This window comes from Cygnus olor, chromosome 3 (genome assembly GCF_009769625.2).
Source record: "Cygnus olor isolate bCygOlo1 chromosome 3, bCygOlo1.pri.v2, whole genome shotgun sequence".
Classification (NCBI taxonomy): domain Eukaryota; kingdom Metazoa; phylum Chordata; class Aves; order Anseriformes; family Anatidae; genus Cygnus; species Cygnus olor.
The window spans coordinates 62,637,088-62,781,266 of NC_049171.1; the positions used below are offsets into that span (position 1 = coordinate 62,637,088).

Here is a 144,179-nt window from a genome sequence, read left to right on the forward strand (position 1 = left end):
ACTAAATTGGTTTCCTATCTGTGTAAGACATGTGAGAGCATGGTGGAATCTGTGAGCAAGGTTAGACAAGCAAATCTAGCTGTTGCAATTTAAGATGTTACTACTGTCTGTCTTCAGCAGGGATTGTTGGAGTAATTGTGGAGTGAAGCCTGTGCAATCACCTCAGCTGTTTCCATGCAAAATCCAGTGACTGAACATAAACGTGCCTTTCAAAGCAGTTTTGGCTAAGCTGGTAACTCGCTGAGGCACGGGTTTGTATAACCTCTGGCAATGGGTGGTAACAGCTTCAACTGTCACAACTATTTCTCATGTGAGCGTGGTTTTTTTTGCTGAGAACTTGAGCAAACGAACGGTAGAGATATATGCAATAATATCTTTCCTATGTCTTTTTCAAGTTGGAACGAATTTTGAAAATGCATGCTGTTTTTGCTTGTTTCTCATCTCCCCTCCAAAGCTTTTCTGGAGGTGTTCTTTCCACTTCAGGGGATTCCTCTCAGTGACAGCCATGCCACTTTTGCCATTCATATCTGTGTAAAGCTGGTTGTCTTCACTTGGTTTGTCACAAACAACACTTGAATGAAAGAAGAAGAGTAGGAGGAGCAGGAAGTTCGTCTATGCTAAAAACTGATTATATTGCCACTCATACTTAGCAGCTTTATTTACACATAGTTGGATGTTTCAGAAACAGGCTGAGATTCTCTTCTCCTCCAGCAGCACCGAGTAGTTAGTAAGCAAGTTTAAACAGTTGCAGAACCTCTGTTAGGCCAATGCAGCATGAACCAGTGAATGCCACAGGCCTGGCCTTATGACTCGGTATCAAAAGATTAACCCGTAATGGTATCTTCATATCAGCCCCTCCTAGTATAAAAGAACAGTCCTAAGGGTTTGGTCTACACAGTACAGCAAGAGTCATGTTCACTGTTGCCTGAAAATCCTCCATCCGATATATGATGTCTGATGTATGGTGGGAATCACAGTTTCAAGTACTTAAAGCAGACCAGCCAACCAAACAACAACAACAAAAATGAATATGCTTTTCTTTCAGAGGCTGGCAAAGGCAATAACGTTATGAAAGTGTTGATGTCCTTCTCAAGCAAATATGTCACGTGTTTGCTCTGTAATGAAGGATTTTTTCTTATGAAGTAAAAGAAAGCAATTAATTCCAATGTCAGCTGTGAAGGGTAGACCTAAATACGAACAATTTGAAGGAAAATGATCCCCTAGACCAAAAAATATGTTTCAGTGTCTGACAGCTGTCTGGAACAACATATGATCTGCCTTGATTAAAAATTAGTTTGGTGACCTGATGACATATTTAAGTCTGAATACATCTCAGTACAAAAGTCAGTATGGTATAGTTTGTTTTGCAACCCAGAAGATGATGATATATGCCAAAATACTCTGTCTGTTTGTGCTGGCCTACAGACAAGTCTTTTTTTTTTTTTTTTTTTACTTTGGAAACCATCCTCTAAGCTTATGATAAAGACCCAGACTTACCCCTTTGGTGCATTTATTGTGTATCGCAAAAAAAAAAAAAAAGACAAAAACACGAGGACAAAGGAAATACTTAGTGCTCTCAAATATGTGCAGACAGGATTGAAGTTAAAACTGCTGATGTCATAGGTGACACTAACAAAACTCTTCCTTTGCTCAAAGATGCAATCCTTGTACCAACTTAGATCTTCTGAGGTTTGATTTTCAACGAAAGATATCTTCTGCATTTTGATCTGAAATGGCATTCTTAAATAAAATCAATAGCAGACTGAAGAGTAGCTCCAGTACAATAATTTCAGATAATTTGTTTGGTCAGTATTTCCAGGTATTCCTTTTTTTAAAAAAAAGAATGGTATGGGTTAGGTAAGGGTAAGTGCTTAACAGTGTTTCTAAAAAGCCAGTACATTTAAGATCTAGTTACATAAACTACTCAATACGAAGTTGTTCTAATAAAGTTTTCCAGAGGGTGGCAGTTCAGTGTAGTACTCTAAGTACAGCTTTAGCCTCAGATACAATACAGATGCATATTTCAGTAGCTGAAGCTAGGCTCCTGGCAGGTATTTTGAATAAAACACCTGAAGTCCTATTTTGTGATGCAGCGTAGATATCATGCAGATGATGCTTATTTGAGCTAAAGCACCTGAATGACTCCAGAAGGTCAAGCACCAGGCTGGTACCCAGGGAGGGAGTGGTGCCACCTACAGAAGCATCCCCAGACTCTTGTCACATCAGGTCCACATCCAACATCCTTTTGGATCAATGCTTAAAGCCAGGTAGGAATGTTTTCACAAATGCTGCGGATTTATTTTCATGACCTTGCTCCTTTTTGGAGCTCACTCACATACAAACACTGCATGACACTGAAAGTCTTACAGCCACCTTGCCATCCTTAAAGTTCTTTCTCCAGACAGGACAATAGTATATACCATGTATTTGTATATGCATGTTATGTAAACATATTGGCACAACATGTACTCAAAAACGGACTGTTTTTTCCTGGTGGGGAACTGCTCAGTAAATGACAATTATAGAAAGAAAAAAAATATATATATAGTGAGCAGCATTTACTGGTCTTTTCTAAGTCTTCTAAATGTTGCAGAAGATCACTTTGGAGGAATTTAAATAATCTGGATGCAGGACTCGAAGGTAAACTAAGTCTGCAGATGACACTAAATTGGGAGGAGCTGTTGACTCCCTCAAGGGTAGAGAGGCCTTGCGGAGAGACCTTGACTAATGATAGGGCTGGGCAACCACCAACTGCATGAAGTTTAACAAGAGCAGGTGCCAGATTCTGCACCTGAGATGAGGCAACCCTGAATCACAGAATCATTTAGTTTGGAAGAGACCTCCAAGATCACTGAGTCCAACCTCTGACCTAACACTAACAAGTCCTCCACTAAACCATATCACTAAGCTCTACATCTAAACGTCTTAAAAGACCTCCAGGGATGGTGACTCAACCACTTCCCTGGGCAGCCCATTCCAATGCCTAACAACCCTTTCAGTAAAGAAGTTCTTCCTAATATCCAACCTAAACCTCCCCTGGCGCAACTTTAGCCCATTCCCCCTTGTCCTGTCACCAGGCACGTGGGAGAATAGACCAACCCCCACCTCTCTACAGCCTCATTTAAGGTACCTGTAGAGTGCGATAGGGTCACCCCTGAGCCTCCTCTTCTCCAGGCTGAACAATCCCAGCTCCCTCAGCCGCTCCTCGTAAGACTTGTTCTCCAGACCCCTCACCAGCTTCGTTGTCATATGTACAAACCAGGGAACAAGGCTGGAGAGCAGCCCCACAGAACGGGATCTGGGGGCTCTGGTTGACATCGAGTTGAACATGATTTGACATGGTAGCCAAAAGGGCTAACCACATCCTAGGGTACATCAGGCATGGCATTGCTAGCCTGTCAAGGGAAGGGGTTTTCCTGCTCTGCTTTGCACTGATGCAGCCTCACCTCGAGCACTGTGTGCAGGTTTGGGCACTGCAATAGAAGGATATAAAACTAATAGCATTCAAAGGAGGTCTACAAAGATGTCGAGGGCAAGTTGTAGGAGGAGCAGCTGAAGTCACTTGTGATTTATAATATCTACAGGGTACTCAGGCAGCTACAAGTCCATAGGCATCTAAATTCTGACTGGAAAATTTTGATGGGAACCCAAAATCGCACGAGTCTCCATATAGCCAGAGATATTGCCACCTTATTTGTGTTAGAATATCAAAGTGCTTTTCTCAGATCCACGTCTGTGAGGGATCAGCACACACTCATGCCTGAATTCCCCCAGGATCTATGCTGGGAAGCATGGACACTCAGCCCCATACAGAAATATCTGTAATTTTCTTCATGAGAGTCCGCCAAGAGACCTTTCATTACCTGGGCAAATCTTTCTGGTTTGGAGGGGGCAGGAGCGTGCTTGGAGCAGGTGAGTGCAGGTAGTTGCTGGCCCTACATGCTTACCTCCTGCATGGCACGTAGTGTGCTGGAAAAGATGTCAGCAGATGGAGAGAGAGCACTTTATAAAACCTTGTGCCTCAGGCTCCTCGGGGAGTTGGTCAGGGCTTCTCTGCTAACCACGCAGGAGGAAACAACTTGCTCAAGCAAATGCATCAGGGTGAGATTCCCGAACCCCTGTCTTACTTTGCCTTGCGGAAAACAATGCACGCTTTGTGTATTTACATTTGTATTGTATTACATTTAAACAAGCCCAGGCAGCTGGCTAGATAGAGGGGAACTGCTATGGTGTGGCTTCTCAGAATTGTTTTCTTCTCTATAAACACATTTGGCAGCCTGCAGCCTGCATCAGCTTGGTTCCCCGTCAAGTACCTTGCACAGTGAGGAAAAGAACTCCTAATTGTCCTTGGGACCCCATGCATAAATGCATGCCCTAATAAGGATCTCGACAGCTTTGCTGACATTATCGAACACATCTAGTCTCACAAGGCTAACAATATGCAGGCTAGAAAATGAAGGGTTAAAAAAAATGACAAAGCCACAGTGCCATTATCATCACTGTGTTTAGGCCAAGAGCCAACATACTTCTGTTACATTTTTAAATCAGCCAAACACAGCTGGCTCTGCTTTTGGGTTTAGAAGTTACACGTTCCCCTGAGGTCTGCAGCCCGAGCACAGTCAAGATGCACTGCTGCAGGAAAGCTGGGCTGAGACGTGATGTGCTCTGCAGTTCTGCAGAAACGAAACCGAAACCAGCTTATTTCTACAGAAGCAAGAGGAAATAAATGGTATAAACAATGCAAAGTAAGCGATACTGTGAATTTTTCCTTAATACAGACTGCTAGCAATCGGACAAGCACCTTTTTTAAAGTTGCTATATTGATCATCTCCATTTTAAGTGAAAAAAGAAACATCTGAAACTGTCTACAAAAATCCTGATTTGTGCCATACCTTGCAATGTATATATATGTGTGTGTTGCTGTCAAGCTTTATGACACTCCCCTTTAAATTTAAGAAACAAAACTAATCATCTTTGCCCATCTATGTCATTATAGGCTATAGATGATAGCAACAATCTTGGCCAGTTAATGATGTCTTGAGGGTAAAATGCAGACAGCTGGTGTTTTATCTATTTATAATCATTTTTAAAATGGCAGTGCCATCCCTTCACTCCCACTCTACCTCTCCCACATGCACTCAGCATTTTATGAGTCAGGCTGTGAAAATATGGAGAGGCTGATGTAAAGATGAGGTTTTAGAAAGTTCTTTTGTAAAGAATGGCTGAGTCTCTTCTTAGCTATCCTTTTTTCTGACTGTAAATGGGTCATGTCTTCAAGCCACTGTCTACAGGATGAGGGCAAGGTTTTTAAAATCTGAAACCTGAGGGTATTCTATGGTTAAAGTGAGGTCACAAGAAAAATACATTTTTTTGCATCAAATTTCCAAGAATGTTTCTGGATTTCACAGGACATTTATTTTTTGCCAGTGTTTAGCAGTCAATGGGGCCTTTCATATGATAAAAGGGTATGACCGTGGCTATAGGAGCAAGGGGACAGTCAGAGTGAAAATCACAGATATAATAACTGCATTCATTGTTTATGCATGTCCCCATCCTCTGCACAAGTAGTTTGTGAGACATCCAAGCATAATGTCATGACCTTGTGGCTTCATGGCCAACAACAGTTAGTGGTACCGTACTATGGATTAGTGACACCATACCATGGATGGTACCAAGGCCACAGCTCGGATGTTAAATGATGTTCTAGATACACAGTCTTTTATTGTGATTTTAACACCTGACATGTGAGCAGCCCAGTCCTGCCCATGGTGATGAGATTGGGAAGTAAAATGTGGGGACACGGTGTGGGGACACCCGCCCTGCTCCTCCTCGCTCGGTGGCACGCAGCGGGAGGGTGGGCGTGCTGCTTCTCCACCACCACAGCTCTGAGATGTGGCTCGTGGGGTGACTGCCCAAAAGGGTGGCTGTCTCTTCCCTCGCTGGAGAAAGTTAAAGGCAGCTGATCAAAGAGACAGCCATCTGCCTTTCTGGATAGCACCAAGGATTTTTGCTGGAAATTCTTTGAAATAAGTATTGTTTCTTTGAATAAGTCTATGCATGCAGACCTGGATGCAGCACCCCAATTGGGCCTCACAGGGGCAGAGTAGAAGGGGACAAATAGCTTCATAAAACATGCATTTTAATGATGCACAACAAAGAGAGGAATATAAATAGTGAGTAATTGAGACGATAGGCACCGGTTATTTGTGCAGCATCTGGCGGGCCCCAGATGGATTTTCCCACAGCACCCTGTGCAGATCCCCTCCATGGAGAGGTTCCTCCTCTTTGGCCCTTTGAGATACTTTCTTTACAAGAAAACAACCCTATTCCTAAACCGTGTTCTCACGAGAACTTGTTGCTGCATTCCCAGACAAAGGCAAGGCCACGCAGGTGGCCTAATCACCAGCAGTGAGTGGGAGATGTCCACAGGCTCCTCTGCTGCGGCGAGGTGACCGGGTTTGTCCTGCGGCCAAGGGTGTGGGCAGCACAACGCAGCCCCCGAAGCCACGCTGTATGAGCAGCATGTGTGCTGTTGGACTGCTCAGGTTCACTGAAGTGGGTCACTGAGTCCTCCAAGTAGAGTGGTCCCCTGGTCAGGAGCACTGCAGAGATGCTTTCATGTCTTTATCTCTTACTGAGTGCTAAAGAGCTACTTGACTCACATCTGACACAGTCTTTTATCTTACAGGTGGTTATGGCAAGGAGAACTGGGGAAGCACTTTCTGTTGTTGTTTTTCAAACAAAGTGACTGGTCTTTCAGAAAACTTGGGTGTTTCACATGTTATGGTGGGGCTTAGGAGATCTCCCAGGGGAATTTTTCCAACTGCAAATTTTCTATTATGGAAGAACTGTACCATATCACATGGAGTTAGGATATTAATAGCTACATAATCCCTTTTGGTGCTGTGTCCTGTTTTTGTACCTTCCTTTTCTTACAGATTCAGTCTCGCCTGTTCTTTCATAGCTGACAGATGCTGTAATATTGGCCCATATTATACTGACTCTCCTACTTCTTTGCCCTGTCAAAACTGCAGATTCACTGCCAGTGAAACAGAGTGAGGGAGCTGTGGTTATGGTTGGGGAGGAAGTCTGCAGTAGTTGCAGGCATACAACTGAATTTTATTTTGTAATATTCACTTGCTTTATTCCAAAAGCCATGCTCTCTATTGCAATCTCCCGCTTTTGGTCTTTGCAGAAGTTTCATTTCCTACACGATGGAGCAAATGAAGCAAGGAGCATCATTACTTCCCAATCTTGCTTCTATCACAGTTCTCACCATATGACAAGATCCCTGTGGAAAATAATAATAATAATAATAATAATAATAATAATAATAATAATAATAATAATAATAATTAAAGGTTATCTCCCATTGCACATTCACAAGAAACTGAATTAAGGCTGCATGGAAGGTATCATTGATAATTCTGACATGTTTAATCTCAGTTTAGAGCATATTATGTAAGTAGTGTGTGTAAGAGCATACATACATATCAGTATCAATAGTTACATATCGCTGAGCATATATACACGTATGCTTATGCACACACACACTCACACAGAGGTATATTTAATGCATATGCATTTCCTAAGGATATAAAATATGTGATTCCTTGTCTCTTTATTTCTTCCTTACAAGTTTTGAACCTATCAGCTGATTTCAACCAAACCTGATGGAGCAGTTGAGGTCCTGGAGACATTAAGTTCCTGCAAATTCTGCAAAAATTACAGTTTGGGTAAAGGAGATGATGGAGACAGGTGCTTTATCACTGACCATGCTGAGAAGCCTTTGGCATGGTGTGGAACTCCTTCTTTTCCTACCTGTCTGCAGGCTGATGGGAACACTTTCTCCTCGTGGAGTCCTCTGCAGGGGAGGTGGCCAAGCAGGGTCTTGCTCTGGATCCATGTATGAGTGTTTGCAGTGGCACTCTCCGTCCTCCTTCTTTGGCACATACGTGGGCACAGCCCTTTGGTAGGGCTTGTGCACGGTTATTTTGGCAGGATCTTGGGTGTGCAAATGCCGATGGCGGAAGGACCGTGGCAACCTAGAAAATGCTGCTTGTCATCCCAGCTTGAACGGAGCTCTGTGGAAGGCAGGCAGAGCGTTTGTCACCATTCCCCTCCAAACTTGCAGAGGCTTGCTACAAGGCAGCGGTAGCGACTGAGCTCCTCCAAAAAGGTCAGACATCTTTTGCAATAGCAAATACTAACAGAGCTGAATACGCAGCTCCTCACAACCTGCACATACAAGTCCAGTTCGCTCTCATACCAGCTTTACTGCTGAACTAAGTCATGGCAAAAGGCAGGGAAACTTGTTCAGGAGAAGAATGATTTTGGTATGCTTAGAAATTTGGTAAACTTAGTCTTCTCTGTGGATAAATGATGGCTTTAAGAAGTGAGTGGAATGTTTAAAAGCATCCTGTCTGACCCACTGTCACTAATTACATCATACTGAGCATCAATAATTGACAACTATTTGTTCTTGAATCCTGTTTAGAGCTTTCCTTTCTTAAAATTTCCCATTAGCACACTAGAGCTCTCAACCAGGGCAGGTCTAGCATAAATAACACATAAAACAGTTGCAAGCTGTGCTTTCCCTGCAGTCCTCAAGACTGACTGTGAGCAAGGTTAGAGGACAAGACAGTAAAGATGATGATGTTTACCTGCTCTCCATCTGATGTTACTAGTGGGAGTGAAGCTGCTGTGCTTCCATTTTTTTCTACTTCCATTTTATGTAACTTCCACGATTTTGCAGGCACCCTTCGTTTTGCCATCTTTTTCTGCTTATTATAGCCTGGCAATCTTGTTGAAGTGAGAAAAGTGTCACTCTAACTTCTTTCTCCTTACAGAATAAAAGCACTCGTTCACCATGGCTTTGCAGCTCACGAAGATGGCAAAATGATGTACAATTATTACTGGATCAAAAGAAGTGTTTTATGCTCAGTTTGCACAACAGCAGGTGATTACGCCAAGCGCAAACTGCTGTACAATTAGGCCCAGTGTTTCTAAATACATGCAGAGCTAGAAAGGCTAAGTTTTACTGAAAGTTTTCCAGCAGAAAGTATTTGATCTTGCAGCTTGTGCTTTGATGTTTGTTGCACACGTCTCAATCAGAGCTGGAGGACTGGGCTCAGCATATTCAAAGCGGTTTGAATCTTTCAAGATCACGCCTTTTTTCCATTTCCAAAGCTGATGGTTTCGAATCATCACATTCCGCTGTAGCTGAAGTGATTTATATGTTTCAGCAGTGCTGCAACTGCAGTCTTCCAACCTGGAACTCTCCCCGCGAGGTATTAATGCTCCCCAATGACTTCAAATCACTTCACACGCTGTAAAAAGGGCTATGTGATTAACACTCTTAAAAACTCCTACGTTTGGCAAAGATTTACATTTAAATCCTAGGCATGCAGAAAGCCAGGCTGATACAAACTACAAGACGTATTATTTTGTGCATTTGAATGTGAAAGGTATTTCCCAAGCTTTTTGCTCTATCGTTCAGCTAAATGTGTCAGAGTCTGTAAAATCGCACTCTGCCTCCTTACTTCAGCAAGTTTTAGTAAAAAAAGCCAAGAAAACTGGTGGAAATCTTTTGGAATAAATCACAAACACTGCCTCTGCTGTAGTATGCTTACCTAAACTGTACAGTGCCTCTGATTCTCACCGCCCTTTCTTCTCTCCTTGTTCCTCTCATGGGCAGGATAGAGTTGCCTGTTCAGCATGGGGCATTGCTCATACAGGCAAAGGGGTGGGTCAGACACCATACAAAGCAGGTCCAAAGCTACATTCAGGGATTAAAGTAAATCCCGTGGATTTCTCCCTCCTCCTCCCTTTCTATGATCTGGTAAAATGAAGGGGCATAAAGTAAGAGCACGCAGAGCTGGATCAGGGGGTGTCGGTGTGTTGGCTGGAAGCAGATGGACCTTGGAGATTTGTTGCCAATGGATACAAAGGTATTTGCACAGCTGGGCTAAGAAGTGTCCAGTGTCAAAATTCTCCAGTTTTGCTTTTTTATTATTTTCATTTTTAATGCAGAACAGGGTGCCTTTTTACCTTCCAGAAAGAAATAGGCAGAGCAGATAGACTTCCCCAACCAGCTGCAAGCACAAGACGTGTCCTCGCTGTCCTTGTGCACGCAGACACCACTGTCACTTGTGGTCGTTCAGTCTGGAGGTGGACTCCTCAGGCCAGGTTCAAATCCCTGTCTCAACCTCATATTCCCTTTGTTGTATCACATTTGTTTTCTCATGCATCCACAGAGTTTTCCCACTGAGCTACTAATATCCACAGAGACCTCCTCCTTGTTGTTAGCCCTCCCAAACATGACAAATTCTCTGTACTTGCCTTATCCCATCAAACTGGCTAAATTCTACTGTTGCCACATTGCTGGCTCATTGCTACAGCCAGTCGCATCAAGGGTATCACGGAAGGGCAATATCAGCTACGTGCAGTACTTGCAATGCAAAGAGCACAGTTTTTTTGATAAAAGGATTCCCTCCTGAGGATGTGGCTGGGGGATTTCAGCCCGAAAGCCAGGACACCAAACAAGCTGAACCAGACATTTTTTTTGTAGCATGGAGAATTACTGATGTGTTAGTAGGATAAATCAGCTTTTGTCTCCCCCAGAGTTCCAGACTTGGCCAAGCATTTTTTTTCTCTGCTAAGTTTGATGTTTGTTTGTTTGTTTATTTATTTATAATATTTTCTTTCCTTGTTCTGTTGCAAGAGGGAAACACTGCAAGCTGAACAACACCTGCTGGCTTATTTCAAGACAGGTAGTCTCATGGGCCTACAGGCAGCAAGTCTGTAGGACGAACTGACTTACAGCTACAGGGGCAAGAAGTTTGCATTGGTCTGCCTTTGAAAAGGACAGGGTTGGATATGGAACCTGTGAAGCATCTTCTGTGACACATGAGTTGAAGAAAAGTCCATGCTACTGTTAGTTTGTTTGTTTGTTTGTTTGTTTATTAATGAGAAGCATTAATCTGCACCTATGTTTGCATGCACGTATGCAAAATTCTGCAAATTAAATAGAAATGAAACATTAGCTTGCCTTCACAGCTTGTCAGTGTTATTTTTTGTGCCTGCTGCTTTGGTATTATAGACGCAACTGGAAGCCACTAGAGCTACTGCATGGGGCTGCAGGGCTAAAAGGGGGGACTTGAGTCATCAGATGTAGGCTCCCATGGAGAGAGGCAGGGACCTGCTCTTTTATCCAGAATCCCTCAGAGAACATTGATGAGATGTTGCTCCTCAAGCCCCCAGCTCCCCCCAACAAACGACGAATGATCTAGGAGAAGCCAAAAGCTAGGAAGCGTGATGTGCTCCTGGCAAAGAGGGCGATTCTGCAGGGTCCTGCTGCCCAGGACAGTCCGTCGGACATCAGGACAGGTTGGCTGCGGCCTTCCTCTGCTGCAGAGGAGCCAGCTGGAGTCTGACTCCATGGGAAATCAGTTTTGTTGTCTGAGAGAAGCTGGGTAAGAGCCAGCAAACTTGAGACTCTGGATACCTGTTTCCCAGCCCTGGCACCGGCCCCAGCTCTTTCAGCAATAACTTGATGACTCGTTTTTCCTGTAGGTAAGATGAGGGTAATAGCATTTACTAAGGTGGCAAAGTGAAATGATGATTATTTGGTCTTTATTTAACTGTCTGATGTGCAGAGTGTGAGAGTCACAACACATGCACACATCCCCTGGGCTGCTGGCAGTGTGAGCATGAAAGCCAGCAACAGTGGCTGGCCTCCATCCTTCAGCCTCATCCTCCTTCATCCTTCATCCTCTTTCCTGCACTGGGGAGCTGCGGGCAGGGGGCATCTGCATCTTCCCTTCCTCAGTCCTGTGCAAAGGTCTGCATCTGCCTTTTATCCGAGGGATTAGCACGATGGGGGTATTCTGAAACCACCAGGTTAAACTGGCCCTGTGCAGAGCGATGAAGATAGAGCGGGTGTGAGCTGGCAGCTTTCGGTGCCAAATTGTATTACAGGTTGCCCAGGAATATCATGCTCGTCTTCCAGCGAGGGCAACGTCTCTCATGAAGACAAATTTCAATCTAATTGTAACAATATTCAGTGAATATAATGAAACAATATCAAAAGATTGTGATGACAACAATATAAATCATCACAGCAGTTAATGAGAAAACGCTACAGGCTGTTCATGCATATACTCCCATTAACTGGTCTTTGTTCTGTAACTGCCTTTTTTTTTTTTTTTTTTTTTTTTTTTTTTCTGTTTCACTGCAGAGGATTCACAGGCCTGGACATTAAATATATTTGACTTTTGTACCAGAGCACTGAACAACACTGCAACCTAAAACTAAACTCAATACCTGACAGAAGTGCTCTTGCTCATTAGAGATGAGAGAACTTGGGATAAAAAGCTCATTTTTTCCAAGAAACTTCAGCCATTCTCTGTTTCCAAAGATTGAATGTAACTCTCACTCTCTCTGCCCTTCTGATCATGTACCTGGGGTTTTCCTCCATAAAGCTCTGTGGAGTCTTATCACAATGCTGGAGACCACAGCATCCCCATGGGTTCCAACGCTGGGCTCACTTTCCTGTGGTGCCTCCACCTATATGACAGCAAAGAAGGAAGGGGTCTTAATGATCCACCCCAGAGTCACTTGGAGAAATCAAGGAGTGATGGCAAATTAGAGAATGAGAAAGGCCTCTCAATTTTCTCCTAGTTCCTCCTTTTTGACTGGTACCGGATTATTTGGGGTTCTAGAATGTGTATCTATACTACATTTTCATTATTTTCATTTGTACTGAGTTTGTGCATGCTTCCTGGTGTGGTCATCTGTGATACATGATCCACTTTTCCTCTGGGAGTTAATCAACAGGCTTCTCCTTCTTGCAGCAACACGGAAGGTTCAGGTTGCGTGAAGGTGTGTTGAGACTCAGGGGTGGCTGCTGTGTGAGGCCGAGATGCTGCTGACGCCTGTGGTAAGTTATTGACCACTTTTACCCAGCACGACCTTGCATGCATCATCCCGACCTGCTGCCTGCATGGTGTCCCCATGAGCCCTGCCTGAGAGCCAGGAGGGATGGCCAAGGACATGTTTTGGCATGGGAAAACCTCCCGGGGTGGGAGCTACCCCTTCTGAGTGGCCACCTCCAGCTCGCTACAATGACGTCCACCTCTCTTATCATTAACTGCTCTTCCTGACATAAAATAACTACAGAATCTGGAATTTTGGCTAAGGTTTAGGGTTAAAAAAAATAGAAAAAAAATTAAAAAGAGAAGAGGAATAGTAATTGAAATGCATGAGGTGCGTCTGGTTCTCTGCAGGCATCCTGCAAGATTCATTTTCTTTTCCTCCTCACCTTCTACCTGAGGCACCCATTGTCTACAGTGCATGATTCACTTGGGAATGTAAATTTTTTTTTTGGAAACTGTCCGTCTTTGGTATTTCTGTGTGTTTTTTATTTTGTTTTGCTTTTGTTTTCCTTTCCTTGGAACATCCCAGTTGCAGGAAATATTAATCACTTCCGAGTTTGCTGTGATTTGGTCCAAAACCAAAAATAAAAATAAAAAGGCAAATTGTAAAAAAGACATACTGGAAATGTGTTCTTTTCAGACAGCTTTATCTAATTAGAATATTCATGAGTGAATGTGTGTTTTTGTCTAATTTTAGGATAGCTTTCTGAGGTTGTTAGAAATCTCTTTGTAAATGTTGGTGATTTTTCAGTGTAAGGTTTGACTTCATACATGGATTTCAAGGCATTTTACAAGGGACAGATACACGGCGGTCCTTATTTTAAGGAAGGAAGAATCTTAAGCTACAGAGAGAGGTTGGTTTGCTCTACACCATGCTGCAAACCTGTGGAACTGCTGAGATGAGAATGCCGATCTCCTGAACTGAGAGCCAATGCTCACAAAAAATAGCCAGCGGTCCCGATTGCTGTGTCTCTGTGTGAACCGACAGTTTAACTGTGTGCGCGCACATCTGAGTCACTAACACAAGGGCTCTCGAAACTGAAGCTGTTTCTGAGTGGGCTCTCAAAGCTGGTGGTTTCATTTATTCAGGGCGTTTATTACTGTCTTTAGGAGCATACTGTTAGTCTTTTTTTGTTGTTGTTTAGCCTGTAGAAGAAGGTAACGTGCTACTCTGCAGACACCTGAGTCTACACAAAGAATGACAGACTATTGGCAGATAAAACTGGAAAAATACAAAATAACTAAGCTAGCTTTGGCATCTACTGATCAAGTTAGATTAGCAGGGAGAGCAAGGTCTAAGTACTGGCAAATTCCTTCTTTCAGCTGGGGGAAGCAAACAGAAATCTTAGGAGCAGAAATACATCCCTTGGTGGGGAAATTTGACTTAGAATAGAATTGACTGAGTTGGGAGAAGGAAGAGGGGAAGGAAACTCTCCACTGGTGTAAGTTAAATTTAACTGGCATAGCTATAAGGCAGTAGGTTTTGTTTCCATTTAATATTCATGCAAAAGGCTTGGAAGTAAAACTACTTGAAAAATTAAATTAAAAGCAATTAGTGGGAAGACATCTGTCAATGACATCATTGAGGCTAAGTCTATGCCTAAGAAGATTTTCCCAGTTTAATTTCTCGTTGTTTTTTTTTGCATTGTTTTCCTACAGCTGCAAATTATATCTCCCCTTTTGTTACAAAATGTCTTGTTCAAAGCAATTTTCTAAAATCCCACACATAATGTTTTGGTAAACAGCAGAACTTGAAACCAGAACCAGAAATTCTCTGAAAACACAAACAGTCTTATTTGATTTTTAAATGGGAAACTACAGATTTGATTCTCCTTAAAGCAAGTGACTAGAGCCTGGATCCTCAATATGGGCTTCAACGTCCTCATGACAGTACACCAATTTTATTTTCTTTCCTTTGCCACCCATTCGCTACGAACTCCTTAACAATAGCACCATCTCTTCTTTTTGGTTGGGGTCCATGTAAGAATATGCCCAAATGGGCATTGTCCTAGGACCTTGAAGCTGCCCCCTGCAGACTGGTACCTGTGCTCATAAGCAGGTCCAAGGCAGGTCCCCTGCTGGCTAGGGGGTCTTTGTAGGGCTGGGATGTACTGCAGGCTCTTTTTTGGCATCCACCTGTTTTTGTCAGGTACTGGACTTGTGACTGCTGTCACTTGGGATTTAAGTCACGGTTTGAGCCATATGCTGGAGCACAGAACGTGATGGGCAGCTACGGCAGGTTAACAATCCATTACTGCTAATTATTGCATCCTACCAACCCACATTTCCCATGGGCCTGAGGGGGAAAAGAAAAAAAAAGCTCACAGACTTACAAGCTATTCTGTGAGAGAGTTAAAGCCTGGAATATGCATTTCTACAAAATATACTTACCCCTCACTATACTTACACACACTTCCAGAACAAGCAGCCTGGATGAGCTCTTAAAATAAAATTAAACTCGCAGCAGCAGCCGTAACAGGGTTCTCATCAGCAGGACCCAGACTTGGTGCATGCTGAGGGGAACAGCTGGTGCAGAGAAATTAATAGCCAGGCATTGTCCTTGCACCTGGCTGGTACCAGTTCTCGCAGCCGGAGACGATAAACAGGGTGACCACCGAGACGACTGGTGCATTTTTCTGGAGAGGCATAAATTAAACGATAATTGTGGCAGAAATATGTGATGTGTAAGAATTATGCATAAAAGAGATGTGATGAACACGATCTTTTGCCCTCCCATCAATGAAAGCTTTTTAGCGCTCTTGTCTGAGGGACAGACAGCCGTACGTGTGCGTGTGGGGTGCTGCTTTTATACAAGGGAAAAAGGGGAGCAGCCAGACCAGGGAATGCAAATGAGCCTCCCGGCACGCTGGGCTGGACTCTAATCCTCATTATTCTTTGTAGACGTGGTGGTGATTTCGATTGTTGCTTTTGATAGCTGAATGCATCCAAAACCTAACTTGTGCATACGGCCCATCTGTTTGCAGGAGCGAGGGTGCTGGGAGCATAGCGAGCGCTGCCCTGCTGCTTGAAGAGCAGCGTGCCCTTAATTACTGCAAAAGTCGGCGGTGTCTCCAGAGATGCAACATGCCATAGCTGGTGGCTGTTGCCATGCAGGGCTTTCCCTCGTGCTAGGAGGAGGTAAGCCTGCTGCAGTGGCTGTGCTCAGCAAGCCCCATGCCCGGGATGCAGCCACAGCCACCCGGTCGCAATGCCAGGAAATGCAGCAGGTACCAGGCTCGGCACAGGCTGAACCTCGTGCTCCTGCTTTGCTGGAGACAGGTCCTTCAGTTCTGATTGTCAGTGCTCAAGCTCACTTGAGCACAAGGGATTACACACAACAGCACTTTTCTTAATTTTGTGTAAAGCTCCACAGTGCTTTGCAGTTTGCCTGCCGCAGATATCTAAACAATCTTCCTGTTCAAACGAGTAACAGCAATTAGCAACAGCAGAACCCATCTCCTGAGAGCTCAGTACAAACCCCCAAACCCAGACGTTTACATGTAGCTAGTTATGGCAGGAGGCTGACCCCGTGTCCCTCCCCTCAGAGCCAGAGCCAGACGGCAGGGGTGGCAAATGCTTCCCCACTGCATGTTTTGAAACACAACCCTATTTTTAAGAAGCAAACACCACAAGAGTGATCTGAACACTCCATTGGTTCCCCTGCAATGGTTGTTGGTGTGGCACCTTCCTACAGATGCCAAGAAGACTTGACTGTGCATTGCTTGGGGCCTTTGTGAAAAATAGAATCCATTATTCAATGAATGAATAACAGATTACAGATTATATATTGTCCCATATTGTCCTTTTTTTTTTTTTCTGGGGGGGGCGGGGGGGGAGCGGGGGAGGAGGTTGGTTTTGTTTTGTTAAGAAATGACCAGAAGAAATGCTAACAGAGAGATGGAAAAACTTCCAGGTTGTGGATAATTTTGTGTTGCGATTTCCTACAATGAGGATATTTTTCACAGGCACACGATATTCCCTTGGAAAATCTGTGAACTGCCTGTCATCTCAGCAATAACTATGTGAAATTGATATAATTTCCTCTAACTTCATCACCTACCCTCTTCTGAATAGCAGCGGTGAAGGTTACAAATGCCACCAATTTTCCCTCAGTAGTTGCAAAAGGTTTGAATGTGCTTCTCTGGAACTGGAGCTCCTGGGACTTAAAAAAATACTCGGGGCTTCGCAAGAGGCTGCATTCAGTCAGCTGCCACAAATCATTTCTGAGCCGAGGCGCTCATATTTTCTGATTAAACCACTTTTCCCTGGCAAACTTCACTGACCAACTGCAACTACAACAGCCTGCTCGCCATTATTCCACATTAAGGAGAAAGATGCTTTGGGAAACACAGCTCTCATTGTCTTTAATATTGGAAGGATTCATATAACACTACTTGGGAGAAATTACAGGAGGAAAAAAGAGAGAGCAGGTCGAAGAACCAATGTCACTTCATCTCTCACATCCGCCGTTGCTTTTCTGAGTCTCAGCCAAGGCCGTGGAGGGCAGGGGAGCTGCTGCACATGCGTTCCCAGGCAGGCACCGGGCGCTTCAATAACCGAGGATGGGAGGAGATGATGAGCCAATGGAACCACACGTGTGGACTGCAGAGGCAGAGAATGAGGGATCTGTCTGTCTTCTGCGGGAGTTTTTTTGAAAGATTACTACCTGGAGCCCAGCAGTGACTTTTTAGCCACCTGGGTGAGCGGCATCCCGGTATCTGGATAGGGGAGAATGAAAACTAGCAGTAATACAAACAGTTCGAATTAGACTATTTCATCTCCTGCAAAGGACCTTTTATTTTTCTTTTTTGGTTATGAGTGGTTTTATTTGATCAGGTTGAAATTTGACTTGAATGAGCATTTTAAAGTTGTATAGGAGAACTGCAGTGGTCTGAGTTTGACTTTTCACTGTTTTAACCTTAATCTAATTCTTTCTTTGCCATCCTATGCTTCCACACAAGTGCCCAAATAAAAATTTTATAATACTGTATATTTGTTTTCAGTATTCCAGGCAGGAAAATCACAAAATGATTCACAACCTCTTCCTATTAGCTCCCTTACTCTTTTTGACAGCCATGGAGTAGAATATGGCTTTCTCCCTATGTCAGCAATTTAAGCAAAATGGCACTATTTTATCTACTCCTATTTCCTGTCATTTGAGTCTCTTCTCAGAGTATGACCCTGATTTGAAGCGTGTACTCTGTATCCATTGAGAAAGTTTTGCTTCCTCCTATACCATTGTGCTGATTAGGCGCAATCATTTATTTCTGTTATGGATACTTTCAGCTCATTTTTAACCTCAAAAGAGATTACATCAAGAATGAAATACTGGCCAATACCAGTAAAACCAAAATATACTACTTATGGGAATTTTTCTTCTCCACAGATGCAGTCTTTATACATTTTCCCAAAGTCTCCTGATCCTTTCTATGTACATCTTTTTTTGAAGTACAAAAATGTGATAGTTCTGGCTACTGCAGCTGGGTGTGAAGGTGTTTTTTATGTTCTAAATTAAAAGTCAGCGTGACCAAACAATTTATGAACATCTGCAAATCGATTAAGCCTAGGTCAGCTAGTGTTTTGTATAGGGAAAAGAATAAAATATCAAAAATTAAAACCAAATAAGAATAAAAGGCTGTGAAAAGTGGCTTTTTTTTTTTTTTACACCTTTGTTCTTTATTAAAGGAGGAAATCATATCTATTCTGATAAGGGAACTCCTGAGAAAGTATGATAAATGGAAGAGATGCAGGTGTGAACAGACGTAAGGTTAAGTTTTTCAAAATTTGTGCAAATACTGTAACTACTTACCTGGCTTTTAAATAACACATTTCAGAGTGAAATGGTCAGAACTACTCTCTGCACAACTTCTATCATCTTTAAGGAAAAGGGGTGCTTACTTCTTAATTATGAAAAACAAAATGTCTGCAAAGGACTGGATTGTGGAGAGGAATTTGTACTACTGGATGATATGGACAAACATCAGAAAGCCTTGAACCTTCTCCTGCCTGACACTCCTGCTCCTACTCACTGGTCTGCTAGAAACTTGTCCTAGATCACAGTCCCAGCTGATGCATGCCTCAGAGCCACAGGAATTGCTGAATTGCCTAGGTGTATCTACTCAAATCACAGAATCACAGGATGACTGATAGAAGAGACCTCTGGAGGTCATCTGATCCAACCTCCTTCTCAAGCAGGGTCACCCAGAGCAGGTTGCCCAGGACCATGTCCAGGCGGCTTTTGAAGATTTCCAAGGAGGGAGATCCACAGCCTCTCTGGGCACCCTGTGCCACTGCTCTGTCACCTGCACAGTAAAGAAGTGCTGCCTGGTGTTCATACGGAACCTCCTGTGCCCTGGTTTGTGCCCACAGCCTCTTCTCCTGGCACTGGGCACCACTGAAAAGAGCCTGGCTCCATCCTCTTTGCACCCTCCCTTCAGGTATTTATACACATTGATAACATCCCTCCTGAGCCTCCTCTTTTCCAGACTTGAACAGTCACAGCTCTCTCAGCCTCTCCTCACAGGAGAAGGGCTCCAGTCCCTGGACTACTTTGGTAGCCCTCCACTGGACTCTTGCCAGTATGTCCATGTCTCTCTTGTATTTGGGGTCCAGAACTGGGCACTCTGGGAGTGGCCTCACCAATCCTTGAGCAGAGCAGAAGGGTCGCCTCTCTTGACCTGGTGGTGATACTTTGCTTAATGTAGACAAGAATACCATTCTGCCTTCTTAGCAGCAAGGGCCCATTGCTGACTCATGTTCAACTTGGTGTCCACCAGGACCCCTAGGTCCTTTTCTGCAGAGCTGCTTTCCAGCTGGGTGGCCCCAGCATGTACTGGTGCCTGGGGCTGTTCCTCGCCAGGTGCAGGACTCTGCAATTCTCCTTGCTGAACTTCATGAGATACTTCTCAGCCCACCTCTCTGAGGTCCCTCTGGATGGCTGCATGACCCTCTGGTCAACCAGCCACTCCCCCCAGTTTCATGTTGCCTGCACATTTACTCTACCCCATCATCCAGACCCTTAATGAAGAAGTTAAACAGGGCTGGACCTCATATTGACCCCTGGGGAAAAGGGGCACTACTCCCATTCCCATGGCACAGGTTTGCTCTTGTGGCTGGCCTCATACCTACCATTAGCAATGCGCACTTTATCTTTACACAGTCAGCTTGGAGATAACAGACCACTGCAGAGGGGAGATTTCACCTGCTGGTATTATCTAGGAGCCCCCTTCAGCCTTCCTCCCACTGCTCACAACCCTTCTGCTCCTTGTTAACCCACATACTGCTTGGGTACATTAAGCTTTGCCACTTAGCTACAAATCTTTCCTCAGAAATTTTACCAAGAGGCCTTTCATCCATGATTTCACCCCGAAGAGGTCTCACCTACATGTGGCATGACACGTGCAGGTACAAGGGCTGAATGGACCTTGCCTGGCAAACCAGGAAGCCAAAATTTGCACAGCTGATGTTAGAGACATTACGTGGGTACCCAGGCACAGCATTGCAGCAGTTACTCCTCCAGTGACTCTGAGGCACAGTGGGTGGCTTCTCCCTCGGCTCAAACTGGAACACTTAGTCTGAAACTCCACACTCGCTCTGGGTATGAGAATAAGGCCCCAATCTCACGCCCATGGTTATTTTTTATTTTTTGGTTTTATAGGAACATGAAGACTTGGAAAGATTTCCTGATCCCTGTCATGGCAGGCAGGCAAGCACGTTTACGAGACTGTGAGCATAGCAGTGGAACAGATCCATTTCTTTGTCTTGGAAACCTGAAGAACTAGGGGTGAGACCTGCTCTTGCCAAAATAAATGGAAATTCTGCTATTGAGATGACTGAGATTAGGATTTGCCCAAACTTGTAGCCTCAGAAATTGGCCACACTTTCTCTGTTCCTCTCGTTTCTAGACAGAAATGCAATTTAGAAGCTTCAAAGCTGTGTGCTAAGGTAGGCAGGACATTTAGCTACGGGAATACAAGATACTGCAAAGCAAATTACTTCAGAAGGTTTCCACCAACACAAGAAACTGCTTTAAAGTCTCTCTAAAATGGTGATGTCTGCAGGCAAAGAAACCGGGCCCTGTGACTACAAACTCTATTTGATAGCTGCTTCAAAGGGTATTTGAAAATACAGCGGCTAATTTTCTTGGTGAACTAAGGCACCAGCTGCAGGTACAAGGTGGTGCAGGAAGTACGTCCAGCTTCTAGCAGGAGCACATTTGAGAACTCTTTGACTGTACATAAAACGTGACTTACAAAATGTGGCAACTTCGCAATGGGCGGACCTCACTTAATACAATTTTTGTACTACCCACTTTGACTTAACCTCTGCAGCCCAGACAGCCCAGGTAAGCTCTCTTCCCTGCAGACTGGGCCACTAGCTGTGCACGCCTCCATGAGGGCACATTCTTGCACGTCTGGGTACGTCTTCCTCAAGGAAATCATGGAAATCTAATCTGCAGGATTTGGGTCAGAAGGAAAAAAGGTTAAATTCTGTGCAAGGAAAAGCGTGCCAGGCTCAGAATAACTGTGCAGGATGGAGGTTGGTATGCTGGTCTTATGACAAGTTGTATTTTTTATTCTCAGGTTGGGTAAACCGGTAGGTACCTATGTGAGCACACCCACGGGCAGGCAATGTTTGGGAGTGGGGAACCTCTGCTTGTCAAAGGCATGCCGTGAGTGCAGTGTTTTGCAGCTGACTGGCAGATCTCACCTCTCAGTGCAGGAATCTCGGGAATATTTGTTATCAATTTTATACAGTGCCTCCCACTGAGCCTGGACTCCTGCAGCCGCTGAGGCTGCCACCCCTCCACCAAGCCCCCTTCCAGCTCTTCATGAGGCGAGCAGAGCACTTTTGACAGCCTTCATCCAACTTGCTCCCGAAGGTTCACCTCTGCTATCCCTCACCAGTAGTGAAATTAATTTTAGAGTCTCAGCACTGCGACGCTGCAAGGCTTCTTCCCCCCTCCTCCTCCTCCTCCTCCTCACACACGACTGCGTTATTTTGATATATATATTTTTATTTTTATTATTCCTGCTCCTTTGGGTGACGTTTCCTCTCCCGGGGGGTGCTGCAGTTTGTGTCCCACCCCACCTCGGCCGCCCGAGGCCTGCCCGCGGGGGCTCGGGGATCCGCCGAAGAGCGGGGCGGGGACCCCCCCCGCCGCGCCCGAGGCCCCGTGCCCGGCCGCCCCCCGCCGCAGCGCCGCCCCTGCCGCTCCCCTCGCCGCCCGCTCCGGGAGGAAGCGTGGAGCGGCGGCGGCGGCCGAGCGGGCTCCGCCTTTCGGCCTCCCCTCCCCGTCCCTCCCTCCCCCGGGCCCCGCCGCCCACCGCGGGCGCGGCGCAGCGCAGGGCGGCCGCCGCGGCCCCGCCATGAGCCGGAGGTAGCGGCGGAGCCTTCCGCAGCCGCCGCCCGCCCGCCCGGCCGCCCGCCATGCCGAACCAGAAGGGCGGCAAGGGCAAGAAGAACAAGCGCGCCAACAGCAGCGGCGACGAGCAGGAGAACGGGGCGGCGGCGGGCGGCGGCGGCGCCGCGGCGGCGGCGGGAGGCGGCGGCGGCGGCGGCGGCGGCGGCGCCGCGGCGGGCGGCGGGGCCGGAGGAGCGGCGGCGGCTGCGGGCGGCGGCGGCGGCGGCGGTGGCGGCGGCGGCGGAGGAGCGGCGGCGGGCGGCGACGCCAAGAGCGGTGAGCGGCCGGCCCGGCCCCGCGGCCTCCTCCCGCCGTGGCGCAGGCCCCGGGCGGGCGGAGGAGGAAGGGGAGGGAGGGCTCGGAGGGACCCGGGCGGGTGGCGGGGAGCCGGGCAGCTGGGGCGGGGTGAGGCTGCTGCGGGGGGTGCCGGGTGGGCAGCAGCGGGCCTCGGCCGCCCGCGGGCAGCGCCCGGTGCGGAAATGGCAGCGCAGCGCCCGGAGCAACAATCCCCGCTTTATGCCGCCGCGGCCGGCCCCCCGCGGGCGGTGTGCTCCCGAGCTGGGCCGGGTGTTGTGCTGCTGCTTCGGTCGGTGGCTGGTTGGGGCTCGGGGGGGGGGGGGGTTCGGTAAGGTTTTATCCTGCAGAAACTTGCTTTGCTGTTCGTGCTCGGAGATAGCGCTGCTGCAAAACGGCATTTAAGGCCAGAACAGGAGGTTGGCAAGCGCTTCCTTACGCCCTTTGCTAAGCAAAAAAGAAAATTCTCAGGTCCGACATTAGCTCTACAACGAGCTCCGCAGAGCCCCCCGTCTTGACTTTTCCCCCTTCCAAATCGAAGGCTTTGGAAAAGCTGCGAGGGGTAGCTACGACTGGCTTTATATTTTCTGGCAGTAGTTTTGCCTGGCTGCTGCTAGTCGATGGTAGTTCCAAGAATCCTACTACAGTTTTCAAGATGTCCAATTCCCGCGTATCATTTAATGGAAACTTTTCCTTAGGAATATTAGCGATTAATTACGCGTTGCTTTGGCTCATAAGGTCTTTGCCAGACTGCTTTTATGAGAATATTACTTACTCCAGAGAGTCATGGAGAATGCTTAGAATTTCTTTTTTTTTTTTTTTTTTGTCTGTTTGTTCTGAGTGAGCGAGCAAGGGAAAAAAGAAAAAAAAACACCGTAGAAATTAGTAGGAGTTGGAGGAATGGGCTGCCCAGGGAAGTGGTTGAGTCACCATCCCTGGAGATCTTTAAAAGACGTTTAGATGTAGAGCTTAGTGATATGGTTTAGTGGAGGACTTGTTAGTGTTAGGTCAGAGGTTGGGCTAGGTGATCTTGGAGGTCTCTTCCAACCTAGATGATTCTGTGTGAATTCTGTGATTCTGTGATTTCTAGAGCATTTTTATCATGACTTCAGTCCAGTGACATGTACTTTGCAGGTAACGTCTTGCACAAGACCGTGTTGGTTAGTGTGTTGGCTTGTCTTTTGAGGTGGGGAGAAATGGCATTCCCAATTTTTTTTTCTCTAAAGCACAACAGAAAATGGTGCGTTCAGGTGTGGATGCTTTGTGGGGGGAGCACAAAGCCATGTTCCACATGCAGTTTCCAGAAAGTGCTGCCAGTTCTGCAGTGAACACATGTAGCACTACGGCTTGCTGGTGGGACAGGTTTTCTGCCTTCACCTCTAAGACGGTGTGTCCCAGGTGCCTTGCACATCCCTACTCTAAGCTTGCCAGACTCCTGTGAAGTCAAAGTTGCATTTCTAAGAGCTAACCTGAGATCTTGGAATGGTTTGGCTTGGAAAGGACCTTAAAGACCATCTAATTCCAACCCCCCTGCCATGGGCAGGGACACCTCCCACCAGACCAGGTTACCCAAAGCCCCATCCAGCCTGGCCTTGAACACCTCCAGGGATGGGGCATCCACAGCTTCTCTGGGCAACCTGTGCCAGGGCCTCACCACCCTCTGAGCGAAGAATTTCCTCCTAACATCTAATGTAAATCTCCCCTGTTCTAGTTTAAAACCATTTCCCCTTGTCTTATGTCTATCTGTAAAAAGTCTCTCTCCATCTTTTCTGTAGGCTCCCTTTAAGTACTGGAAGGACACCGTAAGGTCTCCCCTGAGCCTTTTCTTCTCCAGGCTGAACATCCCCAGCTCCCTCAGTCATTCTCCATAGGAGAGGTGCTTCAGCCTTCTGATTATCCTTGTGGCCCTCCTCTGGACCCACTCTAACAGACCCACATCCTTCTTGTGCTGGGGGCTCCAGACCTGGACGCAGCACTCCAGGTGGGGCCTCACAGGGGCAGAATAGAAGGGTACAATCACCTCCCTTCACCAGCTCCCACCAACCTCCCTCTGTTGATCCAGCCCAGGATGCAGTTGGTCTTCAGGGCTGCAAGCACGCACTGCTGGCTCATGTTGAGCTTTTTGTCCACCAGAACCCCAGAATCCTCCTCTGGAGGGCTCCTCTCAATGAATTCTTCTCCCGGTCTGTGCACGTCTGGGATTGCACTGGCCCAGGTGCAGCACCTTGCACTTGGACTGGTTGAACCTCATGCAGTTCAGATGCTTTTTTATTCTCTTCCTTCCTGCTTCCTCATGACTTCAGTGGTCAGAAACATCTTTGTCTCTTTTGTTACACCTCTGTTCCTTTTTTTTGTTTTTTGTCCTCACAACAGAGGTATGAAGTTGGTTTCGGTATTTACTTGAAGCGCCTGGTGAGCGCACCTGATCTGTGACTTGTCACTGTGTCTTGCCATATCTTTTGTTTCAGGTACTCCTAAAGGCTGGAGGAGTAGGTGTGGTTGCTAGTTTTATTTTACCTAGGCTACCACCCATCAGATAATCCTCAGCTGCAAGCTTCGTAAATTGTATTTTTACTGAGACACCCAAAGCTTTCAACAAGTTTGGTTCAGGAAATGAAAGAAAAAGTGGCTCCTGTCATGCAGCGAGGCTGGGAATCCAGTTCTCACGTGCAGGGAAAGGACTAGATGACGATAATAGGTTCCCTCTTGTCTATAAAACTCATGAATCCGAAATGAAGCTGCGTAGTATAGCTGGGCCTTGGAGGCAAGTATCCCGTTACCAGACTCGAGATGTTTGTAAGAGGCTGTGTGCTTACGGTTAATTGATCACTAAGCAGTTTACTGAGGACACGGCCTGCTGCAGCGAGTTGTGAGGTTAATAGAGTTCTGCTGTACACAGTCAACTCTCGATTATTCATGGGAGATTATCTGTGTTGAGGATTAAGTGTGCTGGGTGCAGGGAGGCTCTTCCCTGTGCTGCTCCTTGTGGGCCAAGCGAGCCTTGGCTTTGCATCGTGATGTCAGTGTGACAGTCTAATTTCGTGGTCACATCAGGACCCTGCTTCATCCGGGGAAGGGACAGTGACTCAAATTTATTTATTTATTTATGTAAGTCTTCATTGTTCTCTATGTGGTCCATATATTGTTTCTGCCTCCGGTCCAAACGCCAGAATGAAACAGAAATTTTAACTTCCCCTGGGCTTCTCTCTGCAGCCGGGACTAGCGGTGCTGCGTTACGCAGAGCTGCTCTTATAGCAGCCCTTTACAGCACAAAGGTGTTGCTCTCTTTTACATTTTGGAAACTTTTGCTTTATACAATTTTCCCTCCAAGTGTCAGCCAATTTTTGGCATCATTTTGGCATCATCATTGAGAAACACAGACTGATCTTCCTCTGCCCAGGAGGGCACCCGTTTGTTTTGTTTTGGTGGTGTTTTAGTTAGTGCATGTTTACAGCTCAGACTGTGGTGGAAGTCAGCAGAAGGGTTCAGGCTTATGAGTCTGATTTTGGATGGTAGGCATTGAGAGGATGGGGCATAGGTACTGACTGGATGGGATGACTCTTCTCCATGTTGCACTGCAACTTTTTGGCAGCTATTGTGATGAAGTCCACAAGGAGCATTCTCGCTCTGTAGCTGTGCCTTCCATTCCTCTGTTTCCTCGTGCTTCTTTTCCTGTGACTTCCCATTTCTTTTCCTGGAGAATTTCCATGTATACATCTTCCCTCAGAGCAAGGAGAAATTTTCTATATGATAGCTCAATTTTTCTTGACCAAAGTGACATCTATATTCTGTGCTGAACAAGGTGCAGGTCATGGCGGGCTAATGGACTAATTTACCAGTGTCATAATGCACAAGGAAACTGAGATTTGGTTTAGTGGGAAGCCTCGTTAGTTAGATTTCTGTCTTCAGAAGTAGATTTTTGTCTTCAGAGCGGTTGAATTCCAAATAAAGTTGTATTTTTCTAGATAATTTTCTAGGTTAGTCTTCTTAATCAAATTGGAAAATCTCAGCCAGCATATAAAATTACATCAGTAACTACCTTGGTTTGTGCCTCAGTGACTTCAGCCCTGTGGGTTACAGGAATTCGCAATAGCAGTAGTTGGTAATCTTCATCTGCAGGCATAAATGAATGTGGGGAGGCAAGGTGTTTTGTGTATCATTTGCTCTGAGCAGCAGCAGAGAAAGGTCCGTCCACAGGGTTTATGTCAGATCTGATGTTTCTGAATGGCAAATTTCTTCTCCACTTCTGCTGTGATGAGCTTGGACACTTTTACTTCATTAGCTTCTGCCAGTCTACCTTTTGTCCCATAAACTTCTTGATCCAGACCCCCTCATACAGTTGTTTCTGGCCCTAAAATTCTTTGCTCCATCCATTTTCTTTGCCTTGCATTCATGTTTGGTCTCATTATCCAGTAGACTCAAGTCCTTTTCCTCCTCTTGCTGGTCCCTACCTTAGCATCTTCCTGATTTGTTCCCGTGTCCTTGTTGCTCCAGCATTTGGTCTCTCCAGCATTGGTGCCATGAGAAGATGAGAGAAAAGGAGAATCTGGCTGTCTGCTCTCCATGTCTGTAGTTTTCCCCTTTAACATAGGGTTCATTAGAGCCAACTAAACTGAAGTTGAGAGGGGAAAAAAAAAAAGGTATATCTGTCTCTGAATTGCTATTTTACAGTGTGCTTAAGTTCATGCGTTTTCCCCGCTGGCAAAGGTGAGACCTTAAATTGCAAATTGGTAGGATGCGTGGTGGAATTGCCACGTGCAGATTTATGCAGAATCCTGGTCATGAAAATCCTTCAGGGGAGGAAAGGCAGGGAGGGAGCTGATGGAGGTGGGTGTTTTAGGTCCCACTGGGACGTCGTTGTGCTGTGCCAGCTGAAGGGTTGTGTGAGCAGTGCCCATGTTGACGGGGCTGGGCTGCCTGGGTCACTGCTGCACCTCCCAGTTGTACTTCTGCCTTGGTTTGGCTGCCTTTACCATCAGGAACCCCCTGTGGATCGCCTTGCTGAGGACCAGACCCCAGAAGGACACAGCTAAAATTATAATGTGCCTTCCTCGTAAATGACGTGTTCCTGAGAGATGTGCAGCAGGTACACTTTATGCAGTGGGCGTATTGGAGTATACATCTGCTCTGTACGATGTACTCTGTACCAGAGTGAGTTGAATATTTATAACTTCTCAAATAAGAAATTCTCCAAGAAGCTTAAAAACTGTATTTTAATATCCTCATGTTCATAGGAGATCTCTAGAGAACTTTTTCCTAGGTACCTGGTTTTAAAATGGCCAGCTGGGCTTCTGTGTACTCTTCGCCTGTGTTGTACAAGTTTGTAAGGCTTTGATTTACTTTCAAATAAAAAATATTAACATAAGACAAGTGTATGGAGAAAGCAGATCATTCAGCACTACGGTGACTAATATATAGAAAGCTGTGACCAGCCAACCAGTAAGATTTACAAAAAAAACACTTATATCCTGGAGGTGGGGTAGTTAGAGGGCCAGAAGATTTGCCAGTGCAATATTCAATTAAAAAATGTATTTTTAGAGCATGAATCACTCTAATATATAAGTGTGGATTAGTATTTGCTGATGAATATTCCCTGCTGCATATAACATCTAATTCCATTTTGGCAGTGTAGTGATGTTGGGTGTTGGAACCTCCTTGCTATTTAGCTTGAGTGAGGGAGTCCCACTGATGTTGGTGAAGCCACCTGGAGAATGAGGTTTCTGTTTGGTTGCAGTGAGTGTCAGAATCTAATTCGTACACACTTTGTAAAGGAGAACCATTTTTCTTCCTAATTCCATTGAGTTCTTCTAACTGCAGAAATCAGCTGAATGCAAATTCCACTGTCTCTATCAATGCAGATTGGTTTTGAAAACACTTTATCGTAGTTTTGGAATTTTTAAAGCTATGCAGTTACATCTTTTTGTGGCAATTTGCAAATGGGATCATGTCTATGGTATTGCTGAATAAAATAAATATCCTTTCATACAAGCAAGTACACATTTTTTTTTTTTTTAAGTTGCTTGCTATCAGAATGGGTATCAGGGCCCAACTGCATTGTGCTCATGTGATCAGTCACTGGTTGAAGCATAACGCTTACATGAGTAAGGGTTATGCTTGATGTTTGTTAGGTTCCATATGAGGAAACACAGTTTTTGAACTGATTGCTTGACTTTGTGTGTACTCGTCCCGTATCTTCCTTCCAGTGATCTAACAAGCAGTGACAAACCAGCTTCTAGTCCTGGGAGACATTCGTAAGTTTTCTTCAGCCTTGCTTACAGCCTTGCATATTGACACATCCTTTGATATGAAAGTAGCATGAAGACTGGCAGGCATCCTTCCTTCTCTGCTTTTCTTCCTACAGCACATGCGAGGAAAAATAGAGGTAAACCTTGCGTATAGCTCAGGGAAAGATAATCCAGCTAATCTTCAAGGTATCTGAATTACAACAGTATTAGTAGGGCACGGGCTTTCTTTAAACAGTTTGCATAGAAATCGAAATAATTTCAAACAGGCCTCTTGAAGTAGTAATCTAGTCACTGGAGTGGATAATTCCGTTTTGAAAGCTGGCAGGATTTTGAGTGGAGCGCTGGCATTTCCCTGTAGACTTTAGTGACATTTATGTTGAGAGCATTCACTCTATCTTTCTTTCTCTCTCGTGATGGCAGAGTCTTTCAGTCCTCCTGCCAGGGCTTGAGTGGGATATTGCTGTTGTTCCCGTCTCGAATGCTTGCTGGGAGAGGAGATAGCTTCAGTCAGAGCCTGGCTGTTGAGTGTGCCTGGCATTCCCCGGCTCCGCTGCTGTGCTCCAGGATACCATTTTGGGAGCGGTGTGCAGCTGAGGCCTCTGCGTGCTGCACGGGTGCCAGAGGTGGCACACAGGCCGGGCTGGGAGCCAGCACAGCATCGCGAGAGAGACGTCTATTGGAAGTGACAGCTCCGACCTCCGGAGCTGTCGTCCTGCCGAGACGCTAGATGCAGCAGCTAGGGAGGCTGCATCCCCAGCTTCCCAGAGTTTCTACCAGCTTCTTTAGCCTTTTACATGAGAATAAAAATATTGTCATATTGAAACTTGGAAAGTATAGACCAATGATACAAACACCCCTAGACTTAAAGCTGGAAACGATACCATTTGATTCAGCCTTTTGTCCCTTTATTGTTCCCTTCCTTGTGCATTTGGGCAGGGCCTTGTGGCTAGCTGGCTCTGATTCTGGGCAAATCCAGTCCACATCTGTGCTTGGTATTAAGACACCTACTTCTTCACTTGCCTTGCCACATTTATCCCTTTATTTCCAGCATAAGTTGGAATTTGCCACTGAAAACTTGCCAGGGCAGGTGCATTATAGTCTGCTTTAGTTATTAGGATATCTGTTTCATCAGACACAAGGGTGAGTTTACTGTAACATTTCAAGGTATTGAAGGCTGTTGTAAGGCTGCAGTAAAAGAATTTATCGGTGGAAATGCTTTGCTGTGAGGATGATTCTATGATTCAGGTGTGGACAAAGCAACAGCTAAGGTTCAGAAGACATTAAAGCCCACCGCTCTTGAGATAGTCACCAATCTCTGCATTCACCATGATAGAGGGCACCATAAACATCCACCCTATACGGAGCAGTGCGAGGAGTCTTCCTGACCTTGGCACAATTGCTTGTGGTACAGAGGACTGCTCCTTACCTGGCCTGGTGATGCCAACCCAGGATTTGCGTGGTAGTATCAGGAGTGTGTTGGCATTAGTTATCCTGGGGGGTCTGTTCTCCTTGGTATGGTGAACTGGTGATGTTTTTGGTTGGACTGAGGGTATACATCAAGTCAGAGCAGGATTTTTCCTGTGCAGAGAGACTCTCTACATCCTAAGCCAAAGCTGGCGATTGAGTTGTTCTGTGTTTTGATGACTAAGTGGAAAGATTTGGCTAGGTTAGCTAGATGATGATAACCTTGCAGATTTTGGTAATTTCTGTAAGACCATATGAATTCTTATGATGGGTTTCAGCTGTGTAGGCAGAGTTGGTCCAGCTTGGAGCACAGATGGCTGTGCAAGCAAACTGCAAAGCTACTGTGCTGATGTAGGTGCCTCCTGTCCTTGGTTTGTACAGTTCTGCTCTTGATTTCCTGACTTACTTTGGTGATGTGATGGCTGAACTGGGAGTGGGTGGTTGAGTGAGAGCCATAGATAACACCAACCGTGTATCATGTGCTAATCGCAGATTTCATAAACAGGCATTTGTTCTGGCTGTGCTTCAAGTTAGAAGGTGTTAACGTGACAGGTACGACTTAAGCCTTCATGATTTCCGTTGCCTCTTTCCTCTGCTTTGTGGTCAGGCCTTGCTCAGATTTTGTGAGGGAAGAGAGGCCTTTGGAGGCTGAGCGTGAAGTCAGCATAAATGAAGTGCACGGAGGTGGTTCTAGCCTCTGCTGCACCCTCCAGGACTCTCGTCATCTGAATTTCTAGCTGAACCAGGGTTTAGTAACTCCAGCTTACCTGAAATCTTCCCTTGAGGAAGGGAAGGTGGTCGCTTCATGTGACTACTCACTTGTGACATCCTGTCCATTGGGTGAGCTGCCAGGTACAGCCAGGCTGCTTATGGCTTTTATTCTGTTTAAGACCCTTTTTTCTCTTTAAGACCCTTCCAAGTGTAAATATTGACCACTGCTGCTACGCTGTGCCAGGTGAAACATCAGCCTGCGCTGTCCTGCTCTACCGATCGCTGAAGATGGACTTGTAGTGTTGGCTTTTCTTTCCAAGAGTGTTATAGGGAGTCTCGTCAGATAAAAAGCCTATGTTTTGGGTGGCTGAGCAGATACTGTTGTCCTGTTTCTTCCCCTCCCTTCAAGAGGAGGTTTGGAAACTTTAATCTTAATCAGTCTGCATAGATTGCCTAAGAAGTTTTGGATAGGCGTCAGTCATCGTCAGTGAGCGTTATCAATGCAAACAGTGAGCCAAGCTGTTTTGAAAGACTGTTCTTACTGTTTTTCTGTTGTTATATGTTGTTGTTGCTGCTGCTGCACTGAACATCCAAGCCTGCCTTTTGAATCCACTTGTGAAACATTTTTTCCCAGTGTATTCTTCCTGCTGCGTTCAGGCTTTTAGGAAGGTGGCTGGTCGTTTCTGTAGTGCTGTATGATTTGTGCTGCTTAGCTCGTTATGCATATGGCAATACCCTTTTGTCTCTTCTTGGTAATCTTTTGCATGTCAGATTATATTTCAAGGTTTACCAGAGCAGACACATTGGGCAATTAATACAAGTTTTCAGCCTGTTTCATTGCTGTTGTCTTTACTTTTTTTTTTCTTTTTATAGTTGCACTACAGCATTAGCACGATAATACTGTCCGACTTCAATTAAAATAAAGCTATCCTGATAGTAGGAGAAGCTCTCAAGATTCATGCAGATGGTTGGTGGAGTGTAGCCTTCCACAGATAGGGCTCAGCTCCGGTTCAGGCTGACAGAGTGAACAATTTTTGGATGTGTAGGGTTGTGAAGAGAGCCCTGTTCACATGAAGCTGGTAATACAGGTTAAAGTGTAATGTATGTGTCCCACAGGTATCCTTTCTAGCCTAAGTATTGTGCTGGCAAAGTGTCCGTGGTGTAGCTGGTGAGGTGCTAGAGTAACGGTAGACCAAAAGCAGGCTGTAGTAGGTGTCTTACAGCTGACTCAATGCCAAGACCTTAGCTTTTTTTTTTTTTTTTTTGGACATTTCTTTTTCCAGATCCATAAAAACCTACTGTCTCCTCACAGTTGCTTTAAAATGATAATAGGACTGCCTCTTCCAGCAGCACCACACTTCTCCTTCCTCTGCCCCAGCCTCACGTTGTTAATACCACCCTTGAGCTTTACTAGCAATCCTAAGTGTGGGGGGGGAGCTGAAACCTACGCTGGCGAGCACAGGAAATAATTATCTGTTTCTGTCCACTGACTGAAAGTCTCTGGTGCTTGCTCAATGGGTAATGTGGGAACATGGGGGGAAGAGCAAAATTTGCTTCAGGCATCCACATCTGGGATTTAGAACAAATGTGAGCAGTCACAAAACCGAGGCCATGGAGCCTGGTTGCATCTTTGGTTTTCTGATGAGTGCGTAAACAGAAGTAAACAACATTCTCCTCCATTTACTTCACCAGAGAAGTTCCTCAGACAGTTGTTATTATGCTGCTTTTGTTTGTGTCATTACATGGCAAAGGTGGTCTTCGTATACTGTCTTAGAGGCTTTTTGTTAAACGTAGAAACAGGTAGATGTGTTCCATGTTGAAGGACATTTATCTCAATCCTCTGTTTGTGTTCCTGACTTCTGCTGATGTTTAAACCTGAACGGAAAATCTGAGAAAAAGCCAAACACACAAACCAGCTCCTTGCAGTCTTCCATCGTGCTCTTGTTTTTGAAAGAAAAGTTAATTTTATGGCAGTTCTGTCAAAAATATAACCTTGTTTAAGCAGTGAGCTATCTTTGCTCGGATGTACGTTTGTTTGGAATATTGTTGTTTCCGTTTTAGAGAGCATGTATGTGCTGCTCCATACAGCTAGTTTCAGAATTACTGATCAAAATCACTACAGAGGAGTATGAGAGAACATCTATTGTGGAACTGTAACTTCTTGGAAGAGTCATTGTGCGGCCGTGATTCCAAATCAGCAGCCTTTCTGCTACAGCAGGACACTTGTTTCTAAACACCAAAGCTGTTCTGCTGCACAAAACTACGTGCTGCCGTGTTTTGTTCTCTCAGGCTGTGAAAGAGATCTTGAAACTGAAAGGTAAAATAGAGGTACTTTTATGGTCAATTAGGCTTTCTTTCAAAAGGGTCTGCTAGGAGAATGGATGCTTCCCTGATACCTGTTAGCCTTTAATTTTTCCTGAAGTTTATTTTTTTGTAACTTTGGAAACCAGAAATCTGACAAAGTGTTAGTTACTTGGAGTCCATTTATATTTAGGTGACAAACCAGCTTGGGGCTGCCATGTGTGGATGGGCAGTTTGGCTCATGTGAAATTCTGTTTACACAGAAGAGGCTTATTGTGGGTCGCTCTTGACAGTAACTGAAGTACAGTTACCGTAAAACATAAGTACAGTGATCTTACCTCTGTCTTTTTGAGGAATAATCTTAAAATTCATTTCTAATTGATTGGAACTAGAAGGGCTTGATAATGAGAATGTTTAAAGTTTTGTAATTCCGTAATAAGCGCTTAGTCTCATTTATAAAATGTTGATAAAATAACGCAGAGCGCTTTCAAGGGTGTGAATTGATGGGAAGAGCTCTTCACATTTGCTAGTGTGGATCCCATACTAAGTAATCTGAATGCTGGTGTTTCTGCTCCTAAGACTTATCTGTTCCTGTGAGCTGGTAAAGTTTGACAAAAAGTTGCTTTGCTTTCTGTTTCTTACTTATTTTTTTATGTAGGGACGTGTTTTTCGGGAGACATGAGTGGAGAGAAGTTTGCAAGGGATGTCCAGTCCTGAAGAGTCTGTTTTGCACAAATAAACTTGATGAAGTTTGAAATATTAGACAGAGCTGAATGTTGGCTTGATCATTTCTATACGGTTTCCAATTAGTGGAGTTTTCTGCCTTCTTAAACAGTCTGATGGTATAGAATTGGTAGGACCTAATGCTGAAAGCTTTAGCTGTAATGGGCGCTCCAAATTCTGTTGTGGAAATACTGCAGCATTTTTATCAAGATCTCAAAACCACTGGGCTTTGTAATAATAAACCTGTGTCAGTGAAAGCAGGAAAAAAAAAAAAAAAACTGACCGGTTGCCTTGAGTAGATTGTCATTACTCTTGCTGCAGGAGTGTGGGCACCTGGTGGGGAGACCTGCTGGTTTTCTAGTGGTTCTTGTGCTACTGCAGGGACAGCAGTGAAATTTCAGGTATTTTCCCAGAAGATGTTAGTAAGGAATAGCTGCTCGTCTTGGTAATGATGTTTTCCAGGGTAACTTCGGTTCCAGTGTTTAGCAATTTGGTGGAGTCTTTTGTGTGGGAGAAGACTGTTTGCTCTGTTGCTGTCTTCTGGCTATCCTACGCTTGCTTCTGCTATGATGATTGTGTGACCAGCTAATTTACATTGAGTGGGTAGAAGATGAGGTGAGGAAATGTCTGATAAAGTTGTTATCTAATTAACTTAAATGTGGAAAAAAAAAAGACATTGCTGTCCAAAAACCGAATGTTTTTCTTCCTCATAGTTATCATAGGTAGCAAATTCCCAGGTAATATGACAGCTTTAAGTTCTCAAGGAAGAGCTGGAGAAGATCCCATTTCACAGTCCTGGTGATAGACCAGTAAAAAGGGGTAGAGTCTGTTGAAAGTCACACTTTAAAAGAGCCTTTAGACATACAGAACATTATTATAATCAAATAGTTGTGAATACATTGTGTGGAATACACAGACTGGTTTGTTTGTTTGTTTTCCTGCGTTTCAGCCACTTTTATTAATCTAATTTCTTGTCCACATGACAAAGAGGCAGTAAACTTCTTAGAGGGTTAGAGACCACGTATTTCTTCCATCCAAAATCAGAACCATGTTCAAAGTCTCATTAATGAAACTCTTTTATTTTCTGGTCGGTTAACTATGCTGGTATGGACGAACAAGTGTAAAGTCTTTATTCTTAACTGGAGATTCTCTAGACGTGGCTGTGTAGTAACTCTCTGGGCTGTCAGCTGTAATTACATGCACGACTGTTAGAACATTTACACTCTGAAACACAGGGGGAGCATAAGTGGATTGTTGGCATGTCCTTCCTTCCTGCCTTCTGGCAGTGGTGGAAATGAATAGGTTCCGGAATAGATAAATGTGGGAAATGCATAGTGAGAACTGTTCGTAGTGGTACCTCTCATATCTTGCTGCACATCTGACTTTCGATGAGGAGCTTTGAATGGTTTCAATTTAACTGACTTTTCTGAGATAAACTGCATCGGATGCTACTATTGCAAACTATGCTTTCAGATCTTAAGTACGATAAAAGAATGGCAAATAACGAAAAACTTTGCAGAGATGCTTGGTGTGGCGTAGTGTGACTTGAATCAAAGGTAACGGTCTGGGGGAATGGATGGAGAGCTCTGTGAATTGGTAAACTGACAGATTTTGACTCAGAGTAGATAAATTACTCACTTTTGCATTTAGACAGTGACATTACGCTCAATAATACAGAGTAAAAACACTGGGGAAAAATTAGTCATTGGTTGCCAATAAAATTCATGCCTCTCAAATGACATCCCAAAGCCTGCATGTTCTCAGCAGGCTTTTCAGAGACCTGAGACAAGCAGTGGGAATATCATGCCTCCTATATAGGAGGAACTTCCAAAAAGTCCCAGGGCAATGCTTCTCTTAACTAGCACTGTTCTCTCCAGTTTGGTAACCTGTCTTCTTTTCCTTTTGAATGACTGAACGAGTCAGTATTTTGAACTGAAATAGGGTTTTTTTTGCTTCAGGAGAACGTTCTTGGGAACGCACCTTTGTTGCAGTTTATAGTCAGTCCCTGAAGGAAGGGTATTGCGGCAAGTTCTCCTTGCAACTGTGCTGTTTCTGGCATGTGAAGCAGAGGCAGAAAAATGAGATGAGGATGTAGCATGTTCCAGGGAACAGCTTGGGAAAATTTTCTTGTACTCCTTGTGCCTGTGTGTTCTGGGTAAATAAGTCTGAAGAACTTCCGTGGTCTTGAATTTACTGAAGGTGTTTTGTTTGCTTGCTTATAGCATTTTTGGAAAGGGGCAAAAACTCTAGCATGCCAATGACCTGTTGTTGCAAAACATACTTTGTGTTGCTGCTGTGTGCCTCTTATTGAACGTCTTGAGTACCAGCAAAGGAAACAGCATAAAACCTGTTACCCCAGTGCAGATTATGTTGTATTATTCACTCAAGCAGTGACGAGCTGGATTAAGAACAACACAACTGAAGTTTCTTTTCCCCGTTTATCAGGTAGAAGCTTGAAATCCTAAGGAAAAATACCCAGTCGGCAGCAGGTTCTTGCAATGAGGCTCGATGTGTCTCCCTCGCAAGTCCTGGAGCTCTAAGCGGGATTCGGGAGCTCCCGGCAGCCTTTTGTGCTGGGTGAGGCAGCACTTGACCGGGGAAAACCCTGAAGAAGTGTGTGATTGTTTGAATGCAGTAATGCAGAGGTAAAAAGGCAGCCTGCCAGTCCTATTGGAGCGGTGTCTTTTGAGGAAGTAAGACGTTAGAAATACAAAGAAATCTTGGTAATATTTGACTAAGCATCTGAGAACCTTGTTTTGGAGTGAGAATTAGACTCACTTAAGATCCAGTAAAAAGTCCCAATGAGAATTTCCTTTTTTCTTTTTTTTTTTTTGTGCCTTCCAGCTGCACTGATGCAGTCAGAAATTGGAGTAGTTTGTAATCTGTGGTATTTAGGTGAGGGAGGGGAAAATGTCCTTGGTCGTAAATACAGAACATCTTTGTGTAGGTGATACTGTTACAGGGAGAGAATTGAAATACTCTGTTCTTTGCTCAAGGATATAGGAAAGGCTGCTGTTTTGCTCACAAAAGACCACGTGGCGTTTGGTCTTTATCTATGTTACAGAACTATCTGGTTTGTGAAGTTTAGCTATCAGGTAGGTCAGTAATGGTGGTATATCCTGTGTTTGCCTGAAAACATGACAAAGGACCTCCTTTCTGTACAAGAAACATGATCTGTTTGTCTCGCTGTTCAAAGTCCCGTGCTTCCCGTTTCTCTCGCTATCTATCGTCTCTTGCTCAGTCCCAAAGAAAAGATCAATTCCTGCCTCTCGTTATGATCGCAAAGCCCAGCTGTATATCCTCCTTGTTTTTCAAACGAGCACTTCTGTGTGTTCTTCCCGTGTTGCCTCTCAGGCTTCAAAGCAACCCTCCAGAAATGTCCACAAAGCTTTCTCCTTGTTTCTTAATGCTTGCCTTTGCAGCAGTGTCCACAGAGCCTTGAGGAGGGTTAATGCTTCTGAGGTGCTTCGGCTTTGAGTGCTGAACAAGCTGTGTTGTCTTTTTGTTTTCTTCTTCCTTCATTGCTATAGCTCCTTTTGTGTACCTTTTTCTTTTTTTTTTGGCAAAGATTATTTGTTATTCTGACCCAGACCTGGTGCTTGTGGGCTCTTTGATAGTACGGGTCATGGGTAAGAACTCGTGTTTGTATTTGGCACGGCATTTACATGAGAAGTGTGATGTGCAGGCCAGGAGCAGCCTGTTATTAATATGTCTGCTTTATGTTCCACAGAAGCCCCTTGTGCTACTCCACTGATCTGTAGCTTTGGAAGGCCAGTGGACCTTGAGAAGGATGACTACCAGAAGGTCATATGCAACAACGAGCACTGCCCTTACAGCACCTGGATGCACCTTCAGTGCTTCTACGAGTGGGAAAGCAGCATTCTTGTCCAGTTCAATTGCATCGGCAGAGCGAGGAGCTGGAACGAAAAGCAGTGTCGCCAAAACATGTGGACAAAGAAGGGATACGACCTCGCTTTCCGCTTCTGCTCCTGTCGGTGTGGGCAGGGTCATTTGAAGAAGGACACCGACTGGTACCAGGTGAAACGGATGCAGGATGACAAGAAGAAAAAATCCGTGTTGGAGAAGAGCACGGGAAGGTCCATGGCAGAGTCAGCAGAAGAGGCCAAAAAGGGCAGGCCAGCCAACAAGCCGCAGAAAGGCTTAAGTCACGACATCCAGCGAAGGCACTCGATGGACAGGCAGAACTCCCAAGAGAAGGGTGTCATTGGCGGGAGCTATGCGGTTCGCTCCCCGTGCGTCTCTCCCGGCCAGTCCCCACCGACCGGCTACTCGATTCTTGCCCCCACCCATTTCAGCGGCCCCCGTTCCTCGCGATACTTGGGAGAATTCCTGAAGAACGCCATTCACCTGGAGCCGCACAAGAAGAACATGGCCGGTGGGGGCATGTTCAGGAACGCGCACTTCGATTACGGGGCAGCCGGTTTGCAAGCACATCGGTCGGGACACTTCGATGCCCCCGTGCAGTTTCTGAGAAGGCTCGACCTGTCTGAGCTTCTCACTCACATCCCCAGGCATAAATTGAATACTTTCCATGTGCGAATGGAAGATGACGCCCAAGTGGGCCAAGGGGAGGACCTGCGGAAGTTTATTCTTGCTGCTCTTAGCGCCAGCCACAGGAACGTTGTAAACTGTGCACTGTGCCACAGGGCACTGCCAGTGTTTGAACAGTTTCCGCTGGTGGATGGAACCCTGTTCCTTAGCCCATCAAGACACGATGAAATTGAATATGATGTTCCCTGTCACCTTCAAGGTACAGGTTGTCTGTCAGTCACGCTAGGTTTCATTCTGTGATGGGACTGCTTTCTCTTACTCATCTTTCCTCACCCTCCCCCCCCATTTTAGATTTTCATCGTGATTCTGCATTTTTGAGCAGTTTTGTAAAGGCTGGAGTCATGTCCAAATTATGATGTGGGTCAGGCTGAAATGCTTAGGAATGATTTACAAAAAGCAAATGATGTGTAGAGAGATCCGTGCCTTGCTTTTGGTTTTATAACCAGCAGATATTTCATCTAGTTTCTAAGTAGACTATAGCCACCCTGTTCTGCAGTGTGTACGTACTGATTTATGTGTTGTGAGTTTTGCTCCAAGACATACATCAGCCTTTTAAACAACTTTTTATGTTAAGCATGCTGTACTGCAGCATCAATGAAAGTCATATTTGTATCGCCAGTTGTGCCTCTCATCTGCTTTCAGACTAGAGAATATCAGTTTCGTTTTATTGCACATGGTGGTTAGTGTTGTGTTTTTTTTTTTTTTTAACATGGCAAGGACTATAGTTTGGCATGTGTTAGTGCAGTCTTGGCAAGGACTGTTTCTGTGGCCTGGAGAAGTTAGACATAGTGAAAGTAAGCTTTTATTATGCTGGGATGAAGTGGCATTGAGGTAATGGGGGCTTTAGATTTGGTTCCAAATTGCCGCTGGTTTGAACAGCATCCTGACCGTGTCCAAGCATCCTGACCGTGTGTCCCAGCTCCCTGCTGAGCTGGGAGCAAGGCATGTATCATTTTTCTCCTCCTAGAGGAAAAATAGAAACAAAACAACAACAAAACATGGGCTGGGATGAGCCTCAGCTCTTCCTGAGAGATATGTCCCAAAGTAAGTGATTAAGGTGGTACATGGCAAAACACGTATGTTCTGCAGTCTGCTGGCAGCCAGTATGGCTAACATAAGTCAGAGACACTATTCCTAGTTTGTTTTTCAAAAACAGAAAATTACATGTTGAAAAGTGTAATGGGAATGCACTAGCAGGAGGTATTTTAACATTTAAGTTTCTCTCCTTTCAATAAAATGTTGTATCTCATGCATGGTTAAAATATCTATCATGTAACATTCCTTTGCTCAACAAACTTTGTATTTTTTTCCTTTATTTAAATCATAGTGCACTAAGTCACTGAACTGTATTCATGCTAGCATTATTGTTTCTGTCTTACCTAATGTATTTTCAAGGGGGAAAAGTGACAGACAAACATACAAGCTGAAAAATCTCCAGGATAAACAGAATATACGTATGTGAGATAACAGTGCTTATTTGCTTTTGTGAGGAGGCATGCACAACGTGCTTGTGATCTTATCAGTGCTAATAGATGGTTTAGTAATAGTGAAACTTGCCACTTCTTATTGTTTGCCACTAAGAATGAAACTCTGCCGAATTATTATTATTTTTTTTTTAATTTTAGTTAATTGCTCCTTACCCATTGGATGATACACCTGAAAAACTTGCTCAGACAACGTGCTGTGAATAATCAATTGTTAAAATTTTTACCTCCTTGTCCTGGGTAAAATGGTTTATTATCAGGAGTACGCTTTGAAATGAAATTACGCTTGAAAGGGTGCTGTTCCAGGGTGTTATTTTCTCTTTAGTAATGAAAATCACTTCTTTTATCAGGCATGTTTAAGATATCAGGAGTCTCATTTCCTATATAGCAAGGATTGTGAAAATCAAGTGGTGGGGAAATGTAGCATCTTAATATGCAGAAGCAGAACAGAACTTCAGTTCAGGAAAATTATTTGTCTTCCTACACAACACAGAGCTTTAGCACATGGAGTTATTTGAAAGGCTCCAATCTCGTGTTGTTCGCTTTAGGAACAGCGCTTATTATATTTGCTCTTCAGTCTCATCACATCACTTTCTCTAGAGCTGAACAGCCCAATGTGGAGTTACTGAATTTATCAGCTCATGCTGGCAACTTTATTGTTTATATATATCTTAGGTAGAATCTGATTTTCCTTCTAATTTTTCTAAAACAATTGGCTTAAAAAGAAAAGTTAAAAAACAATCCGTTATCTTTAAAGTATCTAGTTACTAGTCAGCAATTTTTAATATATTATTCCATATATCTAGAAAAAAGGTATATGATGTGTGTGCTTCGTAAATTATGAATTGTGATGTGTGCAGGCCTTTGATGCTAAAGGGCACAAATCGTAATTCAACATAAGCACAGACTATATGCAGTCCTGTTTTGTAGTTGCATTAGTAGTTTTGTTTGTAACTGCATTACTACATAACTTTTTCTTGTATGGCAGTGCAAAATATGGTTTATTACAGAATTATACTCTCTGTCAGCCCACTTAAAGCCTACTCTAAACTACTAGTCACTACAAATCAGGCCTAATCTAGATGGCAGATCTTTGTAGTTTTTGTAAGGCCTTTTGTTTTGTGGGAAATTTGCATATTGGATTTCAAATTGTTGAGTTTAGTGACCTTTTTGTGGAGAAAGTATTTTGTGTTAAAGTCTGAACCACTTGATTTTTACAGAAGGCAGTATAACTCAGTTTTCGAAATCACTGTTCGTACAGAACCTAAGTTCATGGGAGAGCTTGATAGATTCATAGTTCTGTATGGCACATTAAAATTGTATGTGTAACGTATGTTTTTAAATATAGTTACTGCAAATGAATCAACAGGAAAAAGTACAGGAAGGAAAGTTCTTCTGGCTGTTACTTTTTTCCACAAAGAGTATTAGGTCCTTAGTTACCTGTTTGCTGGAAGATTTTGGCAAGTTGTTAAATGAGTCTGTACCTGGCTTGTTAAAAAACTTCAACACTTCTCCACTTCTGTCAGGTGGGGATGAAGCTAGGGTAGTTGTCTTTGTGGAAAAATGGCAGCTGACCACATAGCTTAACCTGGCATCTGCTCATGTAGCTTAAGCAACTCCTTTTACAAAATACTTTGCTAAGGTCTACCAGCAAATGAAGGAATGGGGTTTGGGGTGGGCAGGATGATGACTGATTCCTGAGTTTTGCATTCATGGAAGATAGCTTCAGTTAAGTCCTATTTATTTGTGATAGAGAAGCATTTTTTACTTATCGTTCACGCTTTTCAAAAAGATTTTAGTAAGGTGTGATTTGTAACACTAAAGGGCAAATAACACACTGCAGGAAATGTCTGTTTTAATCTTCTGTTACAGTCTCCTTAAGAAGTGTGTTTCCCGTCCACAGGAAGGCTTATGCATCTCTATGCTGTTTGTGTAGACTGCTTAGAAGGGGTTCACAAAATTATCTGCATTAAGTGCAAGTCCCGATGGGATGGAAGCTGGCATCAGCTGGGAACTATGTATACCTACGATATTCTGGCAGCATCTCCCTGTTGTCAGGTCAGTATCCTAGATAAGTAAGATTCCTAAGGTGAAATTCCAACTAATGATAAATAAAGCAAAGGTTTGTGTTTCTCTCCTCCCTTCCCTTCCTCCATCCTTCTTTTTCAGCCTATGTGTGCAGTACAAGAAAGCTGAGTCCATGTCCCTTTATCTTAACTTATGGAGCACGAAGGCCTATAGCTAGACAAAAGCTAATGTAATGGTCAGTGGTTACATTTTTTTTTTTAAATAAAGCCCCTTTAAATGCATTCACAATTAAAGCTGGTGCTTGGGATGATCATTAGGCATTACCTTTGGCATCAGGTAAAATTCTAGTAGTATTTTAATAATATTTGCACGTTTTTTAGCAGATGATATGTGCATTCAAGGTCCTTCTAGTTGCTTGAGTTGAGTTCTGTCATAAGATAATCATTGCAAAAAAGCTGAGGAAATCTAAAGGTCTAAGAGTCTGTGTCCTTGGAGATTACCCATCTCTCCTTAATCTTTGCTGCAATTGACTGTGCTGATGGTACTCTGCCACAGCCTGAAGAAGCCTAGCTTTTTTTTAAGTGCTCACCTCATATCTTGGGTGAGAAAGAGCCTAGGTTTACTCCGAAGTAGATACATACACGCCTGAGGCAGCAGGACCATTGGCATCCAAAAGGGTTTTTTTCTGTTTGATGCGTCAAAGCTCAGCAGAGTTGTGTTGCGGAGGTAGGGACGACCCATGGTAGGCAGCTGTGTAAATAGCATCGGGTGCTGTTTTTGTAGGTGCAGTGCAGGGGTCCCTTCTGGCATGTCTGAAGGCAGTGGCTGGCACCTGACACACAGGATTTGTAACTGGGTTAGAGCAGGTGCCTTGCCAAGATGTTCACATTCCAAGAATGGTCACTTCATGGTTTTGTGGATGCTTTCCATAAAGATTTGCGGTCTCCTAATTTCTTAAGATTAAAAATAAATAAAAAAAAAATTTCTAAGCTCCAGCAGTCTTAGTTCTGAGTGAGGCTTAAAAGGAAGACAGTCCCTGCCCTTGAAGATGTGGCAATACAAGAGCAATCTCTAATAGAGCTTTACCAATATGTGACACACAGTTTAATTTTAAATTTAACATTTTTACCAAGATGTGTTGATCACAAGACAAGTGGAGTTGCTGGTACTGGTTAGAATTACATTGTTAACGACTGCAACAAAAGGCAGAGATGCCTCCCTTTTTGTGCCTCTTGAGATTGTAGCTTTTTTTAAATAGGGACTTTTAAAGATAAAACACAGATGCTAACTTACTAGCTCTGTAAAAATCAGGAAATTTAAATTTGAATTGCTTCTTTTGAATGTACAAGACAGGAATTAAGGTCTCGTTATAAAAGAGTCTTAATTGTATGATTAATGGACAGTATGACAGTACATGGTAAATAATAGATCTGAATATAAAACCACTAGCTTCAGCGACTGATTGCTGGGTAATATGCGTCATTGTTTCACTCTTATTGTTACAGATGATTCTGCATATAGAGGAATGACATTTAAATATGGTATATAATTTAACTCTGAATTGCCTTGCTAATTTTTGTTTTGAATAATTTCATACCTTATTTCAAAATATTTCATTATACTTCAAGAATGTGCATGTAGGATAATGAACTACATCCACTGTCAGGTTGATGGCAGCTAGCTGATGGGCTGGACACCAGCGAGGGGAAAACCCACACTTTAAGAAAATCACCATAAATCTATGCCCCATTAGACTGCATTTCTTAGAATTTCTGCTTTTCAAGCAAAGCAGATATCTGTGGACTTCATGATTTGTTTCTTTTTGAGTCTTGTCTCAACAGCAGTAGTACTTTAATAATTACTTCCTCCCCTCCTCCCAAGAAAGTCCCTTAATTCAAGGTTGCTATAGAAAATCATTTGGTGTTCTTTTCAATGAAGAGCTGAAGCTTTCGTTAGCACGTGAGGCTGTGAGGTTAAACTATGGTACAGATCAAGCCCTCGCTGCTCATTTGCTGTTTTTACTCTTAACCTCCTTTGTGGTCTTAAACCTCCTGCTTCTCCTGAGTGTTTCGTACTCCCTGCTGAGCTTTCACACTGCCTGTTGCTTTCTGCACAGAACATGGGCTGGATATCTCAGCTAGATGTCTCCTGAAGACACTGTTGCTGTTGTTACTGCTGACTATGAATAGCTCTGCCTCTCATCACCTTCACCTTTAATTGTTTCTTCTACCTATCCAGTTAATGTTGGTCCTGTTGCAGCTGGATTTTGTAGAATAGTTTGTGTTAAGTTTATATTACCTGATACGTATTATAAATGTTTAAATAGATATTTGAAGTGACACAATGCCATGCTGATAAAGTAGATCAAGTTATACGTTTGTTAAACCAAAAGATTAAAATGCTGATACATCTCAAGGAGAGATCATGTTCAAACGTAGACCTAAACAGATACACAGTGGGAACTCTAAGGTAAGGATTGCATGGCACAAATGTGAAGTTTCACAAATGTGAAGTTTCTCTCCTCAATTCAGGGCTTCGTTTTTGGCTTATTGAGACAGCACTTCTTACGATGACCACATGAATTGGTTCAGAGGTGAACTAGCACAAAACAACCTATACAATATATATGTAAGCTCTGAAATTCTGTACCTCCTGCCAGAGTGGGAAATAACTTGCTCTCCAGACTTTGCTGGGCTGTAGATGTTACTTCATGTGAAAACCATTCTGCGTGCCTGTGAGTTACTGGTCTGGGTGAAAAACATCCTTACCAGCAGGCCCCATGGTTGTCATTTTCCTGACTGAAGCTGTGGCCTTGCCAGAGGCTGAGGCTGAGTGTCTCTTTAGCTAAGGCAAGGAATGGAGGTGAATCTGGTTATTTCAAAAGTGTTTTTGTTTTCTTTTTTTTTTTTTTTTCCACAGGCTCGACTGAACTGTAAGCACTGTGGGAAGCCAGTAATAGATGTACGGATTGGCATGCAGTATTTCTCCGAATACAGCAACGTCCAGCAGTGTCCTCACTGTGGAAATCTAGACTACCACTTTGTGAAGCCATTTTCTTCATTTAAAGTTTTGGAGGCTTATTGACGAAAGCTTTGCTTTAGTAATAGCTATTTTATGGGTATTTCAACTTTATTACATATCTTTTTATAGGATTCATTCTGTGATGAAATTCCTTTCTTTTCTAACTGAAAGAGCAGCTTCTTTGTCTGTATACATATGAATATGTATATATACATGTTGTTAAACCAGAATCCTCCTGACGAGATCTCTGAAGGTTGGAGGCATGCCAATTTAATGGCCTTCGAATATATCCCAAGTGTGGGGTAAAGTTCAGCTAAAATGATTTGGTTTTATTTTTTGTACTATTGTAATACAGTTTATAAGAAGGACATGGGACAGAGAAATATGTCCAGTTGGAAAGTGGGTAACTGTGTAGGCTTGTTGTCCCTCTAGCTTGGTGGAAATGGGAAATCCTTGAAAAGAAATAATCCTGTAGCTGTTGAATTCATCGAGTCTTTTGCATTGGTCCCAGTGGGCACAGGAGCATGCCTCAGGCTGTCATCTTAGTGGGCTTTCTTTCAGGTTTCCCAAGATGGGATAAACTAAGATAATGTGACAAGTGAATGTAAATCTATGCCAGAAAAAGCAACTTTGAGTTATTTTTTGGCATAGCGTCTTCCTGCCGTATACGTTTGTGTGTTTCTCTCTGACGGATTGTACGGCAATAGTACTGCTTCCGCCAGTGTTGTAATGTTAGCGGTCAGGTCATTTGTTTATACCAAAACAAGCTGGAGATCTTAAAATGCTTTATTTAAAGGTATTTCTTCACAGATATTTTAGGACCTTGTGATAAATGGAAGGAACAGGCTGAACTGAACGGGGATGTTTGTATGTGTCTGCTGGGACTGAGGCTTTGCTGCCTACTGCAGACGGGTGTAACTGGCTTGGAAAGAGGACCACGAAGTGGGATCTGGGTCATCAGACCAATAAGAGCTGAGAGGTACTTACATGACACATGGCATCAGTTTTTAAGTCAATTAATTGCTGCACCTTTGTCTTTCAAAATCATGTAAGTCCAGGATCTAAAACCTTGGAGACTTTTTAAGAAAGCAAACTTAGTGTATTTACTTTCTACATGCCTCTGTGCTGTATATAGTAGTCAATGCATTAGGCAGTGAATTTGTGTCATAGGGGTTGGCCCTGTAGAATCTGCAATTTTTGTTTCTTGCTCCCAACTTTTCCCTTACATAAATAAAAGTTTTAAAATAGGTCGTTAATCTTTTACTTGGCTTCTAAAGCCAGCTGAGATTTTTGTAAGTTTTTTTGTTGTTTATGGAGTGATTGGTCACTCAAGGTATGGGTTTTGTTTCTCTTTATGAGGTGGGATTATTTTTTGTTTCTTCCGAAGTTTTTTTGGTTTTCCCAAATTAGAATCTCAAAGAGTGTATCCGTTGAAATCATGATCTTAAAAATGTCCCTGATAATCTGCACACTCTGGGAAGGAAAACAGAAAAGTCAGAAGCCGAGAAAGTGTTGCATATACTGGACAGAGAATTACACTTTCTGCTAAGTTAAGAAATTAATGTGCATGTGAAATTCGAACTGAATATCCATGTTTCTCTGTGCATAAAAAATGCCGAGTTCACAGTTTTATTTCCTGGCTGTCTTCACTGCAGAATTAGCTCCTTTAAGCATTAGCCACTCTTCAAGTAATACTCAAGCTGCATAGAGGGCTTATGTTGGCACACATCACTTACTGCTGACTTGAGTGGTAATGTCCTTAGAAGCCAGCTAAGTCAATTAATGATTTTCACATCTGGATAGGACCGGGCTATCTCATAACGGTTACGTTGGTGATCCACCACCGCTGGTCTGAACAGCGACATTAACAGGCTGTGATAGTCTACATCACTGGCTCTCCCCTTGCTCTGTCCTCTCTTCTGTCCGTGTGTTTGTGTCTGGAGCACATTCTTGGGGTTTTGTGCAGTTGTTCCTTGGGGGTCTATTTGTGACAGTTTGGGGAAAACTGTTCCCTTTTTAAGACAAATTGTGGGAAGAACTTTGGGACACTTCTGACACTGTCCTGGTGTGGCTATCACAAACCAAGTTACGCCCACTCCAGTTACAGTGGCACCAGCACTGTAACCATAGAAGCAGGATCTGGCCCAGGTGTACGTGGGCTGGAAGAAGTTAGCTAGCAGATAAAACCTGGTTAGCTGTGCAGTGTAGACTTCCCTTATGGAGAACAATCAAATTATAATTCAAATTAATTACTTGGGGAGGATGAGCCCTTCACCTTCAGTGGTATATTTCCACAACCTGTTGGAGTTAGGGTAGTTTGGAGTTAAGTTGTCTGGCAGTACCATGGGTACCAGATCACATACACAAATGTTGGACTCTTGTAGCACAAAGACAAAGCTCCTGTAATGATAAAAATTAAAGAATACATATAGCATTTGATCTTGAGTGCTAGTCACTCATGCCTTGAGCCTAAGGTATTAATCCCCACATACACTGAAAGGGTAACAAAATAGTAGCATTCTGTACCTATTTTTTTTCACCCATTTGGTGAGTGGAGGTGTCACTGCAATGCACATGGTAGGGCAGAAACGGGATATGGAGTTCTGCTAAATACTTGTTCACTTACTTTCCTTAATACAGCTTAATTTATAATTCTTTATGTTCTTAGATGCCTTTCCAGATATGTATGTATGACAATCGAGAATGAGTAGAAGTGGAGAAAAGGAATTTGGCCACTTCTTAAAAACACAAACATGTGAAAGGTTGTACAATATATTCAAGTCAAAATTAAGAATGCAGCAGACCCAGAAAATGGGGAGGGGAAAGCATGTTTAAAGTCTTAATAGCAACAAGAAGTTGTTTACAAATCTATCCAAGGCAACAATTTAGTTCTCAATCACCTTTTCCTTTTAATTCTGATTTTAAGTGAGTCTTAGCTACCACTTGAGGAAACGCCTATTTTCTTGCAAAGCACATCTCTCAACTGGAGGCTAACAGCACATGTAGTACTGTAAAATGATTCTCGATGGAAACCAGCTGAGCTAGAGAAAGATTCCTCTGAACTTTTCCTCTAAAGTAAATTGTCCCTAATTTATAGGGAATACTTTCTCTGCTTCTTGCTGTTGCTGGAAACTGGTCTTGTGTTACTGCACAATGCAAGTAAGATATATATATATTTTTTTTAATAAGATGCATCAGACTCCAGTCAAGCAGACAGGCCCACCCTTTGGCCATGAAAGTTTTGGCTAGGCATTGCATAAGTACAAAGTCAGAGTGAACTTTGGGACTTAATGGCTACTTAAGAGGTTGAACTAGACACCAGTTGGTTTGCTATCTGCCATGACGAGCACTGGTAGTAGTCATTGAGCTTTTAAATGTGTCAAAAGGGAAATGGTTTGTCAATGTAGGGAGCTGCTTGCTTTGCTTGTTTGGCTAAAGTTTACTCTTCACTACCTTTCATTTTTCTGATGCTGTGTGTTCTTTTTAGTCTGGCCTGTGGTCGGATTAAACTGTGCCTGAAGTATGTTTTGTAAACGAGAATACAGTCCTCTGGATTTGGAGGTTCATTCTACTCTTCTTAAATGCACGATACTCCTTGTGATAGTAATAGGAGTTGCATGTGCAAATGCTTTTCTTTCCAGTAGTTAAGTGTTTTCCATAGGAGAGGCTTGCATTTAGATAGACTTAATATTTTGGATGTGTAAATGAATTCATCCATCAGTAGGGCATTTAAAAGTAAATTTTGATAACCATAACTAACACAGAAGACATCTTTTACATGCTGATACATAAGTTGACATTTACCAGCGTGAGCAGGCTGAAATTCATGTTCTGTCTAATGCTGCAGAGACACTAAAATTACAGTGCTCTATAGCCCATTGACTATTCCATAGTCTATTTGCGTTCATGTGTCCAGTAGTGAGCAGTGTATTCATAATGAATTTAGTTGGGAAAATAGGGAATATTCCTACGAGGGAGGCATCTAACACAATTTCTTTTTTTTTTCTTTTCTTTTTTTCCCCCCTCATGTACTCTTCATTTTGCTGTACCAGGTAACTGAGAACAAACATGCTGTTGTAAGGCCACCGGTGAGAAAACACCTCAAAAATATACTTGTCCGTAAAGGTTTCTTGTTGAGACATTTTTGGATTGCACTTTTGCAGATGGAAGAATATGTACATAGAAAATGAATGTTGATGAAATTAAAATAATTGGTTATGATATCATTCGCGTGTGTTGTTAGAGAATATTTTGTTGTGACTTCTCTGTATTAAAAAATAATAAATACCAGACACCTAATACTGTGGGTTCTTCTTTCCCTGCTCTTCTGTCAACTAGTTTCTCACACCTGCTGTTTATTGAGAGACTTAATCTGTTCATCTTAAATATTAAAGGTAAACAGTTCTTGGGTGTCATTTAAAATGAAGCTTTGATACAGTCATTTTGAAGACTGCTGCACCAAATGGGAGTGTGACGAGTCCCTTTGCACAACAGAAGTCCTGTTCGGTGTGTTGACATTTGAAATGCCCTTCCTGCAGCCTAGTGTGGTTGTGTGGGAGTTGTCTCGGGAGTGCTTGTGTGCTGCCAGGAGGGATGAACGGAGAGCAGAGTGCTGAATCCTTTGCCTTTCGTTGCATCTGTTAATGGGAACGTGCCCTCTGGTGCCGAGGGATTCTGTGGACGGCAGTGCGGCACAGTAGTCCTAGGCAGAAGGGCTTCCCGTGTTATGACTGAACACTTCATTTCCGAAACCTGTTGCAGGGGAGGGAGCCTCACATCCCTGCTTCCTGTGTAAGGTTCTCAGCGGTCTGACTAATCATCTAATCTAGCAAACCTTTCTCCATATGCTTACAGCAAGATTTTTCAACCTTTGCATATTACCGCAGAATTCAGGAAGGATGTAAGTGATAGAAGCAATCCAAACTTACAAAAGGTAAAGCAAATACTGCTACGGGTGAAGGAGGGCCACAGCTCAAAAGAGATGAGGTGTGATTAGGAGGTTGGAAGCGCTCTCTGAAGAGCTGGCTGTAGCTGTTCAGATTTAATTTTGGAAGCAAATACTGTGACTGACTTGAATAACATTCAAGTTGAATAACTGCGTGTTGTGTTAATTGTAGAAAGCACTTTGGATACCTGCCTCTTAACATACGAAGATCTATTTATGAGATGGAAATGTAAAGCCACAGTCAGGTAATTGCAAGTAAATGCAGTGATTCCATATTGGTATTTTGCTAAAGGGATCTTAGGTAATGGTTTAAGCCTTAAGCCTGAGTGGGAAAACAAAATGGGAAGTAATGCAAAGGGGAGACTGTTCTTCCCCTGGTTTAATTACTGCAGTCTCTGCCACTTTTTGGGAGGCATATGGTATTGAGCTTTAAATTGCAGAACTTCGGTTTTGATCTGGAATGGTAATTACTGTGTTGCTAAAAGAAACTGAATAGCATTGGGAGAATGTGGAGGAAAGGAAAAGTCAAAAAAAAAAAATAACTTTTCAAGCTGTTACGTGATATAGTATATAGTTAAATAGGGGTGGCACTGGCAAATTGGGTTAAAAGCAAGCCTGGGCTCATGTTCTGGCTGGAGGCATCCCTAATTGTATCAGAGGAGGGGAACAAACTATTCAGGCTGCATATGTGTGTGGGTGTGTGTACCTAAAAATAAATGTCCAGGTTTCACACAGCTATATTCGCATTTGATTTCTCTCCTGACAGTATTCTGTGAAACAACTTCTGTTCATTCTGATGCTAGTAAAACCTGGCCATATAAAACAAAACCTGGCCTCCTGTTAAGGCTGCAGCTGCTGTGTTTTGTCATTGACTTGATACATTAGTATTTTTTGGCGTTAAATGCATTTATTAGTCACTGTGTTTGCTGCATATTTTCTTTTCATTCAGTGATGTCCAACTAACATCAATGGGATACGCAGAGAAATTACGGCTGCTGGTATAGCTCATTAACCCAGAGACAGCCTGATGCTGTGATCATGTGAGCAAAGCTTCTGGGTTTAAACCAGCTGTGGTGGCATTCATGAACAGCTCTTAAGCTATGTTTCAAGAAAAAATTTGTTCCTGCCTCCTATGAACAGAAAGGTTTCGTTTTTCTAATGGACCTGCCTGGAGTGCTATACATTCAAGAGTTTACATCTGGGTCCGTTATATAACATAACCCTGAAGCTACTCCCTTTTGTTAAACATGCATTGCACTTGTTTTCTTGTGAGAAAAACATGTGTGCAGATCACATCCATCTTACTGCTTTCTGTGTCCCATTTTCCTGGCTACATACTCATTTAACAAGCATTTGAAGGAGGGGAAAAAAAAAAGAAAAGCTCCAGCAGGATCTTTTCAAAATAAAAATCTCCCTGGTTATCCAGATAGTTACAGAATAACAAATCAATGCTGCCCTTTGTGTAATGACTCTTACTAATACAAGAGTCATGACTGTGGAATGGAGTCTTTGGAGATGGGAGGTAATCCGGCCGTAAAATCAAGGAGACTTAAATAATAATAATATAGAATTGCCAAATGCTTCCATCTTTTTTTTTCCTTTTTTTTTTCTTTTTCTGTGCCTAAGGTTTTAAATGAATTTGGCTCCGAACTAAGTAATACATTGTTTGGAATGTGAATAATAGTAGGCTCGGTTTAATTGCCTGAGACTTGTTGTAAGAAACATCCCTGCTAGCCGATTACTTGTATTATGTTCACAAGCGTCTGAATCCCCGCATGACAATCTGATTCTTTGGTATTCGTATGTTTTGGAAGCATAATTCTATTAATAATTCTGTCAGCACAAGACACAAATACTAGCTGAGGATATTCGGCGGCTCTGAGCTGAGCTCTTCCTTTCCTGTGTCTCCTGCAAAACCTGCAGGCAGACGGCACCTCTGAGACCTGAGCCAGTAGGAAGATCAAGAAGCTGAATCAGAATCAAGGATCAACATTTTAATAACAAGGGAATTTTTTTTTCCTTAAAGCTTTGTTTAAATGATTACTATGGTTACAGGCCCTGTAACCAGGATACTCTAGTTACACAAATAGTAATTGAGTTTAGCCTGCTTTTAATCTCAGTTTTCTGCCAAAGAATATATTGAACCGTGTGGGAGTCTTTCCTCACCATCGGGCAGTCTTTCCATTCAGCTAGGCTGGCTGGCTGCAGAACAGGAGCAGGCCGAAGACCTTGGCGCGTGGTAACGAAGGACATCAGAAGCTAATGGGCAGTAGCAACATATTGCCTGAGCTGTAACTCACTGCTTAAGTCAGCGTGGCAGCCAGGTTTGTTGAGAGTGCAAGTCAAGCGCTGTTCCTAATGTTTTAGTAAGCAGTCCTCACTTAAAATTTGGTAGCGTTTGTTGAATTTAACTTCCTGTTGGTAGCTCTGGGTGCATCTGGGATCTGGAAAGGTCCCTGTTCCCCTTCTGCACCTCTTCCCTTGCACCTGGCCTGGCTCATGGCCAGCTGTGGTAGGGCCAAGGTGATGGTTACAGCAGGGAAAAAGGGCCTGGCTCCTTCCAGACCCACTGTGCTGGCTCTGTACCTCCAAGGCGCTGAAGCAGGCCTTGGAGAGAGCCAGCATGGGTGTGAATTATTCTGCCTCTGTGTTCTCCCTCCTTCAGCTGTAAAGTGCTTGTGACATGCTTCCGAGGACTCTTTATCTGAAAGTTTATGTGGAAAATGAAGGGAAAAAAAGAGCATTTAACTGCCCTGTGGCAACATGTTGTCATCATAGTACCTGTTGCCCAGGGGAATGAAAAGCATTGTGAGCTTGCTCAAGTTCCCCACATCACAAAGCTTTCTCATGAGGTTTCTTCCTTAGTCATGTGCTGGAAGAGGATCGGTGGGGACACGCTCCTGTGTCTGTGATTTGACTGCTTCAGGTGAGGTGCCTGGAGGCTGAGCAGCTACACAGCAGGTGCGACAGGAGCCCCCAGCCACCTTTCTACCTGGGGAGATTTTTATAGGTGTAGTTTTGCCCATTTGTTGCTGAAACAAATGAAAAAGATGTAGCTTGAGCAGAGTCAGGAAGCCAAGCCAGGATTTTGGCAAGGTAGCTGCCCTCTGTCTTCCGAAGTCTGTGGAGGTGGTGGTGTGCCTCTTTAGGCCAGAAGAGAGTTTCTGCTAGTGCTTCAGTTTAACTGCTGGACATCCAAAATTCAGAGTACTGGCATTGCTGAGAGTAAGCACTGTATAAATTGGGAGATTTCTTACTAACACAGAATTCTTAATAAGAATCATAATGTTGTTACTAATGAGGAATTACACTTGTAAATCCCTTTCATGAGAAGAAAAGTCTCAGAAGTCTGATTCACAAAGCAAGGTGAGGACATTTGGCTGAGGGCATGCAGACCAAAAGAAGTGATGGGAGAAATGACATTTCAGTTCCCCTTCTGGGCAGCGTACAACAGAGCATGGTGAGAGGGGATGCAGCAGCCGGGGAGAAAAAGATGGAATTAGCATTTTGGTGAAGACCGGGAGATGTTCAAACAAGGCATTGGTTGCCTAGATTAATTTACTTGCAATGAAAAATTTAGCTTTGGAGAAACCCTTTTCAAATCCAAGAGGCTTGCTTTGATCTCTCTTTCCTGTCATTACCATCATCAGAGCTGGCATGGGTTAACACTGCAGTATTTGGCACAGGCCAATGAAGAGTGCTTTGAGAAGAGGGGAGAGCCTTCGGGTTTCACTCTGATTTTGCATAGGAAGGTGGCTGCTTTCTGTCTCTCTCCTCCTCTGTGATGGCAGTGGTGTCAAAGCCTTGCTGGAAGTTTATTTGTGTGGATTTTGGCACGCTCTGAGTCTGACCTTCTCTGATGAAAATGTACTGGCAAGAGAGGAGTGCAGCATAGCCCAGCCCTGCTCTGCTCCGGGCTGAAAGCTCTGCCATTCACCACGCAGGGGCCAAGTCTGTGCAAACACACACCTATCCTTAAAGCAGCTGGACTCTCCTCTTTTCCTCCCGCACTCAGATGCTTGCTCGTGGAAACATAGCTCTGGGAGCCAAGCCAGAGAGAGCGGGCCAGACTCTGAAGTGGATGTGTATAATCTCCAGAAAAAAAAAAATATTATAACTGCAAACTCTCATTTTCTTCTGATTGCTTTGAAAAAGGTCAGGGCACAATAAACAAGCATGCAAGAACTTGCACTGGTTTAGCTGCATCAGTTTGAAAATGGATGGGCATGAACAAGACCAAGAAACTCCTGTGTTGCACTTCTGAAAAGCTGTGGTGTGGTCAAAAGAAGCCTGACTTTCTTCCCTAGCACCGCAACTCCCTCTGACTGCCATAGACGAACACTGCACTGGCACAGTGGAAGGTACTTTGACCAGGTTTTGACTCCTGGGGTCAGTAGTGCAAGGGCACAACACGTGAACTTACTCATAGTGTCTTAACCTTGCCCCTGGCTTTTGGGACCAAGTAGCAAACACCTCACAAGTCTTACTAGCTAAGTATTAGTTAATTGTCATTTGCTAATCATCATCTGTGACTGAGACTTTAAACTAAGTTATTTCAGCAAAAGTTTAGAACAAAAATATGTATCCAGTGGTCTTCAAAATGGTCACCATATGCTTACTGTTTAGACTCTGCTGGTTAGAGTAGCCCAGAGAGATGCACGGCCTGGCACACTTCCTAGAATGGCTTCTCTGTGATAGGCAGGTATAACGAGACTGGCTTTGTCTTTGCAGGACTGACTTAAGCTTCTTAACCTCTGAGGTTTCTAAAAGGCTTTTGCTTGCTTTATCTAGTTGAATGTAACATGTATGGGTAGGCTTTACTCGAGTTCTCAGCGATGCTACAGTTTTCTTTGTGTTAATATTTGTGACATTTTGCATGGCAAGTAAGAACAGAACATGTGGGAAGTTCATACACCTGTGTAAATATTGTTAACAATTACTATTCTGCTGAGGATTTGGAATGTTTTGTCAAAGCCTCAGAAGAACTTTATCAAGTGTAGGAACCTGAGCTGGTGGGAGGTAGAATCCAAGTAACTGATGCTGTGCCACATGTCCTTTTGGAGCTGCAGCTGCAGGGGCTGAGAAGTTTGCATTCCCAGTGGATCTGGACAAACACACACACTTCCCAAAGGTTGCTCCGTAATCTGCCAGCACAGCTGCCCCGTAAGTCATCCCACTAAGCAAAGCCAGGTGAAAATGAGCTGATTTGCTTGAGTGTTTTCATACTAAATCTAAAGCCACCTGACACAATTTTACCAAGCTGGGTTAGGAAATGATCACATGAGCTGTTACAACAGCAAAATCAGGAGTTAGGAAGGGGAGGTGACCTCTAGAGGTGCCAAACAACTACAATAATAGAATACTTCATGTTGATAATGGCTCTTTACATTGGATGAAAGCAATTAATCTTACTGAGAAGTAAACATTGATAAGAAAACTTGCATTCAAAATAACTGGCAACATGGTGTGGTGACCCAGTTTTACATGCAGGAAGCTGAGGCAGAAAGATCATTCATTTGCCTGAGACATGGGGCCCTGAGAGCAGGGGTTTGTATATAATGCAAAGATTGCAGGGGTTCCAGGTGTGCAGCCTAGAATGTCTCTCTCCCTGCTATCTGCCAGCACTGATGGGGCTGTGTAGGGTGCCATGAGGATCCCAGGTCATCCCTGAGGGGAGAAGGACACCAAGTGGAGCAGCAGTGCTCCAGCTGCAGCTCCCACTACTGCTGCTGCCCAGGAGGTTGCAATGTGCCCCTGCAGCTGTGGTATTACAACACTGGAGCCATTAAAATGTCTTTTACAGCTCTGCAGGTCTATAGCTGTGACAGAACATGCTACATGAATTACATATGGTATGTTACATTAGTATATAATTAAGATGCTAGTATAGTATATTGTTAATTCACTGGTAACTGCAAATGAAGCTATATTCCATCAAGAATCTAAACTAGCGTGTGATTAATATAAAGATAGGTAATGGCAGACAAAATAGACCAAAGATGTGGAGGGCCTGGTTGGGTTAATGGGAGCCACTGTTCTGCTCGCACAAAGTAAATGGGGTCTTTTTTAGAAGGAGAAGTTCAATCTTCTTTCTGGTGAAGCCAACTGTTTGTAAGTTGTGGTTATTTTGATCTGTATTTTAAAGTGATGTGGGTGTATTGAATGATACTGAAAACGATAGGTGAAGAGGAACGGGTTGACCTAGGCACTTGGAGAGAAGAGCCGCTGACTAAGACATCTTTGCGGTGGCAGGTACCTCTCTTCCTGACCCTACGTCATGCAGCTGTTTCTGTCAGCAAGACTTTGCTGTACAGGCTTTCTAGCTGTATGGAATAGCACCAATCATGTGTGGTTTGGTGCAAGAGTCTGGCAGTTTAGCAATGGTCTAGCAGCTCAAATTTAAAACCAACATGGCCTCCAGTTGAGGGAATTCAGATGTGACCCTGATTTCAGGAGGTAACACTGCATTACTAACACACAAAAAGGCTGCTTCTAAGACAAATATCATTGACCACACCATTTTATTTATTTTTTTCCCTTTCCTGGGGACAAATGCCTCATCTTCTTTCCATTACATTCAGCCTCTGATGTAAAGAAAAAACAAGTCTTTGGTGTTCTGTGGTCTATAGACATTGATTTAATAACATTTAGTAGTATGATAAGCAAATAAAGAAAAAAACTCAGCCCAGGGTGTCTGCATCAAAGCAGGATAGCTTTTATTTCCTGTACCATCAAAAGATGCAATGCACAGCTCCAAACTGTGTAGTTGCTCACTATCATAGCGAAATGTATATTGTATCTTCCCTGTCTTTTGTATAGCATAAGATTCATTTTTAAAATACAAATTTCCCTCTTCAAATTCAGTTTTCAGTCCATAAGTAGTGGAGGTTTCTGCAAAATAATCAATGGAAATGCTAGTATTAACTCTGAAAACAGCATTATGCTCCAGAGTTAACATCTAAATAATGCACAGCTGCATACATTTGCCTCCACTTCTTTGAGCGAAGGACTGATGAAGTTCAATTAGCAGTTATTGTGACCAGAATTTAGGTCATAGCTTCACGAGATATTTTCATTTAAAAGAAAAAGAAAAAACACCCTGCTATGATCTGAGTTAAAAAATAGCTCTTCTTGATATGTGGGGGGAATTTTTAACCCAGATTTTTTGGGTGACCTAGTTGAACTGCAGCCACACATCAGCGCGCTGGGGAGGGCAGGGGGTGTAGCGCACAGGCAGGAGCAATGCCTTGAGTGGGGCAGGAAGCTGTAAGTCATGTTACTGCCAATGCCAGTGTTTCATTTTTAGTTCTGGGTAAAGGGGTGGAAACACCAGGGAGGAGGTGGTAGCTGCATAACAAGATGGCTAGCACAACTTGACTCTTCCCTTGGGACTTGCTCAAGGTTTTTCCTGTGTACAACTGCTGTGACACTGGAGGTGTTCAGCTTGTGACTTTTTTTTTCTTTTTTTTTTTTTCAGAAACTGAACTACTGGGCAGTTTGTAGGCTGCCCTGCTTCACAAAGTGAAAGTGATGTGCAATAAGAATGATCTATTGGAAGAGCACTTCATGACCTGTTATTGATGTGCAGGGGCACAAGAATGCTCAAAAGTCCTTGACTCCTTTCAGCTTCTGTGCTGAGCAAAGCACTAGCACTCTAACTCAAAACTCTAAGCCAGTTTTGGGAGCTACACTAAGAATTCATTTTTAATTATTTATTTATTTTTACAAAGTAGCACTGTAACCTAGTGAGTGGAGCAGGACTTCCCCCTTCATTCTCTGTTATCACCAGTGACAGGACCCGCAGGAACGGTGTTAAGCTGAGGCAGGGGAAGTTTAGGCTGGACATCAGGAAGAGGTTCTTCACCGAGAGGGTGGTTGCACACTGGAACAGGCTCCCCAGTGAAGTAGTCACTGCAGCAAGCCTTTCTGAATTTAAGAAGAGATTGGACTGTGCGCTTAGTCACATGGTCTAAACTTTTGGGCAGACCTGTGCGGTGCCAGGAGTTGGACTTGATGATCCTTATGGGGCCCTTCCAACTCGGGATATTCTATGATTCTTCATAGTGTCAGTGAGCTGTTGCATCTGTAAGCTCAATCCATCTCGTCAGACTTGACCTAGATCTGGTGTGAAATGAAATCTAAAACTAATCATATTTTGGTCTATTTTTAACAAGGTATATCCAGCAAGCTTCAGTAAGCAGAATGGGTTTAGACCAGTCATTGGGTAGGAGAAGCGTGAGAAAGAATGAAGAGCTGCAGGAAGTGGTTATAGTGGTTCATGAAATTGTGCTCTGTCCTTGATCATCTTTGAGGAAAGGGTGTTAGCTGGAACACAGAAGCACTCGATGTTTGGATGAGCTGCAAGGCTGAGGCCATGGCCACCTGTGGTCAATAAAGATTGCGTCTTGGCACTTTTCCTAAAATAGGTTCATTAAGTGTGACTTGTTGGCCAAATTCTAATTGAGTGAATCCATTCTGACTCTCTCAGGGCCCCTGAAATATCAGCTGGATAAAATGTTCACTCCCAGGAACAGAGAACTTGCTAATGGCTCAGTAATTCAGTAATTGGAGTATATTCTCATTTGATGTTAATGCGTGTAGCTCAACTGGCTCCAAAGGAGCTGCTCTGTCTTACACCTGCAAAGAGTTGGACCTTTGTTTTCTGCTGATAGCAGTACCAGAATTATCAGAGCAAAATACAGAAAAAAAAAAAAGGCAATTAGGGAATAAACTGATCATTGAAAATGTTTCTTTCTAATACCAGGCAGGTACTGGTTGGGTTCTGCTCTGAAGGTTTATATCTAATAAGAGCCTCTTCCCAACTCTCTCTATTTCTGCTGTGCACTGCTGCTGAATTACAGCCCAGAGCAGGTGGCTCTCCAGCCCGGAGTGAAGTCATTCCTCAATACTTACAGCTTGAAAAGCATTTTAGGATCCTCTGAGATGAAAGGCACTCCATGGCATATTTTGGGAATCAATGTATAAAATGATTCATGCAGATAAGAGGGCTTCCTGAACACCTTTTTTTTTTTTTTTAAAGTTATAAAAAGGAATATTTTACTATTTCAGAACTTATTTTCTTGTAGTTACACTTGTGTTTTATTTTTCAGCAAATGTGAGATATTTTCCTCATCTTTTCTTTTTCTCATGACTCGTGGCTGCAAGGTGTGACATTTTAGTCCAACTCCAGAATCTTTTTTTTGTGCTGAGCATATCATGTTTTACTAAGGCTGTCCTTCTTTCAGGCTGCATTGCAAGCGTTTCATCTGCGTCTCAAAGCTAAATCCTAATAACTTTGTCAGAGACAGACTTGTAGTTAAGCCTCTTCCTGATTTTTTTTTTTTTTAAAGCATAAAAATATTTTCAATGGGATAAACTAAGAAAGTAAGCTACTTCGCTGGTGTAGAAAATTGTTCATGAATGGCACGCTTCCTGGCGTCTTTCTGGCCTTTCTCCTGGGGCTGGCTGGTGACATTTCTGGGTCTTCCTAGGGGTTTGACATAGCTGTCTTCTCCATCTTTGAAAGTGATGCACTAAGTCTTTTCTCAGTAGACAAGACAGCGTTGCACAGTGGTGAACTGTGTTAGTGCTAGCTGTTGAGGGTAAGGGGAGTGGCAAACGCCTTTTCTCCATCTGCCCTCCCTGCTACCTCGTCCAGCCTCCTCCACTGCCTCTGTTTGCCCCTTTGCTAAGGAAAGGTAATGGTTGAAGGTTAGTGTGAATGGCAATGCGGGGTTAGTCAGTGAGCGCAGGAGAGAAACGAGTCCTGTTGTAATTCTCTAATAGAGCAAAAAGTCTAAATGCTATACTGATGAGTGCAACGCTGCTCATTGTGGAGTGAGAGAGGTGGCATGAACATCATCTGTGGCTGGCTGCAGTCTGATGGACTGTGATTTTAAAGATGTTGTTAACAGTGAAGCTTATGAAAACATTGCCCCATATTATATGTCCCTGTTCTGCGCCGCCTATACTGTTGCTGAAGTTCAGTCATCTGGTGTATATATTTCCATGCCTGTGTCTACTTCTGTTCAGTTTTTGTGGGAAAAGTTAAGCTGAAACAGATCAGTTGTTTTGGAGACGACAGTTAAAAACTATTTTTCCTGGGTTGTAATGTTTCTTACTAATCTCTGGCCAACAAGATTTATCATTGCTGCGGTCTGCCACAGTGATCAGAAATTAGGTGAGAGGGTCGTGTTAACATCATGGATGTGATTTTAGCTGTCGTCATGAAAATCCCCTCACATTTGGATAAATTATGGGTTGTTGAAAAATGTTGTTTTACATGTTCAGCAGGGGAGCTGTTAAATTTTTGAGGTGACGAAGGTCAGGCATGCAGAATAGGGAAATATTATGCTTCTTTGTTTGCAGCTTTTGCAAATCAAAGGCCATGGCTGGTTTGGAAGCACCGCAGCAATGGGTGGTTTTAGCAAGGACACAGGAGGATAGAGCTACCATAACCCTTTCCTCCCCCAAAATCTGTGCTCAATGGTATGGGAAAAAAGTATACGAAAAAAAAGCAAGACTGAAAAAGGCAACCACAGCCCATACCAGGATTGATGAGGCTGGCAGTGTCAGTAGGAGAATGATGATAGGAATGAACGGTGGGGAAGTCGCATGTGTCACTGCTACTTACTGCCTTCAAGTGACCACAGAAGGGTGCTGGGGTTTCTGGGCCTCGAGTCCAGAGGTAACTGAGGGATGTGCAGCAGAGCTGCTGTACAGACTGCAATCCCAAAGGCTTTTCATGATGACACTGCTACCATGCAGAGGCAGCTTTTATATGGGCACCAGTACGGGAAGAGAGCAAGAGGAGGCCGGTAGTCAATGTTGAAGAAGAATTTGAGAAAATGGATTCACGCATGGGAATCTGTGATGGTGGTGTTGGCTTAAACTTCAGTCTGATGCAACAGATAATGAACAGGTACATGGCCAAATTTTCTAGATTTTCTTTCTCTACTGAGGATGCTCCCTCCCACAGACCACAAGATTACGGACAAACCACCCGCGTGGTGTGACTGTAAATGCTCCATCCAGCCTGGATCAGCCAAAATCTCCCCTGCAACTCTTTCTGCCATCTATTGTGAACACCTGAGGCCAAGTCCTGAACTGAAAGCAGGGAGATTCCATCTCCTGTGCTTTCAGTGTTGTGTGTAAGTATTGAGAACGAGGAGGAAACTGCTGGGATAAAGTGCAAACAGGTAGACAGTGTGGAAGAGCAGAAGGAACAGGTATGTGGGTAGAAACTCATGGAGTAATAAGAATTGCAAGTATGTGAGTGCGATTTTACATGCAAATATTAAAAAAGGCCCAAATGAAGAAGGAGGGATAGAGTGGGAGTGATTTTCCCAGAAGGTTGTGTAATTATTCATGAGGGATGAGGCTGTAAAAATCAATCATGACTATGTTGGAAGGTTTTATCTGTAGGATCCTCACCTCCCTGCTTGCTGAAGTTGGAAGGTATGAGGTAACTATTATATAATTAAAGACGTGGCTGTAATGATTAATGCAAAATGGAACTGAGTTAAATTTATGAGGGCATGTTGATCATTATTATTATGTAATTGAATATTTGACTCTATAAGAAAACTCCAACAATTAAAGGTATTCCAAGGGTCTACTTAAAGAAAAAGAAGCTGGTTACATGCCAGCAAATACCAAAATGGCAACAGAATCAAACAAGACCAAGAAAGGAAAAAAAAAAAAAAAGTTATTTAAATTACATTAATTTTAAAAGCCACCCTAAAGCCAAACAAAACTCATAACTGAAACTAGATTTCTACAGACTCAAGTCAATGGAAACTAAAGAAAGTAAATCAAGTGAGTATAGCTTTCTGTCTTAGGATAAAGACTTGTTACAAGTTAATGTTTTCACAGGCATATAAGTGGCTTGCATTTCAGAGAGGATGATTTGCTTAGGGCCTTGAAGCTGAATGTCTGGTGAGATTCCTCTTGCCTTATTTAGACACCTAATAATCATCATTTTTAATTTAAGCTAGTTGTCTTAGGCTAGCCCTAGAATCATTGAAGAGAAATGGTACCTTCAGAGAGAAAGTCACTTTCCTCTGTCTTGGATGCCAGTCTTACCATAAGATGACTTGTCCTTAAAAGATGCCTATTCATCTCCATTACTTATAAAAGAAGCTTAAGATAACTAAGACTTGAATAATCCACTTTCAATCCACCATGATTAAAGACATGAAATAAATCCTGGCCGTCTTGGTATCGAACATAAGGCATCTACGTTTTTAAACTGTAGCCCAAATAGCTACTTTGTAAGGCCATATCAAAACAACCTACAGTGGCAAATCGTGGTCTTTGGTATCCTTTGTGGTATCCTTGAAGGGTTAGCTCTTGAAAAGGCTGGACAAGCAGTGCAGACACATGTTGGCAGGAAGCAAAGATTCAAACCTTGGTTTTGGAGGGTGATGTGCAGGAAGGACTCCATGAACTGTCTCCCATGCTTTGCCAAAAGTGGCATCTTTTCTCTTGGTTCAACTCTATTTCAACTTTGGGATTCTCTTCAGGGGCTCCTTGGGATTTGTCTCTAAACACGTGTTTGTTTGATTGTAACATTTCTCTTTCCAGCATAGGGACATCCCATGTAATTGCCCTTTTCAGGTTCTTAAGCTGTTCAGATCGGGATCCAAAACACCTAGACTGAATTCAGAAGAAGGGGATGAGAAACAAGAAACGCGCCAGCAGGATTGTTTAACCTTTTTCTCCAAAGACCACAGGGGGATCTTCTGGAGTACCTCCTGGTACCTTCTTGTGTAGCTTCGCTCTGTTTTCTGCCCCGGCCTAAGTTCCAGGATCTGCGTCCAACTTCTGAACTTCCAAACTTCTAAACTTGTTTGCTGGCTGGAAGAAGGCACGTGCCCCTCTGTTGCAACTGTGATCTCAAATGGTAAAACAAACCAGAAAACTAGTTTCTGTTGGATGCAGGAGAAGGGTTGTTATCCCTACCTTGGGAATTGCCATTAGTTTGGAAGTTGCTGTTGTTTTCAGACATTTTATGAAGAATATAGAAAATATATTTTTCCTTCCCCCATTGTTCTGTTGGTAACAAAACCTCTTTTTGAGCACTAAGCAGAAAAAACAAATCCAGGGCAAGGCTAAGGGGTTGTGGTTGTTCAGTCCACATAGTGCTGAGCAGTAGTTTACTCTTACAAAAAATTCCCCTTTTGTTTTTACACCTCACCTTGGATCTGGCTGACCACATTGATGGTTTCACTATTTTACTTTATAATCACAGATTCCTTTCCCCTCATTTATTGAGATCTCTACATTTCCAAGTAGGGCATCTTTTATGCAACATCAAACCGAACAGATACAATTAATTCTGAGACTTTAAATATATGTATGAGAATTGCAATGACTTTTCAAACATGAAACTTCAACAATTCAAAATTATTTTGTTGAATGAGATGACTCATTATGCCTGGGAAAAAAAGATACTGTAATTTTGTTGTATTTTCCTGTCATTAAGAAAATATTATGCTTCAAGCAGATGAAGGACAGCAAAATATGCAGACTCAATGTTACTGGATAGTGGTAGCAAAGAGAAGCACTTTACGTTTGCTCACAGGTATGTATGAGTGTGTTTCTACTTTTTGTTTCTTTAAAAAGAAAAAAAGATACCAATCTTGGGGAACAAAGTAGAGCTGTGGTTTCTAAAAGACAGGCCTGAACACATCAGTGTCTTCAGTCTACCGCTTCCATGTCTGTATCCCTTGTTTGCTCTGCAGGCTGACCTTGAGCAGACTGCTCTGCTAGGTCTTCCATATGTTCTGCAGCTTTTGGTGGACTTGTTGTGGATGCTGGCATATTTCCAAGGGGAGCAGACATGTTTAGAGTGGGTGTTGGCATGCTCTCAGGGGTTGCTGGCATGTTTTCAATGGGTTTTGCCTCATTCCCAGTGGGAACTGGCATGGTTTCGGGAGGTATTGGCACACTTTCTGTGGGTGCTGGCACCCTTTCTGGGAGTGTGGGCATGTTTTTGGTGGGCTTTGGCACATTCTTGGTGGGCGTTGTATTTTCAGTGGGTGCTGGCACATGTTCAGGAGGTGTTGATGTGCTCGTGCTGGGCTGCTCACAGAGATTCCCAGCCTCTGACCGTGGGGTGAGATGAGAGGGGAGCTCTGGCTCCGAGATGGCATTACATGTTTGAGCATCACGGGGCTCTGGGTTGCTGCTGTTGCTTGGGAGGGACTCATCCACCTTGTGGGACACCCTGAAAGCCTCAGCCAGCTCCTTTAGCATGCTATCATCAGTGGCACGCAACTCAATGCTTGCCTGCTCAGAGGAGGAAGGGTTTGTATCAGCGTCGTCGTCGTCTTCTTCTAAGATGTCATTTCCATTCACCTCTTCAGGGAACTGTGCTTGTTTTATTTTTTTGTACAATTCATTCCTCTCTTCCTGCAGAGCTCGGCAAAGGTTCTCTAGTCTCTGGATTTTCAGCACGAAGCACTCATATTCCTTGGTCCTCATGGCTTTCTGTGGTCAAAGATATTAGACACAGGCACAGGCTAAGTTTGTGTGCATGCAAATCATTGGTGGAATTGGCAATTAGAAAATAATTTGAGATCTAGGCAGTCCTCACAGGACTCTTTGAGGTAGCTGGCTTTCACTAATTGCTGTACAATAACTATGATCTTTTGTACTGAGGCTGCAAGAGGAAATTCACCTCTGTTACTGTAGTGTATCAAAATTCTCCATACAGATTTAGATCAATTTCATCCCAAAATGTTTGAAGGAATACCCATTTATAATCTGTACAGATGGAAGAACATACTATATGTTCATACAGATATGCACCCAAAAGCCTACCTGGACTTATGGGGGGGGGCGGGGCTGGATGTGAATTTTGAGTGTGGGGAAAAGGTTGTTATGTTTTTAGTTTATTTTTCTTCTGGGTTCTGTGAGAGTAGCCTGAAGAGGGATATTTTCTTGCTTCTACACCCAGTGAGGAACCAAGAAATACAAAAAATCCATAGAAATATTACAGAGCTTCTGGCTAACGAGCAAGACCTGGTCCAAGTTCAGTGTAAGTCTGGAGTGAAACTTCAGGCAGCTTCTTATCTTATTTGAATGAGTTCCAGCATGCTTACTAATTTCCTCTGCACCCCCTCTGTGACAGCATGCTTAAAATTACAATGAGCCACAGTGCTTGCTTTTGGCTCTTAGAGTTTGTCTACACAAGAAGTTAACAAAAGTTATGAATGTAAAGTTCATTAGGGCGCATTAATTCCCTGGGTGGATGCTCTTATGCAGAAAGAAAGTAGCATAAAGTGAACTAATGCCAATTTGCTTCTCTATTACAGCGTTAACAGTTATGCATTTTTAGAGCACTTAAAATTCACAGTTACATAATTCAGTTTCTCATGGACATGATGCATATTTCTGCACAACCTAAAAGTCTCAGCAGATGTGAGTTTTGTCTTTCTCTTTAAAGAGATCTTACTATCAAGGTAGCTTGAAAAAAAAAAGGCTCTTAGATTCAAGAACAGTTTTTAATTGACTTTTGGCAGTTTCAGATCATTGCATTTCCCAGTTAAAGCATTATATGGTGGAAGGGGTGCATCATGAGAAGAAAAAGAACACTCACCTCTTCAATCATGTCCAGTAATGCTCTGTTACAGTTCTCAAACCTGGACTTCCATGTAGCAGTATCCTTTTCCAATTTCTTCATTTTCTTTGTCATCTATAGAATCAGGAAGAAAAGCTGAATCTCAACAGGGATCCCACACTGCAAATGGAATTAGGGCAGCCCTTTGGCTGTTCTCATAACTCTGCTCTCCAAAATATGCAGAAATGTCCTCATCCCAGATGAAATTATTGCAGTGAGAAATACCAAAATTTAAAAGGAGAGAGCCAAGTACAGAGTTCAGATATGAGCAGCTACTCACTTTCTCCATCTCCTGTTTGAAAGTGGCAAACACTTCATTGCTTTTGGTCAATGTTTTCTGAAATTCTTCAAACCTTTCAGAGTAGAGAGTGATCTATATCAACGGGAAAAATAAAAACACAGAGTGATTTCAGAGACACCAGAACAGTGAACTGAATGATGATACCTCACTTTGGGAGAAGATAATAAAATAGGTATTGTTTTTTGCCATGTAAATATTTGGAGACCATGAAGCACCAACATAAGCGAACTAAAACTGTATATTTTTAAGGTTGCAAATTATTATGATGCCTCTGTTGCAGAAAGAAAATCTGAGGAAGAATGGAAAGACACAAGCCAGTGATTTTAAAAAGACCTGGGAATTATGGATGCTGTATTCTTGTGAATTTTGCAGCGCTGGTGCCTGTATGCAGGTTGACCAGAAATGAAAAGCTTTCCTAGAAGTGGAGACTAGTGGAAACACTTCCCTAAGTAACTCCTTGGAGTCTTCAGGAGGACAGCAATAAATCTGAGTGGATTTCCAGTCCCTTGCTTTCCTCACAAGCCATGTATGCAATTGTGGCTGACATCTGTCGGAGAAGACTCCTAGGATGACCTACTGAATGGAAAATAGTAATGTGGTAACTGAGCCATCTCTGTGGGTGCACTGGGCTACTGGAACGTGGGCAGGGACTATCCTGAGCTGGTCTGACCACTGATGCTGCACAGGACCAGGCAGTGGGGTTAAATCCAGGTAAGAGTCAGAGCTGTGCCTGAGCTAACATTAAGCCCTGCTTATTCACCTGTTCACCCAGCATCTTGATTACCTGACAAGCCAGGCTGGGAGCTATGTGCCAGCCCAGCTACAGTGCTGTTGACATCTGAGCAATCCAGGGGTGAGGCATCCCCACATCATGTTGCAGCCATGGTTTCCCCTCTCTCATCTTTCCAGTCCCCACTTGTGGCACAAGTCATGGACAGCAGTGACATCCGGCAGCGTTTGATGCTTCACTGGACACCACCACAGAAAAGGAGTGTCTCTGCTCTCTTCCTATGTTATCTGACATGGGGGCAGCCCTGCTGCTGAGTGAAGCCCAGCCTTAGCATCATGCCACCATGATCCTGCTCTGGGTGCTGCCAACCTGCATCCTGGCACCATGACATGAGAGAGCTGAGAGGGCACCCTGTCAGCTCTGTTTTGCAGCCTGCGTGTGTACTGCAGCTGCAGGCAAGGCCACCAAAGGTGTAGAAAATAATTTCCTGGCAACCTCTTCTGCCAGCTTCAATTCACTTCATGAAGTAGACCAGAAAAAAAAAAAAAAAAAAGGTCTTTTGCAATGTACCAGCATTTAAGACTAGTAGGGGTCTGTATTTTGCTTATCAATTTACCTCTGGTAGCCACGTGAAAATTCATCTGTGGCTGCATTTTGTCAGAAAACCATATTTCCATGTTCTTCTATCTAATATTTGTGGATGTTTTTGAAAAATCTGTTCTAAAGATCTGAGACTATTTTTTCAAAGTACTCTCAAAACTCCAAAACCATGCAGGGTGCTATATAAAGTACAGCTATCAGCTCTTCTGAAAAGAAGACCACCAGCCCCAGCTCGGACACTTCATCCTGGTTCCCAGGAATGCCCAGCAATGCTGAGGTGATCGGACAGTTCGTCTGTCCAGCCTGACAACTCTCATTAGAGACAGTGCAATTGGCGTGGCACACGCTGCCTGGGACAGGGTGGGCGCAGAGGAGGCGGGGGCTCCAAGCAGCCAGGGAGCTGCCACCTGCGGGGAGCTGATGAAAAGATTAACCAGGAGCTTTATTTCCTGTGGTGCCAGCCAGCCAACACACCTCCCCTGGCAGTACTGTTCAGTTACTGAAGAAAAGAGGATGTAGAAAGTGTTGCTAATAACAGGGTAGGTTTAGTTCTGATTTTCAAACTGGGTAGAGTTATGTTATGATTTATGTTCCTTCTGGTTAGCTGTTATGGCGCCCCTGGGAACACGTCGTTGCCATAATTGCAGTGTTGTGTGGATATGCCCGAGCTGAGTTTAAACTGGGCAGTTAGGGTCTCGGTGGCTGTGAATCCTCCCTGGTTGCAGTCCTTCCCTGCCAAGCTGTGTAAATGCACAGGAGGTTAATCCATGCTGAGCTCTGCGCTGTGGATAGCTGAGCTCGCTGACATACAGCGTACTCCTGAGTATTTGTATGAGGCTGTGGCCAGAGCTGGGACATGTGCATTTACAGAAACTCGGAGACATTTACTTTAGCAGCCTGTGTGTAGGTGGGACCTGATACCAAGCAGCCATTTTCAGCAGACTGGCTGTCCCTATAGAGAAATGCCTGGTGTGAGGTGATGGAGCTGGGGTGGCAGGCAGCGCAGAGCCCTTGTCTTGAAAAAGCTCACCTCAGTTCTGTCTCTGCTTTTCCCTCCCAACTTTCACCTATTGTTTAATTAGATTAAAAAAAACCTGTCAGGTTTGAACAGGGCCAGCTGTGATCTCAGCTGGGGTCCTAGGCAGTACCACGGCACAAAGAATAGTTGCTGCATTTTAAATTTGAATAATAAATGAGCGAATGTTTTTACAGTGGCTGGGAGCAGGCCGAGGGAGCTGTCTCTCACAGGAGCGTGCGCTCGCGCTCCACGGTCTGGGAGACGAGGGCCAAGCAGCAGATGAGGACCCCTCCAGCCCCGCTGTGAGGTCCTAGGGCAGAGCAGAGGGACCGCTGCTGACAGGGACAGCTGGTGAGCGTATGGCTTCGGGAAATGGTGGCGTTTGCACGTTTCCATGCTCTGAGGCTGACCCTGGTATGTTGCTACAGTGAGGACTCCCCTTCATCTCCTTCACGTTCCTCTCAGCTGACATAGGCCCATGGCTGTGTTTTGCTGGGTACCAAAAAATGGAAGGCCTTGGATGACTTTTGTTTTCTTGATCGTTTCAAAACATGATGCTAAAGAAGTCCACATAAGCAATGTTCTTGGGGAGGGTGCGCATCCTCTGGGAGGTGCCACCACGGTTTGGGTGTATTCCTTGAGCAGGCACCAATTCCCTGCAACCATTTGGAGGGCTGGATTTGGCTGTCTCAAACACGCTGTGCTGACCAGAGACAGGACTGCATGAAGCTGTTGTCCTCAGGTTCCCTTCAGCTCAAGGAAGCACAGGGTGTTCCATCACTTCTTCCATGCTGGGGTGTTATATCACTCAGTACAGTAGGCAGTGAGTGCTATATTAAGGCTTCTAATTGTCTCGTTGATCAGTATCTTCTCATAATGCCCATGCAGTCGTTCCTCTGTTAATATCTATTGGTCATTTTATGCTGCTGTTTGCATCAAGGAGCTCCTTATGCTTTTTCTGTTCTGCACTTGTACAGCACCTTGCACAATGGTGTCTGGTCCATGTGGGAGGCCCTTCAGTGCTACCAGGCTGTAAATAATGCTAATTATTGTTATTATTCCCAGTAATTCCAAATGGAGGCTGCTGTGTAAGTGATAGTGTGCATACGTGAACAGAACACCTAACTGCACGTTTCATTTCAGCAAGTAAAGCCCTTAATTTTCATCTAAACAGTTCTGCAAGGGGCACATGTATTATCAACGCCTTTGCACACTTGTTTGACTGGATTGTTCTAAAAACAATTTTACCATTTCAAATGTATGCTTAGTATACTCTGTTTTTTATCAATATGTTCACCTTCATTAAACTGGCTACAGAGGTCTGCCTGCATACAAAACTTTTTTTAGTTGACCATAAAAGTTTAATTAAAACCACTCTGAGAAAATTGGGACTGCATTTGGGACTGACTCAGCCGGAGGCCTTTGAGGTTTGGTTGCAGAACCTGTTCAAAAGGTGTCGGCAGCAGTTCACCTGATATTCTTCAGTGTGCTACCTGCTTATCTTAGCCTTTGAAACACCACATAAAGGACAACATATTTCTGGGTTGTCATTTTAACACTAGCCCATCTTGACTGATCGACAGGTAGGAGTTAGATCATCTACAAGAGCTAAACTTGAACAACTTAGCAGTATGCTGAACTGTGAGCAAGGGCTTTGAAAGTACTTGCTGATGGGTGAGGAGCTGAGTGGCTGCAGGACTGACTGCCCCAAAACTCTGCTGTGACCATCCTCACAGATACGTAGATGAAGATAAGAATCCATGACAGTTTCTGTAAGTGCAGGAAAATCTACTGGTGCTGTCTTGTTTTGTTGTGAAAGTCTGTCATATCACCTAGTTTTCACACTTGTGTTCGAGGCTGAATTATTGTGTAGGGGGAAACCTTTTTCTACCTATTTTCTGTTTCTTGCTCTTACTGTCTTACTCCAGCCTGACTTTTAATATAATTTGGGGAAGTCATGTTATTTTATTGAATGTTTCAGAATCCAAGTACCGAAAGCCTAGAGGCTCCTTTGTATAAACCCTCTGTAGGCAAAGTTCAAGCTAAAGTTAAAGAAAACTCTGCTGTCACACCCCCGTCCAGAAAAGTGCATAGCACATCAGCTCATTTGGTAGATATGTTCCATGATATGCTTGTACCTCAGTGCTTTGCTGGGTTAGAAGCCTGCCTGAAGGATAGTTCTGGTAAATAATCAAGCCAAAGCACCCACATTGTTGTGAGGTTTAGCACTGTAAACACTCATAAATACCACAACATGATCTGCAGTAGGGGACATTGCCTTAGAGTCAGCTCAAAAATAACCTTTTTCCTTCACCATAGTCTGTGTGATGTCGAATGAGACTAGAAGGAATACACAGAAAACAGTTTGTATACTTTACCTGAAATGTGTCTCATGGGCTAAAAGTGGGCAAACAAAGGCACACCATGCAATCACCTCTCCTACGTCACCTGTGCCTGCAGGACAGTCTCCTGTTCCTTTAACATTTTGGCTTGGAGCTTCCATTCTGCAGCTTGGTTCAGGAGCTGTGGTTTGGGCAACAGAGAGAAAATTGTTAGATCCCTGTTTTTTTCAGTTGGAAATCCTCAACCTCCAGCTATATATGCTTCTGTTGCTGCTACCTTGGTAAGGAGTAATTTAACTCTCAGATGAATGTGGGAAGAGGCGTCAGGCAAGATCGAATATTTATTGCTATCCTCAGAAGAGGAATGGGGCATTTGATTAGAATAGGCATATCTGAATATTAGTTTAAAAACTGCTTGGAATGAAGTGTGTAGTACAGTATGCTCTAAGAAGTACGGTATTTAAGCATATCTTCATGTGACCTGTAGAGTGTGGTTACGACACCTTTTGGCATTGTCATTTCAGCACGGCTTAGGCTAAATTTCAGCTCTCCTGTGAATGGCAGACTCCTTTTTGCAATAATGATCAGGACTTAGCATACAGATGTGGTCACAGTCAGGCATGTCTCAAAAAATTTGCTAGCTTCCAGAAAGGGAATGCACAGTAAATGTCACGCAAAATCAAGCTCTGGTGTCTGTTATCTTAGGGCTCCATTTGCATTGACATGCCATCAGCAGAGACTCCCAGCTCAGGGTGATAAATGCCTCACTTAGATCAAGGAGGCAGCCCAAGAAGAGTTTGATTGCAGTTTCATCCCTGGCTGCTCCTGGGAAGATGTTATCCCTACTTCAAGGCACTAGCAAAATGACACTGGGACGTGTAGACTGCACGTTGGAGGATTGGCTGAGGGTGAACGAATTGTAGGAAAAGGTGTATGGACACTTCTACAGGTTGCAGTTTGGAATCAGCACTTCCAAACTATTCTAGCAATTGGTTTATCTGAAACTGGGGAACATTTATTGAGGTGTTAAAAAAACTTCTAGTGCCTAACCGTCATGTGTACAGTGTTACTTTTACTGGTTAGGCTAAATGTATTTCAGGAAAAAAAATGCTAATGACAGCTTGAGAAATGAAATATAAACAATTTCATTTGCCACAGGATTTTCTTCTGTTGGACTAAATCGTACCATTTAAAATAGCACAATTGGGCTTTGAAAATATATTGAAAATTACTGTATAAGTCAATAGAACCCACTCATGCTGGAAGTGAAAGATGACTAGAACCACATGCAGAAAATGTATTTGATCCTAGTAAAAACCTTGATTCTAAACATTTAGTTAGAAATAACACATGCAAACTACTTGAATGTCACCTGGCAAAAGGGCTGAGGATGTATGCTATAAATGCTGATCGAACAATATAATGACTTATCTCCTTCTCCAGCTATTTGTGGCACAGAGACTCAATTAGACTTGTTGTATATATATACATATTTATATATAAGCTCTAAAAAGTACATTTTCTCCATCCATTTTCTCCATCCATTTGGCCTTTTGATTCAGGCCCACTGAATTATTAGCATCTACAGTTTCCAGGATAGCCAAGCTTAGCCATGTATTGTATGAAGAAATACAATGTTCTGTTAGTTTTATACTTGCCTCTTAATAATTATTTTAAGAATTTAATTTGATATCCGTTTCAATTGAGGTAAGTTAAATTCTGAGTTTAGATCTTGTGGGCTAAAACTTCAAGATTTCGAATAGGTCATGTCAGCATGTCCTAGCTATTAAAATGATGTGATAGGAAGAGGCCTAGGTTAAAAGGGTTTCCTGGGAGAATGTATGTTCCTTGCACATAAAAATATATTTTTTAAGTTTGGATGAAATCTGGATTTTTAAGTTTCAGGTTTCTGTGATATCTAGTTGGTGATTAAAAAAAAAATAATTATTTTCATTTGAGTATTTATAGGGTGTCTGGGTTGAACATTTATTGGAAGTTCTTTGAAAACCTCCAGAGCTACCCAGTCTCCAGGCAAGTCATTGCTTCCAAGAACTGGGCTTTTATCTGTATTCCTTAAATCTTGGCTAGGGTTACCCTCTTATCCAGTGTGCCTGGGATAATGAAGAGGCCTTGCCTCCCCTGCCATGTCTTCTGCCACAGTATGATAGATGTGAGATGGGCAGAGAAAGCAAAGTTGCTTCTTTTGCCTACAAATGAAATGTTTCTTCTCTACTACTGACCCACATAGCTTCTGTAGCTAGTTAAAATCCAAGAGTTAATAAACTCTTCTGTAAGGAAAGCAAGCCGCAGAGAGGTTTGCTCAAATTAATGTGCGCTCTTATGCAGCTTGGGGTCATCTACAAACACCAAGCTGAGAGAAACTGCGTCAGGAGAACTGACACATTTATTAATTGGCTATGAAGTGGTAACAAGGAGGCTGAAGTATAAAGAAATGATTAAATATTGCATGTGGTGTTTACAAAACAGAACTTCTGTGAAGCCTGGTGTTGTTAGGCTATATAATTAGAGCTAAGATAGCTGCTGGAGACCCAGGCAGTCACATCATGCTCTGGTCTGAAAGAGCCAGTCCCCAAGAACACACATTCTCATTTAATGACATGGACCTAGGGGCTGGTTTAGTGAAAATTAGGCTTCCCCTTTTTGCTGCCAGATTTTGCAAAATTCCGATTATGTAGAAATCTGATCATTACCTTCCAGTCACACGCTTGAAAGCCACAGAGGCTTTAAACTACAGTTAACTACAAATCAAAGTTTGCTTTACGAGTGCTAAAAATGCATGGTATGTTGAGGAAGTCCCAGGTAGTGCTGACCAGTAATGGGATGCTAGTAAAACTGCATCTTTAGGTCAGGCTGACCCTTTGGGAAGGCCACACAGCAAAACAAACGATTGCTGCTTACTCAGGGAATCACATTCTTGTTGCATGTGAAGAATGAATTGTGTGAGAATGAGTCAATCTGCCTGTTGAGCTGAGATGTGCAGAGGCTGCAGGAGAGGACATCTCTCCCTGAATGAGGTAAAGAAATTTTGTATAGGAGCAAAGATTCCTACATGGAAGAAGTGCATAGAAAAACATCAAAGCGAGCCTCCAAGGAGCAATCAAATTGATAAAAGAATATAAAAATTCTCATTTAAAGATATTTGCAAAATCCTGCAGCAAACTGATGCACAAGGATGTCAAAAAATGGTATGCGGAGAACTGGTATGTACAGGAGGCTGGAGTGCAGCAAGGCTCTGACTTTGCACATTTGAGCTGGAGAGAGAGCGAGCTAAATGAGAGGACTCAGTCAAAAACACCTTAATTTCATACATATATATACATACCCCCACACAATAGCTGGGTGGGCGGGAGTAAGAGCTCAGCAGTATGACTGAGAGGGGAGATGTGTAGGCTAGCTCTCAGTACTGGGCTACCTGTGATGAATTGTGACATACTGGTCGTGCCTTGTCTCATGGCATGGCTTTGGCCAGTCACTGAAGTTTTCCAGCTAAAGCTACCTTGCTCTGAGGTGATATAAGTAATATATCACCAAACTATCTCAAAGGCAGGGTTTTGAGCATTAGCTTGGAAAGTATGAAAAAAATCTTTGAACACGGTGCATATAATTATACACCCACTACTTAAAGTCTTTGTGTCCTGTTTTCGAACCTGTTATTTCATAGGTGCTAGTCATACATTCAGCAAAGCCACAAAGGAAATCTCCCACTCCCAAATGTAGATGGTGGTGACTTTCATGGTTTTAAAAGAAACAAAAATAATAAAACTGTGTGCATCAACTCTGAATAAAATGCAGAGCGAAGATTTGGCTACAATCAGGGCCAGGCACTGCAGCAGACAGCACCAAAGCTCGTATTCTCTGAGGCACTGCAAGACTGGTCATTGACACAAGGCTGTGTTTGTGAGCTTTCCACGTGGTCAATCTGTCTTTTGGATTTTATTTTATTTTTTCAGTATCTGAAATCTGGGACTCAGTAGCAAAGCTCACAGTGGCAGTAGTAAAGTAAGCCCACCTTTGCCTTGTCATTGTAAAGGATTTCTTGGAAATGTTCCCCGGGGTTTGAACCTGCTTAGGATGAACTGTCATGAATGAAATTTTGGACTTTGGCTTTAAATAGACCCCACAGTGAAAGGGCAGACTCAGCTGGACCATACACTGTTATGCAGAGACATGTGGATGTGCACCTGGAGAAGTCCCAGCTCCTCTTCCCCCTCAGTTTTTCAGCTGGCAGTAAAGCTTGAGCAGGAATGGGTGTCCCAGCCACAAGATCAGTGTAGAGAAAGAGGATAAATTCTCTTAGGAACAACTTTTGGTGAGAGATGTTTGCTGTGTTTCCCTTGTGCTCTCTCCACAGGGCTTAGAGCCCCACAGTTTCATCCACATTTTACGGCATTTTGGCTATGCTTGTACTAATGTATCCCTTTTCAGACAAAAAAAGTGATAAATATCCCTTCAGAGCTCTCTAATGCAGCTCCTGAGCTAGCTACGGGACTGGTGAGGACTAAAGGTTTCCTCCAGCTGCTGAGAGCCCGATGCTCCCCTGTACATAGCCTTGGCTGCTGCCACCACAGAGAAAAGGGTCTAGGTGCCAGTGGTGAACGCTGGTGGAATTACTGTGAAAATACCAGGCAGCATGAGGAAGCGAGTTTTGGTCTGCCTAAGTCTCAAGACATGTGAGGCCAGGGAGGGGTGTCCTCCCCCCGTTCCAGCTGTGCCTGTGGAGACATCCTGCCTGGAGCCGCTCTCTGCTGTCCCCCTACCAGAGGTGTCCCTCCACCAGGCAGGGAGGAGCAGCAAATGAATCTGTGAAATGAACCTGGGTTCTTCCTGCCTGGAAGGGACACTGGCAGAGCAATGTGGGGAGGGAGCCTCTGCAGAAGAAAAGGGAGCCTTGATGCTCCTCTGGTCTCCTCCACTGGCAAAACCAGACCCACAGGAGGACGTCTGGGGAGGCTGAGTCTGGGGTGGGTACCAGCCTTCAGCTGATTTAATCACATGTTCTTGTTCTCCTTGTTCTTGTTTAAATGTGCTCATTTACCATGTGAGGAGCTGGAGCATCCAATATCAGAGCCGTTTGGAAACTAATGGCATCATCTGACACAACATCATGATGAATCAACTGTGCAGTAGCGGTGAGTTAGCTGGAGCAGACTGTGCTCTAACCTACTGCTCACAGTTTGTTTCAAAGGCTGTAAACACTGCTGAAAGCAGTCTTTCAGAGGCTGTTCTTTTACATCAAGCACTGAGAGTAGCATTAAAAACTTCTCGTGTTTCTCTACTGCTGTGTCACAGCTCTGACCTGAAGAACCAAGACATTAGTGAAATATCATGCAGGGCTCGTTTTGGCCTGAAGTTAGATAAAAGATGAGTTAGCGAGATAGTTACATATTCCTTTTCCTTCTGGTGTCGCTCCTCTGCTTCCTTCATCATTTCCTGAGACTGCTCCAACTTGGCATCCACCAATTTCTGTTGAAGTTCTCTGTGCTTGAATATTTTATCAAGGTGCTGTAAGAAAATAAATTCTGCTGAATGTGCAGGTTTAGTTACGTACACAGACCTTCATGCTCATGCATGTACAGCTATCTACCGGAACAAGACAAGACAAAAATATTGCAAAACAGGAAGACTCCCAACCCGCTGCAGTTACAAAAAAGCTGTGGTGCTGATAAGAAAAAACTGTGCCAGAATTTGCATAGGAAGGGAAATGTGTTTACATGATCTATTTTGATTTGTAACAAAAAGAAAAAAAAAGGGGGGGGGGGGGGGGCGAGAAAGAGAAAGAAAAGCCTCAGCATCTTTGCCAGTTCTATGATCTAAATATAAAGTCATCAGTATATTCCAATATGATTAAAGATCAAATAATTGGCCATCAATAATAAACATGCAAGGAATGCACTTTTTTGGAGCTGCTAAGTGGCCAGTCGATCTAAGTCACTGTGTAGATAAATGTGTAAAAACACATTGCACCTGCAGTACTTGGGAGCATATGCACATCTCCTACTGCCCTCTCTGTAAACACATGCCCTGTACATCCCATTTGCTCTGTCCTCACATGCATAATGTGGGCTCGGAGGGCTTGGGTAAAAGTACATGAGTGGGGATGTGGAAGAGAGCAGACCAGATGAACCATAGGTCTCCTGTGGCCTGTAAAACTTCTGGCTCCATGGTGATCTTCAGGAGGTAAGCGTTGCTGATAGCCCTCCTAACTTGTGCTGCATTTAAATAAGACTAAATATTCTGAGCACATCCCTCTGCTTTACATTTTTCTTTTATAGAAACCACAAGACAGGAGTGTACATTCCCTTCCTTCAACATAAGGCTTCATACAAGATGCAACAGATTTAGAAATGAGTGTATCGTATCGGGCATTCCAGATTGTAATGACAGGTTACTTATGTTTTATTCAGCATGATAATGTTGTCTGGTTGCACTGAGACTCACAATCAACACATTTAGAAACAATAAAAAGACCCACTGTGATATTTGTTAGCATTTTCATAAAATCAAAACAAAAATAGTAGCTTGGGACTTTTCCAGAGGGATTTTTTTTTTGTGTGTGTCAAAATTATCTGACCTACTCTAATATTTACATTTAATGCAATTTTCCATCTGTGTGTTATCTGCTAGTTTTTATGGTAAACGTTGTTCCTGCAAAGAAGAATATATTCCAAAGCAAAGGGCCTCTCTCTCTCTTTTGTTATTAGTTTTCTGCTTCTGGGAAGAGCGGAAGCATTCACACCAGGACTCTTCTCAGCAGCCTGTGTCTTGGGGGATCAGAAGTGCATCTGGCATCACCAGTGGGCCAGACTGTGCAAAAAGATGGTGCTCAGTGGGGACTTTGGGGTTCCTTATGGACTTGGGGGAGCTGTGTGTGGACTGGGGTGCAGCTTAGCAGGTACCCTGCTGCTTGGGCACCTTGGTCCCTCTCCCCACCCATCATAGGCAAAGATGCTGTGGGTGCTGCAGGCAGGATGCCGGTCTGGACAACTCTTCACCCACGTTTGCCATATGGGATCCCACTGGCTCGATGCATGCATAGCTCCAACTGGATTGCAAAGCACAGTGGAAGTCGCCCGAGATACCCAAACGATATCGTGCAGGGCGACAGGTTGGCAATGTGTTCTGCTTTCCCCTGGGAAGCTGGGTTTGCTGCCTGTCTCCGTGGGTGTTGCGCTCACCTCTTCCCGCAGCTCATACTGGTCAATGATGCTTTTCAGCTTCTCTGCCAGCTCTGTGTTCTCCTGGCAGAGCTTCATGTTCCTCTCGCTTTGCTGCTCGATCTGAGCCTGGATTTCACTCAGCGTGCCCTGGAAATGATTAGTAATTTCTTTCCTCTTCTCATCTTCCTCCCGTGCCCGCTGAATCGTTTCCTCCTGTTAAACAGGAGAGAAGGCAGTAATGTAAGACGCATAATAAGCAGTTCCAAAAAGATACTGTTTCAGAGTAGCATAAAACTATTCTTTGAAGGGTTTATACATCTTTACATTCCTCTTTGGAGATTTTCTTTCTTTCATGTGCTCCAGCATTAGGCATGATTCTAAATTTACAGAGCAAATTATACAGCGGTCTTGAAAAAATTACAGAACTAAGAATTTGCATTTATAAAGATGGATGTAGAACAGAGTTTCAGATCAAAGTGATCCTGGAAAAGGGGACGCTCATGCATGTCTTAATTCATGATACTGTAGCACGGCTTTTACTTTGGAAGATATTTTGTGGAAGTAGTCAAAAGCTCTTTTATCAGAATGCTTTTTGATTGAATTATGAATTCACCCTTTAAAATGCCTCCGTTTAACTAGAAACCCTCATATCAAATTTATGGAATTTTGGATTTCCATTTATTAAGAGGAATTCCCTATTTTCTGTAGAATCCTTCCCCATTCCTCACATTTCCTACCCTTGCTTTCTAACTGTCACTAATATTGGGTTGAACTTATTAGGTGGTAGAATCAAGGAAAGCTTGTTGTGGGCTGGTTCTTAGAGACTCAAAGTAGAGAATCAGAATTTGTCTTGGAGAAAGATTGGTGGATTATGTTTTAACCAACTGTTGAAATTCTGTTTTGAATTTCTTTTTATATATAAAAGAGAATGTGGAAAGAATCTAGATTCTTTGCTTTCAGTGAAGAACTGTGGACAAGTTTTATTTCCTTTTACCCATTTGCTTCCAGGGCAATCTGCCCTTCTGGGGAATGTAATCCTCATATGCAGTGGCAAGTACAATATCTACTGTCGTTACGAATCATGCCAGAACCATTTTAAGAAACCTCTCCACAGCATGCAAATAGCATACTCTAATAAGGTTTCAACTAGTGTAGTCATTTACATAAAAATCTCTGATAACACTGCATAAGAATATTTTCTGTAAATAGATCTGAATAAAGCCTTCACTGACTCTAATGAAGTATAATTTATATCATAAATGTGACATAAAGGGTGTTGGTTCAGGTCCTACTCTTAAAGTAAGTTGAATACCAAGTGACCCAATTTCTACTTAACATGCAAATCACAAGACTGATCTTGAAAAACTCCTGTTCAAGGTAGAGGACGTTTGTCCTTTTGCTGCCAGGAAGCAATAAGGATGACAATGCTTTGGATGACAGGAGGAAAGCTGTTGGAGCTATGTGTGATAATATTACTGTGATAGCAGTGGACAGAAATCACTGTAAAACCCTGTTATGCTCTGAATTTTACAAAAGAACATGCGTGTGTGTTCACTAACAGCGTAAAATGAAGTGTGAGCCCAGAACTCTTAAAGGGAGGAAAGAATGACAGAGGGAGCTGGGCAGACGGCTGGGGGGGTTCCTGGTTCAATACCTGGGGTGGAAATTGGACACACAAAAAATACGGAGCAAGATGAAAGAGAAATTCTCTTATTTTTATTTTTTGGAATTGGTAAGAATGATTTTGAGTTATCCTGAAATATTTTGCTTGAAGAGAATTTGAGCTGTGTTCTGTTTGTAGTTTCTTTTTGTTTAACTCTTATAAGGATGATTTTAGAACAGAAATGCTGTTCTAAAATAGAGTTTAAAAAGTTACTTAGAAAGCATTTTAAAACAACAGTTTCAGCATTCCCAAAATGAAACATTTAATTTTCTTTTGAAAAGGGATATTTATATATATATATGTATATAAAAGTAGTCCTTTTTATTCTTGTTTGAAACTTTGCCAAATTTAACTTGAATTCCTTGATGGGTTTAGTCAAGTCAGAATTCTGTTTTACCTTTAATACATCATTTCCAAAACTGCTCATGGCCCTTTCTTCTCCATTGCTTAGGTGCAGCTCTGAGCAGGGAGAAGATTGACCAGGTGCTTCCACGTCAAGTAGTCAAACACAAGAGTGAGAAACTGAACATGTCTGGAGTCCTATTTCTATGGCTTCAAAACACCCTTCCTCAAAAATACTTCATTGTTTCAATGGACCAAACAGTGCTATAACACAATGTCACTGCTGTGATTTAAAGCTCACTGGAGTAATAAATCCATCTGAATATAAAATAAAAAAATGGTGTCTTGCACATAAGTCACACTGAACGGATCTGTAACAAGGTGAAATGAGACATCCTGAGAGTAGCAATCATGCAAATATTTAAAAAAAGGAAAGTGCATGTGTTACCCAGAGGATCTTATTTTCTGCTCATCTTTTTTTCCTGAGTAGGGTAACTATACAGAGGAGAGAGAATACAAAGTTTCATGGTTATAAATGCTGAGAACCAAGATGCGTTTTGTTACAGGGCAGTGAATTTCTCTTGACCTCTTCTCCTCTGGAGAACAAGCCTATGGGGGCTGGGGTGTGCCCCGGCGAGCTCCTCAGAGTCCCTGTGCCAGGGAACAAAAGCCCTGTGTGCCTGACGCTGTGCCATACCAGGGAGCTGCCTGCGATGCTGCTGCTCCCATCTGATGCTAGACTGTTGCCTGGGCCCAAAGGTAAAAAGGGTTCAGCTTCAGAGGTTTGTCAGCAGTACTGATAATACCATGGGAATAGCGATGGGTCTGTGGAGGTGTCTACTTTAACACTGAGCCTTTACTAGCTGTAAAAGCTGATGGCTGAGGTTGCACTGGAGCCAGGGAGGGGTCTGGATGCCCAAGGAGCCCTGCTCTCCTGCCAGCTCCCCTTCACCCACCTTACAGTCTGACAGACCCCAAGTCATCAGCATCACACAGATTTTATTATCACAAGGCCACAGCTGTTTCTTTAGACCTGGCCCCATAATGCGAGAAAATACCCTTTTTCCAGTAGGTTCCTTAGGCCTTCCCATTTCAAGACTCCATACTGCAAAGTAAAATCCTTGTAAAATTAAGGTTGTCCCCTGACTGGAAGACTGAAGACTGCCCTCCACCCTGTGTTATTGCTGCTACAGCTGCATTAGCTGCACAGAGTCTGGAACTCCTGCCCTGCTTGGTTGTAGGGAGCAGAGCTGAGAGCGTCTGGGGTGGTGACTTCTCAGCATCACCACAGTGAATTCATAATGTGTGAACCACACTCCTGCACTCTCTGTTTATTTCTTTTAACAGTTTTAAATTAAGCTTTCAGTTTTAGTGAGGGGGAGGAAAATAAATAAATAAAAAAAAATGTAAATTCTTTTTAGATTTCTGGTTGTAGAAGACTAATATCCAGCCACTATTGTTTCTTTCCCTCTGTCCTTTCTAAATCTTTGTGCTCTGTATCCACCCCTGCTGCAGCACTGCTATCACTCTCGTGTGTTTTACTGCTAACAATGTAAAAATGCATTGAACAAAACCTTGTAAAATTAAGACAAGGATATTTTGCACTTTGGGATTTAGCACTGGAATGTGAAATAATTTGCAAATAGAAGGGCAATGTTATCTCTGGTCCTCATCTCTCTCTAGGGCAAATCAAGACAACTGTTAGTCTGCTGAAGCCATATCAGCAGAGATGATGTGAGTGCAGACTCCTCATTTTCAGTGAACTTCTCTCCCCACTCCCAGGCAGCTTGGTCTGAGCCGTAGGTCTGCAGTTTGGAGTCGAGCCCATATTCAAAACTGTTGACTGTTGTGACATTTGTATGAAAGTCACTGCTTAATGCCAGTAGCAGGAAGGACAAGGGACCTGAGATATGTTACTACAAGACACTAAGTAGCCACCAGACTGTCAGCTAATTGGCAGAACACTGACACAATGCAGAGAAATGAGATGCTATTGCTCTTAGCAGAGCTATTCTCCATTGCAGTGGGAATACATTGTTACTTCACGAACATTTATTTTGCTTTTCTTGGAGGGAGAATTAAACATCTGTTTTCTGCTGTGAGCTGTAATTGCTAGGAAATAATCTGAATAGCTGGACTGTAAGTAAGTGAAATTTTGAGGCCAGTATCTAATACTAACCAGAAATTCTCGTCTCTGATCTGCACTGTGGATTTTCAGCGCAGCTCCGCATTGCATATTCATCACCACTTGGCTGCACCAATCTCCAATTAATGGGAGTTCCACACACCAGATGAGTGAAGACGACATTTACATGACATGATGTGCATATAATGTACCACATGGCAAGTCAGAGGATATTCATGATCTGGATAGGCCAGGCTTCTCCTTTGCTCTTAAAATGACACAATCTCCAACAATTTTTATTTTCCATTCCTTTGGAACGTAATCAGAAAAGCTAATCTCGAATGTTAAAAAAAAATATGAATCAGCTTCTCTGTCCTGCTAAAGCCAAAATAAAAATTACTTAAGCATGGGGTTTTAAAAATAGCACACAATAGCCATGTTTTGAGCCCTCTCAATACAGTCATAAGCAAAAGAAAATTACACTAATTTAAATAAACAGAAGATGAGATTCTGGATATTCACAGATCTCCAGAAGCTAAAGCTTAAAGGCAAATTTTCCAAGAATTGTGGTAAAATTGTTAGAGAGACAAAACCAGATAAATATATTGAACTTCTTTGTTTATTAATTTATTCTGCAAATATATTTGTTATACCGTTTTTATTTATTTATTTATTTATTTATTTATTTATTTTATGCTGAAGACACAGGAAACAGAGGAAAGCCAGTATTCAGTGTTTCTTAAAAGTTCTCCAGCTTCTTAGAAAGAAGTGCCCAAAATTTGAACACTTCTTCCTAAACTTAAATATCAGCTTAGGTACCTTTCCTGGCTCCCCTGGCTTAAGTACAAGGGAAAAAATCAGAACTGAATGAGGAATTGACGATTTTATTTAGGGGACTTAGTTGCAAAGTAAAACAGACCAACAAGTGGGAAGATGTTGGAAAGAGACTTTCCTAAATGTAAAGATGAAATGCATGATGAACTATTTGTATGCAAAGAGAAAGAAAAACACTTATTCTCTACTAGTGGGATTAATAAGCATATGATAGCTGGGAGATAGTGCAAGTCATTCAACAAAACCTGTTTCAAATATGTTTTCTGAATATAATTAGTTTTTCTCTATACCTTTTTCCACTGACTTGGGCATATGATTTGATTGCTTTAGAAGTCTCAGTTAAGTCTATACAAAGCACTGTACTCTTAAATCACTTTAAAACTGGTTTGTATTTCTGCTGAGAGATTTTGCCAAAGATGCTTTGGTAGATCAGTGTGGATCGACACTGAGATATAGCTTAATATACACCAGGTTTGGTACAAATGATAGGCAAGAATTTATTTGACACTGACAGTTTTGAGCTACTGTAACTGAGCACACAGAGATATGCTTCCTGTCTGTTAATCTACTTTACACCTACTCATCCATAGTTTGTGTTTAGACATGGCTGTTTCCTCTCACAGATATATTCTTACGAACACACAGTAAAAGTTAAGGCTAGCCCGTGAACGCCCACTCCTGAGGTGGTAGAAATGAATAAGAATCTGTACAGTTAATAGAAGTTATATGAGGTGAGGTTCTTGCTGCTAAGAATTCATATGTGTTGTTCTATACATAACTATACCTCCATAAAGGATTTTGAATAGAGCAAGCAGACGCTTTTTGTATAACACTACTGTCACTAACATATTCTCAAAAATAAAAAGAAAGATCACAACAGAAATATATATCTTCAACCTAGAATTTTTTAAGAACCATAATCAGATTATAAATTTCACATTTATATGGCATGGTGCACCAAGGAACAGGCAGATCTGGTACATGGGTCCCAGCCTCTTGACACTCTTGAGGATTTCCTTTCTGAACTGGTGTTTGTAATCCAGACAACTTCCACAAACAGTGTCAGCATCCTTGCTGTTTTGAAGCCTGATGTCTTGAGGAAAATGTCCCGACTGACAGACATCATAAATCACTTGAAAATGCCCAGGAGCTCAAATAATATGAAAACAGCTGCCAGCCTTCTGTGAGTCCTGTACAGCAAATCTGGTGTTTGTATAATTCTGGCCACACACCTGTATTCACATTTGCAGTCTCAGGGGTCTGAGAAGCTATCTTCTGGAAGACCCAGCTGCTACAGATTAAAAAACACCCTTCCCCAGCTGCCTGCTCCACACTTGGACCCTCCATGCCAGCAGGTTGGAGCTGAAAGCTGAAGCAACAAGGACACTTCTTGCAGCTAGGCCTGGTGCTGGGTGACTGACCCTGCTGGGAGGGAGAGGGTGACCTGCCACAGCAAATTTGGGATAACTGATCTGTTGGCACTACTTATTTTTCCTGTCCTGGACTACCTGGTAACACAAGAATGGCTTACAGCTGATGTAGGTGAACTCAGAATCACAAGATCAGACTGGTTGAGGTTGGAAGGGACCTCTGGAGATCACCTGGTCACATCGCCCTGCTAAAGCAGGACCACCTGGAGACAGCTGCCCAGTACCATGTACTGGGCATCTTCCTTCTCTCTGCCGGGCACCTCAATAAGGCCAACACTCACCTTGAGGTTTTTGTTGTGCCTCTGGAGCTCCCTGCACAGGCTCTCGAGTTTGCTGCGGGCAAGGATGGCTCGGCTGTGCTCACTCTGCAGCTGGTCCTTCTCCTTGGTGATCTGGGCCTGCCTCTTCTGCAGGTACTTGAGCTGCTTCTGCTCAGCGCGATGTTCTTCAAGCTGGGCAGGGAATGGGGGTTAAAACAGATGAAGAGGAAAAGGAAAGAAAAGGAAATTAATTTATTTGAAGGGCAGCTGTGAGATTTTATTTTTGTTTCAGTGTTAAGAACAAGAGAAATTGGTAGCTCTTAATGCAATGAGATTTCTCCAGATCATCAAGATAACTCAATAGTAGCTCATTCTATTTTGCAACTTCATGAAAGAGAAGTCCCCAGATTTCCTAGATACCCAGAAAACTGTTGAAAACAAAACAACAATGACAACAACAACAAAACAGCAGGAAAGGTGCTGGACACCAAGGGTAGAGTCTGTGTGAGGGCTTTGCTGCAGTTGGAGGCAGAAGGCTTTTTGTGGTTTAATTCGTCAGGCAGCTAAACACAATACAGCTGTTCACTCACATTCCCCACAGTGGGATAGGGGAGAAAATTGAAAAGTGCACAAACTTGTGGATTGAGATAGGAACAGTTTCTTGTGAACCCCAGCCTCCTACCTGGCAAAGCAGCATGAGAAGCTGAAAAGTCCTTGACTTGTAAGTACTGCTCAGCAACAACTAAAAACATCGGTGTGTTATCAGCATTATTCTCATCCTAAATCCAAAACATGGCACCATACCAGCTACTAGGAAGAAAATTAACTCTATCCCAGCTGAAACCAGGACAAGGCTCTTCAGGGAAGAGCTGTCCAGAACAACCTGTGGGCACTTCCTCTTTGCCAGGCTTTTCTCACTCACAGACACATGTGGGAGCATTTGCCATTTATGTTTCTGAAGGTCCCCCTCATGGGGGTGGGTTTCAGTGAATCAAGCCTCTTTCCAGCTCTTTGGCTCCAGGTAATTGCTGAGGAAATTATGGACAGGCCATGAAGTTCACTTAGGAACTGTTTCTGTGGATGCGTAGCTCCTGCGTTCCCCGAAGGGCTGGTGGGGAGCGTGACACTGGAGGTGGGATGAGAGGGAGCAACGGCGTTGCTAATGGTCTGGTCATTTCTTCTGACACATGCCTATTATTGGCTGTTTGGAGAAATTTGCTGCACTACAAATTAACGCCATAACAAAAATGTCAAAGAATTGTTTCGCTTCTGAAGCTTTTAAAGATTTCTTCTTCCATTCCAACCCACAGCAGCCCTCCTCGCTGTATTACAGGCATGAATGCATTGTGAGACATTTCTAAAGTCCAGATGTTTTCCAGTTATTCACGAGCTGCAATATGCAAACTTTAATAATAATGGCTGTTATTAGGATATATTATGTAATAATATGGTATCACTGGTATTAATTATTAACCCCAGCATGACTGGGAAAGTTTGTGAGTGCAGAGGAGCAATGTGCAGCTCAAACAAGGCAGACGACAGAAATAATATGTTGCACTTTCTCTGCCCAAGGATCTGTTCTCTGCAGATGTTCTGTAATTTATGCTTACAGTACAGAGCTCTGTGTATTATCAATCAAATCACAGCTAGTCATACCACAAACCAATGCAATCACCATCTTGAAGTATATTTACAGTTTACGCTCAACTTTCAGCATGTGTTTTGTGTATTTTTACCCCAGAAGATTAGAATAGGGGCCTCTACATCTAATCAAGCTGCACTAGCTGAAGTAATTTTTCTAGTATTGTAGGGAAAAAAAAAAAAAAAACTCTCTGTAATTAAGGCTGAGATTTGTTTTCTTTTATAAGCTTGATTTTGGCCCCTTCCCCTTTCCTTTTAAAAACACACACAAAATGTTCTTTTTGCTTCACATTTTGCATGTGCAGTCTGTGCTTAGCAGTTAATGCTTTGTCCAAATTTTCGATGATTCACTCAAGCTGTGCTTGAGGTAGGGGGCTTAGAATGAAACTGATCTTAATCATGATAGGAAAAGTCTTCCTAGCATTTTTTGCCTTTTTTTTTTTTTTTTTCCCCATAAAAATGGCTTGCTGTAGAAAGTTATGTTTGAGAGTTCTCAGAAATATCTAGGATATGACATTACTTTTGCACTGAAGAAGGATACTCACTAGTAAATAGGAGTGACACAAGAGCACCAGGGATGATTTAAAAAAAAATAATTGATGAAATATTAGCTAAAATTAACTTCAAATAGAAGGAATTCTGATTTTTGAAGGCTGACCTAGTTAGATAAACTCTCAATTTATGGGGAAAAAAAGTTTTATCTTGATCCTGCTGCAGACTGACAATACTTATGTCTATGTATTAGTGTATAGTTGTCGTATACAGAACTTGAGAGACACTCAGGGCTTCTGAAGATAGGGGAGAGTGAGGAATCTGCTCCAGAAGTGGTGCTGAGTGAGCTCTTGCAGCATGTGGGGCCAGTGCTTGAGAAGGGGGTGTGCTGTGGTGGTGGTGGAGGTGGCTCGGGTGTTGGTTCTTTAGACACTGGCACAAGTTGCCCAGAGAGGTTGTGGATGCCCCATGCCTGGGGGTGTTCAAGGCCAGGCTGGATGGAGCCTTGGCCAACCCGATCTAGTGGGTGGCATCCCTGTCGATGGCAGTGGGATGGGAACTGGGTGATCTGAGGTCCCTTCCAACCCAAGCCATTCTATGATTCTATGAATTCTGTAATAACTGTAGGCAAAAGCTAAAATAAAGCACAGTCTGCTCTACCAACCCGAACCACTTTGACTACAACAGTATCAGCAGATAAAATGTTCTCTGGTAGTGAGTAGTGTGGTGCAGCTTGTGCCCAAGTAACTAAACTGCTTTCCTCCCTGTCCCTGGGGACATGGCTTTATTCAGTCCAGCAGGGATGCAGCCCAAGCTATTCCCTGATGCCATCCATTTTCTCTTGTACTCATTGCTATACACTGTGCCAAGGCATGTACTAACAGTTAAATAACATAAATAACATAAATAACATAAATAATATAAATAGCTGGGTGACTGTAGGGACATGCTGGTACTACATTGGGTCCCCAGGCATGAGCAGCATCTTCATCCAGAGCCACCAGCAGCACCACCTAATGCAGCTGAAGCCATTGCCAGCACCCAATTCATCCTGACATAGCACTGCACCATCCCCGGAGCTGTGCTGCAACAAGTGCTTCTGACACCACGTGGTTCACTGAACCAGGGAGCTGATCCATCTGGAAAAGGACTCAGCAAAAGCAAAAAGTGACCTTCAGTGTGTGATGGGATTGGGAAAGAGGACAGAGTGGCAGCTACTAGTGCTGACTGCTAACAACCTGTTAACCACACTACGTTTCTTAGCTGTGCTGAACAAGCAGTGGAAGTTTTTGTTTTGTTTTGTTTTGTTTTGTTTTCCAACAAGCTTTTAATTATATAAATTAAACGATTCATTTTAGTGATATTGCACAGAATGTCAAAACTGAATACACAGTATTTTTGTTTTAGCAGTTTCCTCCTGCATGGATTATTGGCAATATGGGTCCTCTTTTATAAAGTGTTCCATCAACGTTTGAATGCAGTGGAGAGTACATCACAGACAAAGTCCTATTTCAGTTAACCTGTTAGCATGAAGTCCCTTTAGGCAAGGGCTAAACTATGAACTGCCAGAGCCCAATTTCTGAAGTCAGAGAATTTTAGATGAAAAAAAAAAAAAAAGTTGAACTTTATATTATGATAAGACTTGAACACATCCATGCATAAAACTGATTACAAAGTCAATGGCCTACTTCGCATATTTTTCAGTGCTCAACAAACTGTAAAATGTTGCAGCCGTTTCATTTGTAAGATTTCCACTGCTTGTGATCATAGAGACCTTTAACTACTGAGAAGAAAATCCTTCATCTGAAAATAACCCATCTCCAGTGTGGAAAAAAAACCGAGAAGGGGAGTCAAGTAGCTGGCATCATTACAGGGGCAACATTATGGTGGCAGAGAATTTGACTGTTCATTTCACTGTTTTGGTTTCTCTGATGATTAGCTTCAGTTCTCTATTTTCTACTCTCTAACATTTTATACTAAATCTCATACTGTTTTTTCGTTGATCAAATCACTGATATGTAATGTAAAACAACACCTGCATGCAGAGATATGCAAGGCTCCTTGCAGAAGGGGAAGACGAGAGCGCCAGCCGCTCTGAGCTGTTGTGGGCTGGCAAACCAGAGCCTGAAAGCAGGGCTTGTGCTCATCTGCAGTATGTGGGTTGGTCTGGTGCTGTGAAACAGCTTCGTATCTCTATTTTTCTTAACCTTGCAAATGAATCTATCCTGTATTTTTTAGCTATCTGGACATGTTAGCAGTGCCTGAGTGCTAGCTTGAAGGCTGTGCTGTAAGACTTGAGCCTGTTGCATCCCTACTGCCTGCAGAAGAAAGGCAGTTTTGCTGTGAAGTACGATGTATGTACAAGGAAAAGGAAGATTGTATTATTTTCAAAAGATGGTAATAGAGAAAAGGCTTGCCTTTTTTTTTTTTTTTTTTTTTTTTTCTGTGTTAAAATATCTAGGGTTTCAAAATTCATTGGCCTGTTCCAATACCTGTTACATAAAGATCTGGTATTATATGAATTCCAGTGAATACTCTAGGGATGCATAAAATGAATATTTAGTCTAAAATAATCATGGATAGTCTCTTAACGAAAACAGTTTCTACAACAGAAGAACCATACAGGCCTTGAATAAGGGAGGGATGTGTAGAGGATTAGAATAAAATCATCTTCTCCCTGAAAAATTGAATTATATATACAGTATTAAAATAAATATATCAACTTATGAAAACTATATTAAGAATAATGATGAATAAACAGATTTAACAAAGAGGTGTTTTTTTTGTTACGGCTATAATCTCTCAGTTGAGTGATGAACCTATGCCTTCAGTTAATCTTCATTCTACCAGAACTGTTTACACAAATTTCCCTTTAAGTACAAATATTCTGCCTCGTCAACTTTTTAGCCCCTTCCAAATTTAACCCAAAGTCCAGCTTGTTTTCCTTACTTTTATTTTTTTCATTTTTTTATTTTTTCCCCCCTCCTTCTCACTCATAATTGGTTATTTAACCATGACAATTATTTTTGGATAAAATTAATAGGACAGATTCTACTATGATGTGAGGTTTGACCATGCTATGTGGCATGTGTGTTTATACCTTCCTGTATAGACAGTTATGAGAGAACCAGTGCTGTACTAACCAGCTCAGCATACTTCTTAAATAACAGGTCCAGCTTCTCCTCTGGGGTACTCAGCTTGTTCAAGCTTTGCATCAGCAGGGTAGCTTCCTTCCCTTAAAAAGAAGAAGAGGATATTTGATGGTAGATGTAGTTTGTACCTGATGTGCTGTCATGATTTTTTTTTATTATTATTATTTTTAGTACATGAAGCCGTAAAAACTCAGGGTGTTTTAGAAGGAAAGGAACTGTTTTTGCTGTGAATTTCTTGTTTGTTCCCCTGTACAAAAAAGCATGCTGGAATTTTCTTCCAATTTCAGACCTCAGTAATGTGCTGTCTTCTAGCAAAATCATTGGCAAATAAAATGACTTTTTCCTGTGTAATCTGTTTTTCATTTCATATTTTAGTAACATGACTGGATCACATATACGGTACACTTGACTGGAATAGGATGCAAAGGGCCTGGCCCCAAAGAAGATCTCTTTGCAGGAACAAACAGATAAAAGCTGGTGTACTCCTGTGCTGCTCAACCCATGGAAGATACAAGGAAGATTAAGTTAGGTACAGAGACTACGGTGCACATGGAAACAAACAGATAGCAGTGGGTATTGCTGGCCAGGTCTGGGCTATGTGAGTGTGGTGTAAATTAGTTCCCTCACTTGGTGTAGAGAATATGGACACCAGAGACAATGCATTCACAGTCTAATAACTATATTGGCATACATAGCTAAATCACTGTGTAGCCACTTAGGTATTGCTTCAATGTTGATACCTCCTGGTATTCATTTCAGCCCTGAGTGTGAGCTGGAGTTTGAACACCACTTGTTCTTAGAATACAAAATGTCCCTGGCATCCCTTGGAGATGAGGATGGCTGTGGTGCAAAGGGCTTGCCCATGCTTTTCCAAATGCACCTCTTTCCTGAAAGGCTGTGAGGACAAATCACTTTCTGTCTTAGGCTGGACCTGTTCTACTTCAGGTCTGATGCAGTTCAGAGGTACTGCCTGTGGAGAAAACCCACAATTTCAGACTAAGTTCTCTCTACAGCTCTGGTATGAATAAATTCATGTAAAGCTAAAAACAATCCTGGAGTGAAAACTGTTGCAAGTGGAGCTGGAGAACTGTGCTTTGATAGTGTTTCCACTCATCTTGGAGAGGTATCACCAGCTGCACCAAAGCCAAGGTCATAGAAACAGGAACTTTATTTCTCCTGGACATTCAAGGAACTTGGAAAAAAAAAAGAAAAAAAGAAAAAAAAAAAAAAAAAAGCCCTGTCCTGCGTTTAGTCCCTTTTCTGTAAGCACATCCAGCAGTCAATTTTCTGTAGGCTTAATCTACTGTTGGGTTTGAGTTTTCAAGCATAAGACAAGTATGAAGATCAGCAGAAGTTAAGTGTAGGAAGGTAAATAAATTACACATTTGCCAGATTGGGATGTAGCTACATTGCTCTCTAGTGGCTGTCCTGCAGAAAGGACAGATTTTACAAACACTTACTGAGACTTCTTTCTATCTCAGCTAAGAGGATCCTGCAGTGGCCAAGGGGCTCAATGACTGTGCTTAGGGAGAACAAGCACGTTGGCTTAATGCCAATATCAGTCTGTGAGAAGTCTGATGGAAGAAAAATAATCTGAGTGTGAAAGTGAATTTGTTCTGCAGATTCCCTCTTGACCACTCCATGTAGTAGCACTATTAGCAGAGTTATGATCAGTGAGAAGTCATATCTGAGGAAGCAGGGGAAGAAATAAATGCACAAGGGCATAAACGAGATCAGATGTATCTTTCTTTAAGAAGCAGTTTTCTGCCGTGTGTCATCAGACTCACAGCTTTGACTACTAGTTTGGCTGGCCCAGGAGTCATGTGATAAGATCCTAAGCTTTTCTCTTTGTAGGACTAATGTCTGATACAGCCTACTGTATTTTTTGGGGGGGTAATTGTTGAACATTATCAACTAGAAAAGAAGTTATAACAATTACTGTCATTTTCAGTGGTAGCTAGAAGTCCCTATCAGCCACAGTAGAGGCTTAACAAGGGAAAGAACAAGGACCAGGGTGGTTTTATTTCTGTTTGCAGAAGGGCTGTGTAAGCATATGAGCACTTGCCTAGGCCTTTCAGGATTTTCTTCTCCAGTTTTTGCTCCTTGCTGGTACTGGGCTCCTTTGCTCTTGAAGCATCTCCAGGAGCTGGCTTGTCTTTCTCACTTTCCTCATTTGCATCCTCATACTCTGCATCCTCCAGGCTGCCCGATTCTCCCTTCTCAGGCTTGCCAGTTCCTGCTGCAGTGCTTTCCTTCTGTATCAGACTTGCTGCAGATCCATAGGTATTAATGATATCCTCCAGCTGCCGGCTCAGCTCCTCTGAGATATCACACACGGCCACCTCGGGACAGGTGCTTGGCTGGTCCATGGGGGCCTGGGGCTGCGAGCTGGGGACAGGTTTCTCCTTGCTTTGCCCCTGGACATTCAGTCTGGGCGAGGTGGGAGCCTGTGACTGCTGCTCGGTGGACTGGTCATTCTCCATGCTTGGTGCAATACCTAATGAAAAGCAAATGCAGAGTTAATTTAAAAGCAGAGGAATTAGTCTTCTTGCTGATCACAATGCTCAGCCAGGACATGAGTGATTTGGTGGGGAAATTGGGGAAGCAGATTATCCTCTGGCTCTGGCTCGAAGAATACATCACACTGAAATGAACCATCAAGGTGATTTACCTACGGGGACAAACGCAAATTTTACACCTGCCAAGAAGAGAAGTCTGCCCAAAGCTAATACTGAAAAATCAAAACCTCTTGTTCTTGTTGCCAGTGATAAAGCACAAAATGGCACCAGAGCCATTCATACTACTTCCCTCCCTGAACATACTGTTTGCCACTTTTTTTTTCCTATATTTTTATTATTTTTATTATTTTTTTTACCTGCTAGGCTGCCTACCCACATGGGCAGCTTCACTTCATATTTGCATCAGTTTCATTTCCTGTTTCTCACCCATCAGCACATCTTAAGTCAATAATCAGGAAAAAAGGATGAGTTTAAATGAAACTAGAGAACTGAAAATTGTGCTGTACTCTTGGAGGGCCCAGCATGGTGCTTGATCTATGAGTGACCTGGCCTGGCACTGCCAAAGTAACAGCAATGAACAGTTCATAATAAGATAAGCAACTATAAACCACCTTTCTCTTGTACTTGTGGTGTGCTGCTGACAGCTTGTCTGATAAGGTACAAAATACAAACTACATAACAGGATTGTAAAAACAACCAGGTGTAACATGGGTTGATAATCTACGGTGGTTTCTGGTGTTAATTTCACATAATAAGCTCCAAATTTGCAATGGGAACTTTATGTTTTCCCATCCCTTTGAGCACTGCAACTAGTCCTCACTTCTGCTCAACTAAAGATTGTGATACCTACTGCCATGAGCCCTTTCCTCTCTCTTTTTCAGCCTGATTTTGTTCCTCCTTGTAATGATATGATACACAATAGTGTCAGTCAGGTGGGTAGTAGAAGTTAGGTAGTGTCAGTCCCTGGTAGGGACTAAGGAGAGGAAGATTGCTTTGTTTGTTCTGTTCCTGTGTCTAGGGTGCTTACTTTCTTGTTTTTGAAAAGACAGGTTGTTTACAAAATATGGAACTGAGAAGCATTTCATTCCCTCTTCAGTTGGCTGTAATGTATTTTTTCTACGGTGTCTGAATTTCTGCAGTTTTCAGAATGATAAACAAATTTGGCCAAAGGCTGTATATGATAAGAGAGTTGTAATTTATTGTAATATATGACATGGTGTTTGTTATTAAAGTCTCCTCAGTCAAAGTGATGCTTGGTACTGCAGTGATGACCATTACTAAGGCAATATTTTTCAAGATTCATTTGGTGAGCTATTTGGTCAGGCTTATGGATATGATATCCAAATATTATGTTTCATCATCTCTAGAGCAATTAATTGTGGGACTATATTTGAAAGCTTTGATGTGTGTATATTTGAAGCTTTGTGGGGGGCCCTGGATGTGCCTGAAAGCCAGTATATAAAGAACCATGAACTGGCAGTCCTCCTACAGGTAAAACACACCAGCAGCAATGGCTTGGGAAGGCAGATGGCCCTGTTCTCCTGGATCCTGTCAGTCTGATGCATCTGATACCTTCCTTCCTACTTTTGTCATGGTTGTTATACTACCACAAAGTGATTATAAAATCGTATCAGTCTGAGTTGATATCCTATTGACTTTAATTTACACTGAAAGAATAGACCCCACATGTGAAATTTAGGTAAGTAATTCCAGTTAGCAAGAATGTTAGGCTAGAGTTTGTGATCTTGTTTTAACTGGAGTTAATTGACTGTCAATTAATTCCAGTTCAGTAACATTATTGTAAATGCTAAGCTAGAAGTTCCACAAAATATGTGTTTGTTTCTGACATGTTTACACTAACATTTGCAATCTGTTTTCATTAATTTGAGCTAATTGGCAATTGGCAATCAAGCAGCTAGAAAAAGTAGGATCATCAGCTCTTTCTTAGACAGAAAAAAGTTTCATGAAGTGTATTCCCAGTTTAAACCAAGTAGTTTTGTAACACGTTCAGCACAGAAGGAGAATTGGACCACTAAATCCTTCATTACCAAATATGAATTTCTCTTCTTCCTATCTTCCTCTCTTTGTAAGAAGGCACAGGTCGATGTTCCTGTGGTCAGGGCCCTGTGCATCCCTGGGGTCTTCTTGGTGAAGTGAAGGAGGTTGGTTGTGTCCCAGGTCAGCTCTTCTCCACTAGGAGCTCTTGTGAAGAAAGCCAAAACACAGGACCTGCCCTTACTTTCCCTCTGGAGCTGCTTTTCAGCTGTGGCCATACCATTGCCCCCCTCCATCACAGTCAGGTCCCAGTGACATCCATGCCCATTTTGAACCTCCACTGGCTCCAGCCCTGACCTGGACCCAGCACCAGAGCTTCCCAGCTGGCCCATGGACATGCCTTGTCACTGTGGATGTGCAGGTGGATTTGCAGGCTGCATCTGTCCCTGACCACCCCACAGACCCAATCCTGACCCTGACCTGCCACCCCACATTCAGGCTCCTTGCGGGTGAAGTCCCAGCTCCCATCAACCACGTCATCGTGCTGGCTCCAAGCCCCTCCAAGTCCTAACTCATGAAGCACTGCCGTCTGGCTTAAGTTTTCCTCCCAAGAGAACCACTAAGTTTGCCTACAAACACAGTAAGCTCTAAATCAACAACAGTGATCAAGTTATAAACGGTGTTTCTCAGTAATAAATGAAACGTGGATGAGTTGAAGAGAAACTGGATGTTTAGAACCAAGGACGCAAGTTATTTAAAGGTTGGTCTCACAGGAAATCTTTCCTAATATAATCTATATCATTCCTGACTAGAAGGGGATTCATTATAATCAGTCTCTGAAGCCACGGCAATTTACAGTTGCTGAGGTTTAGGCCACCAGCTTGGAATGTTAAGCAGACAGAAACCACAGAAATACGACGAACCACAATGACGAACCTTTAACTCAAGGGTTCCCACCTGCTGGATCATACTGGGGATCATGTTTACACAGACAAGTAAATATTTTAATGTTTTTGTCCATTCTCCTTTTGGGTAGATCAGAGATCTGATAACTACTTTCAGCACAGACACAATGTCTGTTAAGACTTCTGCACCTTGTTTTGTGTAATGGCTTCCATAGTGTCAGAGTTTATATTTAGGAAGACAGGGCAGCTTTCATCTGTTGAGAACAGCCTTTGGTGCGGGGAAATTTTACTGCAGTTGGCCCCAGTCCACCTCTTGCTCCAGCCTGCTGAACCTTGATATACATCAGTAATCCTTTCTTATCAGACCACTGAAAACTTATGGTGTCATTCTCAGCACAAGTGTTTACATTAAATGCTGTCTCAGACACAGTAATACCTAAAAATTAGGTGACTGAACCAGCAGAGAAATTCCTTGGCTCCTCGGCTTCAAACAGACTGATCGAAGGGAAACACAGCCCGATTTAAATGACCCTCCTCTTGACTTTTGTGACTCCTACTACCACCACTGTTGTCTCCACACACCTGAATTTCTGACTGGGCCTTAAGCTATTTTATGGTGAGGGGGAGGACTGACCAGTCATCTGATTCAGTCTGAGTGTTGGGTCGTTTACTCTTTTCCTCCTGTGTTCCCAAATCCTGGACCCATTCCATGACCCTGAGATCAGTACCTTTCTAAGCCCTAATTTTGATACCAGACACCTGTAGTTTCTTCCTTACAGATACTTATTTTAATGGGAAAGTACAGTTAATACAACCATACAATGTGTTTTCCTACATCAGCCTTGGAGTTTTTAGCTCCCTGTTGGCTTGAGATAGCCGGACTGAATTTCAAGCTCAGATCCTAGGTGTGTGTTTCACCTTGATTCTCGGCCTAAGTTTAAAACCCTAAGCCTGTCCCTCTCACCAGCAAAGTTAGAGAAAGCCAAGCTGGAGTCTCTGGGGGTGCAAACTGCAAGTCATTGCTGGGAGGAAGTGTGGGCATTGCAATTAACTGCACCTCAGCCCTTGGTTGCCCGGACCATGACAAAACTCAGGGCCTAGCTCCAGAGATGGTCCTCCTCTCCACCACTGGGAAGCACCCTGAGATCCGGTGCTGACCATGGCAGAGCCTCTCCTCCTTCCTCTGTTAAATGCTTGGCATAACTCAGGACAACAGTGGACCTCCTCAGGATGCTGCCCCAGTCTTGGGTGGGAGGTGAGAGATGCCAATTCCAGGCTGATGCCTTTCTGTAGGGGGACTCCTGGCCTCTACTGAGACTGGTGCCCAGCACAGCAGCAGTCAGCAGGTTGGACACAAAGACACACAAATGGGGTAAGCCTGCAACACAGCCAGAAGCAACAGAAAATATTGTGTATATTCAGTCTGGTGTCATGTTGAGTTTCTTTGGATCTGACCATTAGCATTTCATGTTTATGGCACAATCTGTGTTCACCGTGATTTGATATCTGTCCATGCTTCAACATCAGTCTGTGCTTCCAAGGCAAAAGGCCAGTCAGCAAGAGCCCACGCATGACTTTGCAGAGACACAGTAGCCATGCTGCTGCTGCTGCTGGACAAACAACCCCTGCTGCTGGACAAACAGCTCCCATGCAGCACTCTGTGCCAGCCCACCTTGCCCTGCTGGCGTGGATGCTGTCACTGTGTTGGGAGGCACCATCCCAGCACAAACGGAGCACAAAATACATGTCCTGAGCTTGGGCTTGCATGGTGTTGCAATTTATTATTTTTTTTATTGCTTTTAAACAGAGTGTTTCTCTTTCCTTCTCATGGGATTTTTTTATCTTTCCCTTCTTGCAGCCCGAACTTCTAGAGGGTTTACTACATTGCCTATATTTAGCTCTTGCCTCCCCATGTATCCAGCAGAAAGACACATGGCACCTGCTCTGCAGCCAGAAGTTATTTTAAGCACTTCTAAAATGGGCAATGGTATTTAGCACTTTATGCTCAAAATTCACATACTCTCACACATAAATTCCCTAAAACAAAGTGTTCCATATAATTACACCAGACAGCATATGCTGATAAAGCCTAAAGCTTTACCTCGGTATAACACCAGGCTGAGCTACAGTAACACCTCAAAGTAGCAAGTATTAAACCCTGGAATGGCCTTCACTGGTGTAGCTCCAATTACCCTCCAGAAATATAGAAGTGCTTTGTTATAACCTAGACGCTGTCATATATATTACTTCTGAAAGCTGTGACAAAATCAGCTTTATCAACGACATGCTACACTTGGATAGCTTTATGATTTATGTACAATTTTCTAGTACAAAACCACACAAAACTTTGGGAGTGTGGTGGCACATTTTCTTGCAGGCATGGATAGAGCCCAGATCCGGAGACTTTCTGATGCCACCTGCCTCACATCTCATGTGGCTTCTGAGTCTTGATCACTTAGTGTTGTATCAGACCAGCCCCTATTCTCACTCAAAAGCAATCTCTACCAAAGTTGATTTTTTTAATTTATTATTATTAGTGTTATTTTTATCACTCATTAGAAAAGCATTTCTTAATTTCAGAAACAGCCTCACCTACTCCCCTGTTTTCCTCACATGCCACACAGTGCCCAGGTTTTTAAAGCTATTCCAAGAAAATGTGGGCTGACCATCTCTAAGGGAAGTACTTAGATTAAAGTCCTTGCGTCATGCCACCAAGCAGTGACAACAAGGAAGCTGTTTGTCAGACTTACCAGAGCAAAGAGAAGAGCTGAACGGAGAAAAAAGTCAGGCAGAAAGCTCAGACAAGGGCACGACAGCAACAGGACACTGGTCCTATGATCCTACCACCAAGAGAAGAGGGACAGGAAGACCAAGCGAGGAGGGAAGGACAGAATGACACAGCAGGAGCAACCGCTGCAGAGACTGAATGCACACTCTGCAGGGGACTGGCTCTGATAGGCGAGCAGGGAGGCTGCCTGCTTGTTGGCAGCGTAACCCAGCTATGTTGGCTACTCCCTTCTCTGACAGAGATAGCATGAGAGATCAGAGACTCAAGCCCTTAGAAAGAGATAATACAGGAAGGATTCATATACAGCTGCTATCCTTGAAAGCTAAGTCTTAGTCCTTCAAAGATTTGATGTGTTGTGCTCCCTGAAATTTGTCTGTATTCACTGTAGACTTGTCAAACTCTGTGTAATTCTTCTGTCTACACCAAAAAGACTGGGCTGGCTTTCCACTATGTGAGCTCACACCTGTGACTGCTCTTTGCAACCTGGGATTTGGACTGGATCTATTATAAACCTGACTGATTCTTAATCATAGGCTCACAGGCTGGAAGGGACCACTGGAGGTGTCTCAGCCAACCACTTGCTCAAAGCAAGCTTAGCTGTGAGTTCAGACCAGGTCTCTCAGGGCCTTATATCTGTCTTTAAAATCTCCAAGGATGGAGACTTCACGAGCTCTCTGGGCAACCTTTTCTCCTACTTGACTGTCCTCACGGTGAAAAAAGTTTCTCCTTAAATGTAGTCTGAACTTCACATGGCTCAGCTTCTAGTTCTCCCACCTTACACCCTTATGAAGAGTCCATTTCTATCTTCTTGATAATCTCCTGATAGGTACTGTAGGGCTGCAGTTAGGAGTCCCCAGAGCTCTCTTTTCCAGGCTGAACATCCCACTTTTCCCAGCCTCTCCTCATGGGCAAGTAATCCAACCCTGGCCACCATAGTTTACCCATTTCTGCCATCGGGGCAGCAACACTGGTGGAGATAGCTGGTGTAGTCATCCCTCTGAATCCAGCAGTTCTCAAATAAATGTTTTCATTGCTGCCAAGGTAACCTGTCTGGCCTACTTTGTGCATGTTACCATGCCGGCTCACGTTGGCCTGAAGTTGTTTGTATAAACAGCAGAGCACTCCCCAGGGAGTTCAGCCGCATGCTGTTTGTCCAGTGACCAGCATCTCCCAATTCTGTGACCCAAAGCTGCTCAGGCAGCATCTTGAGATGCCAGATGGCCTAGGGACCATCTGCTGCGCACTCCCCAGGGAGAGATGTAGGTCAGTTTAATGCACAAAAATGCAAACAACTGGGAAGTGATAGGCTGGTGCTGGAAGTGGCAGGCAGTGCTATGAGAAAAGAAATGTGACTTTGGTTCCGGTGGAAAATAATAAAGCTCAGAACAACAATAGGAGTAAAAATATGTGTATACTACAATGATTTGGAGTAATTCCTTAAACTGACCCATTGTTGTGTGGCACTAGAGGATCCAGAAATGTTCCATAACCATATCTGATTTATAAGGGATATAAGAGAAAACTGCACTGGGCAGCTCAGTATCAAGAAGTACTGGTTCAGAAATGTTCAGTACATTAGGAACATCCCAGTCTTTCACTACAGAGGACTAAAGGTGTGGTTATATTTGTGGAAATAGTTATCTGCTTGGAAAAGGCAGCTCATATTATCTTTGGATGTGGGGGTATTGTGGCTTAGTGAAAAAGCAGTTCTTCAAACCTTCTTCAGACACTAGTGGTGGCTCAGTAGTGCTCTTAAGGAAGTCACAGATTTAAGGACAATCAAAAGGAGCTTGCAAGGTCAGGGACTTCTGCTGGAAATCTTTTGGAGGAGTTTGGAAACTGGCTGGACATGTTTTGAGAGACGATAAAACTCTGTGGTTTGTGATACGGCAGAGTGAGTGAACAGAATACAAGTGAAGATAAGAGTGTACAGGCTCCTTGTTTTGCTTCTGTCTTGACTGGAGAATTCTCCTGTTCCAGGCCCTTGTTCATTTTTTCTTTTGAAATAAAATCAGCTCCAGGGTTTCTGGGATCAAAATGCACAACTGATCTACCAAAGAGCTAAGCAACAGCCGAGCTGCAGAAAGTCACTCAAGCATATTCTCACTCCTTGGCAAACATAAGGCAAGACATGTTCAGCTTCACCCTCTTTCACTGTGGTTAAGGCTATTATGTGTTAGCTCGTGTTTGCAACAGACTAACAGCATGCACACAGACCGTTTTCACAGCTCAGATGACATGCAAGTATTCAGTAAGCAGTGATAACTTCGTCATGTATCTGAGCCATTAGAAAGTACTGATAATAGGAAATTAGTTGAGAACATCATTATAAAAATTAACCACAAGAAATCCAAAGCTATATGTTGTGAATTGTTCCTAATTATCCAATAAGGAAAACAGCTTCTGGTAGTCAGGAAATGGAACAGGGCAAACAAAATCCTTGTTCCTGAGTACTTGGGTAGCGTGTATGTGCAGGTCCTGAAGATTATAAGGGATCTGCTGGATTTTGGCCTGTGAATTGAAACAACCACCTTAAGAATGAAAAGGGGAACTCAGGCACTGAGAAATTTAGAGAGCGTGTTGAAACTGTCATGCAGTCAGTGTACATGCTGAGAATGAAGGCATCCTGAATGTGCACGCTGGGATGGTTACATCTGATGAGCTGAGACTAAAGCTGAGGAGAGAGCATGCTGCAAACACTCTCTGTAAAACCTGCACTGCTTTTGAGGTTTCTGCTTTTGGAATGCCTAGGGCTTTTCATGTCCCTGTTTAGGGTAAGAGAAAGAAAAGCTTTCTCTAATCCATGCGAAAGAAGAAAAATATACCTTCCTCATTTTAAAGATAGACCATTTCTTGATAATTTCCTGTAGTGAGGCTGAATTTTTTCTTCAATTGTGTTCTGCGAGACGGATTACACATCCATAACCAGCACTGTGGCATTTTTACTGATGTCATTGGTAATGATACACAGAAACTGCTCGCCTTGTAGCCTGTGTCTGGATTAAACATAATCATCAGCAGCATAAAACTACTGAAGAAACAGGCTTCCCAGGGGGAAAAAAAAATCTAATAAGTAATTTTTACCTACATTTCTCATTTGCTTGATATGACATTCAGTGAATTTGGCCTTACCAAGTTCACCATTAAGTCACTGCTGTTGAAGATTTTTGATTTTCTTTCCATATATATATACATATATATATGTAAATATATATATACATAAATATATATACATAAATATATACATATGTGTGTATATATACTTTTTTCCTTTCTTTCCGCAGGCTGTTTTCCTCACCTGCAACATTCAGCTCTCACCTGCTGATGCTCCCCACTCCCACCAACGCTAAAGACACTGGCACTGAAATGCCTACTTGGGGGGGGGGGGAGGGGGGGGAGTTATTCATTTGGTGTGCCATGGGAAGCTTCAGCTTCAAGACCTAAGTTCAAATTTAGAGTCTCCCTCTCAAATGTCAAGGGCTTTATAAAAATGCAGACTCTGTCTGCAAGCAATACTGCATTGGTTAAAGTCACTTAAAAACCTTTGAGGGTTTTTCTTTTTCCTCCTAAACGAAAGTGTATCTACCACTTAAGCCCTAATATCCCCTAGAAGCCATATGGACTGATTTGGCCTGCAGGCCTGTCTCTTTCTAGACAGTGAAGAGGCTGGATAGGGTCTCCTGCCTTCTGCACTGGCCAGAAGAGAGCATTTGCACCCCTTTGCAAATTATAGCTGCTTGCTAGCAGCACAGGAAAATCTGGAGACAACTGTTCCTTATCAAGTCATATGGGGGGATGCAGACTGCAGAGGACTGCCATGGGCTGGCACTTCAGTGCCAAATCTGTATCAGGGAGAGTATCATTTCTGGATTTTAGCAAGGAAACCCCACTAACAATGTGGAGGAGTTCTTCACTGCTTTCCTGCTGAACAATTTTTTATTTATTTTTGGGAAGATGCAAGTCTTTCAAATTATATTGTGTCTGGGCAGAGTCATTCCCTGTAACACTACCACTTCACCTAATTATATTGGAAATAAAATTGATCCATTCTGTTTAAACATGTACTATAGTATACTTATGCTATTATATACTGTCATAATACACTTATACCAGGATAATAAACCATAATATATAGTAACAAGCATGTATGTAAGATATATAATAAAAGTATAACATAAAGTAGTTCAGAAATATCTCTCATAAAGGTCTTGAGAGAGCATAGGGATATGTACAAAAAGCATAGTCATATGTACACAGTGGTCTAAAAGTCAGAAGCTTGCTGAATCTGGCAGTGTTCCCCTGCTGTGGGAAGGGAGTGTTGTGAGAAGAGTCCTGTGAGGTCCCAATGCCAAGTCTGTCAAGACTGATATCCACTGGGCTTAATTTATTTCTGTAGAAATGTTGTAAACATCTGGACTAATCAGACATTTTGCATGGTGACCTCTTGAGAACCATTCCTCTCCTGATTAGTCCTGTGTCAAAAAAAAAAAAAAAAAAAAAGACACCAAAACAAACCAACCAACCAACCAACCAAAAAAAAAAAAAAAAAAGACACCAAAACTAACCAACCAACCAACCAAAAAAAAAAAAAAAAACCAACAAAAAAAGCCCATATTTTCCTTTATTTGCATACACAAAGCAGGTACTCCATACTGCATCCATTTCCTACAGCTTTCCTAGCTCCAAATCAATCTCAAAAGGGTTGAGAGGTTATGATTTGCCTTCTAATAAGATTTTATGTCCTGAAGGGTTTGTCATATACCTAAGATTTGCCAGGTTTTCTCTTTACACCTCAAAGATCCTGGCCACAAATTACAGTTAATAACACAGGCAAATTAGCTGACACAGAAAATCCCAATAGGCAATAGACATAACTATTTTAAGCAAATAATTTAATTCTTAATCTACATCAGAAAGAATATAATTTCTGAATTTTAGCAAGGAAAAGAATCTGGAGGAATTCCCCATGGTTTGCCTTTAAACAGTTTTTGATTTATTCTTGGAAAGATTCAAGTCTTTTGAAACCTTAAGAGCAAACAAAATCAATTATCAGGGTTTCAATTTTCTCCAGGCAATTTCCACCGCTTCAGCTTGCCCAAGAGATAGACTCTCCATAAATACATTATGCTATGCGCTATTTGAAGAATTTGGCAAAGTGGAGAATAGCTTCACTTGAAAAATCACACTTGAGGCAAAGGAATCCCTCAGGTGAGGCATGCAGTCACACCTGAATGCATCTCTGCAGTTTGGAAATAGCCCTTCGCCAATATGTACAGATAATTTATTGGGAAGGAAAAGAGCAGTATTATCTGTTTCCAGTTTTCCTGGTACTGCAGTGAACTTACTGCTGATTTACACCATTATAAGCTAATATATAATCTACTATGAAACTTCTAAAAGGTACTGAATGCTGAAACTGTCTATTTTTAATCTAATCTAATTTAAAAATGATGCCCCTCCAGCTAGAAATGACCTTCTATCAATAGACAGTGGGAGTAGAGTTGGGCCCAATCAATTGTGAACCCTGAACATTTTGTGATCCTGCCAGGGGAAATCTCTGGGACCAATTCAGATGCAATCATGCTGTAAATCACATATCAAATATAATTTGGAAGTCTTTTAAATGTCAATGGTACATCAGTTAAAGATGAGTTATAGAGAAGAAAATTATCTATTCCAGTAAGATAGGGTAAACTGACTTGCCTTGTATAAGATTGCTTTTTCTCTTTCTTTTTCTAGCCCCTTCCATTTGCTGGTAATGTTCACTTGCATCAGTTTTGTTATCAATATGCAACTTTTTTTTTTTTTTTTAGATTGCTGCTTGAACTGGCTTGTAAAAATTAGAAATGGAAAAGACTTATTAAAGGCTCGGTCCTGCAGCTGCTCCGTATGTGGAGCTCCCATTGATTTCGCAAGCAACACCTGCTGGTGAGCAGAATAGAGAATAAAGCAAATTAGAAATTGAAGGCTAGCTCTCTCAGCTGTACAGGCTGTACAAGGGTGGTAAAGCATTTCATAACTGGATCCAAACATCTTTCTCTGGAAAGGACAAGGTCCAAATTCTGCTGACAATCCTAAGTAAGCTGTGGGTGTGGTGGGCTGAGCAGCTAGCTAAGAATACAGGAGGGAAGAATGGAGACTGACACAATGGGAATGACACAGACTGAGATAATACTTTAACAAAGCTTGGAAGTGATAGGGACATTTGTGCTGAAAGATAAAGGCATGTAGAAAGAAGGGGAAAAATAATAGAGGCAGATAGTGAAATAGGTCATAATGAGACCCTTATTTTATAGGATAATGACAAAGTGGCTGATGAACTGTTATTTCAGAAGGAACCATGCAGTGACTTGCAGAGCTGGCAGTACTACTGTGTAATGTCTAAAATAACCATTGTAGATGTAAATACTAATGACCTATTTTAAGACACACATGGAAAGAGAATCACTGCATGGAAAATGCGAAGGGGTGCAAAAGGTGTGTTGGTATTAACAGCTAAAAACTATGAAATGGTTTTAATTGTATATGTAGATAAGGTTCTTCTATCAGTCTTGGTAGGATCAGCTTCTTAAACACGCCATTTTTGGGGGGAATAAATAAATAAAGACAGAGGAAGAAAAGAATCCCAAAATCTGTTGGGAATAACATAAATAAGAAAACCTGGGAAGAAAATAAAACCCAACATCTGAAGGGATGAACAAAGAAAAGAGTGATTGAGAGTGACTTTCATATTTTTCTGAGCTGAAAGACAAATATGACAAAGGCAACAACAATGTCAATAATTTTGTTAGAATATAGCAAACCTTCATTTTGTGTAGATAAAAAGCCTAAACAAGTCACATATATTATGAGAGGTAAATTTGGTCCCTAACTTAGATCATAGGCTTGAATAGGAGTATACAGATACCTTCAGATATGCCTTGGATATCTTCATATGTGCCTCCAAAACTCTGCTAATACATGGATTTTAAATGTTGTTTTTTTTTTTTTTAACTCCCCCTTAAAACATTTTGAAAGACATGTTTTTAGATTGCGGTGATTCTAAATACCTTCAGAATAATAGAATATCCTGAGTTGGAAGGGACCCATAAGGATCATCAAGTCCAACTCCTTATGGAATGGTTATGGTAACTTGGACACACCCAAACCAGTTGGAGTATGTGGAATTGCTGAACAAAGGAAAATCAACTATTTAGCACCCTCCTTGGAATCAAAGAGAACAATTCTATTTCACTCTGGTGCTCTGAAATCACCATCAGCCATCTGCAATATTGTCTGTGTCCCTATAGCATCAGAAAGCACATCACTAATTACTGTTTACCCTATTATTTTTTTTCTTTGGATGTTATTTATTGTTTTCTGAGTCCAAAATGTATTTTACTACAGATCATGGTTGACCATGGTTAAAATATTTAGAACAAACTTTTTAAATTAAAGATGTAGGAACAAACTTCTGTGGCAGTGATTTCTAGTTGTGTAGTATCTTGCATGCAAGCATCTAATATAATCTATTAAACAAGTTCAACCGCAAGCAGTAATGAACAACAAAAACACATTGTACTCATTATTTGAAAGGGTAAGCAGTGACAAAAAGTGTTACATGTTAATACACAATAAATAAAGACTTGCCCAAGGTCATGCAGATGGGAACAAGATGTGTTCAGATTCTTTTCTACTTAAATTGTGGTGTGCTTGCTCTCTTAGAGTGAAGGGGAGTTCCACCTCACAGAAATGGTCTTTGTCGGCTTTTACTAATTGCAAATGGTTTGCATTGGTTGTCAAATTCACAGGATCTGGTTAGTCATCTTGAATAAAGACAGTCTGAAAACCACATTGCTTTGTACGAAGTAGGAGGGCTAAGCTAGGTAAATGATATGACTGGTGGGTCTAAATGTTAGTCAGTATAAAGTAATATTACCTATACAAAAGAAATGTCCTTCACATGACCATAGAAAATTAATCTTCTAATTTTCATTAAATTCATATAACATCTAGAGATCTCTGAGTCATTTTTGGGGTTACACCTATGACAACCCACCCTAGGCTGTCATATTTTCACACTGTTAACTAATAAATACAACATTTTCTCATTTTTTCCCTTAACATTTGTTCTTCCACCTGCGTTTCCTGCCTTATAGGATAGCCATTGGGCAAGTTCCCCAATGCCAGGACCACCCTTTTGTCACATGCATGTACTGTATCTGCACCATAGGCTCCAGCTCCCTGATTTGACCTTTAGGTTCCGGAGCAGCACAAAATAACAACAACTGCAGCAAGCCACTTGCTCTCCTTAGTGTTATCGTCTATTTCTCAGTGAAAAGGTCCCTTAAAATTCTTATATCTTAAAGCTAGTTAAATTATGAAGAAGAGGGGTTAGAATTAAAAACTGTGTTTACTAAAGAAAATAAATAAAACCCCTGCACTTATTAAACAAACAAACAAACAAACAAACAAAATATTGTGTACTTGTATTAAAAACTGCACTTGGATTTATGTTCATTCTATCTGCACCTCTTCCATGCTAGCTGGGCAAAATTTTTTCCTTTTAAATTGCATCATGATCAGTAACTTTTTCTACAAACCTGCCAGGCACCTTAAGCATTGCATTTGAGAACATTATTAAGATAGGAAATACATGCACCCAGAGCTGTTTTGTACAGTCTTTCTGTCAGAAAGAGGTCAGTGGTGACAATTCCTCTACCCTGATATGTTTCACTCAGATCTTGAGACCAATTTTGTGCAATACAACCAGCATGAAGCAGTCTGTCAGTGTCCAGCAGTACCAAGTGGATATTTTTTCCTGGTATTAGGGAATTCACATGGAACATGTGAATTCTCCCTGTGTCTACACAGGCTAGATATAGCAGAGAAAAATACTGGTGGGGTAATCCTTTCTCACAGTGAGATCATCCCGTAGAGTAGACAGGAAGGATAGTCACCATTTATAAGTCTGTGGACTGTTTCACCAGCCAGAGCATGGGAAAGAAAATAAGTCTTTAGTCCTATTCTTTTTTATAACTTATTTGCTAAACAGCCACAAAAAAAGAAAAAGCTATCAGAGGGCATGTTGGACAAGAAGCCCCCGAGAAAATACCAACTACCCATGTGCCAGCCAACACCAAACAAGAACATACAGCTCCTTTACATCTGGCTTGCTCTCTCTTCTCTTTCCTTATATGTCACCAACTAATGTTTGTCTAGTTGCATCCTTACAACACTTTATCAATTTCAAAGCCCTGTTCTGTCATCCTGTTCCTTCCTAGACTGTCAGGTGTCGAGGATACACACAGGTCATCAGTCTTCCAGGTAACCTTGATCAAAACGTGGAAGAAGAGCAGAATACAGCATTTCAGCATGATCACCCGTCTCAGGCAACAAATGCTGAGGAATCACGAACCCAGTAACTGCTGCACAAGCAAGTATAAGCTGGCAACTTGCCTTTTCAAAGGAAAGTATGAAAATCCCCTGATAACAATGAATGCTTTATTGGCAACCTGAATAGTTTGGAATACTAAATAAGACATACATCTACTTCTTCATTAATTTAGCAGAACAAGCAGAAAAAGAAAAGTATCTATACCCTTAAGTTGTGACATACATGAAAGTGAAGACCTCAGCATGCATATACTTAAGGTTCCTTAAAAAGTAACATGCAATTTCCTCAGAATGAAAGAGGATGGCAGACACCACTGACCAAAAGCAGTTTGGAGCTCTCCACTTCTGTAGGAAAACAAAATGACCAACAACAAAAAACACAAACATTTTAGGAAAAAGTTAGTCAGTCGGATTTAGCAGAAAACATCTAACAGCTTTCCATCTATCTTCCTTTCCTTTTCAGTAGTTACAGGCTACCTGCTACTAGGGCGATGCAAAAAACCAAACAAAACAAACAACAGCAACAACAACAAAACTAGGAAAAAAGACATTTTCAGATAATTTCATTTTATGCAGAGGAAAAAAAAGTCCCACTAAGCCAGTAAAGGTATGATTATAAAATAATTTAAAACAATAAACTAATGACAGAGGAAAATATGGATTGAAAAATATTCCAATCTATTCCTGATGCAAACGCCACACTAAGAATATACTCAAATATGTAATACTATACATGCATTCAGTTAATAAGGACCTTGGATTGGCTCCTGGTCATCATAGTAATTGTGAATCCTGACTTGATCCAATCTTAAATTTTGATCATAACATGAAGTGTTGGAGTTACAGAGGATGGTTAATATCTGTACCTGTGGTGCTGTGGTCATGCAATGTTTTGGCTTGCTCCAGTGATACCATTCCAGAGTCTCAAGAAGGATTGACAAGACTGGAGACTGGCTTTCACCAATACAGCGTGCCCTGGCCAAGTCATGAATAGTCCACTTAAAATGAATAATGGTTGCAGAGCACTTCCAGGCCCACTGACACTGGTGGGTGGCTTAAGGGGACACTGAACAACTGTGTTAGACTCAGAATATGCAATGCAGTCTTGTCATAAAGTACTGCCTGCACTCCAAAAGGGACCCTGAAGGTATAGCTTTACTGGGTAATCTGTCAGCCAAGCCTGGATCTTTGACTTGGACACCACTGGCCAAACAGTTATCTAGCTCAGAACACAGAGAATCATCTATCTAGATTTTGGTGATGAAGTTTGTCTGGGAAAATCACAGGGGAATTATGATCTTAATTCCTGTTAATCTTCACAATTCACAAATCAATATCACCGTCTTTTGAAAGCTAACCATAAAAGAAAACAATAAAATAAAGCAATAATATGGGGAACAAGCCTCCTGAATTTGTCTTGCACACCAGGTCTTTTCTTGCTTTGCCTTCTGTCCAATCAGAGCAATGAGGATACCACTCAGGGTAAAGCTGTTATGTACAGCAAGAGGTAGAGAGACCTGAAAAAGAAGCAAGGAAGCAAAACGTTATCCCTTTCTTCCCTAGGACAAAATAAAAACTGAGAGTTAGCTTAGGGTTTTAGAAGTGCTTCACTTTACTGGTATCTCTGGAGCCAGTCTCCTCATTGAAATAGAGCCTCTGGTAATAGCGTCTGGGAAAAGACACAACCAAAACCAAGCCTTCTAATAGCTTTCTATTGTCTTTTCTATATGTCAAAAGGACTTTTGGATTAGAAGGTTAGGAGACAGGATTCCTGTGCACATTAATCTATTTTTGTGATGATATTGCTGCATGCTTGAGATGCAATTCTTGCATTAGGTGAAGGCTCTACTCTATAAGCATTTATCACTTTTCATTCTGACTACCTTCCATTCAGTTAAAATATATACTATAAATCAAATTAAAAGGCTTCTCTTTTAGACTTTAATCAATAAGAAATGCAGAGTTTCAGCTACACCTAGTGGACAAACGCCAAATACTGCAGCCTTTCCACAACCATTAGCTCATCTGTCATGTTAAATTACTCCTGCTTTGTTTCAATATTTAAACTGTGAATTGAACCTAAACACCTCCAGGTAAGTATCTACAATTTAAATAGCTGCTTTAAAAAATCCGTGTGATTATCTGCACACTGTTGTCTTTAATGCGAAGTGCTTGATTAAAAGGTCTGGCAGCTCAGAAGGTAAGAGCAAAGGAAGGGAAAAACAACCCTGCCATGGGCATTGCTGGCTTACAGCGAAGCACACCCGGTCCCCATCTGTGCACCAGGGGACAGGGCGAGATGCCCGTCAGAGACTGCTCTTGGCCTTATTCGGCAAAGTCACACACAAGGTGACCTGTGACAGATCAGCTGTCACCCTCCCCTGCAATCCTAGGGCACAGCTGCAATGAACCACCACACGAGCTCACCGTGCATCCCAAAGGCAAACACACCGCCACCTCACAACACTTTCAATGGCTTGTTTCTGCCCTGATTTAACTGAAGCGAGGACAAGAGAAAACACAGGGCCTGTGATGCTTCCTGGCCACCAAAAACCAACCTTGCCAGATGAGACTGAAATATTGGGTTACAGCGGATTTAAAAATAGAGAAAGTGTTTTTTTAGAAGGATTGAGCCCTTCAAGTCCATGTTTTGGCTAAAACAGCTTTTAGCATGGTGACTGACCTGGGAACAGGACTGTTTCCCAGTCATCTTCTAGCAGCAAGGATGTAGATCTCCCGCCTATCCTTGACAGCAGAGCAGCCAGGACATGTTTGCAGGCTTCATTGGTTTCATCCAATGGCAGTTTCACTCATATACCTCCATCAGAGTAAATTCAGATTTATGTTGTAAATACTGATCTGTGAGGAAGGCTAACATCACATTTTTTTGAATGATTCTCCATTTATCTGGGGTACAATTTTGTGCACTGTCAGACATGAAAAGCAAAAACCAGGTGGTTCCAGTCGTACCACAGATAGGCACCTTTTTTCTTGTTGTTGTTGGTTAGGTCTGACTGTTTTTTAGACCTAATCCCTAAAACTTTCTCTGTGGTGATTGTAACTATTTTTCCTTCTGCCCACCACTTAGAAATGCTTTAGTCATCTCCACACCTTGTCCTTCATCTCCTTGTTGGATCACATGTTAGCCTTAGTGCAGCCTGCAGATAACCAACCCAGCAGCCTGCCTATAAGCAACACAAAATATAACTATTTAGCTTCTGTACATGCAGACATGCAGAGGCTTGATGTAATTTTCTATCTTTGGAAAATTCCAGGAATCCATTCCTGCCTTCAAAATATATATTTTATGGCATACAAAGTTGATGGAGGACATGTTTGTAGACAGATATAATATCAATTATTGGGCTAAATAATGTAGTTTGAAGAAAACAGAAAAGATTTTGAGTAACTAGCCTTTAAATACTTATCTCAGCAAAGGGAGAGGGGAAAAAAATCTGAAATCCTCTGGGTTACTTATGTTTAAGTAGCAGCAGATAAGACATTTTATAGACTTTCAAGAACTCCACCCTCTCCTGGGCAGTATGTTCATGTTAGCTAAGTAGGCTGCAGCATAAAATTCACAGAGCAATTGTTAGGAGGCTCAGTGTCAAAACTGCAGATAAGTAGGTGCAACTCCAAAATCTCATTGTGATGAGTATCTCCTAAATATGTAGCTTTTGTGTTAAGAAATGCTATGTACTCACTCTTATCTTCAGCCAGAGTTTTAGGTTGACAATTCTGAAAGTTTCTTTTATTTTACTTTATGACTGATAAAGTAGGGAATATATTGCCAGATGAAAACTCCAATAGACAGAAATAACAAAATGTCCCAGTGAAAGAAAAAGGTGAGAAAAGTTATCAGCATTTTATGAAGCTTGATAAGCTGGAAAATCTTTTGCTTATTTTTAATATGCTAAATATGTATCTTTCAAAATCAGTTACAGGTTTGTGATGAAATTGCCCCTCTGTAATTTTTTAAGGGGGGAAGGGCACAGCAGATGGACTGGGACTGAAATACCTGATCCATCTCTATTATAAACCTGGTAATGCAAATTTCTTTCTAAAATGAGGCAGAGCAAATAACAGAGAACCTACCGTAACAGTGGCTCATCTGTTCAGTCATTTGATGCATCTCGTTATTGTTGCAGCTACTGCAACAATATTGTTGCAGAGACTCTGCTTTATCTTGTAGCATGCACACATTAGTGGCACCATATTGAAATGTGTAAATATATTTTAAGAAACTATGTAAAACACCTCCTCTGTACTGACAAAATGATGCACTTAGAATACACAAAACCCTGAGAAAATGCTCCTGCCTTGAGTTTCCAATTCCTTTGATTTGTCATCTTAGTTTTATTGCATATGCAGTGTTATCCGACAAATATATTTGCCTGAATATTTAAAAAAATACTTTGTCATCATTTAAACAGCTCTTGTCAATGTTACTTAGTCCTTGTTCACACTTCCATCCCTAAGAGTGATGATACAGAAATAGATCAGGTTAAGGTCAGTATGTGTAGCCCAGATCTGTAACACAGGCATTTCTTATTCCCGTCCACGGTAGCACTGCAGTGAGTATTTCAGAGGAAATGAAGGCTTCAGAAAGGATAGCTGTAAGGACATGTGCAAAAACTGCTTTTTCTGACATCATTTCCCTCCTCTCCATGCCCCTGCCCACCCCCCGTTCTGCACAGGTTTTAAGCTCAAGGGGGAATTGGTCCTCCCAGTACCAGCTCCCACATTAAGCCCTGCTGGGCAGCACAGCCAGGAGGGAGCGGAGGCAGAAGGCAGAAACGGGAGCAGGACGACTGCTAAAGTAGGACGATGATGCAGAAACTATCCGTGCCATGGAGAAGTGTAACCATGTGGCACCACAGATACATGCCGTAGCCTTCGGCCAAACACCAGTGATCCGCAGTTACTTTGGCATGCAACTTCCCTAGCAGATCTGGTGTGTGGAAAACATCTCCTGGGGGAAAAAAAAAAAAAAAAAAAGAAAAAAAAAAAAAAGAATGAAAGAAAAAAATACGTAAAAAAAAAAAGAAACAAATAGAAGGAACGCTGCAAATCCAGATGTTGGAATTTTCCAATCCCCCTAGCATGACAAGATAAGCAGGGGATAATCCTCGTTTATATAACTTTTTTTTTTTTTTTTAAATAAAACCTGAGACCAACAGGCATGTTTTCACAAGGTTTGTTTGCTTATTCTCTAAAAGCCACAGTGAGAAATTTTGGGAGGCCCCGCACCGCCTCCGGCAGCCGCGCCGAGCCGGGTGCCGGGGAGCGTCGCAGCCTGCGGCCACCCCTCGTCCAGCCTGCGGGCCCTCGGGGCAGGTAGTGCCGGGGACCGAGGCCTCGAGGGCCCCGCGCCCCTTCTCCTTCCTCACAAGGCCGAGGGCCTTGCCCCCGAGCCCGGCGGCGGCTGCGCGGAGCCCGGTGCCGCGACCGCAGGCCGGCGGCCGCCCACACGGGGGCGCCATGTTGCCGCCGCGCAGCCCCGCGCAGGTGGCTGCGGCGGAGCCGGGCCGGGCCGGACCGGGCCGGACACCCCCGGGCTCGTCGCGTAATGGCGGCCGCAGCGGGCCCCGTGGTTGAGGGGGCAGCTGCTGCCGCCGTCGCCCGACCCAGCGGCCAGCCGTAAATTCGGCATTCCCGGCGAAAAAGGCAGATGACGGCGTCCATCGGCACCTATTTTTCCGCCTCGCGTGGCGGTGAGGCTTAGGGCTGATGTGCGTTCCAAATAAAGCCGCGCGTCTATTTATGGACGTGGCTTAAAGAGGAGCAGATCTCGTGTACCATGGTGGAAGTTTTTGAAAAGCAGCCAAAGTACAGAGGTCAAGTTTCCTGTACTAAAAGCAACTTAATGGGACGCGAGACTGCAATGTCGTTTGCGAGTATCTGGTGGTAGCTGGAAAACTGGGTCATTGTGCATTTTTCACTAACCACCGGGTTCAAATAATAAATTATTTTAACTTATTTATAAACAACGTAGAGGCTAGATAGGATCAATTCAAAGGCCTGTTACTGCTTCAGCTGTGAGAGCCGTTGGGAGCGTCGCCAAGGGGTTCAGCTCGGGAAGATTAGGGTCAGGCCCCCAATATTGTTTGGTAGATGGTATTATGAATAAGAGTATACAGAACCATGATATCCACTGGGATCTGACTCTTCATTAGAAATTAAGGAACAATGTAGCCAATATGATTGTTTTACAGATTTCCCCAGGGTCCACTTTTAAGAAATCGCAAAAATCCTTGACAATGCCTTGCCCAAAGCCAGTGCTTTCAGTAGCTGCTGTTGTTCAGAGGCAGCGGCTCTCAGGAGTTTTACAAGCAGTTGTACACAAAATAGACTTTACCAGCATGCCCGTGAAACTGCCTGTTCTTGGAAAAGATTATATGGAAGGATTTAATGTTGACAGACTTAAGTAGTGATGTCTCAGCTGTGAAGAATCTGTTGCTTAACCAACTTTATGAAGCAAAAGCACCTTATCATTAAAACAAGAATATTCCCTTTTGTTTTAGATCATGTAGGATTTAAACATCTACGCAATTTGGTATGCACAGAATTTGATAGCCTGTTTTGTAAGAAGTTGATTAGAATCAGAATCACCCTCCCAAACTCTAGCAGAAGAAAGCAATGTGATGTGTGCAGATCAAACAGGCTTAAAATGGAAAAAGGATTTATATAGTGGCAAGATGGGCAATGGCTCTTAAAACTACACCTTTATTCTTCTAAACACTCTTTTATGTTATTGGTGAGTTGATAAATTAAGATTCACTCCCATTTGATGTTAAATTTACTGTCATGAAACATTAGCAATCACTGGCTGAAACCAGATGGTTGGTTTTTAAATTCTTGGGTGCTGAGAGTTGTCTAAGAATGGGCTGTTACCAACTACAGAGATCATTTTATCATCAGATTTTCCCAGAAGTGTACACTTCACAATTTTTAATTTTGTTAATACTTTAGTACAAGTATTATTATTATTATTATTATTATTTTTATAGTCATAAAACATATTAGCTCCTTCATGTCTGTGTAAGGCAAAGAAGGCCAAGTATCACTTTTCTCACCAGCTGGGACAATTTTAGCAATAGTAATGAGTTTAATTTCCCAGCTTGATTCAAAACACTGCTATTTACACTCCCATTGTGTGGTGATATCCTCCCCTGTTTACGTGCCCAGGTTTAAAATTTAACTACATCCACCATGCTGTTTTTCTTTCTAATAATTTCAGAACACAAGACTGAAAAATTAAGCAAAAAGAAAGCACGGCGGTATTGGTCCTACAATGAGCTTGGGAAGTGAGGCTAAATGGGATTACGTGTATTATCAGGGTCCCGATCCTGCAATCCTCACTAAAGTAATAACTTATATGAAAGTTTTGCCAAAGACTGAGTGGGGGCAGAAGGCTGCAACAGTTGACACTTAAGGAACAAGATGTCAGTTCCCTTATAATAACAGGCCTTTTTTTTTTTCTCCCAAATATTCAAAGTAGATATTTATAAATTTGTCTCAGTGGTGTTGGTTGGTAGCAATTTCTCAGAAAAGTTTTAGAGATGTCCAATGGTGGAATACTTTTAGGAAGATGTGCTAGCTACTGCCTCCTTCACCTAAGTCACTAGAAATGACATGTAGTCCTGATGCGATGCAGATCTGGATTGCACTCGTCTGTGCTAACCATCTCAGGGGAGAGAGAAAGGAGGAAGCCCACCACCCTCTTTTCCCAAGTTACAAATACTTATTGTATGTTAAACACTCATTTTCTTTAAATAGTTCTTCCAGGTGAGATAATAAATATACAAAAGAACAAAATCTACTATATAAATGAAAGCAGATTTATAAAATTACAAGTTTAATAGATAAATATAATAAATACTTTATGCATCATAACTCTGGACAACTACATTTAAAGCAAGTATGTTGGCAAGTCACAAAAAAGTTGCACCTCAGCAACTTTAAATTTCGTAAAACCACACTGACAGGCATATTACAATGTTACGTATGAGGCTTTATGCTGTAAGTATGTTTAAATCCCGCTCACCTACTGAGTTCACCATGACATATATATGGGTGTAGTATACTTTATATGTTGGAATGTCTTTTTGAACACCGACATGGTAGTACAGATAGATGCTCTACTTACCAGGGACAGTGGGGAGAGTTTTGAAGAAAAATACTGGTAAATGACTTCTAGAAAAACTAAAGCATTTCTTAACTTTTTATTGACATTGGCAAATTAAAATAGAATAAATTAACAATATTTTCTCAAAAAAATGTTTTGTACAAAAATACTGTCAAAATTTCCTGAAAAGCTTTCAACACAGTAGTATCTTTTCATGTACTGAATAAACTATATTAGCACAGTGTCAAAATGCTGAAGACAGAAACAAAATAATTCTAACTAAAAAAAAAAAAAAAAAAAAAAAAAGACCTGTGAAATGTTTGCCACTAGTCAGCATTCCATCCACACCATATTATTGTCTGTACATATGGGGGAGGGGGAATGGGTAGCAGACTTTTAAGTAACAGTATTACTTTTCCTGATCTGGAAAGGTTTGGCCCACATCTGTTAAGCTTCCAGTTGAGCATATTTGGGGAAAAAAAAATTATTAGTCTGCACTGCAATGCATAGTTAAAAATTAAGCAAGATGGCAGCATTTGTGCAGTAGAATCTGCCCTTCAAAGTTCATGCAACCAACTAATGTGATTTTTTTCCCTATTCACTCAGAATTTGAATGCAGTTCAAGTCATTGGAAATCGTCGTTTACAAAATCCACAAGATTAAGCAATTTGCCAAGATTAATATCTAACAGTTCAGCACTGTGGGAATTATGGGCATGTTACTGCAAGGAAATAAAGAGAGAGAGGAGGGGAGGGGGCGAACAACGTAAAAAGGCAGAGTTTGCTAGAAATTATTACTACGGGAGGGGACGTGAATGTCAAAGCTACAAAAAAAAAAAAAAAGTGGCAGCAATTAAAAGAAAAACAAACAAACAAAAAAGAATTTATACAAGCGCATAGTTTACTCTTGCTTTCCAGATTCTCACCTTTTCAAGCACTGAAAAGTGAGACACCGCGTCTAGGGGAATGTTTTCATTCACACCGATAGAAAGTCCTTTGTTTGTTTTAAATGAATCAGCAGCTCACCCTGCTGGGCTGCTGTTTGCAAACGAAGTCTGTCATGAAGTCAAACTCGTTCTGTCCCAACCACAGCTCGGGGAGCTCCTTGATGCGATCCAGCCCCATCTCGATGACTAAGGACATGAGGACCTCCTCGTCGATGAAGTCAGTGTCTATGACATTGGGCGGCAGCATCGCCGCGGGGACGTGGGGGACGGCGGGCGGCAAGCCGCTGCCGCTGCCGCCGTGCTTGGGGTTGCAGTCCCTGAAATGCTGGCTGCTGCCGTTCAGCTGGTGGCTGCCGGGGTGCAAGTCCGGCATGTAGTGGCTGTGGGGGTACGGGTGGTGGCTGAAGTACTGGTTGTTCAGCTTCTGGAGCTGCATGCTGGCGCTCAGCTGCCCTCCCGGGCTGCCCACGGGGGGGGCCAGGAACTGGGAGCCGCTGAAGCGGGCGGGGGGCGGCATGCTGCCGGCCGGGTGCCCCCCGGCCACGCTGCCCGGCCCCATGGCGTGCCGGACCCCGCCGCTCGCGTTCATATTCCCCGCTCCGTAATGTATATGGTCGCCCATCAGGGCGCTGAAGGCGTGCGGCTGCTGCTGCTGCTGCTGCTGGTGCTGCTGCTGCTGGTGGTGATGGGGGGTGGGAAACTGCCCCATGCCCAGCCGGTGCGCAGGGTGGTGGTGGAGCCCGCCGGAGCCGTCGGGGAATCGCCCGTGGTTCATGGCCATCATGTGCTCTGCCATCGCCCACCTGGAAAGTTAGCGAGCGAGCGGGTTAAGGAAAGCGCCCCCTCGGACATCCAGCCGCCCGCTCTTGGACCCGCTGCGGCTAGCTGGCCCTGGGAGAAGCGACCGCGCCGGTGCCGCCGTCCTCGCTTTGGGGGGGGGGTGGGGGGGAGAGAAAAAACCTCCTACCGCGACTCCGCCGTGGAGCACAAAGGGAGAAACGAAAAAGGAAGAGGAGCCCGCGGCACGAAAAGCCCGGTCCCCTCGGCTCATCCAGCCAGCAGCACGCCTTCCCACTTCAACTTGTGCATACCTATCAGCGGAAAGTGTTGCATACGGCAACAGCCGCCTCCTCCCGGCCACGTCCAAAACGCTGCCGAGCCCCCCGGATTTGTCAGCGAAGGCAGCGTTTTTAAAAGGCACTCTTGCTAACTTGCAGGCAACGAGCAAAGAATTAGGAAGTCCCACATAGCCGCTGGCAGCAACTTTTGCAATTAAGTCCCGATTAAAAATAAAAAAATAAAAAAGAAAAATACCAGAATGCACAGATAAGGAGACTGAGCCAGGCAGCCGAGAAACACCTTTCCTCGGGTATTTAACCGGTCCCCGTTTTCCTGTTGCACACAAAAGGGACACACAGCACCAGCTACACAACCTCCGCACTCACCTCCCGGTTTCTTTCTTCTTTTGCTTCAAAGATGCCGGTGAAATCAGTCAGTAAAAGTCACCCAGCATAGAGAGGGCTTCCCTGGCTCTCTCCTCGGCGCTTACGTGATGGTGATATTATCGCTGCCGCAGCCCCAAAGCTGTTTTTCACTCCTCGGCGAGGCTCATCGGCACTTGCCAACAATGAGCTGTGTTTCTTACCCAGCTTTGGCCACAGCTAATATAGGATTTCAGAAGGGAGGAGCAAAACCCTTACAGGCAACCAGAAGTAAAACCTGGAGCAAGCGAGGGAAAAAAAAAAAAAAAAAGAAAAAAAAAAGAAACAACACCCAGCACACACACACACACACACACGCACACGCACACGCACACGGGGAGGCTCAGGAAGGGGCCAGGCGGGGCTGGACGGCATCCAAAGGGCCCCGCTCCTCCTCGCCTGGGCCACACGTGTGTGCCTGCGGGTCGCACTCGCCCCTCTCGGCGCCTCCCCCCCGGGAACAAAGCGGGGCTCCGCGGCCCTGAGCGCAGCCCCGGCGCAGGGCGCTGCCCACCGGCCCCGCTCCGCTCACGGCCACCCCCCGGCCGCGGACACGCGTGGGGCCGGGCGCCTCCGCGGGGCTCCCCGCGCCCGGCGCTGCCCCCGCTCCCGGCGGCATCCCGGCCTCCAGGTGCCCGGCCCCAGCCCCGTGGGACCCCCGCGGACCCCCGTGGGCGCTCCCCGGGGCCGGCCCCTCTCCCGGCGGCGAGATCCGAGATCCACCTTTTTCCACAGCCGCGGGCGCCGCATGCGGGAGGCGAGGGGGTGCGGGCACACGCAGCCCCTCCGGCCCTCCCTGCCTCTGCTCCCGGCTTTGGGCCGCTAAATTGCGGCCGCCCCAGGTGTGCAGGCTGTGGTTGGCTTTGTGAGGTTTCTTACAGTGAATTGTTTCCTTGCGTTGGCAGGAAAAATAGGATAATACAGACCGTGGGGAAGGGCTTTGTAAACGTGATCGTCCTGCCTGGGCACGGCCCTGCCACCTATTTGGTGCCTCGCAGTGCTGTGGCGAGACTCTCCCTGTGCTGCCCCAGCAGGGACATGTGTGTCCCAAATGCCCCCACCATCAGCGCTCCCGCACTGTGTGCCTCTCGCCCCAAAGCCACCAGCTCTTCTCGGAAGGGTGCCTGTGCTGAAGTAGCCGAGAAGATGGGGGGAGGCCTGCTGCAGGGATGAGCTGGGTGTTGTCCTGTTTTCAATAGCATCTTCATCTGTTTTTCCCCCTCTCTGCTTTCCCCCTATCCTCTGCCAAACGAGCACGGAGGGGGAAGCAGTAGGCAGGACACACTCCCCAGACACAAGGCTTGTCTTTTGAGGTCAAAGCAGCCATCATGAAGGCTGAGCTGGAGTTTCTGCCCCTCCACGTGCTGTGCAAGGACACAGCAGTGCAGGACATGCACAGAGTTTCTGGAGGGAGGCATCGGTAAGGGCAAAGGGGATCCTTGGAGATGCTGGCCATGTGGCAGCCCTCTTGCCCTCTTTTGGGCCCTTACCTGGCCACAGTGAATTATGGAGGTGAAACCAAAAGGAGGGGTAACTCCAGCTCATCTCCACTGTGGTGGAGGCAGAGCTGGGTTCCTGAGTGCAGAGAGGTGTAATGGAGGAGAGGAGAGGGACAATCCCCTGCGTGGCTGCTGCAATACTCATGCATACAAGATACCAGAAAAACATCCCACTGAACCCCCAGCTGTGAGGCACGGCAAGGATGGAATTAGAGCCTTTGGAGGACAGGCAGCTTTGCAAGTGTCAGAGTTACCTCAAGGAAGTGACTTCATCCTGCAGCTCTGTTTCCTGCAGGGATTACATATGATGCCCACCACGATTTCATGTTTTGGTCTTCTGATGCATGTAAGTAAGTACATTTTTGGGAGGGCACCTACTGAACCAGGGCCTCCAGTCTGGCCAGGGGTGGTCGGAAGAGTGACACTACCTTTCTGGAGATTTTTCTTTCTCAATGTTGTGTAGGTTTTACAGGGCAAAACAATGAATAATAAGAAGATCCTGTTCCATTTGGCAAGTAGTCAGCTGTGTATCATGACAAGTGGTTTGTTTAATGTCACATATCCATGGTGATATTGGTATGCCTTTTTGCTCTCCCATGCTTTGAGTTCGAGATCCTTTTTAAAGCCAGGCACACATCATATCACAGCCCTGCAAATGCCATTTCCTATTTTCAGCTTTCAGATGTTGGAAGGTGGTATCAGATGCCAAAGTGAGTTATGAAGAATTGGCAAGAGACTGCCAGAAGCAATAGTATGCATGTCACAGCCTCCATGGCACCTCACTCATATAAAACATATCTCCAGGTATTTACCGCCTGTATGCAAAGAAGCAGGCAGGATGGAGCTTTCTTCATTGGGGGTTGCAATGTGGTCCAGATAAGGCTCAGCAGAGTGGTGCAAGACGAGCCAAGTTTTTCATTGTTACAGGGTTTATGGCCATAGCAAAATGGGAACACAATCAATTGGTTGCTTTCCAGGAAATGGCTGGTGACAGCCATTCAGGAAATCACTTGGTGACAGGCAGCTAAGGGAATGCAGGACAAAGCATGAGGAGCCCATCACCACGGAGCTGGTAGCAAGCTCTGAATCTCCTCTGTTTGCCACTCCCGACCCGAGCCACAGTTATTTAAAGCAATCTTGTCACCCGTAGTCTACAGAGTCATCTGCATAACTGAGTTGGTTCTTCAGGCAAACAACAAAAAAGCAGGGCAGTGAGTATCAGGAAAATGCTGGAGGTGGCCAGGGGTGGGAATGAAAGCAGAGAGTTCACAGAGATGCTCCTCAGTGAAGACACGGAGTGCAGTTGAAAGCAAAATGCTACTTCTATGCACATTTAGGAAGAATCCCTGAGAACTATCAAACACAGCAATGGAAAAATGAAGAAAAGATGGATCCTCAGTTGGGTGTTAACATTTTAGATGAGAAGGTCACACAGGAATTGATGGATTCCGGATGTGGCCCCGTTCACTCCTTCCAGTCTGGAACGCCTGCAGCGCGTGGTGGAACAGAAAGGAAAATCATAAAGGAGAATCCCAGATGGTGTTTTTCCAGGTATTCACTGGAAATGCTCAAGTCAACTGAATACTTGTGGTTCTAGGGATCTGTCACTGGAACTCGGAATACAGAGCAATGAGCTCTGGAAGGATTTGGATCTCTAAATCCTTGTTTGCAACTCTGAAAATGTAATCTGTAACTCTGTGTGACTTGTTTCTCCCACATCACCCCTGGATGTGAGTTTCTATGCGTTCCCTCCCACGCTGACACAAAGCAGTCAGGAAAACCTAGTTCATGACATCTGCTAGGGTTATCTGATAGGAAATTTTATATTAGAATGATATCCTGGAAGAAATGCCCCTTCTGTAGAAATGATTAAGCTATTCTATTGAGATGACAAGCCATGATTTTCTGGCTGCTCTTACTTCTGACCTCATCACAGCTTCCTTCAATCCCGCCCTTCCCCGGGGCAACTGTGGCACAGGAGGGTCCCAGCTCCTTGCCCTACCAGCTCCAAGGCTGGATGCCTGCTGCGTTTCACTGCCCATCCCCAGGAAAAACAATGAACTTGACAAGTTTCTTCCAGATGGGCACCCAGGAAGCACAGAAATCTGTTTCAGTCTCTCAAAATGCATTTTTTTTCTCTCCTGGAGTTCCCTTTGTCAGGAGAACAGTGGGTTTATTGTCTGTGGGGTGAAAACACAGGGTTTTTGACTAGGAGGCGGGTTCCTTTTTCTGACAGGCTTTACTGAGAGACCTATTCTTCTTAAATGGTTTTGGGGGGAAGGGCAGACACGGGGTTAGCTATGGGCCTGGGCATGAGATCCTCCAAGTATCCAGGTGGGAAGGAATGACCTTGGCAAGTTCTGCTGTTTGACAAGCACCAAAGTCAAGACTATGGTAGAAGACATGAACTCAGTTAAATTCATTCAATACGAGCTTCCTAAAGCCATCACAATTCCCCACTGCTGATTCCAGGCACCAGCCAGGCATTCTGCAGAGCTCAGCATAAGCCCTCCTATTCCAGCAGCCTTTTCTTCTTGGGAAGGCTGCAGTTTGGTGAGGTAATGTACCTGTAATGACCCCACTGACGGTGACTTATGTTAGAAGGAATTACTGGAATGATGTCAAAGCAACAGAAAATTTGTGCCATGCTCCCCACAGCTGGCTAGTGTGGGAAAGTGGGTGGCAATGTGGGGAGGAACAGAGCATGCACTCTCCATTAGTCAGCACAGGGCTCATTTTCTCTTTGCTAGGCTTCGCAAGGTAATCGATCTCTGTGCTGATTATAAGAGGTTACTCTGCTGAGAATGGTGGTTACCAGCCTCTTTGTTAGCAACAAATCTTTATGAGAAGCAAAGAATTACACGGAGCAAGGAACTTGCTGAGCCATTTGGGAGTACATTAAAGGGTTTCATGGGCTCACATCCCATGTTTGTGTGCCAGGAACTGAAGATGCAGTCATCAAAGTAGTGTTCTAAATAAAGGAATATGGGCTATGCAAATTGTGTTGCTCTCCCTCCACTCACCATTTCCTGTTTGTTTAGATGGCTCAAGATAGTAATATGCTGGTATATTTTATATTGGTGACAATGAATGTGGCTTTGCACCTTTCATCCAAGTTGTTTTATTCATGTGAGAAAGTCTTGGTGATAGGCTCTGTTGTTTTACTGTTATGCCCTCTCGGTGCAGTGCTTCAAGACTGTGTAATCACTGCTGAGGCTCTTCCATAAGTGTAATTTTATTGCAAGGTATTTTCTTTGAAAACAAAATTCTGTAAAACATAGGAATACTTACTAAGAACATTATTTCATGAAGAGGTCCAAGAGAATGTAATTATACAAAAAATAAACACATAAATACATCAATCACTGATCAAGTATCACTTCATTCTGTTCTGTCACACAGAACCCCAACATGGACTTTTTTTGCTACTCTTTACTTTTGGGTATCAGTGGGAAATAAAAAAATAATAACAAAAATAACAAAATGACAGAAATAACAAAAGGAAAACGTTCATGTACCTTTGAAAATGTGGTAGTATCTTCTGTCATAAACAAAATGACACCAGGTTCAAACTAAGCACAGAGATGAAAAACAGTCACCAGCAAGGCTGTATGAACATAATCTTGTTCCGTTTGGTGACTGAGCCAACTAATAATAATACTGTTTTGGGTCAACAAAGGCTTTTAAAAATGTTCAGGTAGAATGAAATATTTTATTTAATTAAAAATTATTAGAAAGCAGAGTACATACTTTTAAGTATGTATTAGACCTGGATGATTACACCTAAAGTGTTCATTGCGTACATTCTGTAATTAATTGAGCTGGTAGTTGACAAGTAATTTATCTGAAGTCCACTGAATAATTGAAGTTTATTATTAGAATGAATTGGAGTTTTACAAAAAAAAAAAAAAAGGAAAAAAAAAAGAAAGATTTATGATTACAAATATAGGTCCCAGTCCAGGATACATTTGTACACATTTTTTAGGCAGATCGTTTCTCACAGTTACTTTACTTTCTTGCATCTGCATAGAAATACCGTATTTAAAATCAGTGAGTCTATGCAGGAAGTAAGACACTTCTCAGTATGAGTAAAGGTGACAAAATATAACTTCTCATACCACCAACTGACCAAATTGATGCAACTTAAAGACAGTGATGGTTTGTACTTGGGGCTGGATTTCCAGGTGGTTGTATCTTTACATTACAACAGTGTGCATGAGGCACTGATCTGTGTGAGTGTCTGGCCTGGAATTGAATACTATCCAATCTAAAATCTAATTGTATTATTCTATTGCTTTTATTCTAAGTCCACATTTTCCCTTTACACTTTCAATATTTCTGAAATGAAGAAAATGTTAGTAGAATTTACATAATGTTTATATAAGACAAATGTTCTGTTACTATACTGAACATCAATTTAGATTTGGGTAGGCACATACTTTAGGAATGCTTAATGGACCTCATGGTATCATATGCAGGAGAATCTTTCTAACTCAGAGGAGAAATACTGACTCCCATGGGACTCTACAAGAGCTCAGTACACAGCAAACAAATACGTGTTAAAGCAGTATTGTAGTATGTAGCAAGTAATTCTATAATATAATCACAGTGGTCACTAAGGCTTCTCCAGCATCCTTGCTATTTTTAATTTTATTTAAATAAATAGGGAAGTAGTTTAATCCTCCCCATGATGATAAAGGGTTACAAGCAGCTGTGGTGTTGGTCATGTGTAACAAAGTCAGCAGACAGTTGCAGTTTCAGTTACATTTTCTCCTTTGATTTGATTATGTTTTTCTCCTAAATTAAATAATTGTAATGTGTGTACTATGTGGTAATGGCAGCAGCATTCATTCCAGGCCTTTAAGAATATGCAGTGGTTCAGGAGAATTTCTAAGCAGTAAACCTTCTCATCTCATTCAGCATTTTAGGCAACTTTATTCGTGTATACCTTCTCCAGTTTCATTTCCTTTTACAAGCATGAAGTATCCATGAATCATTCCAGTATGACCCATCTTTTCAGTGGATTTACACTGCATTTCATTAGTTGAAAACCTGTAACCCAAACCTCTATTTTTAGTCTTTATATATCAACTTGGGTCTCATCTCAATCCAGTACTTCACATCGTCTTTCTCTGGAACAGTGATATCTTATCTCTGTTCTCTGTGGCAAGGGTTAATCTTGCTCAGACAGGCCGTTCTCAGTGTAGAAGATGCCTATCTAGGCTTCTCCCTTCCTGAATGCTTGCTGCAGACAAGGCTCGCTGCTATTCCTCTCAAGATTAGTTACACGCTTTCTATGCGGATTACTTCCTGTTTTCCCTCAGCCTTTCATTTTGGTTGGCACCAGCCAGGGCTGTTTCCACTTGTGCAAGTGGCTGTTTCGTGGGCTGTGGGATTCAGAAGCAACAGACCCAATTTCAGTACCTTTCAAGTTTTGCTCTGAGATGTGTACAGTATAAGTCAGCTGGATGCCTGGAAAACAATGAAATACCAACAAAGTAAATGTAAACATTTTAAAATAGTTTATATTTCCCCAAATTAGTTAAAATCCAAGTTTCGTAGCTGCTTATTTGGAATCTCAGAGATTGACCTTCTTTTCTTATCAGGCATATCTTCATGGGTTCTGCAAATTTATTATACACTGATTTTTTCTACTGATTAATTTTGCTTTAGGATGTTTTTAGGAAGGCACAGCAGATGTATGTGATTTTTCACACTTTGCTGTTTTTGTGCGTCAGCCTGATGATATCATACTCAAGCACTAATAATGCTACTAGTTGCCTTTTACATAAATTAGCAATTTACAGCTCCAGTGCATAATACCAACTACCTAATTACTCTAGAATTGAGCACACAGTCTTTTCCTTTTAAAGGAGAAGCTGATGGATTCAAATGCTGATATGTAATCAGAAAGGAAAACAAGACCTTTAGCAGCCTGTTTAGTGGTTTCACCAACAGACAGGAGCCAGGGTATTTGTTCTCCTCCCCTCTCCTTCACCTTCCCAATTACAGAAGCATAGTGAAATTCAGTCTTAAGCACCCAAATTCCTTTCTCCTTGTGAAAGTCTCAAACAGACCCCATTTTATCTTTCCATAAAATGGAAAAAAATAATACTCCCCTCCTAGAAAATGCCTAGTGGATATCTTTTTGGTGTGAACATGTGAATATTATTACTGTGGCCATGGATATTTGATGTCAAAAAGATTGTAAAGCTATCCTATTTTGCTGCTTTTATTTTGGATTGTGAGTGGGACCCTGGCCACCTTAATGTCAGTAGAAAGTTATTATCATCATAAGCTTCAGTGGAGGCAAGGTCCACCTGGGCACTTTGAATATCACACTAAAGTTCTTTTCCAAAAACCTCTTGGCTACAGTTCCTTGCAGCACTCACTCCTGCTCAAGCAGCAGGACAAAATGCTCCCCACTCTTCTTGACCTTCCCTGTGTCCTAAATACTCCATTCCTAGTGCCTCTTACGGATTACCCCTGCAAGACTCTTTGGAGGCTCTTGTTTCCTTTCTACTCCAGGGTGAATTATCCTTGCAGACTTTCAATCTTCATAGCTCTTGCCCAGGAAGATCACAGAAATTTTCCTTCAAAATAGCCCCTTTCCTGCAGCTACATGCAACACATTCACCCCCAAAGCCCTCTCACCCAGTGAGTTGCAGAAGTTCAACAACATATTATCCATGATTGTGAAGTTGTAACCTTTGATAACTTCTTTACATAACTCCGTCCACAACCTCTTTCTTCCCTCCAGACTCCGACACCCCAATAACCAATTTCCATTCATGCAGCAAATGTTAAATCCACTTTCCCTGACTATAAGACCACATACAATAAAAAATATATCCTATAGTTTTCTCTATTATGGAAGGTGTGCTGTGATAGAATATGTGTTAGGGCTCTTACGTATGTCTGAAGTTTTCCTCAAGATCTTTGGTGAAATATTTCCTCAAAGTATGAGGCTGGCCTACCCTTCTACCTCCTGAGATTGCCTGCTCTTCACACCTCTCCTTGCCAGTCCCATGTCAGGGCAGGAAGACTACTAACCATATACATATAGCTTATACTCCTCCAAGAGCCTGAGAAATATTCACTACTCTGCATTTTCATTTACAGATTTTCTGGAAGTCCTCATATTTGAGGATAAAACTCCTGCCAATTTACAATGTTTTATGAATGTTTCATTCATTGTCTTCAGTGTATAAATCTCAAGGCTACTTGATTGCTTGAGAATATTTATGTCGCTTGTGGAATAAAACAAACAGCTCTGTGACTAATACTGGCTTAAATTGATTGTATAGCTCTGATTAATGCTATTTTTAACTGTAATATTAGGTTCATTGCTGCTCATGTATTATGGGTAGCTATCCCTGGCTCAATTTTTGTTAGCACAGCACAAGGGAACTTGATTTCAGAAAGAACAAATAGCTAAAAGGATATCTGAAATTCAGTCACACGTATTTTGCCTGAAGATAGGTACTCACAGCACAGAAAAAGCTGCTGGTACAGTAAGTTCAGTATCTGCCTACTAGCAGTGCCAACACTAACGTCTTCTAAAGAACTCATAATGCATCAGGCACTGAACAATACTATAATTTGGGGAAGGATTCCTTTGTGGCCATACAACTGAGAAGACAAACCTATAATACAATGCAACTAGCTAGTTATATCATCACTGATAGAGATGTAAATCTGAGAGATTTCTGTCTTAACCTTGTCAAGTTTTGAACATTGTAAGCTGAAGGCTCTTGTCATTTTTATTTTCTTTATAACAACAGATGAAATGGTACCTCCCTGGCTTGTATAATCAGTTCTGCTGATTACAGCAGTTAATGGACTGACTCAATTTACATCATCTGAAAGACTGTTTCCTCCTTTTTTTTTTTTTTTAATGTATGTGTCTCCTTATTTCAGTGGTAAACTAAGTTCTTTCCTATAGTAACAATTTATGACTAGTTTTCCACAGATTAGTTATATGTTGCATTGATAAGCTATGTCCTTTTGAATGTTTTATTACTATTGAACAAGATATATGCTATGTCTGTTCCATCCCTCATTGTATAAACTTTCTTGTACTCTTTCTTCAGAAATGATGATTCTGCTGTGTAAAGATGCTGAGAGCCTAAGATGCCCAGTAGTCAGTAACAGGGGAGATAATTTAGCACTTGTAAGGACTGATCTCTGCAAGGTCATTTGGTTTATTTTGTAGGCATGTTTCTCTTCTTCATCCTTCTAAGGGTACTAGGGTACTTAAAAGAAACTTTCTATCAATGCTTTACATAATCACATTACAGTATTTTCTTTTTCTCTTTTTTTTTTTTTTTTTTTTTTTATTATTATTACAGCTTATTTTCTGGGTTTGACTGTTGCAGCACACTGAGCAGATATCTTCATTAAGCTGTCCACACTGATGCCTCAATCTTTTTGTTGAAAGGTTACAATTAATTCAGAACCCATCTGTGTATACCAGTAGTTTAAATCATGCCTTCCATGGCATGTTACTCCGCTCTTATCTACACTGCATCCCATCTGCCATTGCATTCCTCAATAACTTGGCTTTGTCAAGACTTTCTCAGGTGTCTCACCATCTGCTAGCCTTATCTCGCCTGCCATGCTACATATCTAACATCCGTGGTAGGTTCTCATGAAGTGTGTTGCAAAACACCACAGTTAGTATGATCCATGGGGCACCCCACTACTGAGGTTTTTGAAGAGAACTGAGCAATTATTCCTACTCTGCCCCTGTGTGCTAGATTTGCATCCACCACTGGCAGGATGCTACCTCTTCTGCTCCTGTGAACTAGCTTTCCTTGGTAGCCCTTTGTGAAATATCTTTATTGAAAGCCTTTTGTCTAAATAACTTCCTTTGGTTACCCCTTATCTTGCATTTTGCTATCACTTCACAAAGTTGCTCCAAAATCCAAAGATCATTGACTAAAACCTTCTTTGGTTTTACAAACTCTTGGTTGACCCTGAGGTTTTTATTGCCAAGGACGTTGTTATTCCAGTGTCCTGCCAAGGCAGGTGAGCTTCAGGAACATTTTACTGCAGTGCTGCTGCGAAGAGGAGCTGCTTTGTAAACTAAATTCACCCAAAGGACTGATTGCTTCTGTGCGAGTAAAAATCTCTTCAGAAGCAATTCTCTCAGCCACTTGAGAGTATCAGGAATAAAATAAAATTGAGAAATTAGGCTTTCTCAGCAAGGACACATCCAAGTACTCACATCCCAGTTTGGGGCTGGCTGAGGGTGCACTTTTAACCCAGGGGTCCCGTGCTTGTACAGCCAATTCTGCCGCAGGCCACTCAGCAGCTATCACCAGCAGCTATCACTCCGTGTGGGGCACTCTCACCTCCAGCCCTTCGTCCTGTTTCCCTCAGCAGCCCACTGCCTGCCTGCTCACCTTCCTCTGCCCCTCACTGTGCAGCTGTGGCCTAGAGGGCAGGGGAGGCACATCTAGGGCCTGCAGGGACCTTGTGGGGAGAGGGAAAAGGGCTGGACTGACCCCAGGCAGGGCCAGGCTGGGCCTGCAGCCCCAGGGTTATTGCAGACCCCCACCAGGCCAGGTGTTCCACCAAGGGCTGCGAGGGTAAAGTGTAATGCAAAGCCAAAACCTCCTCTTGGGGCCTTGCTGTTATGATCCTGTTTCACACTGGTTTTGTTCAAAATGAATGCATGATCTTTCTTTTGCTCCCAAAGCCAGGAGTCAGGACCACCAAATTGGCAAGTTTGGCTAAGAGAAGTGGCATGATTTATGCTTTTTTTTTTTTTTTTTTTTTTTTTTTTTCCCCAGGCTCTTCTTCATAGGTATAGAGAATGGAAAATTAATTTTAAAAGAGGAAGGAGGGCTCAAATTATCACCCAGTGCAAAAAATAATGGTAGAAAGTATTATAGACCTGTGACAATCTGTTGGAAGTAGAATAGCAACTGGAAAGAAAAGCTGCTCTAAAATTAGGGGACAAGCTTAATCTTCCCTAGGAGATTTTGATTTTTTACTGGTGGTAGTGTTGGATTTTGTAGTGTCTTTTTTTATTTTATTTTTTTTTTTTTGACCTTAGCAAATTTAGCACTTCAGTGTCAGGCCATGAAGTCTCAATGGCAGTGTTTAAAATACGGGCAGCTAGGGAACTTCATCTAAAGCTGTACTCTCAAGCACTGCTGATACAGATGGGGTTAGGCTGGCCTTGTCAGTCCTGAGAGATGCTAGAAAAAACACTTGTATAGACAAGGCCACTGTGCCCCAACTGGCACACATTGCAGTTTTGAAGGTTGTTTTGTTTACTACTTGTTGGCTTTTTCTAGCAGAAGATAAGAGGTTTAAATATGCAAGCACAGCTGTGATTCTAGTCAAGATGTGACCATTGTGCCTCCAAGGGCAGGAGGGAAATGGAAGTCTGGTGGCGTGGGAGAAGGTTGGATCACCTATTTTGCTGGCTTAAATGAAGTGGAGCAGCTGCATTACAGGATGCGGGTTCCATCAAGTAAAACATATCCTGATACCTTTTTCATTATTCTAGGTAGCATAAAGAAGAGAAGCAGCATTTCCTCATTCTGTTCCCTCAATAGGATATGCTTTGGGCATATATATATATATGCTGTGGCTGGTACTGTTGTTATCACCTTGGTTTCCCAAAGCTTTTGGTTCATGGTGTTCTAGTCTGGTCAACAAAAAGCTTTAAAACTTTTTACATTCGCTTTCATGTTAACCTCAGCCAAGACCTGACAAATCTGACACGCTGAAAATAAGTGATACTCATATGGGTTCATTTTAAGGCATTCTTAAAAAGCATTAGCTTAGCTTTCCCCCTTGTGATAAAAGATTTTTGCAGTTGGTTTCAATGATATATTTAAAATCTTGCTTTGCTTTTGAGGTTCATTTTGTAATCTAATTTAAATTTCTACTGTTTACAAGGCCTGCTAAGAATTCCTAATTGCTGTATGGAACAGTAAATATAAAAACAAACGGCAAAGATCAGTGAAACAGAACAAACCAGCTGGAATGGAATTTATTGCCCCTCTTCTAGCAATACAAACTTTTTTCTTTAACTGAATGCTGTAATTCACTTCTCTTCCATAACCCTTTACCCTCTTCTTACACATATAGGATTTTTCTTTTCTGAATTATATTTGGAATAATGGTTCTACAAAATTTGATTTCTTCTTTTCACACCTCTATTCCTCTCACAACATCACAACAAGAAATTAATTTTTTTCTCTAACAATTGCAATGTGGAGTGGAGATTATATCATAGACATTCAAGACGCAAATGGCAAGTTAGGTCATTCAGCAGTGTATCTGCACTGTTTATGCCTGATGTTTCTCGACATTTTAACATGTTCTCTAGTGTTTTTCCAATCCAATTTCATAAATTGTGTTGATTTTGATTTAAATTGGGAAGATGTTCTGTAATACAGTAGATATCACCAAGAGGAATGTCCTACATATGGGAGAGAGGAGGGGATTTTTTTTTTTTAATAAAGTCAAGTTTTTGTTTTATAAGGTTTTAAAACTTCTTGTTAACACCATATTGAGGAATGTGCAGAATCTATCTAAGAACACTGGAATGGTGATGCAGCTTGTAATGACTTTGAAGGAAAACTGAGGATTAATCTTGTCAATAAGTGCATTATGGGGACTGCTTCTACAGCAGTTCTTCCCACACAAGCACACATTGCCCGAAATATGGGTTGCGCAAGTGCGATAGCTGCAAAAATTATGCAGCATCCACTGAATAACAAACAAAAAGTATGTGTAGTATTAGTTTATCTACAGTCTAAAAGTCTCTCAGTTGTTTTAGCATTTGAAGTGATGAAGTACAAAATGATTATACAAACGCCTAAGCAGAGATCCATTAATCTAACCCCAGGAAATTTTAAATTATTTGCCCTACTTTGTTTGGTGGAAAAGGAAATAGGCACAAATTTATCTAGGCGTCTCACTGAGAATGAGTGATTTCCCTGTGAGCTCGCCATCTAGACAGCTGCTGGCTTCCTTAGACCTTTGTAGCTTTTGGCCTAAATATTTGGCCTCCAGTCCCAAGCTCTAAACACTTCTTCGGAACTTTCTAATTCAGTAATTTGTCATATGAGACATTAGAAAGAATGTACTAAGCTTTTCTCTCTATATATATATTAATTAATTGGCCTTTTTTATGTAGTTTAATGTTACATATTTATTTCTTAAGATAAACAGTCCGTGGGTACTGTTGGTACTTTGCTGCTTTGGAAGTCAAGATTATTTTATTTTAGGTGCCTGAGGCTGTGTATAGTGTTCCAGGCTGGAGCAGTGATGCGGTTTTGAAGTTAATTCCCCAGTTGTCTCTGCTTACCATGCTCTGGTTTAGTTTGTAAAGTGTTTTTGGTATGTGCTAACTAAATTTTACTTCCTCTCAGAGAAACTAAACCAGATTTGCTCTGCTTGTACACCAGCAACACTTTGACAGCCAAGCCTGTGACTGGTTCTTTGAATAACATTGAATCAGCTGGGGGGGGGATGCACACTCAGTTCAGGGGACAGGACTAAGCCTAGTCTGGAGCAAGTCCCCCAGACTGCTTGAATTGCAGATATAGGAGGCCTAACTACCAGCAACTTTGATTGACTGATCTGCACCTATCAAATTATTGGCTAATGATAAACATAATCTAAGACTTAAAGAATATAATTTTGGCACCTCTGTCTGGCAGTCTGGCCCCTTGTTTGCATTAGGGACTCACTATATGCCTCTTCCAATTCCACTGGAAGAATAAGTCATCTTTCTCTCTGGCTTAATCACTTGGAAACTACATCATCTCAAATTAAAATTGCTTTTTCCTATTTACAAAACCAGGAATGGTTTCTAAGAGCTCTACTCCTCCCACATTGCTTTATTTTCCAGCTGGGTCCATCATGATTCCAGTGCTCAGATAACAAAGCACCATCCACGGGGTGATGCGGGTGGAGGCACATTGGGAGGGTGTAACTGCCCACCACACATTTAGATCTCTTTTCAGCGAATCAGGTGAAAAAGATAGTACTTAATGTCTTTAAGAAAGGGCTGCCTGCGTGACAAGTACAAATTATACTTCATGTTCCTGTAATTTGACCAGTCAACACCTGGTCTAAAACAAGTGATATACTGTTAAAAGAGAATTTCAAAGCCACATCTAACACACAGACGTATCATTTACACTATGAAGTAAACAGGCAGTTAAACTCCCTTTTGCACCCTAAGCCTCCAGAAAACCTCAGACCTCAAAACTTTACAAATAAGATTTACAAAAATGAAGAAAACGTAGGTCATAGCACAACAATTTCTATTTACTGAACTGTTCCCTTTATTATTATTATTAATGTTTGTATAAATCAACGTACAGTTTTTGAATCATCATAAAGATAGAAACATTTTAGGATAAAACTAGGAAAATAAACATTCACAAGATAGAATCTCTATCAAAATAAATGTGTTTTATCTCAGCTAGTAAATTTAAGTATTACTTTAGTTTTGTGTATATAAATAAGAAAACTGGAGTGCTCAGATGACATTGGTTTAATAACTTCTGCTGAGAATTATTCTTTAAATTCTGTTCACTGCCAGAACTGAATGTAGGTGCCCAGCAGACCAAAAACAAAAACAAAACAGTAAATAATTGTTCAAGAAAGTACTTCTGAATTGTGGCACTTGGAGTAATAACAGTTTGGCTCTCTATAATACAATATGTAATTGAACCAGGTTTGAAAACAAAACAAAACAAAACAAACTTGCTGAGGAACAAGTTTGTCTCCATGCATCAGAAACATGTGGGAAGAAAGAACTGGAGAAAACAAGAACATAAAATCAGGGCAGAGAAGGAAGGAGTATGGAAGGTTCAGTGGCTACTTAGGAATAAATGAGTTTGGAGGTTGGTAGTGAGGAAAATGCTCCCTCAGTCTGCTTTAGGCAGTCAGCTGAGTGAGCTCACCTCCCTCCCCCTTTCTTTGCTCTCTGAGCAAAATCATCAAAGCTTGAACAGGCTTGGAACTGAGTCATTTGAGCCCTCCAGTTCTTTGAGGGCATGGATGTACATCAGAAGAGAGCAATTAGAGAACATTCGCACACTTGTCTCCAAATTGAGCATCTGCTCACAGCATTATGTTAAAGGCAACTGCCATCAGCTTTAAGAAAAGTAGCTGGGACAGTGCTTCACATTGGGTTAGGTATATGTTCTGAGGCTGTTTCGTGGCTGGAGCCAGGGACTGAGGACCGTGTTACGTTATGTTACATTAGAAGTATCTGCCTCAAGAGGTGCCAGGCATAGGCCATTCCTGCTGATCTTGTTAGGACTACTAGTGTGAATAAAGGCTTGTCTACACATAAAGCTATTTCTGATTAATGCCACATGTGAATGCTCTGGCCACACATGACATTAATCAAGAACAATTAATCAGGAACAACTCCATGTGTAGACAAGCCCAAATTTAATGTGAGGGTGGTCACAGAATGGTGCTCTACACAAGAGAGACCTCAGAGCAGATGAGTAATTGCCTGTTGTTTCCATGTGGATAATAATACTCTCTTGGCAGGGAATGAATAGATATTTGAGAATGACTTCATTTTTCATTGCCAGGTACACACACCCACACTCACCCACCCACCCTCCATCGTCAACAATACCCAGTCCCATGAACATGAGTGTGGATCACTAAAATGGGCATCTCTCACTGTTGCTGCCTGGTATGTTCAGCATTAGGCTTTGTATTAGGCATTTTACTAGACACTTGCAGGTATAGCTGTGTTGGCTAGAGGTGTGAGGAAGTACATTTATTCCTTTATCTTGGGAAAGGATAAGCTAACAGAGCCTAACCCTTTGTCACTAAATGGCTTATTTTGCTCAGGGCATGCTTGGTTTAAATTTTCTTGATTTAAAGCAAAGTATTTCTAGTCTAAGGCTGCTGACAAATGCTTATCTAGACAGCTTTTAAAGATTGGGATGGTTCAATGTACCACAGGACAATCTCTTCTTGTTACCATCATGAGAGTCTCTTGAGCTGGGACTGATAGGAAGCAGAATAAATCTGGAGGTGGGTTGGTGTACTAAGGGAATATTTTTCAATACCTGAACTGGCTCCCAAGCTGGCTATCGCAATTCTTTTTATTCAAGCTCTTCTGTGTACCATTTTGTGGAGAGCTGATTGCCCATGCTTAGCTCACTCTGGGTGTGCCCAATACTACTTTGTCCCCTTCTCCCTGCCTTTTGGTGCTTAGACCAAGAAATCACTGCCCTGCTTCTGTGTCTGGTTGGGTTGGTAGGGTCCAGGTTGCACACTGCTGGAATTATTTGCTTTTTCTAGTCAAAATTTTGACTGGAGTTCATTCCAGTATGCAATTTCTTATGAAGCAATATGAAATGCCTTGAAAGATAGTGCATCACAGGCTTATATTGTTTATATTATTATTTAATTTTAATTTCATTTAATTTTAAATTTTGTTTTATTTTGTGGTGGAGGACACAAAATAACAGGTCAATATTCAGATTTGTATTTGGTCTGATTTGGAGCAACACATGAACACTGATTTCCAATATCTGAGGCTGTGGTATATTTTTGGGCAAGCATCTTCTACTGAAGCTGTTCTTCTTCATTGGGAAAGGGAGCCTGTGAGACTAACCTGCTGGTTAAAGTGGTCATGTGGGAGACCCGGATTCACATGTGTTCCAATAACTGTACAAATGTTTATACAAAGTGGAACGGCTATAGCAGGACAGATTGAGACAGATTCTCTCAAAACACTGAATAGCTTTGACATCTGGCCACTTCCCAGAGAAGCAGGAGAATGGGTTCAAGTTCATTCAATGAATCAGGCAGAAAGGAGCTTCGGAGTATATTTCCCAATATATACTGCACTCAAGTGCTCTAATCCTGACAGATGTGTGCCCTGACCCTGCTGCTCCCTCTTAGCTTCCCCCAAAATGTTGAAAGTGAGTTTTCCAGCAGGGATTAAGCATGAGGTAGGGCTTTGAGCAGTTTCACAATCTGGCCTGTGGATACCTGTTGATATCCTACTACCCCTCAAATTTAAGCAGCAATTGAAAGGGATTTGTGGATTGAGGTAATGCTGAAATGTTAACGTGAGGTACCTAAAGATAGAGTTAGGCATCCAAGTCGTTTGTAGGTTTAGTTCATAAAATCTAAAGCGTGATATAGCTTAATAATTGGTTTCTATAATAAGCACTTCATTTTAGCAATAAAAATGTGTTTCATGTATATATAAATTGGCATTTTTAATTACCCATTTTTCTAATACTCCTGTGAGGATATAATTTATATTGTAATGTCACAGCACTCCAATGTAATTCTAGGAATAGCATTTTTGGTATGAACATTTTTTTTTCTTGTTACATTTTAGTGAACCATTTAAAATTATAGTCAGCTGAGGGAGAGTGTGCTGCTTTTATTACAGATCCTTTCTTAAGCTGATTCTAGATGTCCAAAAAGCTGAAAAATAGCGACTTGGCATTCGTAACCTTTCCTTTCAGTAGATTTATGCTTTTAAAACCTCATCATTAGCTCATAGCAAAGTGCTCTTCATGGTGCCACACCTTAGAGGCCATCTAGAGCTCCCGCTGGAACAAAATGTGCATGTTCTCCTGTTTCCTATACAGAACAGTGCAAAGCTCTTGTTCTCTGATCTGTGCTGCCTTTTGATATGTTTAGGGTGGTGAGATAAAGAATTAGCTTTAAATCCCAAAGCCATAAATATATTTTCCCTAGTTAACAAAAAGAACGGCTCCTCTCCATCTGTGATAATACTGAATTAGAGATATCTGAGAAGCTTGAGCTAATGGTCAGATGAGGGGCTGAATGCAGGGCACATGTAAGTTGGAAATCTATTACCATGGAATCTGCTTCCTCCATTTATTGCCAGAGCATGAATCTGTTGACCTTTGGGTCATGCTTCCTCTTCTACGACATCTTCTCTGGGGAGGAAAAATGAGAGGATTAAAGGCATGTTCTTGAAGACTTTTTTTTTTTTTTTTTTTTTTTTTTTAATTTGCGGGGTTTAAAGTAGGAAGGTCTAAGTGTTTGGAGATGAGTTCTGTTTATTAGAACTTAGTTTAAAATGGATGGAACACTGATATTTTGACTACATTTAAATAAATAAACAATATCATAAAGGGACACAGCCTTTAAAAATGTCAGCTGTCCAAAGTTACTTTAATTTTGGTCACTTTAACTCATGGAACTGCCATTCAGATGACAGACACTCAAGGTTTTGCTGACCTTGGGAACATTTCTCAGTAATCAGTCATTAAGTAAGCATGAAGTGTTCTTGAACAATTTAGTCAATGTCCTATGCACTTAACATACTTTTCCTTGAAAGCACGCATCTTCTTCTTCCATTTTCTATTTCAGGATACAAATTTGTTCTAATTTAAAAGAAACACCATTCTTCATTTTTTCTTGTTTGCTTTCTCCTGTCAGGTCTCTACTTAATAGGAGTAACAGCCTTCTGTTCAAATTTTGATTTTGCATATGTTTCTTAATAAAATTATAATAAAACTTGAGTTTTACATCTTCAGAGAGCAACATAATCTTGAATGTAGAAGGACTGAGTTCTGCATTCAGATGAAATAAGGCATAACTCCCATTTAGATAAATGAAACTCAAGCATGTGTATATCTGAGAAAAGAATATGGATGTCAGCCTGTCTCTCACAAATTCTGTGGAGAAGGCAAGCAAAGCATTATTATACATTATTGCAGATAATCTGAGACAAAGAGAATTAATGAATTGTCGGGATCCATTGAGAGAATCATTAGTTAAAGCTATTTCTCGCACTTAGGATTTTCTGGGTTCCCAGTCCTATGTGCAATCCACTTGGTCGTATTGCTGAAACTAAGGTACCCTAGGGTGGTGAATAGTTGTTTACCTTCTCCAATTTAGTATATGAACAACCAAATTAGTACTTGAACCTACACAGTTCTTTGCAGTGTATGGAAGCAAATCAGCAGTGCCTAAAAGGCTCTGAAGGCCATGGATAGAGGATGTGATATACTGTTTAGGGTACTGCTGTGGCACTACTTATACTCAACACGCACAAGTTGGAATAAGGTGAACAGGGGACGTAGGGAGGGAACATCATGAGGAGAGAGAGTAGGATAGGACGGGTTGGGAGTGGGAGGAAAAGGAAATGGGAGGAGTATGAGAGAAAAAGCAGAACGTGTTGGAAAGAGATCATGGTGCTAAATTAAACAAAATGTGTACTAATTTATGTCACATCTTGTGGTTTAAAAAGTGCCCATTATATATTTCCATCTGCTTATTTTTATGCATCATGACAATGGCACTTTTAAATAGGTATTCCAGGAATTATCAATTTCTTCTGCAATACAAAGAAATAAGTGTTTCAGACATTGTCACTTTGATTTTTCTGAGTTTAATAAAGTTAGTGCTGCAGTTTGTGATAGATTGTAACTAGCTGCTTTATGGCAGGCTTTTTCCTCTGGTTTATACTTTTTAGTGATCATTGCTGACATTCTTATATGCTGTAACCACTGTTACACTGCTGTTACTGTACTTTAGGTGAGTCATGCCTCAGTTAACAGGGCTTGCCAGATACTGTAATATGACTTTTGTAAAAGGCAATAGTGATAATCTGAAGGGAGAAATTAAGGCAAATCATGGGGACCTCCCATTTTCTTCTGGTATATAAATATTTATAACTGGGAATTATCTCCCAGGCCTTTGATTACCAGTCTAGGTGTCAGAATTGCTAGCTGAAGTACAATGAATTAAACCAATTCCTGAAAAAAATAAATGTTTGCCCTTACTCCCACTGATATTAATATCAGATTTCAAATTGTCTTTAATTAAAGCAGGGTTGTGCCCTTACAGGAAAGCCATGATTTCCCAAGTATTACATCTTCTATTAAATGCAATGGACATCCCTTTCATGGATGGGAATGGAATTTATATGCCCGCATTTTATCACCAATACTCCTGTGTTAAAGCTACCCAGGACCACCAGACTGAATGTTATTTTATTCAGGACAACTGAAAGGGACCTTCCTGGAATTTTAAACTTCCTTGTGAGAAATACGCACCTTCTGGTGAAGTGCACTTAAGTAATATACTCTGAATTTATTATTAAAAAAAAAAAAAGTTTTTAATTCCCTGATGAAATGCATAAGACTTTTGAATAAGGAAGAAATGAGAGCTTGAACATGGAAAACATGCCTATACCAGCTTATTTAAGATGGACACATAATCAGATGTCAAAGAGAGGGTATATATTTCTCTGTTGTTTCTTTCAGTTACAGTAGCCTTAAGTGTTATTTTTACTGTTGTGGATACCACATTTGATAGGCGTAACAAAAATGTGGTTGTCAAGCTGACCCTTTTAAGGCAGAATAGCCTGAAGGAAATGCACCCATTCTGCTTCAAAGAAGATCTGTCAGTAGGAAGGAGGAATAATATACATGCATAAGTAATTAATAATGATCTGAAGCTTTGATATTTTGTAAGACCCAGAAAATTACATTTTTACAGGATGTAATATATTGTTGGGTTAAAAACGCATGGCTTAATTCCGTATCCTGGAACAAAATTTCTGTTGAGATAAATAGGAACTGAGCTTGAATAAAGACAGAAGCATCAAGAGGACTGGTTTGAGTGCTGCTTATGTCCTTTTATTACACTGGTGAATACAGTTTTGGGTATCACTGCAATCCTTAATAGGATAATATGGATGAGAAAGATCTTCAATACAGAGTATAATGAGGTGCTCAAATAGCCTGACTTTTCACGTAAATTGAAGAATTCATTCCCTTGAAAAGCTTCATTTTTACATACCTAATAGTACAACATGAAATTCAGAGGCCAAATCTCATTGACTAGATTTTGTTTGAATATGTTTTAAAACAGCTGCTTTGACTTCATTAGATGTCCTTAATGTAGTCATTTGTAAAGTCCTTTTCTTGTATAATAGATTAACTTGCAGAGAGGAACCAGCTGATACAGCAGTGTCTTTTGACAGTTCTATTTTTAGAAGCAGAGGGAGGTACAGTCAGATAAACCATGCTGCAATTAATAAGGTAGATCTCAAGCATGGATCATTATAAGGAAACTCCCTTTGTATTTGAGCAGTTTTCTGGGGCTTCCTGCCCCTTTTATAACCACAGAGAATCCTACAGGTGATTTTCAAATGGTGAGAAATTATCTCTACACTTATCCACTTCTGAATGTAATAGGTATATATTAATATTTTTTTCAGGGACAAAAGATGTAAACCTGACTATCAACTTTCACTATTTATTTATCTCACCTCTCATATGTTGTTTCAGCTGGACATGAGGATACTGAACTAATGGATAAACACCGTATTATTTACCACATCTCCATCAATACCACTCTGGTACATTACACAGACCACAGTTTGAAAGCCTGGAGTGCTTAAACTACTTAGGGCCCAAACGGTCAGTTACATGGAAACCAAAAAAAAAAAAAAATACAGCAGATTCAATACTAAGCCCCAATAGTTTTAGTAAAAAGAAAATTGCAAGTCTACCTTTTGTATGCAATTGGGTACTGATTGATTTGTTTAGCCAGAATATGGTTATTGCCATAGAACAACTTTTCATTGAATGTGTCTGCCCATTAATGTTATCAGGAAAGAAAACATTAAAGCATAAGGCTTTCTTGACTGAAAGCTTGGGTTGGCCAGATCTTTAAAGGTCCCTTCCAACCCAAGCCATTCTATCACTCTGTGGTTTAGGAATACATCTCCTTTGGTGCACTGATAGTTGTCTGGTGAGAAAGGCTGAAGATCAAATCTGCAAATACAACTTCCATGCAGGCCAGCTACACTCAAGTGCCTCTGTTCTTCCAGTGACTTATACAATCCCTATACCTTTTCCCACAGATGCTTAGGTAAATTGGCTCCCACAGATGTTTAGATAAATTGTCTGTGCATTCCCACCAAGCACAAGAGAAGAATGTGCAAAGCGGCTCAGATTAATACAAGCTAATGGTGCAGGGGATGTGCTCCCAGAAGTCCTTCTAATGCATTGCATGATGGCACTACCTTTCTCAGTGCAGGCACTTGAATGCTGTTTTGTAGTATGTCTCCTCTACCTTAAATGTGGATAACTGAAATGTTCTCTAAGTATATGAGACATACATGATATTTCCAGTTATCACATATTTTTGGCCACGTTCAGACAGCACCATTCAAGATCATTAGTAAACAACAGAGAGCTAGACAGGCATCCCCAAGGAACTCAACTTGTTACTTCTGTCTTCTGCAATCCATTGTCAGCACATTGACTTTTTGTTTATGCCTACTGGAACAGTTTGTTATCTAATTCTGTATACTTACATCCTGCAAACAAGTTATCTATTCTAATGCTCTGTCTAGACAAAGACTTAAAGGTGTGATGTTAGCACATGCAACTAACTTTAATCCATACTAACCTGGTAGATCCTAGGCTCCCTGTGAGGCTTTAAAACAGTCATTTTAGCGTGTGTTAAAGGTAATGTGTCTTGTCTAAAGTTTAAGGAAAATATATTTTGACAAAAGCTTTAGGAAGACAGCAGTGTACATCGCTAGTCTCTTTCTGTTGCAGTTTGATTTCATCCCCTTCTTTAAATTGGCATTGTATATTTTTTTGTAAAACAATGTGTCTTTGTTTTATTTTTAAACCTGCCTATCACTTTTGCCTTTGTGGAAGACTCCACAGTTTTATCTAGGACTGACTGAGGCTCTTTTTTTTTTTTTTACAATGAGTTTTGAACTGATGTATTTGCAGTCACGTTTAATCTGCAGAAAGGACTTCTAACTGCACTGAGCTAGACAGTTAACGCTCTGAGTAAACCGCAGTCATAACACTTGTGTATTTTTCCACCAAGTTAGTATATCTGCATTGGGTAGTGTTGGCACAGTTGTCCTGTATAATGCAGGTTGTGATGAATTGTGTGGTCAAACTCAAATCGCCTATGAAATATATGTTGAATTAAATTTTTCCCAGGGCAGCTGTCACAACAGGTATCCTTAAAAGCAGATTTTCTGAATATAGAAATTACTTGTATATAGTTTGTCTGATTCTTCATTCATTAGATTAGTTGATTGATGTACAGAGTAACTTTAGTCTGAATCAGATAAAACATGTGCATAACTTCTCTCTCTAGGACTATTTTGGACATTTAAAATATAGAAGTATTTAAAATCTGACAGTTGAAACATGAGGGATTTTATCAGTGTGAAATCACCATACAGCTACAGTAATGTCAAAAACAAACAAACAAACAACAATAATAAACCAACCCCAAACCATGAATAAATAAATAATAATAATCCATAAATCCACCATTCTTTAAAGTCTTCTGACAACAGCTAAAGATTTGTCTCAGCTATGTTGTCTTGATGTTTCACATTTTCAGTTTCATTGTTTTCATTTTTACAGGTAAGACTAAAATGAAAGTAATTTTATAATGCTATGATACACACTTTATAATAGCATGCATTTCTTATTTGTTATTCAACAAATTGTTTTTCATAATCATTGAATCTTGTCAGGCATTAGCCAATAAGGACCAACAGTATTCCAAGCTCTTATCCATGCAGATTCACTTATGTCTTTATCGTTTGAGCCTGGTGGTGGCAGATGCTATACCACCATCTTTATCTCTTATTCCCTGATATGCTTAAACCATATTTTAGGACATATTCATTATCTACTTATTTTAATGCCAGTCTGTGTAAAGACCTAATTCAGCTTCCCAGGCATTCTTATGCCCTCTGTCAAGGTCTCTGCTAGTTCAGTTTTCAGTATTCCTACATCACAGTATTTTGCAATGCCATGCCCCTTCACATTTTTGTCTCAGAGATTTAAGAAGAATAAGTATAAGAAGTACTTGCCCTACATAACTGACTGAGACCAGTCTCCGTTTCATTCTTTCACCTCTCCATCAGTACCCTTCCACTTTTTATAGAGATTTTTTCTTTTTGATAACATAATTTTCATCTCTGTTGTAAGCCAAGATAGCTGGTTTGTGTTTCTTACGTTCTTGAAAACCAGGATAAACCTGCTCTGAGTGATAAGTAGAACCAATTTCATTATGTCCCATGATTGTTCCCTTACTCTTAATTCCCTTACTGTTAAAATACTGCACTGTAGTTCCAGTTAAGTGTCTTTATTTTATTTTATTTTTTTTTGTGTGTATGTAGAGAAATATAATTGTTTTACTTCATATTTGAAGAGTTTCATCTGGCCTGTCCAACCATTAGAGAGCCACATCATGATGACCAGTGCTGATGCTGCCAGCAGGTCCTCCCAATTCAGTATCCACAGCAGTTTCACAGGACCAATTAAGGAGCCTCAGGATACCTGTAGACCTGAGAGGTAGAGGTCTTTTCTCACAAATCAGTGAAATGGAAACAGCATCTTTTAATAATCCATACTCCGATAAATCCAATGCTAATGAAGAATACTATTTATTCTTCTGATTTCATTAGGCAGCAAGACAATAAGCACTCATTCTGACTCTTAAGTGTGACTTGCCGTAGCTCAGTGTCATCGTCTGGTGTGAGTTACATGATTATTCCTCACACATACTTTCTTGGGAGAGAGATTGCATTTCAGAAATGGACAAAAGAAATTTGACACCATTTCAACTTGATGAGAGAAGCATGCAAATGTCCTGCAACAGACAGGATGTTATACTTCGTTTATTAGCAAAGAGATACTATGTCATCCATAATGCACACAAGCTCTTTAGGCAGTGATAAGGCAGAACAACGGACTTGCTACGGGATAGTCTGCTTTTGCCAAGGTGGACATGAGACTCCTTCCTCAATATTGTTTATCTTTCCTCTGTCAACAGTTCAGCAATGAGGTAAGGAAAACACTCCAGATTTTCGTATTATAAGTTGCAGAAATTAAAGTTGTAACTGTGTGAACATTTAAGAACTGATTTCTTTCTTTTGCAGCAGAAGTTTTTTATTAGGTTGGAGGTGAGTGTGAGCCCAAGTACCAGTTCTGTAGTTCTCGTCCCTTGCCCCGTAGACCCTAGTATTCCTACGGAACAGTGGGAGTACAGAATGATCTGAGGACCAAAGACTTATTTTTCATGATGCTGCTTCCCTAAGCAATGTAACAGTGAAGAATAGCACTTTTTTTCAGAAGAACAGATCCATACAAAAAAAAAAATCACCTTTTTGCACAAAATGTTGTGGTGTGATGAGTCCAAGGTTATAGGTGCTGATGGTGCCTAATTACTCTTGCTTTCTGTAAAGTTCCAAGAACAGCTTTACATTCTTTCATTATCCTGAGACAGGTGGAAACACTGTTCATTAAAAATTTAGCACTCTTCTCATTTATTTAGAATAGATTAATAAAGTGGTGCTCTATGAGAGGTAGTTGCATATGAAACTGGCGATGCTGTTACGCTTGAGCCAGACCTGCTGCTCTTTCTTAAAAGGATGCAGTAAATGCACACAGTTCTCTATCAGTCATGGTAAAGGCAAAGGATTTTTCAGAAGTGTCTATTAGTTTCAGGTGCTTCACTTCTGTGGTGCTTATCTTCACACAACTTAAGAGGAGCCTGATTTTTCAAAGAGCAGGTGTCCATCATTTTGTAAAAATCCAGTTATATTAAAGTGTCACTCAAACCCTGAGCTATCCAGATGTACTAAGCCATTTTTGAAGTCTTGTTCAAACCAATGTC

The 144,179-nt window shown here is 42.3% G+C and overlaps 3 protein-coding genes and 1 long non-coding RNA gene across 7 annotated transcripts; 2 read left to right on the top strand and 2 right to left on the bottom strand.

Annotated features, from left to right (window-relative positions):
• The first annotated feature begins 22,279 nt into the window (after positions 1-22,279).
• On the top strand, positions 22,280-49,480 carry HECA (hdc homolog, cell cycle regulator). 2 transcript variants are annotated; one of them, XR_005818195.1, is made up of 5 exons: positions 22,280-22,614; positions 37,807-38,847; positions 42,036-42,190; positions 45,080-46,160; positions 49,234-49,480. XR_005818195.1 is itself a non-coding variant. In XM_040551469.1 (4 exons), exons 1-4 carry the CDS (start codon positions 22,365-22,367, stop codon positions 45,242-45,244), a joined length of 1,611 nt encoding a protein of 536 aa, XP_040407403.1. In that variant the 5' UTR covers positions 22,280-22,364; the 3' UTR covers positions 45,245-49,480. The 2 variants fall into 2 exon arrangements, 1 of the variants encoding a protein (XP_040407403.1); XM_040551469.1 differs by having other exon boundaries at positions 45,080-49,480.
• Positions 49,481-52,461: 2,981 nt separating this feature from the next.
• Positions 52,462-80,262, top strand: LOC121067247. Its single transcript, XR_005818197.1, has 2 exons — positions 52,462-53,087; positions 80,035-80,262. It is a non-coding gene; the product is annotated as an uncharacterized LOC121067247 (long non-coding RNA).
• Positions 63,760-92,342, bottom strand: TXLNB (taxilin beta). 2 transcript variants are annotated; one of them, XM_040551470.1, is made up of 9 exons: positions 91,925-92,342; positions 89,851-89,942; positions 84,596-84,766; positions 77,939-78,133; positions 76,146-76,265; positions 70,849-70,923; positions 66,032-66,124; positions 65,731-65,826; positions 63,760-64,619 (listed from the first exon to the last, which is right to left on the bottom strand). In XM_040551470.1, exons 1-9 carry the CDS (start codon positions 92,340-92,342, stop codon positions 63,828-63,830), a joined length of 2,052 nt encoding a protein of 683 aa, XP_040407404.1. In that variant the 3' UTR covers positions 63,760-63,827. The 2 variants fall into 2 exon arrangements, 1 of the variants encoding a protein (XP_040407404.1); XR_005818196.1 differs by lacking the exons at positions 63,760-64,619; positions 65,731-65,826; positions 66,032-66,124; ... (3 more) ...; positions 89,851-89,942; positions 91,925-92,342 and adding an exon at positions 83,083-84,309 and having other exon boundaries at positions 84,596-85,507.
• A 22,940-nt stretch (positions 92,343-115,282) lies between these two features.
• Positions 115,283-118,261, bottom strand: CITED2 (Cbp/p300 interacting transactivator with Glu/Asp rich carboxy-terminal domain 2). Of its 2 annotated transcripts, none has more exons than XM_040553040.1 (2): positions 117,483-118,261; positions 115,283-117,318 (listed from the first exon to the last, which is right to left on the bottom strand). In XM_040553040.1, exon 2 carries the CDS (start codon positions 117,309-117,311, stop codon positions 116,583-116,585), a length of 729 nt encoding a protein of 242 aa, XP_040408974.1. In that variant the 5' UTR covers positions 117,312-117,318; positions 117,483-118,261; the 3' UTR covers positions 115,283-116,582. The 2 variants fall into 2 exon arrangements, with proteins under 2 accessions (XP_040408974.1, XP_040408973.1); XM_040553039.1 differs by having other exon boundaries at positions 117,961-118,253.
• Between the last annotated feature and the right edge of the window lie 25,918 nt (positions 118,262-144,179).

What these genes read in the sequence shown, in the direction of transcription:
- HECA (XM_040551469.1), top strand. Translation starts at nt 22,365, where the DNA reads ATGCCGAACCAGAAGGGCGGCAAGGGCAAGAAGAACAAGCGCGCCAAC. An exon ending in TGTTCCCTGTCACCTTCAAG is followed by an intron (nt 38,848 to 42,035) that starts GTACAGGTTGTC and finishes TCCCGTCCACAG; the next exon opens with GAAGGCTTATGCATCTCTAT. An exon ending in CAGCATCTCCCTGTTGTCAG is followed by an intron (nt 42,191 to 45,079) that starts GTCAGTATCCTA and finishes TTTTTTCCACAG; the next exon opens with GCTCGACTGAACTGTAAGCA.
- TXLNB (XM_040551470.1), bottom strand. Translation starts at nt 92,342, where the DNA reads ATGGAGAATGACCAGTCCACCGAGCAGCAGTCACAGGCTCCCACCTCG. An exon ending in GAAAATCCTGAAAGGCCTAG is followed by an intron (nt 89,943 to 91,924) that starts GCAAGTGCTCAT and finishes CTTCTTTTTAAG; the next exon opens with GGAAGGAAGCTACCCTGCTG. An exon ending in TCAAACAGGAGATGGAGAAA is followed by an intron (nt 65,827 to 66,031) that starts GTGAGTAGCTGC and finishes CTGATTCTATAG; the next exon opens with ATGACAAAGAAAATGAAGAA.
- CITED2 (XM_040553040.1), bottom strand. Translation starts at nt 117,311, where the DNA reads ATGGCAGAGCACATGATGGCCATGAACCACGGGCGATTCCCCGACGGC.